A 143,330-nucleotide genomic window follows, 5' to 3' on the forward strand; every position below is an offset into this window, starting at 1 on the left:
AAACTCTGCTGTCAGAGACCACATGTCATCAATCTGCCCTTCACTGGCTGCCTGTCACTTTTACAATTGATTGAGTTTTAAGCCTGAGAGCTGCTCCAGATCCTCCGACAGGTCCCTGCTTATGCATCTTAAATCTCAGTTTGCCATTAAAGGTGGCGGAGCTTCACCTGAACACCCTGCAGGCGGACAAACTCACTATCTTCAGTCTCTTTTTAAAAGTCATTTTTATCTCATGGCTTTTAATTAACTGACTATTTATAATTGTATCTATGTTTAATATTTGCTTTTCGTATGAAGCATTTTAAAACAGTTTTGAATTATTATTTGCTATTTAAATATTATCATTATTATATGCTTTTTATGTGAGAAATACCTATTACTACACATTTTGTACAGTAAAAAGCATAATATTTCCCTTTCAAATGTAGTGGAGTAGAAGTCTAATTTATGGAGTGGAAATACTCAAGTAAAGTACCTCAGAACTGTAATTCAGTACAATAATTGGGTAAATGTACTTATTTTCATTCCACCACTGCCTGTAATGACATTTATATGCATCTACAATAGCAGCACCTTCATCCTTTTGTCTTTTAAACACTGCCTCATGTGGTTTGTGCGACATGTTAATAAATACTATAGTACAGCTTTGAGTGTAGTACTACAGCATGGAGGCAAGCAGCTGGAGAGGCTTTTACCTATAAATCTCCTCCCGTGTGGCAGGATCAGACTGCAGCAGACTGTCTGCAGGAACACAACAAGCTTCAGGCTGCAGCTCCGCTTTGTCCTCTGCATGTCAGTGAGAGCTGCAGCAGCACAGCAGCAGCTTCACTGCTGATGACAACAGTTATTCTGCGGTGAAGCACACCGATGAGATGTTCACCCAGAAATAAAGCAACAGCTCAGCACTTACGACGTTAAACACCTCGGATCTTGTAAAATGTCAGAGTTTGTTTAAATGAGAAAAGGGGCCATGCTGCAGTCAGATCAGACTTATTGTCATTATGGATTAATCTGCTGATTATTTTACTCATCAATCAATTGTTTGTTTGGTTTCTAAAAATCCTGTAAATAGTGAGAAAACAATTAACCAGAGCCCGAAGAGACACCTTCAGTGCTTTCTCAAAATTATTCAAAATACACTAAAATTATTAAAATCATTAAATATAATGATAATGAGCAAAATGAAATGTTTTATACATGAAAAATTGTTTAAACTATTCTAAAGGTCATTGTTAATTAATTTTCTCAATCAGTCAATCGACTGATAAATCGATCATTTCAGCGGAACTTCAGCTGTGGTCTGTTGAGCAGTTTAGTTTATAACAAAACATACTTTATTTTTTCAGCTTCTTACTTTCTTTATTCATTTATTTACTAACGTCCTTGCATGGTGTATTATGGCTTCATTGTACTTTATGTACAATAAGACTGGAATGTGAACAAAACATTATTGATATTATTGTCAATGTTTTCTTCTCTCCTTCTGTGTTTGTATTGTGGTTGATTCTACATTATCTGGATTCTAACCTGTCATAATATGTCCATGCATCAGTGTGACTGCTAACAATAACTCACATCACCTTTTGCTAGAAAAAATGTCTGTTTATTTCCAGTTTGAAACAAAAACAGCAGATTTTTAGCACCTTATTAAAAACTGCTTTGAAAAGCCTAACGGAGCTGTGGTTAACTGGTTGATTTCAAGTAATAAAAAGTTTTTCCAGTAGGTCTCTCACTCAGTGCTCCACCTCTTTCTGACTCATGTCTTATCTGTGTGATACAATGGAGATTTTTGGGATAAATGAAATGGTCAAAGCTTGTAGAAACAAGCAGCAAACTGTAATTAAAGCTGCAGTGTTGCATCAACACCAGCACTGAAACGAAAGAGAGAAGCAGCGATCAGGAAGTAACAGGACTAAAAAAAGTTTGATCAGCACAGCTCAGAAAACAACACCTGCCAATGAAGACTGGAAAGACAGCTTTGCTATCTCAGATCTTAATCACTAATGGAGTTGAACTAATAGAGGTTTGTCCTGATGGTGGCGCCAGAGAGAAGGCCACATTGTTACTCAGAATCAAAAGTCTTACAGGCCTCTCCTCGGTACGGAGGCCATTTTAGGACATTTCAGGCTCAGCTCTGCATTGTTGTGTGTGAACTTTAATCAGTCTAAGATGGCCTTAATCAGCCTTGATTGCCAGTGTTAGCATGCTAATATGGACAAAAGGCATGTTAAAAACTCTGCATGTTAAAAACTCTGCATGTTAATAACGACTGGATTTTTATGTCGATGTCAGTTTTTGTAGCTTTTTTGTAGCTAAAGTCCTTTCAGACATGCACCTTTCATGTTAATCTGATGGCAATTTAACAATGAAGAAGTGCCCTGATCACTGTGATGTAAAAGTCACGATGCCAGTCTTACAAATTCAGAATCAAAATATTTCTGAACCACAAGTCTGAACTGAATGTTAATGTAAAGACTGCAGCAGCAGCATGAGGTGGAACATGCACAGAGAGAGACTAAATACACATCTTTTCATTTCTAACATCACTATGATAAATGTAGCATCTTAATTATCACCATCTCTTATGCACAAAGAAGGTTTAAGAAAGTAGGAAATGCTGTGAACGAGAGAATTTTAAGATGCCTAGGAGGAGATTTTCTTTATTTATTCATGCCAACTGCACGGATGAATAAATAAATATCCAGCAAAACACACTGGAGTTAAATGAGTACCATCTGAACGTCCTGTCATTCAGTGCTTGTGCACTGTTGGATATTATAACACAAGAAGCAGAATTTGCCTCCTCTGTTAGAATAAAACAATACCATCACTTTAAAAGAAAGACGGAGAAGATGATTGGTCAAGAGCTGCTATTATGTAACAATATATCCATGCTCTGATTGGACAGGCCAATCAGAGCATGGATATATACCTTTCTTTTCTTTAAAAACAGCTGCATGTTCATGAAAAAGTACAAACCAAGGAAAGACAATGTTAAGTTTCAACTGAAAACTGAGTGACAGATTGTCGACCGATTTGATGGATTTATAAATTGAACAAAGGGTAATTAGATCATTGAAAAATCTGTTATGTAAACAACAAACACACTGAAGGTTGTTCATCCCCAATGATAAATGGTAAATATAGATGATTGATAAATGAAACAAATTAAATAATGAAGATTAAATGAGACTTTTTCAAATTATTTGACATGTTCTCAGAGTTCTACTTTAAATCAAATAACTTCATCAAACCTTTACTCAGCATGCAGAATTAAAAAGTACTCTGCAAACTATGACTATTATCATTATTATTGTCATTATTATCGTTTGTTGATGAGGTGACTCGCTGCTGTCAGTCAAACACTGTGGGCGGTCTTTCTCATTGGCTTAAAGACGCCCTGTGGAGTTTAAACAGGAGCAGTTGTGTTTACAGTCAGTACACATGTGAATCCTTCAGGTCGAACAAATTTGCTGAATGCATTTCCTCATAAAATGTGCAAAGCCGAATTTTCATTTGAATCCTGCAGCGTTAGCATCCGTGCTTACTAGCCAGCTGTCTTCTTCTTCCCTGCTTTTGCTGGTGCATTGCTGTGTTTCTTGGGGTGCTGCCGCCACCTGGAGATTGGTGGAATAATGCACCAACAAAACAGGGACCTGCTTAAAGAAAACAGCTCCATAGCGCTACTAGAGGTCTGAAACTCCACAGGGAAACTTTAATGTTTCTAAATGCCACCAAAACAAACACAAAAACCATCACAGGACTTGTAACAGGAAACGAAAAAGGTAATTGTAGATGCATGAATGAGCAAAACATCTCCACATAAAAAAGAAAATACTGCAGGCTTTGAAAACAACATGTTTTCAGACTCCATCTACTCTGCCTAGAAGTGTTGTGTATCATTTGCATCTGCCCTGCTCTTATTTATCTTCCTCCTCCTCCTCCTCCTCCTCCTCTTCATCGTCGTCCTCACCATCGCTGTCCTCTAACAGTCGGGACTGGAGAGCCAGCCGCTGCGCCACGGCTGTTACCATGGCAGCGCCCTTCCCGCTGCCGTCCTCCGAGACCAGGAAGGTGATGTCACACTTGGGGGCGAGGAGGCGCACCGTTGCCTGGAGCTCCTCACTGAAACTACAGAGGGGAGGAGAGGAGAAGGGAGAAATCGAATAGGAAAGAAAAGAGGGAGAAAGGAGAAAGATGAGCGAACGTTGAGTGCAGAAAGACAAAGGAAGAAGAAAAAAATCTCTTCCTTGCCATCATCATGAGAAAATGTGTTGATTAGATTAGATTCAACTTTACTGACAAGCACTGAGATGTTGAAATGAGATTTAGCACCAACCCAGAAGTGCACAAAGCAGAAACGTGCAGAATAGTGTGCATATTTTAAAGTAGTAATATGTATATAAATATACATATTCATAGATGAGCATGTGCAGCAGGAAGCAACATATGTAGTGCAGGTATAGTTTAAATACAACAGCTGCAGCAAAGCTGTGTTTTGACAGGAAATAACCCTGAAGGACAGAGAAAGGAGGGGACTTTAAACAGCACCATGGTTTGATTCATGGGATTTTCTCAACACGCTGTTCTTCTCACAAAGCCAGGAAGTTTGTCAATGTGTCAACAACCAGCTCCACCTCCTGCCTGCTCACACCATAAAGATGATTTCACATCTCTTCAAAACTGAGAGAAAAAAAGGAGAAGGAGACTTCCTCCTGGGTCATTTGTATGGTGGCTGTTTCCGCTCATCGCTGGCTGAATCAAACTGAATCATCAGTTTGACTTTGTAGAAATGTACAACATAAAATTATAGAATTAGCCTTAATGCTCACTGATAAATGTGTGAACTTGTGTGTCTTTATTGACCCTTGAAAGTTTATTTTCAAGAGGGTTGGTCTTCTAGACTTAAAGGGACACTAAGCAGGAATTGATATAAGATCTAAGGCCTTTTTAAGTGTTTACGAATGTAGTTCTCAACATTTTTAACCTGATATTCTTTAATAAATGCTTAAAATGTCTTCATATCTGCCAATAAGTTAATTTTAATGTGTTGTAAGTAATTTATTATAGGCTATAGCTTTTAAATGCAGGCAAACACATCACTAATGCAATTAAACTTTCACTATTTAAGTCTTTTTTAAATACAGGCCTATACATTGTTATACTGACGTTTCACTTCTCTCATATTCCCTCTTACTTGGGGTGTTTTCTGTAGACCGTCCCATCCACCCCCACAGTGGTCTTCAGATGGCCCAACCCGCGGTTGACACGGATGCGGTTGGCGAGGGTTGCCAGGGCGGTGGCACAGAGACAGGCAGAGCGTGAGGAGATGGTGTCGCAAACAAGACGCACCACGCAGGAGTCGACCAAATCCCACTTCAGACCCAACTTGGTCAGAATTTTCTGAGTGTTTTCCAGACCTTTGTCCAGCCTGATCCAGAGACACACGAAGTAAAAACAACATGGAGGATCAGCGAGGACGAGAATGAAGAAACTAAAAGGTCAAATTTAGTTTATTTGAAGAGAGACTAATCTGTTGACCTCATGCATTTCAGAAACATGACTAAAAAGAAGTTGTGTGACAGGATGTTCAAAACCTGTCTTAAAAGGACAGATTCAAGTCAGAACTACTTTCTTTCTTCCGAACTACACCCATCAACCGAATCACTGTGCAGAAGGAAGCATCTAGTCGTGGATAAGAGGCATAGATGAGTCGTAAACATTAATGGTGTCCTCCTCAGCTGAGCTGTAATGATAGCTAGCGGTACCAGTTAGCGATCAACAAAAAGACAATATGGAATTGGATCAGTTTTCAGCCAGATTAGAACAATTGACGAATGGCGAATGGTGGATGAATCATTTAAGAAGCCTCTATCGGACACTCACTCCTCAATCTCAGAGATGAACTTGGTCTCGAATTTGTCCGGAGTAAGCAGCGCCTCTGATGTCTGTCCCTTAAACAACAGCTTGTCCTCCGTCATCTTCACCAGCAGCAGCCGAACGATTTCTCCCAAATACATGCCACTGATCATCTTCTCAAAGCTACAGGAGACGACAGGTAGAGGTGTAAAGAGGACAGAGAGAGGAGAAAAATATCAGTCATCAAAAAACAAGCAAAAGGGTTTAAAAACAGAACACACACTTTGAAGTTTAAGTCTTGATTCTGTCTTGATTATTGAAAGTATTTTCTGAACTGAAACTTTAGAGACTGAAACTGTTAAATGGGTTGTCAAGACATTTTGTACAGATATTTGTAATTTGGGATCCCCTGTTTTTTCCTTTAGCGCCACAAAAAGGTTTCACTGTGAAACATATATCTGAACATCCACTAAATTTGGTCCAGATATTCATGTTCCCCTGAGGATCGAGTGAAATAAGTTTGGCCACCTTTAGGTTGAATTTCCAAATCCTCACATTTGAAACGCTGGAAGCAGAAATTATTTGATATCTACTCTCAACAAATGACTTGAGCAGCCATTTTTCTGCAAATTTCAGCAGCAAAACAATCATCATACATACGTGTGGACGCCAGGGTTGATGGACGTCTTGTCCACCACTACGTCAAACTCCGTCAGGATGTCTTGAAGGCAGCCGTCGTCTCCGAAGCCACCCCACTCTGTGTTGATGCACATCCGCCCGTCCTCGCCCTCCACGCGCTTCACGTTCTTCATCTCCTCCATGTAGCAGGCGTTGGTTCCCGTGCCTACAGAGGAAGAGGAAGACGATGGAGGAAAATCTGGGAATTCAGTTTGATCCTCAAAAAACCATGCTGTCTTCTAAAGTCATAATTACATCAACACTCTTTCATTACAAATCTAAGAAAGCCATTTATATTTGAAAATAACTTTATTTTCAGATTTAAGCTAAAGCATCTGGGTCATGATGCTAACTGTCAACGAGATGCGCTTTCACAGGTTTGGTCCTCAAAACAGATAAAATATGACAACAGTTCTGGACTGATTTTAAAGTTGCTTCGAAGAACCCAAAAAAAAAAAAAAATCCAGACTCATGTCAAACCATCAACATTATAATATAATCAGCTACTTGGGTACCAAGAACCAAGAACTGGAACCTGGTTGCTGCCCATGCTTTGGTTGAATAAACTCACAACAATCGAACCTTCCTTCTTGTTCTTCACCACCTTTGTTTCACTCTCTGTGTCTCCGACACACAAACACAAAGAGGCGAGCGGCGTAATCATCATCCAGTGAGCTCTCAAAGCAAACTAATTACAGCAGAGAAAGGAGCAATTCCACCGCTACAGCACAACTCTCATTACATCCAATGTGATCATTGAGTGGAGGAGCCTCCTGTTCACCAGGTGAAACACATTATGTCTGTTAGGTAAGACTCAATGTGTTCTGTAAGGCTCAGTAAGACCTGAGAGGAGCTGTTGTTCATGATTGTCTGTGAGTGAAGAACGGCCTCCTCGGCTGTGTGGGTTTCTAACAACACCAATTATTGCATCTGCAAGGTTGGAATAACACTTTGCGGATTAAAGTTATCTTTTGAATATCAATCTGTCAGAAATTCTGACATCCACTTTGAAATTCTTTGCAAGGCAGTATCTCTTTATGCTTTTCTATATAATGTATATCGCCTCTATGGTTGATTTTATTTTGTATCTTTTTTTTTTTGTCTATTTGTTCTATTTGATCTTATTTTATCTTACTACCTGTCTAGCTTCTGCTCTAACTCAGTATTAGAACTGAGTAAAATCTCTCACTCAACATTTCTTTTATCCTGTGTTTGTGTGTTCAGGGATATACCGTTTAAAGCTGAGGCTGATTAATTTTGGTATTTGGTCATAAACCAAAGTGTTACACAGAGGAAAAGGCAAATGGATCACTAAAGGCATTATGATTCGTCCTGAAAGAAAACAAATGTGTGTACCAATTTAATGGAAAACCAAATATCCTGTCTGCCTTCTTAGAGCTGATTTTATGTGAAGTGGTCTGCACAGATCAACACCGTCACCCCACAGACTCATTACAAAAACATAGCAAGCTTTCAGAGAGAGCCATCTGACTGTCACTACTACTACTACTACTACTACTACTACTAATAATAATAATAATAATAATTTAATGCTGCAGGTATGAAAAGATCTAGTTAAATTATCTGAAAATCTCTCTGGTCACTGGTCAGTTTCTACGCTGACGATCTTCGCCTATTTCAAAATTTCTTCCTGTAGTTTGTCAGTGCTGTCCGTAATGCTAAGTTTAGCTACAAACAAATAAGACAAACATATTGTCACATATAAACTCCTGTAACATGAATCCGATCTGAATTAGGCTTCAGTTTACTCAGTTTACCACTGAATGAAACCCACTGAATCCTTTATGAAGACTGAAAATAAGGTTATAATCAGGCTCAGCAGTTTGGTACCATGTAAGTTTACATATGGTACATATATACAGTGAGGAAATGTAACTTAGTACATTAACTCAAATACTGTGCAAGTACAATTTGAGGTCCTTGTACTTATAAACACTTATACTTCAACTCCACTACTACATTTGCTGGACAACACATTACATAGATGATCCTGAATTGGGCCATTTTGCATAATATGTTTATATTTGGGATTTTAAGTTTTGATGATAAGAATTTTACTTGGATGAGGATTTGATAGCAGGACTCTACACTGTAGTACTGCCACTTTTACTTAAGTAAAAGATAATGGGCCAAGCCAGATTCATGTCAGGCTTATCTGAGGATGTCCTGAAGTTGTTTTTTTTTTTTTTTTATTGAAGCATAAGGTTACCGATGATCATGCCGATCTCACAGCTCTGGTCCTTGTAGCCGCAGCTCATCATTGTGCCCACTGTGTCGTTCACCATGGCAACTGAACCTATATCATAGTCCTGCGGAAAGACACAGCAATACACAGGTGTGTTTATGTCTTCTTATTTATAATCTCTGTACCAAACAACCTGCCTATCTAGTTTTATACAAGAGAAACTGCAGATTGTCACATTGCTTTTAATTAAGTCTGAGCTGCATTTTAGGAGCAGAAAAGCACAAAAGACATCAGTTTCATGTACTTCTAAATTATTATTAGATCAAAAAACATCCAAATCCACACTGCATAAGAAACCAAAGCAGCAACAAAATGGACGGCACTTTGAGTGAAGGACATGATTGACTTTTATCAGTATCACTACTGCATCTGTCCCTGGACATGTATGACCCATGACGGTAGCCTGGGGGGGGCAAAAAGCAGGCTGGGCTGTGTGATATTTTGCTTGCCGGAATGTGATGCATCTTGACAGTTTCAAAACTGCAACTAATAATTATTTTAAAATTGACTAATAGAGTTGGCAGAATACAGTGAAAAGTTCCCATTGTGATTGTATGTATTGATACAGTGTGTTTTATTTTGACAAAAGGACCAAAACACAAAGATATTTTGACCTATCATTGCTGCTCACAACATGACATAGTATTGTGCCCATCATATGACCCTCAGTGTTTTGGACTGACCCCTCTCCTGCGAATGGCCTCTTTTAGTAACGTCACCACATCTTTTCCCTCCACTCCGGAGCATTTGAAGCCTTTGGTCCAGCGAATCAGGATGCTCTGTGTAGAGAGAAGTTTTAATTTCAAATCAAACTCCGTTAACTACAGCCTGATGAACGCTGCCTGCTCATGAGGAGGTGAACGGTCATGAGATTTCATCATTAGCACAATTAACACCACTGAACTTGTCATGTAAGGCTGCCTGTTCGACTAACCACAACAACAGTTTCATTCACAAAGATATTACCAAAGAACGAAAGGAAAAATTCACACGGTGGAGCTTCAAGTCCAGTTGTCAGGAGATGGACAACAGGTGCAGCACCTTTATCCAGTCATGTGTTCACAAAGTGGTGAACCTCGCTTCATCCTTGCTTGTGAGTGACTGAGCCTTTCGATGATACCCCTTTCAAACCCAATCATGATACTCTCACCTGTTACCAATGAACCTGTTTACCTGTTTATTTATATTTTACAAGGCATCTAACTAAAGCTGTCAGACATGTCGTGGAGTAAAAAGTACAATATTTCCAACTTAAAAGGAATATAGAAGCGCTTTTAAGCTGGAATTAAATAAATTGCTTGAGTAAATGTACTTCCACCACCACCACTGCAGACCAGCCATACGTGACCGGTCGTAAATCTGGTCTTACTTTAGAGAAAACACGAAGATGAAGACTAATACTGAAGAAACATGTGTATTGTGTGTGTGTGTGTGTGTGTGTGTGTGTGTGTGTGTGTGTGTGTGTGTGTGTGTGTGTGTGTGTGTGTGAGACCTTGTCGATTTCTTTCTGTTCACAGGGGAAAGAGAAGGTGAAGCCCAGAGGAAGAGTTTGTCCCTTCAGATCCCGGGAGATGACGAAATCACTGAGACAGGCGGCGATGTGGTCGAACAGCTGGACAGAGAGACAGATAGAACATCCCAAACGATACGTCCTGATCATGTCAACACTGCAGGATTAAAATACTAAAAATCTTTAAATGCTGCACGTGTGTCACCTGTTCTCCGGTTCCGAGCATCATTTCCTGTGGGATGGCACAGATCTGACTGTCCATCTTCAGCACTTTCTGCTCCTCCTCCACCACACGGACGTGAAGCACTCGGAAGTTTGTTCCACCGAGATCCAATGCCAGAAAGTCGCCTTTCTCTGCAGGACGGAGTGGATGATTGAGGTGTAAATATGTGCTTCTTTGTGTTTTTGCGTTTCTGCACATTGAAATTAATCTAAATGACAAACTGTGATAAAACATGTTGGTGGGGGTTAAAAAAGAACAGAAATACAATGTAAGATATTTAGCTGCCTAATAAATTCAAACATATAATGATGGTTTACTGTCTTTTCATTGACTGATGTTCAATTGGAGCATCTTTTGCATGGGTTACATGTTTTCAGCCTGACAGTGTTGGATGGAGCTTTCAACAATAAGGTGAGCCTGTGTGTGGCCTGACAGCTGAAACCCAGAGCAAAATAGCCAATCATGCTCTATTTTTTTCACACCTTGATAATATTAAAATGTATTTTCAGATGACTGAACATGATGTAAAATCTGCTGAGCAACACCTGGACATTTATTTAATTAATTTGCAGAAGAAACTATTTAGCCCTTATTCTGAGGGAGAAGGAGTTAAATTAAAACAATGCATACTACATTCTAAACTACAACCTATAACTTAACTTGAACTTAATAAAACTTGTATATCTACATAAGGAAGAGTTGATTCCACTATCTGATGCGTCACAGCGTAGCCCATCTGTCCATCAAGCTAACTGTAATGGAAACAGCCTCACCCGTCCCGTCCGGTGTGGCCCTGACGAAGGTGGGCAGCATTTTGACGGCCGCCTTGTGATGACTGTGTTTCCCCAAACCTCGAACCATAGACTTCTTCAGCCGAGCAGAAATCTCCTGTAGCTTCACCAGAGGCAGACGGAAAGGCTTCAGGTAGTCCTGCACCTGCAAAGAGAGAGAGATCCGGAAAAGATCTGTGAGTGACGCATCAAATTAACAAAGCAGACATGACTGAAAGCCAAACACTGAACAATTATAGTGGTAAAATTATGAACTTCATTCATGAAGCAGTGTTTTAAACAAAGCTACAAAGGTCTTTACATGATAGAACCGGATTGAAACATTTTAGGAGAACAAATTTTACATCATTCAGCCACAAGATGGCAGCATTTCCTCAACATCTGCAGCATCAGACAGCAGAAAGCCATTGTGTAAGAGAAATTATCATCATGATCAGCAAGCTATGTGGTACTTCAGGTCCTGTCCAAAAGATGCAATAGACAGGATGTCATCTTTCTAGTTATAACACAGCTGAGGGCGTTCTTGAGTCTGTGGCCACTTACATCACAGAGCTGATTGGGATCTTATCTCAGCACGAGGAGTCCTGCTGACTCAGAGACTCCTCTGAGGATCAATAAACAGAGAGGACTCAAGAGCTGAGAGAAGAGGCGGGACCGAACCCTGTAGCTGTGGATGACATCAGGTTTCATGAATGAACGCCATCACTACGGCGACACTGATTGGCCGACGGGTCTGAGTCAGTAAGACTATTAATACAAAATCACATAATAGTTTATGGTAACAATTATCATGGATAGAGCGATCCAGCAGTGCAACAAGTAGTTGTAATTAGCTCCACTTATAGCAGCAGCAGCAACATTAGCGGCGAACACATGGTTACATAACTAATGTGTACTATTACTTTTGGTACTGTAAGTACTGTAAGTGTACTTTGATGCTAATACATATGTTCTATTACTAAGTACTTAACAATTTCAATGCAGGACTTTTTACTCAACTGCATCTATCTGATAACCACTTTTTTTTATTTTACTTCAGCAAATTTTTTTGACACAAGACTTTTACTTGTAATGAAGTATTTCTGCAGTGTGGAATTGCTACTTTTACTTAAGTAAATGATCTGAGTACTTCTCACTTCCACAATTCTCTTATGTCTCTCAGGATTTTTGAGTTTTTTCATACAGGTTCTTGCCCTCCCCTTCAACCCTCTGTCCTGCTGAATGTTGGTGTCTATTACAAACCATATCCTGTAATTTCACATTGGATAAAATGAGGCTTTAAAGTGATGCAATTAAGCAAATCCTCCAACTGTACAGAAGGCATTTGACCATTCAACCATCCTCTGACACTAGAAATTAGATGACATATAAAAAGATATCAAATCGTTTCATTCACAAATTCTCCATATTATGTGTCCCTGCTTTTCTATTCTGATGTTAATCCCTGTAACTGCAAACAACCCCTGCATACCTACAGACCTCGTCTGTTTCTGTTAAAATGTTCCAGAGGCGTTTTCTGCAGGAAGACGCCTGGCTGGCACAACAAGTTATGATCCTCTGGAGATGGCAGAAACAATTCAAATCTCTTTTCCTGTTTTCCGCTTCCTTCAAAGCTGGAAAAAACCCTGCAACACCTTTTAAAAGTTGCACTGGGCAGCTTTAATGTACCAACTTGCATCTATAGCTCTACATTTTACAGAGGAGCATATAAGTACAATCACACCTGCAGAGCACTCTGGTCAAAACTGCAGTGGGGAAGTTTAGGTTCATGCTCAAAGATGAAAAGAAATGGTTTTTTTTTATGTGTATTTAGAATATATGAATGATGTGCAGCTTCCTGTACTGTTTCTATGGACCGCTGGTGTTGTATTGTCTCTGCTGGCACTCCCAATACACTCAACTTCCTTTTCGGGTAATAAAGTCAAGCTTGAACTTGAAGAGAAAACTTGAAGAGAAACGTTTCAGCAAAAATTCATGGAAAGAGCTTTGTGTAAAGCCACAGAGGAGGGGATTCTGGGTAAAAAAAAAAGAGAGGCTTTTAGAGGCGTGAGGTATTTTCTTAACTAAACTCACTGTAAGAGGATGTTTTTTTCCTGTAAAATGTTGTGACCAGAGCTGGACAAAAACCTTTGGATGTAAGACCCTTAACGGTCTTAAAAGTCTGAGGGATTCATCCTCTGGGAAGCATGAATGTCTGTGCAAAATTTCATGGCAGTACTCCAAGAGTGGTTGAGATATTTCAGTTTGGACCAGAGGACGGACAGACTGACATGGCTGTCCACAGAGCCGTGCTAGCAGCTAGCATTGCTTAAAACAGTCCAGAGTCTGGATCTCTGTATGCTGAACAGAACTACAGACACAGAAGTGTGAGTCTTCATCAGGCCAAACGAACCAAACTAAACCTGAGTCCAGTATAAGTTGCTCCAGACACACCCGGACTAAACACACCCTTCGACTGTGTGACTGAGTTTGTGAAATGTGTCTGGGCAGGATGTGTTTATGTGTTTGTCTTCTCAGCGCTGCAGGCTTTCAGGGACCTGTGTCTCTGCATCCAGGTTTGAACATGGAGACGTGGAGAACCAGTTTGTGGTGTGATGGTCGGATGGTGAATATTTTCGTTGGCAGGCGGGTCAGTATTTCCCACCGTCACACAAATACTACACTGTCTGAAATACCTCAGACAAGTTGCAACAGTCTTGCTGCTGCTATCCCTGAAAAAAAAGATTCATACGATGATGATATCACTGGAACAGTGTGTAATGAATCTTAGCAGGAGGTCTGGCCTACAGGCATAATTTCATATGGTGATCTGACATCTCAGACAGCAGATTCAGATCTAATCGGCATCCTAATGAACCTGCTCTCCATAGTTACTGTTGTCACACCTGTCTCGCTCTCTGTTTGCACACAGCACATATGCAGCTGATGCTTTATTTACCATTGAAATATGTAGTCATTTTTAAACTAACTGTTATTTTAATTAGATTTTCTTTTATTTGTCACTTTTGGATTTGATGTTTCTCCTGTTTGTATATTTTTCTGTATTTTTCACCTGCTGAGAAGAACACTGGATTGCAAGAAATGTACTGTATAAATAAAGTTTTATTATTATTATGATTATTAGCAGTATTATTATTATTATCACAGCTGCCTCATGCAGTCTGTGTGATGATTTCCCAGCAGTGTTTGAGTTAATCCTGGATCTCGAATCCGATTCAGACTGGCATGACGTGTGGACACAAACACACATCACTTTTCTTCTTCTTCTTCTCTCTCATGGCTTACAGTAATTTTCCAGAGGCGTGTTTGTTCAGGCCTCGCTTCTCACTCTTTCTCTCTGTTGCATTTAACTCTTTCTTCGCCTCCTTTCTGTCTCGTGTCTCTACATGCTCATTCCTGCTTTTGCTCAGCAGGCGTGACCAACTTCATTCCTCCATCATGAGTCTGATGGTGCGGGCTATGAAAAGACTAAGCTGTCAGTATATCACTATGCATACATATCGACATACATAATACACAGTAACAGTACACCAGTGGCAGAAATACTCACATCTTTTACTTAATTAGAAGTAGCAATACCACAGTGTCGAAATACTGCGTTTCAAACAGAAGTCCTGCAATACAGATTTTACTTAAGTAAAAGTATTAACAAAATATACTTAAAGTTCAAAAAGTAAAGGTTTTGTAGAATAGCCCATTTCAGAATAATGCATTTTATATTATTGGATTATGATTATTGATGCATTGTCATGCATATTTGAGCAATGTGGGCCTAATGTTAATGTATTTATATGTATGTATCTATACTATACTCTATATTATTTTCTTGTAAAGTTATATGTGTGTGTGTGTGTGTGTGTGTGTGTGTGTGTGTGTGTGTGTGTGTTGATTTTTAATCTATGTTCTTTTTTTATTGTCTTTCCTAGATATCCTTTGTTATTCTTGCTATTATTGCTGTCTGTAATATCCCCGGCGTGGGATCAATAAAGTTATATCTTATCTTGCTTTAATAATCATAATAATATTCTAATATTTTTTTCTTAATAATTATAATCAGAATTTGTTGATTCCATTCTGTATTACTTAACCTGATTGTAAATGAAATTATTAAATAAATAATGAAGTAAAAAGTCTAATGTTTGCATGTGAAATGTAGCGCAGTCAAAGCAAAAAGTAGCAGAAACTGGTGCTGATAATACAGTGCAGTACTTTACAAAACAGAGTATTTGCATTACTGAACTGGTACTTTTACTTAAGTAAAGGATCTGAATACTTCTTCCACCACAGCTGGCATGGCTGTGAACTTTAAGTCTTGTAGCAGGTGATAAACTGTAATAAACCAGGTGACAGTGGGAATTTCCTTTTTTCCTGTTTGAATTTCAGAGATGTGAGTAAGACGGTGCAGCTTGTCATCAGTGACCGAGTGCAATAAACATCCCAGCTGACTAACAGAAGTCTGCAGGAGGTTTTGTAAGAGGAGCGCTGGGTATGACTCCTGCAGCTGTCCCTCTGAGGATTTTCAGACGGGGAACTGATGGTCATGACCTGAAAAGTGGAAGTCTTCGATTGTAAGATTAAGGACATTAAGTCGTGTTTCATCCCTCGTCACCTGTCACTGAACGGTCCTGTGACTGATCCTCAGACTAATATAAACCCTGTGCTTTCCTTTTCTTTGTAGGAAACAAGTTTCCATTTTTGTTTCTTTTCACTGAGTTTGCAGTTTTTCCTTTACTTAAGTAAAAATACTGTCAGTGTAACATTATGAATTACTTATGCAGTATCTAATGTTGAAGCTGGTCAGAAATGAGCAAATTTTGGCTACTTTTTAATTCAGCTGGGTAGTTTATAATTAATTAATATATGATACACCATATTCTATAAACTCAGAATATATATTTTATGTAAAATATTGACCTTCAAGCAATTTAAGTTGTCAGTTAAATGTAATGAAGTAAAAAAAAATACAGTATTTGCTAGCTTTAAGTTCATTATAGCATAATAAGTTTACACATCCTGAATGTATTTATGTTGCTTTGTTATGTCGTTGCCCAAATGAATAACTCACATATCAATGGGCTGATTTCCAGACATCTTCACAAACTGATATTGTAGCAGAATTTGTGATTTTCATCAACTTTCTTGAGAGTTAATGAAGTGTTTAAACTGCTGCATGTTCAGCAGTCTGGAATAAAATAGTCTGTTATTAATCTGCACCAGCTGAGATACTTAAAGGGAGAAACCACCTCACTAATACTGACTGTGACTCCTGTAAACTGGTGGATGGCAGAATTTGAAAAACAACAACAATAAACATGTCTCCTCCTCAGGTGACACTCACCTTACTCAGCACATCCAGAGGGATGCCGTCCAGGTGCAGGTTGGAGTTTTCTCCGCTCATTTTGACCTTTTTGGAAATCTGTGGGCTGTTCTCGCCGTTTGTCGCTTCACTGCTCACCTGAACAGACACTAAATTTACATGAAAAACAACTTCAGTGTAACAGTCTTATCCACAGACCTCAATGTAAACACCTTTAAGGACAAATTCTGTGTTGTTTGATAGACCAAACTTAGGCCAAAGACAATCATTTGCTCCTGCTTGTGAGTCTTAAAAGCTGCGAGTGGATGTTAATAACAGATGAAGACTCAGGTGGACATTTCATCTGAGAATATGACCAATGCTGATTTCCAGGTTAAAGGTATGTATTGGTCAATATATACGCATATCTGGACTTTAGCTGTTAGACAGTAAGTGAATGCTGTTCAGTGGTATTTTAGGAATGAATCAAACTGAAAGTGTTCAAATTAGAGGGACAATGAAAGGATCTTGAAAAGAGAGGGAGGGCATCCTCAGCTGAAATTAAACCCTTAAGACCAACTGAATAGAGTTGTGTGTATTTGTAAATTCAAGTCTTAACTCTAAGATGAGATGGTGCGTTCATGTGCAGTCATGTTTCTTTATCACTTCCTAATCTGATGTTTACTTTGAATACACTGTTTTTATGCAGCTAATTGTTTAGTAAAGAAATCACCCAGAACCCTTTTTGCTCAAGACCATGTGGCCTGACAGCACTGAAAGCTGATTTTAAGTCAGGAAGGTCCACACAAAAGGGGAACAAGCCCATATTTCACTTCCACCTGCTGGGACATCCTCCTAACAGAGCACAGCAGTAAAGAGGAGGCGGCTGTAACCAGAGCACAACATCACGTGAGTTCATCTGTTACAGGACGCTTGAATCATGAGAATCTCAAGCTTAGAAAAAATGTGAGGTGAGGAGTCACATTGAGAGCGAGCGCATGATGACTGAGGACAGCCACTTCCACCTTCAGTCACTGACTTGACACTGAACTCGACCTAATGGACAAGTCAGCTGAATGAAATGTCTGAATTCATGAGTATAACTAAGAAGATAAGAATCAGTAAAAATGTATTCCATAGGCTGTGAAGGAGTTTTCACCCCTAAAGTCATTCATTCATTGATTATTGAATAATTTCTGCAAACTAGGAGGAGCTCATGTTAGAGCATCTAAATTCTGACCAGTAGAAAACATCCTCTGACCTCTGCTGATAACTTTAAAGCTGCACTAATTCATATTTTAACATTAACAATGGATCAAATGTTCATGGGTATCATCTTCAGCTTTTTACAGAGTATGGACATTTAGTTGTTATATTCCCTTTATGATACTTTCTACTTCTATTGCACATTTCAGAAGGACACACTGCACTTTTTACTGCATTTACTGGCAGATTTAGCTAAGCTACATCCCTTGCTTACTATTTGCCTACAAGAGCACTGTGATCATCTGCTGCTGGTTTACTGGAGGTTTGCAGCAACCACTGATTTAAAATTGGGATGCAACCTTTGTCAATTACGCCTCAAAGCTCTAAAACACACTACTGATAGATATGAGGGAAGCAGTGTGCTTTAAAAGAAAGCTGAAAAGTCTCTTCATGTTAGCCTTAGCTAAGACTTCCTGACACTTCCTGATTCAGGCCTGAAGCTTTAGAGCTTTGCCTCGTGCTCATGCACTGCTGCATGTCTTTAGAAATGTTGCATTTTCCATCTTATCTTATGCACTGTCTTTATTTTCACCCTTATCTCATTGTTGGTATTGCTATCAACTGCATTTCATTCTCCATCTAATTTGACATTTATTAAATTTCCATCTCTGTTTTTATGTTCATACTGTGTCTTTTTTTGTGTGAAGCACTTTGAGCTGCACTCTTTGTATGACAGATGCTAAACAAAAAAAGTTTCACATTATTATTATTATTATTATTATTATTAGTCAACAGTGTACAAATGAAGTATGAAAGAGGTAGAATTAGTTCCACTTTGAGCAGCTATAAACTTTAAGGACCACCTAATACATTAATAATAACAATGATAACATGTGAACTTTGTTGCTAATACTTCTGTACTTTTACTTCAGTAATGGGTTAACATGACTTTTACCTGTCATGGAGTACTTTTACAACGAGGTGTTACTTCTTTAAGTCAAGTAAATAATTTGCAACACAAAGGTTGTGACATCTGTGACCTGAGGGGAAGCTCCAGGTGATGACAACACTCCAGATTAAGTTTTTGGGTGGAGTGTCTCACAGGACACATTACGGGTTATGTGGCTTTTAAACTCCACCTGTTTAAGTGGAATCTGACCAACAAGATGATTTCAGGGTCAGAGGACAGGACTAGTCAGACTGGGGTATCTGTCTCCATCAGAGAATGTCACCGGCCATGTTGGAATGAATGAAAACCGGCAACACACTAACCTCCACCTGGATGCAGTTTATGGAGGTTGTGTTTGAGCCCCGCCCTGCCAAAGTCACACCTGAGCAGGGACAGAGCGTCAAACATGTTTCAGCTTTGGCTCATTTCAGCTGCTGTCTTTTCTTCGTTCAGATCCAACTGACAAGTCTGTTTAAAATTAAACCAGTCAGCTTTGAAACAGCTTTAAGTGATGGATTCAACCACCTATAAAGTGCATCCAAATTCTGACATGTAACCTGAAACAAAGCCAAGCTCTCTACTGTGCGCAAACGGGAGCAGCCGCGGTTTAAAACAGTACTTCAGCGTAGGCGACAGAAAACGAAGCGACAACATTACTGCTGAAGTCACGGCCAGACAGGTGGAATGAAAGGCTCAAGGTTTCAGATCAGGGGTCCAGGGGCCCCTCTGGCTTCTATGAGGAGGAAGCAGGGGGTTCTTCGGTGAAGTGAAGGAGCTGACATCATACTCAAAACTTAAATGAGCGCAAGTTTGATTAAAAACCTAAATCTCCTCAGACAGAGAAGTTGAGCTTTGGTTTCCGTGTGAAGGAAAAAGTCGGACATCTGCTGACAAACTGCTGACATCTTCTCTCTGAACGGCTCGTCTAACGTGTAAAAGCAGTGAAGTGAAGTCACTCACCTTTGCGTCCTGCGCTGCGCTGCTCACACTGACAGGAGTTAACTTCCTCAGTGAAGAAGACAGTGTGTGAGAGTCGGGCTCAATTTGGGAGTGCGTTTACACCCACTGCATCTGAAGACGGACTCATGTCGCAACACCAGGAGGTCGTATTCGACCTCTGCGCTGACAAACGCGGAGGATGTCGGGTGCTGCTGTCATGTTTACGCGCGGCGCAGCACGAATCGAAGCACCTTTCTCGGAAGAAACTGGGACTAACGGCCAGAGCCGAGCTTGAACGTGTGTGTGAACCCCGTGTAATGGTCACGATGACGTCCAAAAAGCAGGAGGGGAGCCGGTTTGGTTCGCAGCGGCAGGTGCTTCCCTGCGCGTAAAGGCGCACAATGAGCGCAGAGCCAGGCTTCTGTTCTGGGATCAGTTCACCCCAACATGTAATTACCATGAATACTAACTTAAGATGCATTTAAAAATTACAGTGTATGATTCTGGCAGACAGTAGCAACTTTTGACTTGAGCTTTTATGAGCTTTGAGACTTTTCTTTTCAGGCCACTTTCTGCTTACTTTACCAATTAAGTTCATATATAAATACATATAACAGTAAATAATATATTATGTTTAGTTATGTATTAAACCGCCCAACAGTTTATACAAGTACAGCTGAAATGATTAAAAAATACCAACTATTCTGATAATAATTATTTTTCATGTAAAAACATTTCATGGTTCCAACTTAGCCAACATAAAGATTCGCGTCTTTCCTTTTAATTATCCTAACAGTCCTAATGTATGCTTACTAATTTAGAGGTTTGAACGGTTGTTGGACTAAACAAACATTGTGAAGGCTTCACTTTGGGCTCTTGTAAATGTGACCTCATTTCTCTCAAGCTGCAGAATTTTAACAAAGCAAACAATTAATTAATTACTGGAGAAAATAATCAGCAGATTTATCTACGATGAAAACAGTCGTGAGTTGCAGTCCTATGCAAAATAAGCTCCATCTCAACCAACAGTAAAATCCTGCTTTTACATCAATGCATCAGTAATAATAATCTAATGATATAATGCATAAAAGTATAACACCCATGGGGACATTTTTCAGTCTTGAGTACTTTTAATAGTTTCAGTATTTTCCCTGATTACACTTAGTACCTTTACTTAAAGGATCTGAATACTTCACCACCTCCACTTTCTGTCACAGCACCAGATTAATCAACATGGTGTCAGCATCACATGTGCAATCATCATGTGGACGTGTGTTGCTGTCCACATACTTTTGGGTATTTAGTGTACTAGTTATTTACTGTCATCCTTCATTTGAACTTGACTTAATCTCCTAAACTTTGGCCCGATTGGTTCAACTGATCATTGTGACAGAGTGTTACAAAACAACAGTCTGCTCGTCACTGCATTGCTTCAAAGTCTCACAAGAAACACAAACCTCAGGCCGGCAGTTTGAGAGTGAAATGCATGGACTGCAGCAGGAGGGTTGGACAAACACCGTCTCTGTCCATCACTGAGACACTGTGAGAAAAGACTCTGTCAGGGACAAAATAATGGAAAAATGAAACATGTGTTCAATGCATCACAGTGACTTTACTTTTGTTTTGTGACATCAGTTAACGAATTTCACACTAAAGTGCTGATCCAGTATTCAAGGCCAATGCTCTGAGCATACAGTTAGAGAACAGGAATATTTTGGGTGATTTAAAAATGGTCCACGGTGAAGACAAAGCAACAATGTCATTTTTTATGCAAACACACAACAGGTTAAGGTTACAAGCAACACCTCAATTTTCTGTGATGATGCTGCTCTGAATGAGTCACACCAGGCAGTTTATGATGTTAAAGGAGAAATTCAGTTTTCAGACTTCGGGCTTCCTTCGTCGTATGAACAGGTGACAGAGTACTGAGGGACCTTCCAGGAAACAGGAAATTCCTCATTTATGTGCTAATAAATGCAATCATCTGCTGGGAAACAAGACAAAGGATGAAAGCTCATGTCAGAGGCTCTGATTGCATCAAATCTTGAGACGTTAAACTTTTTGAATTCCTCTGATCCAATCAGAGACATGCACTGAACAGAGAAGACAGACCTGTAATAATGAGCAGTTACCTTACTGAGGAGTAAAAAAAAAATGTCATGTTTGTGTCCTGAGGGTGCACCAGAGGGGAGACTATCTTGCAACAAACCAGAATTGGAACGGGTTATGGTCATTACGGTGGCCATTTTGGGACATTTCTGACTCTCAGCTATACTGACTCTGAGCTGTGTTTTGAGCTGAATATTAATGTTAGCATGGTAGCATGCTAACACTGCTACAGTTAACATGTTAAGGTATGTAAATATGTCGCCATTTAAGATTTTATATGCTAGCATGTATGCTAACATTTAGCTAGTCTGCATTTAATTGTCTGTAGAGAGCTGACTGACATCAACCTGTACAGCTGGATAGATAGATAGACAGACAGACAGACAGACAGACAGACAGACAGACAGACAGATAGACAGATAGATAGATAGATAGATAGATAGATAGATAGATAGATAGATAGATAGATAGATAGATAGATAGAGCAATGAATTGATTAAATCAAGAAAATAATCATTAGTTTCAGTCATAGAGCTGCCATTTTTGCTGCCATTTTTTCTGACTCTGACACAGGAAGACGACATCATCATTCTTAAATCAGCTCTGACTGGCTCTGATTTTCAATGAACGCAACAGAGCAGCCTAAATTAAAAAAAAAAAGATCTGTGATTACAGGAAAACTTAGCTTGCAATATTTCCTCATTAAACGTAAAATTAGTAAGCAAAGCTAGCCTGTGAATGTGTACAGTTAGCGTGGTAAATTTCCACTTTTATGGTATTTGTATAGCATTTTAGTGTAGTATGCTGATGTTTAACATTTGCATGCTAACAACTTAGTGCATGCTAACTTTAGCAGGCTTCATGTTTACATCTACATGCTAACAGTTAGCACGCTTGCATATTGTGTCTGAACTACAATGAGGCTAATTCAGTCGTTAGCTTTTGTGGTTCCTGTCCTCAAGGTGGTGCTAAAGGAAAAGTCAGAAGATCACCAAAGTCAGCAGGGTTCATCTTGTGGAGAACATGAATGTCTCGACTAGATTTCATGCTAATTCATTCACGGAGGCACCGAGAACGGCCCTTAAAGGATGTTATAAGAAGTGAAATGGCCCTTGATAAGAAAAAGGTTCCTCGTGCCTGTTTTAAGATAAAGGCCAGTAATGTCGACAGTATGAATCTGATGTAAACTCTAACCACACCACTGGACATTAAACAAAGGCTACAGTAAGAAAAGGACATGTTTGAAGACATGAAGAGGTAGTCTGGACACCTTCAACATGGACAAACGGAAATACAGAAAACATTTAGTGGCAAACAAAGAGTCACAATCAGGTTTCTTTCGAATACACATGAGATTCTGAACATTTGTATTTATTTACCTGCATAAATATCCAAAATTTGACATCAGGAAAACAAGTCTTTTCTAATCGCAATGTCTCATCCAACCTGATGATTGATTAGGTCTGTGGTTAAGGCTCTGGTTTCCAGTATTTACAGTACAGGACCACCGGCTCTTCAGCAGGCCGTCCTCATCTTCGTCTTTGGCTCAGCTTCTTGGATCGCTGCTGTTTTTTGAAGTCAATAAGGCAGCCGGTGGCTTCTGATATGGGAGTAAAGGTTCTGATGGGAGAGTTATTGATCCTCATCACTGAAACCCCGCCTTCCTCCTCGTCCTGCTCCTCCTCGTCATCATCATCATCCCGCAGATCAATGACATCTCTGATAGGAGAATACAAATCAGGGCCGTTAAAGCAGAAACATTCGTCCACACTGGAATTAGATGATTTTACTTGTGAATTACTTTCATTATTGATTAATCAATAGTACTGAAACAATTAGCTCTTGTTTCTCAGACGTAGAATATAAAACACTGCTGACTTCATCTGTCACACAAGCAGCTTTGATGTTACACAATGTTAAGACAAGACAAGACAAGACAAGACAGTTAAAGAAAAAGCCACAATGCTCAGCTAGTCCACAGAGGAAGTGGTCACGACCAGAAAACAGAGGCAAGACAGAAATGACGAGTGAAGAAGAGCGTTCTCTGTTCTCTCACAGGCTGCATCGCTCATGGATTTGAACACTGTTGAAGCACTAACGACCATCATGGGCGTGAGGGACGCTCGCCTTGCCTCTCACTCGCCAATTTAATCATTTATTAGTTCAATTATTCGTGTTTAGTTAATATTTAGAGCATAAAATGTCAAGATGTTATAGAATGGGAGCTCATTTTTGTTCACATGCTGCTTTTAAAGTTAATAATTTCATCCATGCAGTTGATTTTTTTTCTGTTTTAAACAGTGTCAAAACTTCTTTTTGGAATCGTGGTTCTATATAAGATGTCCAATATAAATACACGCTGATGACGAGCTCCCAAATCTTCTTTACACCTGTTAAACTTTTTTTTTAAAATGTGTGCTTAGGTGTGTACTTCTACAGTAAACCTTGAAGAAGTCAATAAAGTTTGGACTCGAAGCTGCATTTATAGATCGTTAATCGTTTCTGTGACCTGATTGACTTGAAAGCATCAATGTGACAGCTGAGTATCAGCACAAACATTTCTACCACCTCAGGTGTGATGAGCTCTCATATCAACAGGTGTAAAACAGTGACTGTCAGAAACTCTGGATGAAAATGTCCACACAGATACACAAGCGTAGTGACTGAAAGTGTTTCTAAGGCGTCTCACCCTGGCTGGAGTTTGGATCCAGAAGGTCCGGCCTCTGTGAACACAGAACGGCATCGTGTCAGATGAAGTCTGTATGATGAGTTTTGAAATCTGATGCTCCTGCTGATGTTTTTGTTCTGAGGCTGCAAAAACCTTCAGACCAGAGCAAACGAACGACAGGTATGAAAACACCTCACCTGAATCTCTGCTGTCTGTTTTCTTCAGAGCTGAGAGCAGGTTTCCTCTCTTGAGGGTCAGAAATACAGGATTTATTCTCAACAAAGCACATCTCATCCAAATGTTCACGTGTTCATGCATTACCAAGAGTAACTCTAATTTTCCACCCTGCATGACTTGGAGGTGTTACTGTTATTTGTGTATCATTCAGTGTTAAACAGGCTTACTGTTGCAGTCCTGGATGCCTGCCGCTGGATGCAGAGCTCTGTGTGTCTGCTGTAGTCTCTCAGAGGAATTGATCTCTGACAGATGAAACACTTCTCTTGGTTCCTTTGGAAAATAAGATGGAAAATGAATTTAAAAAAAGACAATCTGTGTGAAAACATTGAGCTGTTACGACATACGACAGATTATACCAACGTACTTGACGGTGTTTTTCGTATCTTCAGCAGTCAGCTCTACTCTCCTTGTTCTCTTCCTTCGTGGCTTCGATGACACTACAAAGTGGAGGAAGGTTTTAAAGCATCAACACGGACATCGTTTAAAGTGATGCTCACGGCTGAATGTCTCACACAAACATTCAGAAGCATTTCATACAAAACTCTATAAAGGCTTCTTGTGATGTCTTCTACTGTAGCAGACGTGTTAAAATAAAGTTTCCGCCACCTTGGAAGCAGTCGGCCTCGGGCCTCCTCTGCTCCCCCTCTCCATCGCAGTACGCAGCGTGCATCTCGATCTCCGTCACAGAGAAGGACGCCTGGCAGATGGGACAGTCCACGCTGGCTTCAGGGATCGGAGGGGCGGCGGCTCGTTCCACTTCAGGAGACGTCGACCTTTCAAGCCCTCGATCCTTTACTTCCTGCACATCTGGGTCCCCCCCGTCCTCCTCTACCTCCACTTTAGCCACACTTTGTCGACCAAATTCGCTGCTTCTAACGGGGAAGTTTCCTTTCATCTTTCTGTCCACTGGAGCTGAAATCACACATGTTCATGTTTCAGGTTATTTCCTGATCACATGCACATTAACATCTGTCACAGGAAGTCAGACAGCAGTACCCAGAGGAACAGTGACGCTGAGGAAAAGGCTTAAAGTTTTCACTCTCTAATGTCGTCATTTTATGCCTTTTGATGCTGCTTATACACTTCTATGACACATTAGTTTTAACATGGTGAAACAGATGAGACTGCAGATAGACACGTAGTTCCTGTGTTGTGGTTTTTAAGGCAGACTTGTAGGGGAGGGCTTAAAAAATACATGTATTTCCAGTATCTTTCTACCACCACACAAACAAGCAGGTGCAGCCTCACCTTCCACTTCCTCCTCCTCCTCCTCCTCCTGCTGCTTGTTCCCAGCTGCAGAATTGTCCCAGAGAATCATCTCCACCTCAGGCAGCTCCGGGCTCTTAGGGCGGAGCTGTGGAGGAATCCAAACAAGGTTTCCAGTCAGACTGAAATCCAAACTGGAGAAATGCTGTACTGTAAAGTACACACAAAGTATCAACACCACAAAGTAGGCACGATAAAAGTACACAATGTAAAGTATGGAAGCTGTGGAAGCTTAAGTACACACTAGAAAGTACACACCTTCTATGGACACTTTAAACAGTATAAAGAGGGCATTATCAATACGAGAAAGTACACACTGTAAAGTACACACTCAGTATACACACTATAAAATACATAGTAGAAAGAGAATGGACACGATAAAGTAAATAGTAAATGTGGACATTAAAGGACTCACTATAAAGTACACAGTATTCATTCAGTCGTAATACAAACTGAGGATTTGTATTAGTGATGTATTTGAGCAGAGGCTGAAGATTCAAATGAAAACTCAAACTCACGTCAGCTTCCGTCTCAGCGTCCATCGTCAGATCTTGCGTCCTGTCGTCGTCGTTGTCGCTCAGCTGGGTCTCTGTTGGTAGAGAGACACACTGACTGTGAGCAGTTGTATGAATTTTTATTGTGGAGGGGAAAAGTGATGAAAAGGGATGCAGCAATCATCAGCTGATCTGCTGCTCGTTGCTCAGAAAACACAAAACACTTGTTGGATTCTAATGTTTTAAGTTAAACAGATTAGAAAACACAAGGACAACTTCCTCTGGAGCTTCAGTACCTGGACAAACCTCACAGTCATCAGTGTCCACCTGTCCTCCTCCTCCCTCACTCTGCTTCTCTTCCTCTTTTGTCTTTCTTTCCTCCTCCTCTTCTTCTTCTTCACCCTTGTTGTCCTCTTCTTCTTCTGCCTCAGCTGGAGGAGTATCAGCTGCATCACACAGTTTTTTACCTCTCAGTCTGATGCCACGTCTGAAGAGGTACAGAAACAGGTAAACGTTGGTCATCAGTTCACAACGCAACATAAAATACCGACTGACAAAGCTCATTTGCTGATGCTTGTGTCTGAACCTCAGGACAGCCTTCAGTACACATAAGTGTGGTGTGATGACGATGGGGAAGAACTCTATAATTTGTCAGAGAACTGATGAGCCTCTGCAGAACTTGTTGTTCATATGGGCCTCACCTGACCTAAAGGACGCAATTAATTAGTTAATTAAAGTTAAGTGATAAAAATTCAGGAAAATGGTGCCTGGGGGGCTTCACACCGGCCTCAAACAGACCCAGACTGCCATGTTCCAGGATGAGAGAGCAGAACAGGAACTAACAGGAACAGTTAGAACGGTCTCTTTATGAGAAGAAGATCACGCACTTAAAGCAGTGAGGCCATTTTTTTTAATTCATGAATAATGAACTCTAACCAATAATTCAGAACTCCAATCTGTGGTTCAGTCTCATTCACGGATTTTCCATTTAAATCAAATGAACTACTGACATCTAGTGGCCAAATGACATTACTGTGCAGTTTGTGTTGACTGTTTACTGTTTCTGAGTCAGTGTTGATGGACGTATTATACCATTTCATACTCGTATACACATATGCACTGTGCTTAATATTCTATGCAATATCACCGTAGAAAACTGTATATGATGTATGTGTCGCCAAGTGCTTGCTCATGGGGGAATTGTTGGTTTCTTTGTAGATAAAAGAGCTTGGTCTGTACCAGCTCTATATGGAAAGTGTCCTGAGACAACTTCTGTTGTGATTTGGCGCTATACAAATAAAATTGAATTGAAAATTGAATTGAATGTAAAACCAAATGATTACATTTTACCTTTTCTTGTATCCCATTCTACATAATATTTCTATATTAACAAAGACAAACAGTGAGCATCTTTACTTGAACATCATGTATTATTTTGCTGTTACAGACGTTATTTTGCTGACTTTGCTGTGACTGATCACACCATTATACCTCTTTGCTTTTGACAATAATGCAGTATTAGTTAGTATTAGTCGTGGGTAGTGTTTGTGTACTGCTTGTAATTTTGAGCTTAATTGCTCTTGTATAATTTGTTTTTTCATTGCTATTCAAATATTTCTAATTTGTTTTGGCTTTCTCTGTGTTTCTGTACTTGTTCCTGTTCTTATGCTGCTGCAACACCTGCATTATGTGTCTGAGGATCAATAAAGTTTTATTTTATCTCATTTTATCCGAATCTCTTTATCCAGAGGACCACGCAGCAGAAATAAAGAAGCTGATCACAGCTGATGCAAACTGTAATTACTGTGAAGAGCACAGCTCTGATGACAGCTGACCCGAGGAAAACTTTCATTCAACTCATCTTAAATTTCATCTATTCATTTTTTTATGTGGACAGAACAGCCCTGACCCCTCTTTTAAATTTTGTTTTTCATATCATTTTCATGTCTTCTTTATTTTTCTCAAGTTTTCAATTTGGTAACACCCATCAACACAAAGCCTGCATTAGTTTCTGTTTCTACAAACTAGAAAGTTCATTCATTTCTTGTAAAACAGCTACCAAAGCAGAGAATTAGTACAAACTGTACATGTCATTATAGCACTAGTTCAGTCAGTTTTAGTAAATAACAGGCAGTAACAGTGTTTGAGCACCAGCGTTCTGGTTTGAGAGCCTCCTCGCTGTCTCACTGTGTGTTTCTCTGTTTTATCCTGCGTGACCATGAAGGCTAACACGATGCTAATGACACATCTGCGCACTGCAGAAGGAGAGCTGGTGAAGTTCATGTGGATTTTACCTTTGAGTGAAAATGCGGTGAGGTGATTCAGCAGGCAACTCTGGCGATGGAGATTTCTGGGAAGGAAATGGATAATGATAGTTACACTGTCACTGTTAATACACTTCCTGTAGAATGTCACTGGGTATTTAAAAAGCATGAGGCCCAATAAATAATATACTCTGCGGCCATGTTATCATCATCATACCTCCGGCTGTGGCAGGATGGCCTCCCCCCACTCAACCTTCCTCAGCAGACTCCTCTGAGCCTGCTTCAGACTCTTCTCATACACCTCCATCTGAGCCAGGATCACCTGAGAACAGGTACAAGGAAGGACGGATGGTAAATCCATCAATGATTAGTGACATCATTGATTTGGAACTGCATAACTCTCCATTACTTATTGATTTATCATTACCAAGATGAGTCTTCACCTGTGTGTACTCGTCTGGGTCCAGGCCTCGCGGACAGAAAGGAACCCCCCAGTAGTAGTGCACCGTTGACCCACCTGCAGGCTCCTCCGACGGGGCTGACACCTTGCTTACTGTTTCGTGACTGCTGATTGGCCCAAGCTCTTGCTCTGTGGTGGAAAGTAGCTGTCTGCTGGTGGATGCAGAGGAGGAAGATGAGATGTGTGGAAACATAGAGAGAGCAAAGAGGCGTCTCTCCACTGCAGGGAGGGATTATTTGTGTAATGAACTAAAAAAGATTCTACAACTAAATCATCAGGAGTAGGAAAGAAAACTTCTTTCAATCACAGAACTCACAACTTGTCGGATGTTATCACTCAGAAAAAAGCAAAAATTTGCTGTGACTGTGGAAGAAACTTCCTGAAACTCTGATCTTATGATGTTATTGGTGTTTGCTGTACCTGTGGCTCAGCCTGGTCGTCCCTCGAGAAGCTGAAGTCTCGTGGTTCAGGGAGGCCGCCTGGCTGTTTGCCCGTCCAACGGGTCTCTCCTCCTGGAACACCGGGCTGACCGAGCCTACCTGCTGCAACAGGTGAGGGGAGGAACAGTGAAGACAGATCTCATGTGCGGACCCAGACCAACCATGTGTTCGTCTGTCTCTCTGTGCTGTCTGACTTCCTGTCTTTGGCTCTCAGCTCCAGGCTCAATGGTTCCTACTGAAGCATAAATCTTTAAAAAACACCTCACAAATATATAAAAAAAAGGTTCAGCAGCTCGCTCTGGTTTTTAATCAAATAACAGGAAGAAGCAGTGCATTTGTTGGGGACTATTTTCAGGCGGATTAATCCACATTTGGTGCTCTAGTGAGTATTTGGGGCAGCAGGACGGTGTGTGTATAAATGACGTGTATGACTAAAGTCCCTGCTCTGAGTGGATTCTGGTCGTCTGGTCGTGGTGAGAAAGCGTCTGTACCGTGACGTCCTCGTCCTCGTCAGACCAGAGTAGCGTCATATCACTTGTCAGCTCCATCCCAGCCGAGTCCTTGTCTTTGGATATTTCCTTCAGCTTCTCCTCTGAATCACCTAAAACCAGAAAAGACCCAAAAATCTGCTGACACACTCCTTCTGGTACGTCAGCACTGAAGATGAATTTGGAACAGAAAGCTCCAGAGAGCAGAGTATGTGATGTTTGACTGCACCTGACGTGGATGACGCGTGGAGCCTGGTGTCTTGCTTGTGATCAGTCTTGCAGTCCTGCATTCAAAGGCAGGAAGGACAGAGAAATGAGCAGAAAATATGAAAACATGCCTGAATGTAATGAGTGATATACTGCGAGGGAACAATTCCATTCAAAGTCACATCAAAGGTCACGCTGAAAACGGGGAAAAAGACGTTCATCCTGGGAGGGTGAACAGAGACGTGTGGATGATATCAAAGCACCGAGACGCCTTACGCTCCTGTGAAATCACTGTTTCAATAAATCACATCTTAAATAAAGAAAACTGGAAGACTGATGACGACTGAAGCTGTAAATGTCTCTGCTGCTTCATTCAGCTTGACAAGAGTAGAGCGTTTTGCAGCTAACCTTTAATTAATGCAGCAGCTCTGAACAATTCTAGATTTATGAATTACACTCAGGCTTCTTGCACTGTTACTGCTCACCTATGAGTCTAAAACCATTAAAATCACAGAGGTGCTGTGGAGCTTCGTCTCCAGTCTTGAGGCGATGCTGTAAACTCTACAAACCAGCAGATGTCACTGCGCTGCTGAGCATGAAGCCCTGAAGCTTCATCTGCCCTTCATCGCCATTAAATAAAATGCTGTCTAACAAACGTGTTGCAGGACAGCCGGGTGCTTCCTCACTGCGGTTTAACAGCTTTGTATGGAGCTTAAGAACTAAAGCAAGGATTTTTAACTCTCACATATCTATACGAGACTCAAACATTCAGCAGGTTCTGATGGACGGTCCGACAGGCACTTTGAAGTGTGCAGACGCCTGAACTCACCTGCCTCAGACTCTGAGCGGTAGCTGAAGTCCCTTCGCTGCTTGAACCTCTGAGCTCTGCAGCTGAAGGACTCACAGAGTGTTTCTGCATGACAGCATCAATCTTTTCTCGCTGTCCTGTCCTGCCAAACACTGGACTTGTACAGCGACCGTGACTCTGCTCGGTCTGTCCTCCATCACTCTCTGAGAACACGGGGCTTTTGCAGGTTGCTGATCTCTCTGTGGCAGGGAGGTTTTTGGCAGGACTGGGGCTTCTTGGGAATACTGGGCTCTTAGGCCGGCAGGACGTGGACCTCACAGAGGAGGTTAAACTCTCCTGAGAACAGAACATGAACCCTGAGTTACAGACACCGACTTGGGGTTTACAGGCACGTGGAGACTTCTCATGCTGAGTATTCCTGCCAAATACTGGACTTTTAAAATACTCTGGGTCCAGTTCTGTCTCTCCATCGTCTCCCTGATCAGTCTCTGAGAAGACAGGACTTTTAGGAAATGTGTTCTCAGCCAAAGTGAGGTCGCTGGATCGTTTGGGGCTTCCGGGAAACGTTGGGCTCTTGGGTTGAGCGGGCGGAGATTTTCGAGGCGAGGTCCGACTGTCCTCAGAGCACGTCACAAACCCTGAGGCTCTGCAGGTTTGCAGCAGGTCCTGGCTCAGCCGGTGGACGTGGACCTCGGCTCTGTAGCCAGTCGAGTGGAAGACGGGGGATTTACGAAGCTGACAGTCGTCGATCTGAGTCGAGTCAGAGCTCTGATTTATTGTTAAGAGAAGACAAATACATACATGATCATTCACTTGGGAATCATGTTTACCTGATGAATGTAAGTCCAGTATTCTCCGTCTTTTAGCTCTGTTTTGGTCTCCTCCATCTCCTGAGGGAAATATCTGGTTCTTTAGCTGCTAAATGCTCCCCTATGTTCACCAGCCTGTCTCTAACTCTGTCTGCTGCTTGCTGCTGAGCAGGTCGTGCACGGAGGCTTTTTACAACTTCTTCTCTGAAAACGACGCTGTGTTAGCAGCGAGAGCGAACCACAACAGATTAACAACGAGCTGAAGTTAAAAAGCTCCATGAAGCTGAGGCCATAATTCTCTGCAGGTTCGTCACTACCAGAGACACCAACACACTGTAAAACTGTTTTCATGGTAATATTGATTACAGCTGCTTAAGGAATAACAGAGAAAAGAATGTGAAATTAAATTATCAGTTTCTCTGATCGAGTCATTGATCAAGTAAAAAGGAAACAGCTGTCTTGTTACACCTTTTCAAATTTGTGGATTCGGCTCCTTTTCTCTGTTTTATATGACTGCAAGTTCAATTAAGTCGATAAAACAGCCGATTGAAATGAAATTAATTGGCAATTATTGTGACAATCAGTTAAGCAATTTTAAGGATGTCAAATATTTGGATTCTCTGAGGATTTTCTACTTTTCTACTACTTCTGTTTTAGATCATCGTGAACTGATTAACTTTACTGTTTGTTGTTGCAAATAAAACATTTTTAAGACTTTACCTTAGCCTCTGTGAGACTGACGTGACTACTTTCAGCATCTACAGATTAACTGATAATGAAAACATTCATCACTTGTCCCCACTAAACTAAATATCCTTGGGTTTATGATTTGAAGACTGCAACTTAGGCAGCAGCGTTTTCTCACATTTTATAGACTAAACAAATGAAATGACTAACAAAAATCAAAAATAAACTAACTAAAGGGAAAGACGAGCCAAAAATGTGCTGGATGAACCTGTGGTGAGTCCAGAGGCAGGTCGGGGATCTCTGAGCTGCAGGGTGAAGCCTGAGAGTAGATTTTCTGAGTCTGGGACAAGTCCGGCATCTCCAACAGAGGACTTCCTTCTTTCCTTTTCCGCTTTGGATTCGAGTTATTACTTTCATCTGCACTTCTTTTTGCTCCTGGGAATAAAAAGAATTTCAGCAGTTTGATTTTAACCATTTCCTTTGATAGAGTTTTCCTTTTCCTGCTGTGGTGTCTGATGTTTCTTGTCCGTGTTGGTGCAGAAGGAAACTAAGATTTGCAGGAAATCCAACAACAAAACACGAAGTCACTCACCTCGTCTCAGGTCTGTCTCTGGTGTGCAGACCTCCTCGGGCGCTCCCTGACTGATGGCAGATGCCGGCCGCCTGTCGGAGTACATGAGTTTCCGTCGAGAGCTGATCCTGAGCGATGCTTCTCCGTCGGTCAGCAGGCTCTGACTTTGGGAAGGCAGACATGACTCCGTCTGACCAACCATCTAGGAGAAACAACAAAGGGCGAATCTATTAATTAATGAACTATCCCCGATCGTATATTAACTCTGGAAAATGCTTAACTCTTTGAAGCAGATTGATGCTCTGCGTAAGCTTGTTGGCTCCAGTGTTGATCAGTGTTCACTACACTTCACTCTCCACTGCCTCTGCTGCCTGCTGGCTAGTCTCAGCTCGCAGTTCACACACACACATTGAGCAATGTCATTAGCAGTTACAAATATAATATATACATAAAATTAGAGTCTTGTCATTAATGATTGCGCCACGTCAAGTGGGCTTGTCCCGCCGACAGTTTCAACCAAAACTGACCATAACCTTCATGAAGGGAGGATATAAAAACAACAACTCTGTGCTCACACTCTCTTGGATGGCTTTCATCATGGCCTCTTCCTCTTTCTGCAGCCTGAGCGCAGTGATACTGGCTTCCTGTTCACTCAGACGCAAGGCCAAGTCCATCATCTCGTCCTCTGTCATCTCTGAAAACAGAGACAGTGGTTATTAAGTCAGGAGCCGGGGCTGTAAAAGTCCTTCTTCAGACACTGAGTTTAGACTTTTATTCTCATTAGACTCTACTTTTCTCGACCCATTTGACAATTTTGATGGCGTCAATTAATCTGCATCTCAAAGGGAGCTAGCTATTGAAGCTATTACAAGTTCAAAAGCACAATCACAGCAAACATGCAAACTCATCCACTCACTTGTCTGCCTTTACAGACTCTGTGGGTTCATGATTACGCTCTTACAAACTCACACTCTAACTCAAGCTTTCAATCAGGTAGATTCAGACATTTATAGTTAAGGGTGTACTGTATAGTCTAGTAAGAAACTTCGTGGTGGGGACGCTGAGGTCATGTGACCTTGGTGTAGTTCATTTATTGCCTAACATTAGCTTTGTGCTTCTGGTGATTAAGAATCCTGAAGAATCCCACTGACTTTTTGTCGAGGGAACCAGGGCGTGATGACTTCTGCTTCGACCGACAGAAGCACGTCATCCCTGCAGCACTCTGTTATATTTCTCCATCTTGAACAATGATTATCCTGCACTAATTCAAAACTAAAAAAAAAAGAAAAAGTGAAAGCAAATTATTTTGTGTCCTACGTGCCATGTTCTGTCTCTTTGGGCTTGGGTTTGTTTTCCTTCTCTCTCTTGCGTTTTTCTCTTGATGACGAAGGCAACAGGAGTGATGATGAGAGCTCGTCCTGGAAGAACAAACAAACAGTTCATGTTTTACAGTGCTGTCGTTTCCCCCTGAGTTCAGAAAGGCCTTGTGCTTCACAGATCTGGGTTACAGAGGAGAAGAAGAATTCAACAAACTATGCTCAAATCATCACATGCTAGTTATTAATAATTTACGATCAAACCACAGTTGAATCGCCTGCAGGTGTAACACATTATTTCAGAGATATGAAGCTGTCTGAACCTGAACCTGCACTTATCTCAGCGGATTCTGGCTAACGTTCACATTTCTTTACATTGTCGTCTCTGTGGTTGAGATCTTCGTCCTCCTGAGTGCTTTCGCCAATCTGTTGGCTTCCAGAGCAACTGTCAGTGGCATCTTTAGTTATTTGCTTCCTCAGAGCCATCCTGCTCTGCTCCTGAGAAACTAACACACACACACACACACACACACACACACACACACACACACACACACACACACACACACACACACACACACACACACATACACACACACACACAAGATTTCAAGGTTTTCCATCTCAAAAGCACTGAGGCAGCAGTGAACCAGTATGACACATTTTGACATAAACAACTGATAATGTAGAAAAACAGCAGACAAATAAACATTTGCATGACTTTGCAAAAGCAACGTTTGACATTAACAATGACACTCTGCTTTTATGATGTGCACAAGTGACTCGATGTTATGGAGACTGAACAAGCAGAACCAAAGCGACTGAGAAAAACCAAAAAATCAAGATTGAATCACAGCTTCAATCAGAATCAGAATCAGAATCAGAATTCTTTATTGATCCCCGAGGGGAAATTGTTTAAATATTATAATATAATATAATAATATATTGTTTCAATAACACGGTTTAAGAGACCACGTAAAGCGTAAACTGCAGCAAAGCTCATGGCAGAGCCCCGTCCTCAACCACTCTTAGCAGCACTCACCTGATGATGAGGAGCGTCCTCTTCTTCCTCTCATCTGTCCAGTGGGTCAGTGAGACGGGGGAGTATGAGCGTGGACACCAAACTAAATTAACATCTGCGTTAAAGTTTAGAAAACAGCAAAGTGAGAAGCCTGAAAAGACTTAAAGCAACTTAATTCACAAACTGATCGGTGAGAATCACAGTGAAAGGGGCACTCACAGCAAATACCTTCTGGCAGTTAGCTTAAAACGGTTGATACAGAAACAAACTGAACCCACGAGACACTAAAAAACGAAAATAAAGTTCGTTTATACGGTTTTCTGATTGATTAACCGTTCGATTGAATAACACATTGCGTCTTTGTGTGCTTATATGTTCAATAGCTACTTAAAACAACAACAAACCAAACAATATCAATTTTAGAGACAGTCACAGCAGAGTTTCCCTCACTTTCGCGGCGCCATGTTTGTTTCTCTTCACAGAGTCACCTGACCCATACGTAACGCGCGTCTTTCACGCTGCCTTCACGGACTGTCGGTCAATGTCGCTTTAATGTTGCCTTCATGGACTGTGTTTTAGCTAACGACAAATACAATTTCAATTCTATGTTTATATTTAAAGCAGCAATATTTTGTCTTGCTTATAGAAAAGAGGAAACAGCAAAGATAATCCACCTTTGTCCAAAACTATACTGCACCCATCGTAAAAGTATGACTACAACTAGAGTTAATCTCAGTTCCCCCACTTTAGATTCTTTAGGGAACGTCGAAAAGACTTTTCAGGTGTTTGGTCCCCAAGAAACCAGGCATACATAAAAACTTACCCGAGAGCTACTGTGGTGCAAGAAGATCTCAGTGAACTTTTCATGAATGATATAAATCATCTCGCAACAGCTGCCTTATTACGATGAATTTGGTGCAAGATAAGTAAGGCTGTAGAACAAGGCTACATTATGCATATGAACCTGAGGTTTCTGTAATGTTTTGTGCAATGACTGGGTGCAATGCAAAGGGCACTAGCAAAAATCTTACCTAGTACACCACATGGGTGGGGACCAGCTCTGCTACTGAGCCATTAACCCACAAATTTGAGTTCTATAGACGCACTTGCAGTAGTGCATACAAAATATCAGTTACATATTTATCCAGCCACCACCCTCAGTACAGCCTTGCTAGAATTAAGCCGAAAATACTCAGATAACCGTGTCTGGTGCAACAGGCATTTTTAAGCAATATAAATAAAATAGCCTAACATTTCCAGTAAAAGTAACAGTAGATGCATATTAAAAGTAACAGAATTGCCATAAATGACCTTAGTACACTTTACTTCTTCACACTCAATGCATCGCGTAACCAGCAGTGAAGTGTCGGTCGCGAAAGAAACGACTCTTCTTTGAAGTGAACGATCGGAGCTGGGAGCCTAAGCGGAAGCAGCTTTGATCCAGAAGTTGATCTATTTAGTGTTTCATACAAGAAATAAAGTTATTTTAATTTCAGAGATTTCTTACACTGCGGTCTTCTTTGGAAAGACCACAAAAAAATAACAAGAACGACACTCTTAGTTGTAGCAGTGGGTGGTCCTGAAAAGGACCTTTTATTTATTTTGAGCATCAGCTGGTTTACTTGGAGCTGGTGTACTTGGTGACGGCCTTGGTGCCCTCAGACACAGCGTGCTTGGCCAGCTCACCAGGCAGCAACAGGCGGACGGCGGTCTGGATCTCCCTGGAAGTGATGGTGGAGCGCTTGTTGTAGTGAGCCAGACGAGAGGCTTCACCGGCGATGCGCTCGAAGATGTCACTGACGAAGGAGTTCATGATGCTCATGGCTTTGGAGGAGATCCCGGTGTCGGGGTGGACCTGCTTCAGGACCTTGTAGACGTAGATGGCATAGCTCTCCTTCCTGGGGCGCCTTCTCTTCCTATTGCCCTTGGTCGATTTCGAAGCGGCTTTCTTTGAGCCTTTCTTTGAGATTTTGGGTTGATCAGGCATTTTGCCTTTGTTCGTAACTGTATGCAGTACTGTACAGTATAACTTGAAATTGTTAATTTGTGCGCGCTGGCATGCAAATACAACTGCGTTGTTGCTCGTTGTTCATTTGCTGAGTTTGAAAACCGGTAGCGCATGCGCTCTGCAAAATAACTGCTCAACATCGCTGTGTGAGAAGTGAAGGAAGACGTCAAGGTCAAGCGACAAACACTGTAACACGTTTTTAAAAGGAGAAGCAGAAATCCTGTCATGTGATCCTTAAGTAATTGATAAATTAACTATAATTTCAGCTGTACTTGTATAAACTGTAGAATTTATAACAAAACGTTTTCTACAGTTTCTTTATGTTTTGCATAGAACAAATGTGAATTTCTAAAATAAATACTGACTAAAACTGTCATCCCACTGAATACTTGTTGATCCTGTTTTGTGTTGACATGTGTTTATAAAAGGCATCCAGGTTTTATTTAAGTCTAAGTTTTGGTTTAATTAGAATATGAATAACAAAGATATTGTTGCTTATCATCATCCCAATCAATTTGATCATTTTATTACACTCTTTTTTTATATACTTGCTGTTTTTGTTTTTTTTTTAAAACTTAATTCTATCTTTTACTGGTGCTGCTGTAAATTTCCCCTTGCGGGACAAATAAAGGTATATTGAATTGAACTGAATTATAAGCAAGCCATATTTATCCCATAGAGTAGATGAAAGCATTGAGTGTTCTTCACGGGGTTTGACCAACATCCTTTTGGGCAGCGACTGGTTTCTTATGTGTGATCGACAGAACAACCTCACTGTCACTCTATTATGCAGTTTTAGTTGAAGTTTGGAATCAGCCTCAAGGAGATAAAGTGACATATTTGAAGCGATATATTGTTCAGTGCTTCCCTCTTGTCCAGCATCTGTCAAGATCAAGATGCGTGTTAAAGAATGAGCACACACACACACACACACACACACACACACACACACACACACACACACACACACACACACACACACACACACACACACACACACCACTATACTACAGTACTAATTTAACTAATACTACAGTGATATATTAGTCTTTAACTTGCACATAAAAAACGGTATATACATGAAATGAAAAGCTCTTGAGTTGAAGTGGGCGGCTCTTAAAAGAGCCTTTGGTTTATGTTAAAAGAGACAAACGTGTTTAGCCTCCGAAGCCGTACAGGGTGCGACCCTGCCTCTTCAGGGCATAGACCACGTCCATGGCGGTGACAGTCTTCCTCTTGGCGTGCTCGGTGTAGGTGACAGCATCACGGATGACATTCTCCAGGAACACTTTGAGCACACCACGAGTCTCCTCATAGATGAGGCCAGAGATACGCTTGACACCGCCACGACGAGCCAGGCGACGGATTGCGGGCTTGGTGATTCCCTGGATGTTGTCACGAAGGACTTTACGGTGACGCTTGGCGCCTCCTTTACCGAGTCCCTTACCACCTTTTCCACGTCCACTCATATTTGCAGTTTGAGTTAAAATGTGCCTACTGAGTGCTGTTCCTCGGTATTTATTGTGTGTTTGCGGACGTGCTGGAAGACATGGACGTGGCAAGAGTGTCACTGGGCGGTGCCAAAGTCAGCCCGCTGAACGTGTTAAAAGTTACACAACTTTCACAGTCCTGTTAACCTGCAGCGCTTTGTTGAACTAATTAACTCAAATACAATGATTCTGACAATGAAATATCATGGGCACGCACACACAAAGGTAGATTTTACTATTGAAATGAAAAATAAAGTCGAGCTGGATGTCCTAATTAGTCACAAATCTATATGAACAGGCATTAAGGCCAAACAAGGAGTTTGAGAAGAGAGTGGTAGACAAGAACGTAAACAAGAAATTAAAATGCTTGGTTTGACCATCTGTAACAGGCTGAGCAAACTGGGAGCCAAAACTATGAAATGAAAGACGAAGTGTAGAAATGGGGAAACAAAGATACTGATAAAAGATCAAGAATAGTTAAAACCTTCATCCTGCTCAAATTCCTCTTTCTGGCAAATATTCCTCCTCCCTGCTCTGACCCCAGATCCTCTGCTTAACTAATTATCCAGCCTTTCCTACTGACTTTTTGTTCTGGTTGAGCTGTCTTTTGTCCTATGCAAACACATGTTGTTTAAACTTGAGTCAAATTGCTTGTATGTGCACACACACTTGGCCAGTGAAGCTGATTCTGATTCCAGTGTGTCAACATCATTTCAGGAACAACTGGAGAAGCTACTAAAAAGCTATTATATGAAAGCACGGTATATGGGGGACTGACAGCGTTTTATTGTATATCTGTTTTTAAATTGTAAACGTTCTGACAGTTTTCGCTTTTGACCCCCTGTCTGAATTTAACATCGCGTGACTAAACAACCTGCTATGCTGACATGTCACCATGAGGATTTTGGGCAATAGTCGTTGTGTAAGTAACTGTAACTGCATTGAGAGGCGCGCGGACAGTTTATGGCTCTTCAACGGAATTTGGCGCCGGTTTTAAACGGCGGGCGGGTTTAAACTCGTTTGAACTTTTGATAAAATGGTAGCGTTTGGAGTTATTACTCTGTATCTTGTCAAAATTGTAATAATAATAAGTAATCACTTTTGTCATTCGATATAGTTCTATTCAGAAATACACAATGGCTATCTTGAATGTTGAATCAGTAATTTCAGATATTCTTAGTGGTTACGCAGAACATTTATTAATGTCAGCGTTTTAATGGTGCGTTCATGTGCAATTGTGTACGTGAACCTTGTACGAAATAACTGTAAAGTAAACTTAAGCGCTTTCAGATTGAGTGTGTGGCTCTTAAAAGAGCCTTTTGTTTTGCTGTTTCTGACAGGATTCTACTTCTTCTGGACTTTCTCGGTCTTCTTAGGCAGCAGAACAGCCTGGATGTTGGGCAGCACACCTCCCTGAGCGATGGTCACTCCGCCCAACAGCTTATTAAGCTCCTCGTCGTTGCGGACAGCCAGCTGGAGGTGGCGGGGAATGATTCTGGTCTTCTTGTTGTCGCGGGCAGCGTTTCCTGCCAACTCCAGAATCTCAGCGGTCAGGTACTCCAGCACCGCTGCCAGGTACACCGGAGCTCCAGCACCAACACGTTCAGCATAGTAGCCTTTCCTCAGCAGTCTGTGGACACGACCGACCGGGAACTGAAGCCCGGCTCTGGAAGACCGGCTTTTTGACTTTGCTCTCGCCTTTCCGCCCACGCTACCTTTTCCACGTCCAGACATATTCTTAGTTTTTGTTTTGATCGCTATTCGGAACAAACATAAACAAACTCGATCGCTGAATCGGTTTATATACCAAACAAGCTGCTCGTTGATTGGCTAGACTGAGTGTAACGTTTGTGGGCCAATGATCAGCGAGCTCATGCCAGTTCCTGAATTAACAATAATACTTCCGCCCCATGCCGAATAGGATTTCAAAATAAAATATAACAGATTACGATAACAGATCTTATTATGCATACGTGTATTAGAGAATGGCTAGCTGTCTGGGGATATGACAACATACAAATCAACAGACTGTTGAAAAGAAAAAAAATCAATATAAAAGAAAATAGAAGAAAGCGCACTGAGTGATGCAGTACATACAGAACAACGTGATAATGCCAGCCATGTTTGGTTTTATAATAAAGTAGGGTTAAAAAAGGTCAGCAGATCTGGTTTTAGGAGAACGATAGGAGAATGAGAATGATAATTAAAACTGAAGAAATTGCTTAAAGGTGATCGGTTGCAATGACAAATATTTACATATAAACCCACATACGCAGATTGAGAAGGCACCCACCTTACTAATCATTTAACAGTTGGCCTACACATGGACATTAGAGCTGTATAGAGCTGTATTTACTCAGATAATGTAATCAGTGCAGGTTCTGATCCTGGCTCAGCCCGCTATGATACGCTGTTGACTCAAGGTAACATTTTAATTTTAATACTTTAAAAGAAAGAGGCAGAGACCCAAGAACACTGATAGTGGTATTATAAATTATCACATGGCATCAGTTTAGGCCATATGGGATCAGTGATTAAAGTTTCATCTTTAAACTGTTAATTGTACTTTTGATAATTAAGGAATGCAAATTCATGAAAATGCAAATGTAGCCACTAGCCTTGAATTAACACCATACTTTTTGATGTGGGTTGTGTTTAGATTTATATACTGTTCATAACAGTCACTATAATTTTCTTTTCAACAAATTAACCTGGATACATTTGATAATATTAGTTGTAATAAAGTTCAGGCTGTTCCACAGTATAGTCTACCAGGACGGTGCAATTTGTGAGTCCTCTCTGCAGAGAGTGTGTTTATAATTAACACCTCTCTTCCATTTACAGGATGAAAATGACATTATTTCCAGCTCTTCAAAGAAGAATCTGAATTACATGAATGAATTACAATTTAGTGACGAGGAAGACAAAGAGCTGCTGGCAATGCTGAAAAGCGAAAGTGAATAAAGGTGAGAATGAGCCTCAGAATGAGAATGAGGACAATGATGTTAAAAGAGACAGTGAAAGGTCAAGGTCAAGCTAGGGTGCAAAATGCATTGGAAAGGCAGGAGAGACCATCGCAGAATGTTGACCAGTTAGGATCTTCTATGTGACATCCACCATCGATAACAACCAACAGCAGTCTGCAGTGAAAGAAGTGCCTTGCTCTCTTTGTAAAGACACATCCAGTTTCAACTGATTGTGCAGATTTCTGGTGTTTCGTGAAGCAGATGAAATTCAAAAAACAAGGACTGCTTCCGTTCGCAATTTACAACCAAATAATTCAGTGCAAATAGAGATATAAGACAGGGTTTAAAATGAAAAATGTATCTGCTCCCTGGTTTGATGACAGCTCCATGTGGAAAAAGAGGAGAGGGAGAGCCAGACATGGTCCTGATTAAAAACTCATGTACAGAGACTTTGTCACACAATACCAGCATTTATAATAAAGCTGGCGTGGTCCACCTAGAAAACCGATTTTTAAAAAGATAAATGATTTCACATGGTGGATCTATGGTGGGTTAATTAAATACAAAAACTGCGTGAAATAGAGCGTACTGAGGTGATAAAAATATAGAAAAACAAAATCCTCTCAGAGAGCATTGCAGGCGCTTGGTGGCTTGTTTCTGCTGACAGACTTCCTGTTCGGGTTGTTGTTTACTGTTATCATGATGAAACACAGCAGCACCTCCTGATGGACTGTTGCAGAGCTACTCGACAGACCTTTAGAAAAACATGTGTAAAATATTATGTTTCTGTGGTATTGTTAGCAGTTTGAATTGAACTTGGACTAGGGCTAAAACCCAGATGTTTTCATCCACAGGGAAAAATATTCCGGAGGGGAAAAAAGAAGAAGAAGAAGTGTCTCTGTGACGCTTCCTCAAAAATCTCAAGACAGAGATGCCCAATGGAAAGAACATGGAAACTACACTGATTGAATTCTGGACAGGCAGGGTTCCAGACTTTCACCCAGTATATTAATTACCACACCAGAGACAATACAACTGTTGCGGAGAATATCTTGTTTAAACACTCTAACATCTTGTTTTGTACTCTGGCATACGAAAACATCTTGTCACTGTGATAGAAGGCCTGACTCTTAGCCCTGAGTCATACATATCATATCCCCAGAGACAATCAGTAGTGGCAAACAAGATGTCCATGGCACCTCTACTCCTTATTTACGATGTCTGCAATATTATCCTCACGCCGGACACAACACACATACACACATATGCTTTACTTATTATCACATGTTTAGTGGTTAGTTCTTGAAGATGTCTAGAATGTCCTGAACTGATTAATGTACTGGGCTGGTCAATCCCAACTCCTTAAATGTGAACGATTGTCTGTGAACGGTACTCATTCTGGCTGAGATCCTGAGGGAGCTCTGTCAGTCTGAGTCCAGCGCTGCATTGCTTTACCTGTGACCTACAATAAATACTTTGACTGTGAACTGGAGACTTCTCCGGACCGTTCTTGAGCTTCCAATAAAGAACTGAGCTTCAAAGCTAACACAACACTGGACTTTCTGTATGCAGATAAAAAGGAGGCCTCAAGCTCCTTCCCCCTCCCCCCGCTGGGCCGTTCTGATCACAATCAGGTCCATCTGGTGCCTGCATACATACCTTTGATGAATAAACAACCACAACCATCAGGTATGTGAGTAGATGGTCAGAGGAGTCCAGCGTGGCACTGAGGGTGCTTTGAAACCACTGACTGGGAAGTGTTGTGCAGTCCTCTTCACAACACCTACAGTTCTCCAATGATACAGCCACTGTTGGAAGTTTATCACAGGGGAAAAAACTGGAGTACAGGGAGGTCATAGCCAGCTTTGTAGACTGGTGTGGACTGAACCACCTGCACATAAATGCCAGCAAGACGATGGAGATGGTGATGATTTTTAGAAACTGTACATATAGTACATAATACATAGACTCATGAAATTCAATGTCCTTTCTGTGCAACAGTATTTCTCAAGTGCAATACAACATATGACATTAGTAATTTTCTCATGAGAATGTTGGCAACAGCATTTGTTATCTGCAGTGGTGTTTTTATGACATTTAGTATTTTCATAATTTGCATATAATGTGCGTATATACATCTCACACAGTCAGTATGACACGTACTGTGCAGGCAGAGGAAAACCCAAAGAATGCTCCCTGTAATGCACAAACACGCACTGGGAGCCTGCATTAAATTGTGAGCGTGGTCATTTTTGCAGAAAAGAGGTCAGGAGATATTCTCTTCAGCTAAAGGGATTTATAAACACACTGATGAAATAGAGAACATGCACATGGATCTCAGTCTTCTGGGAAATCGCAGTCTGCAATGAGAATGCCTGACTGACGGTTACACAGAGTTTCAAAAAGAAATGTGCAGCTATCTGATTGGTCAAAACAGGTGTGGAGTCACCATGGTTTAGACTTTAGCGCTCCCCTCTTGGTGCACAGGCTGGTCCCAGCCTCTTGGCACACGACCCATCCAATCCACAGGAGACAGCGCCCTGAAAGGGAAGATGGCGAGATCCTCCTCTATATGTAAATTATGTGTTACCTGACACGAGGTATGTTAAGTTTTGTTTCTGTGTTTTCTGAGGTTACTAAAGGTCATATTGCCCATGTGGCTATGTGTGTGTAGCTTAAGGTTACTGGAGGGCATGTTAGTTGTGTGACCATGTGTATGTAACTTATAAGGACATGAGAGTAAAGTATGTAACTCTAACAAAATCCCACTGAGGGGCAAGGAGACGCAACCCGGGTCTGCATGCCTCTGAGAAAGCTCTGAGTACTTCTAATGATTAATTAAAGACTATATTTAAGTGTGTAAAAGCTGTTCCATACAGTATTTTCTTGAAGAAATAATCAAAACAGAATCAAATTGCAACTTGATTTTATTTTGAAATTCAATGGTAACAAATTACTTCCATAACTGGAGACTTAAAAAAAATGAGTTTTATAAATGCATAATTGTGATAAGTTTGTGAAAAAAGAATAGATATAAACATGAAATGCAACATAATAAAAGGATAGGAAAGAAAGAGTTCATATATAAATATAATGTACATAAAAAACAACAATGATGTACTCTTACAACATGTCAAGTGTTTCCGTAATGTTTAAAAATGCAAAGGAATAAACATTGAATTAAATGTTGAAGTACCCACAGACAGTGTGTATTGTGCAGGATTTATATTTGAGAGTGTGTAAAATGTAAACACGTGTTCTCAGGGTCAGTGTTTCAATACATTTCTTTCTCATCAGTCAGATGTGATAGATTGATCTCTTTTCAGACAGCCCCTGCGGAGGAGTGGTTAGTTTGAATTTTCTTTTTTATCCAATAGATGATCAGCTTCAGCGCGCGCTCCTCTCGGTCTGGCCCAATCTGCGTGACGTCACAGCGGCAGTTTCTTTATAATGCCGGTGTTCGCGGCTGAAAAGTATCATTTCTTCAGCTTTGAAAACAGCGAAAGAAACTCAGCCACAATGGCAAGAACCAAGCAAACTGCCCGTAAATCCACCGGAGGAAAGGCTCCCAGGAAGCAGCTGGCCACCAAAGCTGCTCGTAAGAGCGCCCCAGCCACCGGTGGAGTGAAGAAGCCTCACCGCTACAGGCCCGGCACAGTGGCCCTGAGGGAGATTCGTCGCTATCAGAAATCCACCGAGCTGCTGATCCGTAAGCTGCCCTTCCAGCGCCTGGTGAGAGAGATCGCCCAGGACTTCAAGACAGATCTGCGCTTCCAGAGCTCGGCCGTTATGGCGCTGCAGGAGTCCAGCGAGGCTTACCTGGTCGGTCTCTTTGAGGACACTAACCTGTGCGCCATCCACGCCAAGAGGGTCACCATCATGCCCAAAGACATCCAGCTGGCCCGCCGCATCCGTGGAGAGAGGGCTTAAACTGATCTCTGGTCTCCCTATAAAACAAAAAACGGCTCTTTTAAGAGCCAAACACAAACACGGAGAGAGCAAGTTGTCCATAAGAAAACTACTATAATTTAGGTGGGAAACAACATTATCACTCTTAAAAATAATGTCAGCAGCACAAATTCACTATATGTACCTCTAATACAAACAAAGTCTCTATCACAGTTGTCGATATTTGTCTTATATGAAGAAATGTAGACTTATTGTACCGCCATTAATGCATTAATGACTTTTTTTGCACTACATACTTGCGAAGTGTGTGTACACAGACTGATCCTATTGCATCATTTATTGATTTACACTCAAATAATAAATTGCATTACAGCTCAGTGCAGTGGCATATATATATGTAACGACTAAATATTCCTGATGTAATTAAATTAGCGAGTTGTTAAACATGCAATTTTAGTTTTAGTAATGTTTGTGTCGCATGCTATTGCTGCTCTTCTCAATGTTTCATTGAACTGCTGCATCTATTACTGCTGCAGCAACATTTTTAAATTTTGATTGCAGTAAGTTGTACGAAAACAATAAATGAATAATGCGCTTTCAGAGGAAGTGGGAGGCTCTTAAAAGAGCCTTTTGTTTTGCTGTTTCTGACAGGATTCTACTTCTTCTGGACTTTCTCGGTCTTCTTGGGCAGCAGAACAGCCTGGATGTTGGGCAGCACACCTCCCTGAGCGATGGTCACTCCGCCCAACAGCTTATTAAGCTCCTCGTCGTTGCGGACAGCCAGCTGGAGGTGGCGGGGGATGATTCTGGTCTTCTTGTTGTCGCGGGCAGCGTTTCCTGCCAACTCCAGAATCTCAGCGGTCAGGTACTCCAGCACCGCTGCCAGGTACACCGGAGCTCCAGCACCGACACGTTCAGCATAGTAGCCTTTCCTCAGCAGCCTGTGGACACGACCGACCGGGAACTGAAGCCCGGCTCTGGAAGACCGGCTTTTTGCCTTTGCTCTCGCTTTCCCGACACCTTTACCACGGCCAGACATTTTCAATCAGTTTTAGACAAACCTGTTGTTGAATCGTGACTTATATTTCCTCCCAGCTCCTCGTTCATTGGACAGAGGAACGTAACTATGATTGCCCAATCAGCTGTGATGTTTCCAACGCTTCCGCTTTGTACTGTACGGGATTTTCAGAATAAAACATGTCCCGCAGATTGACCTGAAAAAAATAAAAAACGTAACACTGGATTCTATGAGTATTGGCTTCACTCTCGAAGGCTATCAGAGACATCAGGGCGAAGTAAGATTGGATCTATAAGATATGGCCTGTGTAGGTCTCTCAGAACAGGTTGTGATTAATAACTAACGGTCTGGTCTCTTTGAGGTCAATGAGCACGTTTCATGACCACTGTCGATAAGTCTATTTGATGACCATGGTACAGCTGGTTTTCCACAGTTTAATATACAATAATAACTTTTTCACCCGGACTGCATCTTTTCTTTCAGCAGTCCATAAATGATCTGACCGAGGCCATGTTTTTATTAATGTTTTCTCAGTCACATAAATGTTTATCAAAAAGGAGCATAAATGTTCAAATATGCCTGGTTAAGTAAGTGAAGGTACAGTAGAAACTGTCAGCTATTCCTTTTTAATGTATTTCTATGCAGCACCTCATCTGCATTTCACCCCTCATTGATACATTTTCATTGAATGTTGAGGTCAGATGAATCCTACTTGGTTATGAATTTTGCCAATATATACCCAAAAATGATGTGGGAAGTCATTTTAAAATTTAAGGGGATCCTTGTTCACCAGGGCATGATTGTGCCTTGAGAAACGTTAAATACACTCAACATTATGCATTCGTTTGACATGAAGCAGAGAATGACTTAATGAACCAATTGATTCGTATTTAAGATCCAGTGTAAATGTTGCTGCTCAGGAGAGTAATATACATGATAGTGATGTGTCGGTCGAGAACGAAACGGCTCTTAGAACCGGCTCTTAAGTGAGCGATCGAAGCCTCCTGCCTAGGAACCGCAGGGAGCCGCTTTGTTTTTTCCTCGGCGTTTTTTCTGCTCAAGCCGCACGTGATTGGTCATTTCATGGTGTGTGGTGGCCTATGTGCATGCTCCGAGCAGGAGGGGAGGGGCGGGGTGACAGACACGGCGCACGCGCACACACAGACAAAGAGAGATTGAGCCAACACGCTGGAAAGGTGAGAAAATGAGTGACCGCAGGAAAAGCAGTAACATTTGAGGATTAGTTTGTTATATTGGTAGTAAATTAAGCAACAACAACAAAAAAAAAGATCAGGAGCGAAACAACCGACTCTTTTACGAGAATCGGATTTCCCATCACAAATACAAGACTTCTAGGTCGTGGAGACATTTGTAATGTATGGATCCATGCAGTGAAAAGTTAACTAAACTATATCTTTTATGATTTAAAAATTCCAACATAAAAACAAATAACATCATTTCTCAAGAACCGTGCTCTCAGTTGCAGTGGTGGGTGGTCCTGAAAAGGACCTTTGGGTTGGTTGCGCTGAGGCAGGTTTACTTGGAGCTGGTGTACTTGGTGACGGCCTTGGTGCCCTCAGACACGGCGTGTTTGGCCAGCTCACCAGGCAGCAGCAGGCGGACGGCGGTCTGGATCTCTCTGGAGGTGATGGTGGAGCGCTTGTTGTAGTGAGCCAGACGAGAGGCCTCACCGGCGATGCGCTCGAAGATATCACTGACGAAGGAATTCATGATGCCCATGGCCTTAGAGGAGATACCGGTATCGGGGTGGACCTGCTTAAGGACCTTGTAGACGTAGATGGCATAGCTCTCCTTCCTGGATCGCTTTCTTTTCTTGCCAGATTTCGTGGCGCTTTTCGAAACGGCCTTCTTGGAGCCTTTCTTCGCTGCTTTTGGTGGTTCGGGCATTGTTCAGCCTTCTGTAGTCAGTCGACGATATGTTTAGCGGCAGCTCGAACAGTTCATATAGATTCCTTCGATGCTAATAAGTGGAGCTGTTGCTCGTAAACGATTGGTTGTCTTCTGAGGCGGACTGAGTGTGCGTAGTACAAGTGACCGTTAACCTTTCCTGTGTGAGAAGTTAAACATTAAAGGTCAAACGAGAAACGTTAGCACAGATTTGAATGGTTCAGGTATTCATATGAATCATTCAGTAAACGTATTAATACCAGACTGTAAAAATACTCTGTTACAGTACGTATGTGAGTATACATACCCCATATCATCTTTTCATCCTCTGGTTGCCTCCTTTCTAAAGACATGCTGTACAGCCAAGTGCCTCTGAAAGCCCTCACAGAAATAAGACCCCGGAGAAAACCCAAACTATTTCGGATTGTGTATATATGAACATATGTCTCACAAACCTACCCAGGATATTTTCTTCACCGGCATAAAAAGTGCAGCATTTTGGGCCAGAATACCTCAAAGAGTCCTAAGTATTCAAATAAAATGCACCATTAACAAGCTGATAATGTGTTTTGGATGTGATGCTGTCGTTCTAAATAGATTTGTTGCTTTAAAGCTTCTAAAAAGAGGAAAATAATGGGAAAATCAGGGTTCAGTCAGTGGGTCACTTTGCGCCATAAAGAGCAAAAATGAAAGCTGCCCCGTCGAGGCGATGTAACGTAGTACACAGCCTTCACCACTAGATGTCAGTCAAATGTAGTTAATGGTATCAACTAAGCAGTGAAAGCTTGAGTGGTATAGGAGTAAAATACTGACATGAGGGTTTGAAATGAGACCTGACAGGAATTACAGAAGTGGTGCTTATTTTCTTAAATATCATATATAAAACAAAGAAAAGGTTACTTTCATTCATCAGAATTAACGTGAGAATTATGTGAGATAGGCCTACTGTATATGTACTTCATGAGATCAATGTATGTCTCTGTCTCAACACTGTGCACACGCACATATCTCTGAAAAAAATGAATCACCCTCGAAATCATTGTATTGTTTACCGTTAAGTAACACATTTGATCTTTTCACGCATGTGATCTAGACTCAAGCAAGGACGAAAAAAAGATAATGTTTCCGCCCGGTTTCGAACCGGGGACCTTTCGCGTGTGAGGCGAACGTGATAACCACTACACTACGGAAACTGCTAACGGTTTTCATAACATTTTCTTTAAATACAGCTATTAATGGAATATGTCTACGATGTAACGTGTGTTTTATGTATCTCTCTTGATCTATCTCTCTTGCTCTACTGATATTATCAGTACAGAAATACACTATGAAGGAAATCCTGCTTTGAAAATATTAACATGTAAAAATAAAGACGTCAGCAGGAAAATGTTTGTCAAAAATATAAGTAGCAATATGCTAATACTGCAGCTTTTTGATTAAGTAAAGAATCAATAATTATAATGAAGTTGTATTTTAATGTGACCATTGTCTCTGTGTCGTCTGGTCTATGATTTGTTTTAACATATGAAGCTATAATTTTTGCATGTTTTTGCATGATGTGGCTGTGAGCTGACTGAAACACTCTCCATGTTAGCTTAGCACATGTCCACTTACACAAGTACTGTACCTAAGTATAATTTTGAGGTACTAGTACCTACATGAGTACTTCCATTTTATTTCTACTTCTACTTCACTCCATCTGAGAGGGACGTTTGTGCTTGTTACGCCACTGCATTTACTACTTAGGTTGTAGATCACGATTTCACATAAAAACATGCATTAAGGTTATGAAAATAATACTTTGCAATAATACATACACACACAAAACACACACACGTGGCTAACGTGTAGTAAGATGTAGTAATACGTGTTTTGAGTCATCAGATGCAGTAATGTGACTCCGAATGTCTCATGTCAAGGAAATCATGTGCTTTCTGCAAATAGTAACACCTTCACTGCAAAACAAAATGATTTGGTGTCTTTGTTCATCATCTATCAGATTATTTCTGGATCACTTGCTCTTTCGGTATTTAAAAAAAATAAAAATAAATAAAAAATGTCTCATCTGTTAGTCATCAGCACTGGTGACCACGTCAAGATTTCATCTGAACAAAACAAATCTAAATGCAGACTCAAATCTTTTTCCTTCGTGACCTCACTGGAGGAAGTATACCCATGTGGCTTTGTTTGCGAGCCCTCCTTTTATGCTGTTTTTGTTCCTCTTTGCCTGTTGCAAAAGTTTTGGAAATCACAAGTCGGAGCTGAAAGCCCCTCTGAAAGCCCACATGAGTGACACAACAGAAGGGTTGCCACAGAAATAAAATACATGTTTTGTGTGTGTGTGTGTGTGTGTGTGTGTGTGTGTGTGTGTGTGTGTGTGTGTGTGTGTGTGTGTGTGTGTGTGTGTGTGTGTGTGTGTGTGTGTGTGTGTGGAAGGATGTGATTCCCCTTTAGACTGAGAAACAGTTGAGAGGGGAACTCTTCAATTGCACGATTTCTTTAAATTTGACCATTTACTTCTTCTGAGTCAGTTAAAGATGCAACTACTAGTACTTTTACTATTACTGCTGCTGGTACAGCTTCTGACCAGGGAGTACTGGGGTTGGTGGAAGAAATACTCAGATCCTTAAAACTACTACTAAAAGTAGAAAAACTCTAATCATGTACAAGCTCTACATCCTCTAAATCCTACATAATCAAAATTACATAAGTGTATGTAATTAAATGCACTACAAGTATTAGTCATAAAAGTACTTATTCCATGACATTTCCTGACCTCACCTTTTAATTATTTATCTATTCTTATTTATTATTCATTCTCTATTCTCCATGAGTGATATAGATTCTGAGCTGAGGGAACATTATATATGCAGACTTGCTGAGCTCTACATCAGCAATGCCTCTGAAGGACGCTGTGTAATTACAGCAGTACAGGTAATGTAAAGTACACAGCATATCATCCATCCAACACAAGAACGATGAACAGCAACTACAGACAACTTTAGACGATGTTTGGTCCTGAGTGGCTGCCAAGTCTGGTTTTCACTGCTGGTACAGCAGCTAATAAAAACTGATTAAATAACTGGTATTCATAACAGATAATGGTTGGTCGAAAAAATTCATTTCACTCTGATTTGACAAAAACTAAAGTGATTCCCACGTGTCCTTCATTAGGGGACAATGTAAGCCCTAAATGCAATTTTTGAGTATCGTGTTGAATATCGTATGTGTAGCAGCCATAATGTTTACCATGTTAGCATGCTAACATTCGGTAATTAGCACTAAACACAAAGTACAGCTGAGGCTGACGGCAATGTAAGAAGTTTTGCTGATATCCGGTCATAAGCTATTGGACATATCAAGCCCTTGGTCTGATGATAGTGTCACATGAAAAATGAGTGAATCATCAAAGTCAGTAGGGTTCATCCTCTCGGGACCACGATGTTTGTACAATGTTTAATGAAAATCCCTCTCGTAGTTGTTGAGATATTTCAGTGTGGACTGAAACAGTCACTCTGTTTTCACTAAGCTATCGACCGACAGAGGAGTATGACAGTGATGTGAGTGTACTAGTGTGATACAGAACTCAACAAGGTGAAGGCACTTTGCTAAAATAATGACTTCTCCTTTTCCAAATGCAGTGTTTGTATTTGACTGAAAGTTGTACCGAAACAAGAAACGCATGCTTGAATGCTCGTCGTCCATGTTTCACGTGAACAAACAACCCAGAGAATATTTACAGGGCTGAAGTGACCTGTGACCGTATCCTTCTTTGCTCCTTCCCTATTTTCAGACATGCTGTCGACCAAACAATTGACTGATCAATAAAATAACCATCAGTTCAGCTTCACTTTATAAGTGTACTTGATCACATTTCAGAGGAAAATATTGTACTGTGACTTTATCTGCTGCTGCAACTCTGATTCTGACAGTTGCTTTTATTATTCAACTCTAAAGTTATTATCTATATGTTAATGGCACGATTATCAATATTATTATCAGTATTGTTTTATATAAGTGAAAGCAACAGTAGTTCATTGTTTCTTTTCTCTGTGATGTTCTATGACTTTCAAAGACACAGAAAGAGGAACTGACTCTTGTGGTAAGCTGATGATACGCTGTACACAGACACGCACACACTATATAAGCTTCGTGTCTGTTGTGTTTTATCTCAGTTGGATTTCATCAGTTCGGTGTATCTCAGCATGGAGGAGACCTACGTCAGGCACGTGGAGCTGTTGGGCTTCGAGAAACGCCTCTTCCCAAGTCAGCACTACGTAAGGCTCAAAGCATTTACTCTACAAACCCAAATCCTGCTACAGAGGCTTCAAATCCTCTCAAAATCTATACATCTAGAGACTGTTCTAGAAAATAACCAATGGCACTAAGCCAAAGTTCAGACTCAGAGAAGCTTGAATCAAGAATCGAGTCTTCACAGAGAACAGAGCAGAACATCATCTGTTGTACTGTCTGTTTGTGCAGGTGTACATGCTGATGGTGAAATGGAGCGACCTCTCGGAGAAGCTGATCTACAGGACGTATCCTGAGATCCACACCTTCCATGTGAGTCCCTGTACACTACAAAATAAAATCTCTGTGCAGCTCAGTGTAAAAAATAATCAACCATCTAGAGTGAAATGAACCAAAGGTCTGAAGCAATGCAGACAGAAATGCAATTTTTGAATGTGGGTTCAGAAATGTTTTTGTTTCGGTGACAGAAATCGCTGAAGGAGATGTTTCCCATCGAGTCTGGTCAGATAGAAAAGAGGGACAGAATCATCCCTTCGTTACCAGGTAAAAAAACAAAATGAATTTTCTCCATATTCCTGCTGCTTGCTTGTAAAAGACTAACGGTTTGTGTCACAGTACATGCTCTCCTGCCACCAGGGCTGCTCAACTCTCATTTCAGTATTTAGTCTTTTTAAGGATGATATTCTGCTTAGGATGATATTCAAGCTCTTCTGCATGCAGTCATGCTCTTTCAGGAAGCACCTGTGGTTAGCAAACATATTTTCTACTTCTCTTTTTTACATTTGATGAAGCAACTGAGCAAACTGCAATAATGCAGAAATCAATGTCAACATTTTCAAAGAGTTTTAGTAGCTGTGAGCAGCAATTTACAAATTTACAAAACAGGAAAAGAACAAGGAAACAAGGTTAGTTTGCTATCATGCTAACTCTTAATATCTGGCAAATTTAAAGTTCACTGCTGGGACAATTTCTTGATCAATGACCGGCGGCCTCAGTGGATGACAGCTTGGTTTACGATCATCATCTCTGTGCAAACACCAACACCTGTGCCCACCAACCACATCTGGCAAAATGTGCTGTAGTCGCAAATGAACTGGGCGCGCTGCTGTTCATCCATAAATAGTTCCAGGACATAATTCTTCCTAAAACCACAAATTGTCATTTTTACATTTCTGTATGTGCTCAAGTTAAACAAACACGTGTTAATTCACGTGTTAATTATTGAGCTGGACAGAGCCAGGCTCCATGTTTTCCTCGTTTCCAGTCTTTAAGCTAAGCTAAGTTAACAGCATCTTAACGCCAGCTCTTCTCATCTCACTGACATAAAGAAAAACATTAACGCATGTCTGATTATGCTGAACTTTTCCTTTAAGATGGTGCAGAGCAAAGATAAAACTGTTGGGAACTCGACACACAACCTGAACATGAACTCAAAATGATTTGACACATTAGAAGAAGTGAAACCAGTGCCTGAGGCTATTTTAAGCCTTTGTAATTCTTGTGTCCGTCAGAGGAACTGCAGTTTGATGCCACCTCTTGCTTTCAGTTTTTTTAATTAGAGCCAGGTGTCACTGACATTTGACATTAAGCAGTTTTGTGCGTTTTACCAGAAAAAATTTCTGTTCCTGTTCCGACGTTCAGGGCCAGTTTTCATGAAAACAGAACTGCGCACAATCCCCTTGTGAAACCTTAATTACAAAACAAAACTTCTTACAATATAGAAAAAGAGAAGACAAAGCCTCAATCCTGATGCAACAGCAGCCTTCCGACACAGGTCTGGAAATTTCCACCTTGTGAAGGTCACATGTGAAGGCAGAGCAAAGCTTATTCAAGCTGGAGAAGAAATTCTAAAAAGGCAGAAATCTCAAAGAAATCTCAATCCTCTGCAGATCAATGCATAGGGTTATTTTGTATGAGTAAAATAAAACACAAAACAAAGTTTGCAAATTAGTGGATGTATTTCATGAACCATGAACCTCTGGACATTTTCTGACCATAAATCACAGGCGTTTGAAAATATTTGTCTATTGTAACATGATGATGTTGCGTTGCCATCTTATCATAACAAAGGAATTCAATTCAGAAGAAATTCATGAAAACGGGAACCAGTTCAAGCAGCTATGACTCATTTGCGATGTTGTTTAGGAACTTAAATTGATCAACTTTCAATATACAGGAATATCAGTTTCGACCTAAAAGCCTTTCTGACGGTTTCCAAAATGTTTTAATCAATTTTCAGACCTTCATTCAATTTCTTCCAGTTCTTTAAAGGGTTTTCATTTACTTTTCTGTCATACTTCTTAATATCAGTTCGCTGGTAATCACAGAGAGGCCACTTCTTTTAGAACAATATAGATATGTCTTCAAAACTCCACTGGAAAAAAAACCCCATCATATTTAAAGCATCAAAAAACCTTTGGTTTTTCTCTTTCTCTATAATTTCTCTCATTTTACTTAGAAAGTGTTATCTCATGTAATGTGTGCATCCATCACACGGTCACCTTTAGATTTCTTTAGTTATGGTTCCTGCATGCACAGTCTGAAAATAGCATCACTGGGAAACCCAGTGATTTTTTACCTGTGACTGGCCTCCACTGATGTGTTTGCTTGTGTCCTCAGCGCCGCGGTGGCTGGACAGCGAGAAGTCGACAGAAACCAGGCAGAGCACTTTGGCGGAGTACTGCCGCTCGCTCATCAACCTGCCGCCTCACATCTCCCGCTGCAAACACCTCGCCAACTTCTTCAAGGTTCGACCAGAGGACGAGAACCCGCCTGCGCCAAACACGTCAGTATATCACTCACATCTGTTTCCACTGCAGCTGACTTATTAGATAGTAGAGCTGAGTTGGAACATATTTCACTGCAAATCTAATCAGTCAAATTAACAAGAAAAAGAAATGGCAAGTTTCAAAAACAAAAGAAAATGATGATTTCCTCTTCAGACTGAAAAGAAATGAGACGTTTGTGGTGTCCAGGGAGTTGGCCAGAGGCAACGCATCTGGTAAGAGCCTCTTTACTAAATTCACTACATGCTTAAAAGTACAGCTTTGTTCATTTTTTGTTTTTTGGAAATCAATACTGAAAAGAATCTAAAGGTCTTTTCTTTTTCTCATATTCTTTGTTTGTTTCTGAATCTCTATACTGCCTCACTTTGCTCTCATATGGTCACAGATTGGAAACTACATTCATTCTGAAATTCATTTGTTCGCATCAGTTTCCTGTAAAAACTGCAGGTGTTTCCTGAAATTGAAGGAGGTTGTTGTGTTTCATCTCTCAGAGATTTCTGGCCCCATCATATTGGACACCTACAGAGTGATTGCAGACTTCACCAAGACGTCCAAACATGAGATCAATCTGCGCACCGGAGACCTGGTGGAAATTGTGGAGAAAAATCAGAATGGTGAGAACACATTCAAACATTGCCAGCGGAGACATTTATTACAACATAAAGCCTTTTTTGTCAACCTTTTTACTCTAAGTGATGGGATTGTATTTTAACATAAGAACGGATGCTCAAATGTTGCTTGGATCACTTTAACAACATGCAAAAACAATGTTACCACCAAGTGTGATAGTTGATTTTTTCATGAGGATCAGGACGATCGATATGTTGACTGAGGGCGGGCAGGCTGCCCGTGTTCTGCTGGGACTGACGGGGTTAAACCCAATCAATAAAAAAACACTAATAAATAAGAGCAGGTTTTGAGCTGTGGTGGTCCTGCTGTTGTGTTCAGGTTGGTGGTTCTGCCAATGTGAGTCTAAAGGAGGATGGGTCCCTGCGTCCTACTTGGAGCCTCTGGACGGACCTGAGGAGGCCGAGGACCCTGAACCAAACTACGAAGGCAAGCTGTTAACATTGTTTTCTAAATTACGTAAACGCCTTTCAGTCTTCTCCTGTCAGTCATTGTGCTTTGTGTCCCTGCAGGAGAGCTGCACGTCACCATCAAAGCCTACAAGGGGGAGCAGGAGGACGAGATCTCTCTGGAGCTTGGAGAAACCGTCGAGGTCATTCACAAGCTGCTGGACGGCTGGTGGGTCATCAGGTATGATCTACAGACACATTAAAAAGGTTAGAATTTGTAGTTTTATAGAAGAAAGATAAAAGAAACAGAGCTAAAAGAGAGAATACTGGACTCAGATTCATCAGATGAACACAAAAAGATGACATATGTGGGTAAATAAAGAAACAATACAAAGTTGCACAAAGTCAACAAGTTTATATCTGTGTGTTTATGCTACAAATAACATCTAATGGCATGATGACACCTGAGGCTGACGGGAAGTTTCAGAGGTATTCAAGCATGAACTGAAGCTGTGGGCGAGTTAAAACCATGACGTGCTGCTGACGTTAGAGAGAGATGAGAAAGGTCAAAGTCTCACCAGAGACTCAAGCATTTATTCTTTGGGGATGATGAATATTTGTCAAGATATTTCACTCCGAACCAAAGTGCCGGATCGGCGGCCTGGCACTGCCATCTGTATGCTACAGTTCATTATAAGCTATCACCATTTCATCTTCTCATACTTTTGTACTGGTTAGTTGTTCTGTATACTTAATTTTGACTTGTACATGTTGCTTTGTACAGGAAAGGAGATGAGACCGGTCATTTCCCCTCCATGTTCCTGCACAAGGCCGGCAAGAGAGAGAAATATGAAGCAGAGAGGGCGAACGTGCAGGGAAAGAAACCACCACCTCGCAGGTACAAAAGTAAAAACCATCATTTCAAAGGTTTCAGCAGAAAATATATAATGTATGACTGAAAGGCAGCTGTACTTTGTAAAGAGCTCATGCACATTTCAGGAAAGTAACCGAATGTAACTGAATCATCAACATCCTAATATCATAATGCTAACCTGCACAGTTAGCATTTATCATGCTAATAGTAAGCACGTCCTAACATGAGTTCAGCCATCATGCTTCTACACATGTAAGATTCAGCATGTTAGCATTTCACTGTTTGCATGTTAGCCTGTCATTTTAATCTTTTACATCTCACTGTCAGTATTTTGAAACTCAATAGTTGGAGGAGATTCTGGGATTTGGAAGCACTTAAACTATTTACTACACAACATTTAACAGTTCAACTCTGTGTGTTCTTTTCCGGTCTCAGATCCACCATCCGCAATGCCAAGAGCATCCACAACAAGTCCCGCCAGCGGCTCAGCCAGGAGGCCTACCGCAGGAACAGCCGTCGATACCTCCAGCAGAAGGGCGGCCGCCGAGCCGAGCCACGCAGAAGCTCCAAGAGTGCCGAAAAGTCACCGCTGAGGGAGAGGAAGAACCAGGGTAATGAAGCCATGATCGTACTGACATGTTTCCAGGGCAATTTATCACATCTGTGGCAAGTTAATGTTCCTATCCAGATGATGATTCAACTGCTAAGAAATCATCTGTTATATTTCCATGAAAACAATCACCTCATTACTTACATTGGCAAAGATATTACTCTACACTTTAGCCTTCATTTAGTATGCCATTATCACCCACCACGGTTTTGCTCTTTGTATCCACCAGAAAACATTCCAGAGCAGTCTGGCTCCAGCTCTGAGAGCGAGCTGAGGAAGGAGGCTCCGGTCATCCCTCCACGGCCCAGCCCGGAGCTCATCCTGGAGCGCTGCAGCGACAACACCCGCAAGAAAGTCAGCATCCACAAGTCACGCTCCAGCTCCAACAGCTAGCATGGGGACGCAACGTATGTCTTAAAAGTTGCAATGAAATCGCCTTTTGAGAGCTTTTTTCTTCCTTTATTTGTTGTGGACAATACAAGCAGTAGTGCAAACCAATGAGAGAGAGCTCTACTTTGCTATCGGCTGCTAGTATTCATATTTACATCGCATGAAAAAGAAACTATGTGAAAGCTGAATTTTTTGGTTGAGCATTATTAAAAGTTTTTTTTTTTTTTTTAAATGGAATAGTGTTTCTGTTTGTAACTTTTGTGTGAAAGCATTTAGATCTGTTTCCAGTGTAATCTGTAGCTTTGCTTTTATTTATTTGCTTATGTATACAATAATAAAACGAAATGGTAAGTTTTTATTTCTGCAGTCTTCAGGACTATTTCCTCAAATGTTGCTAAATCTTAAGATAACAGCAGTGCCTCTTCCTCTGATGCAAACACAAAACCTCAGTTTGGGTGTGCATTAAGGACATTCACTGGAACTTTCTGACTTTCCTGTCTGGATCAGGCTGCCATCATTCTGACCACAGCTTGATAAACAGAGTTCTGTGACAGCAAAGTAGGTTTCCAGGTTTTGTGGGACAAACAGGACAGAAGAATGTTACAGAGAATGTAGGTCTGTCTTTAAAAAGCCTCAAAGTCAATAACCTGCAGCACATTTGCAAATGAGGCCAAGGATGCAGAGGACACAACATCAGAAGTTTAGGTTCTCACAGGTTCATACAATACCTGACAAATAAAGACACTTAGAATTAATTAAAGTATGAATGTGAAAGCTGCAATTGAATTTCAATTGATACACAATTGAAAAACATGTTTTAATTATTATTACTTGTTTACGTCATTTATGCGTTTAATTATTTGTTTCTGTATTTGTTTTAATATCTATCATTTTCTGTTCGTTTAAATTATTCAGTTAGTTGTTAGGGTATTATATTACTAAAATCGGCAATCGTTTGGGCTTTCTGAATATCTACTGATTGGCTGGATTACAAAAATGATAATAATAATAAAAAAAAAAAAAAAAAAGACAACACCTGACCCCGACGTGATTTGAACACGCAACCTTCTGATCTGGAGTCAGACGCGCTACCGTTGCGCCACGAGGTCCCACGCTTTACTTTCGATTTGTGGCTTAATGAACATGGACAATTCCTCAGGCAGCGCTAATATTGTCGTCGGTTACGATATTATCTCAACCTCAGTGCAAAACACTCATCAAGAACAATAACATAATATCAGGAGAAGCAACACAAAACAGCAGCTTTTGCTCTTGTTAGCTTGCAAGGTAAGCCCTATCTCACGTAAACGAGGTTTAGCTAGGTCAACAGTTACCCCGCTAACATGAGCACGTTGGACAAGGACAGTTAAGTCGAAAACTATAATTTACCTGTAGCGTTAACTTCATTCTCAAACGTCCAAATCACGAGTATGTGTGGAGATGGTGAAGACGGCATTGTTCAGTTGCCAACCGACGACAACACTAACTTTGACACGATGAATGTTCACTGGATTGAAAAGAAGCAGAGATTATGTATTTGACAGCCGTCCCTGGTGGTCTAGTGGTTAGGATTCGGCGCTCTCACCGCCGCGGCCCGGGTTCGATTCCCGGTCAGGGAACTTCTTTTGATCTGTGTACAAAAGAGTGTTACATTCGTCAAAGAGTCATAATTACTTCAGTAGCATGACCTATCTATTTGCACAAACTATTTGCACAATGCACAAAGTATGTGGCTAAAGGATTGTGATATTTTATTCTGTTGTATTTTTTAAATGGATCTTTGTCCCAGTCCAACATCTTAATGTTTCTTGTACTGCTGTAACACGAGAACTGGGGTTCATTAAGGTATTATCTTGTGTACTTTTTTTTTTTTTAATATATATATTATATGTTGTAGTTATATATTGTAGATCTAGAATATGATACACATTTAAATATGAACAATATTACAGTGCTGCTAGAATAGCATGACAGTTGTGGTGAAACTGACGATGAAATTGATAAATCAATCATTAATACATGACAGAGGAGAGATTGGTGTTGTAGCAGAGATGCCCTCTGGTTTGTGTATCTTCATCTTCGCTCCTTCTCTGCAGAGACATTGCGTGTCTTGCTACTGCAGAGAAATCCGTCAAGTTACACAGATTTAGGGAGGGGAGAGCCGGATATTAGGTGTTTAACCTTTTCTTTCAAAATAAAAAATACAAGTAATACGTCAACTATGGAAGCAGAAATGTGCATATGGAAGTTCTATACAGGAGAAAGCACTGATTATTTGTATTAAAAATGAAGTAAAATTACACCAGATGAAATGTATCTGATGCTGTCATTAATGTGTTCTGTTGATAGAAATTTCAAATTCGTAAATCACTAAACAAAATAGAAGAAAACAACAACAACAACAACAACAACAACAACAACAACAACGAAATGAATAAATTCTACACTGAGAACACAGACTAAAGGGAAACTGGAAGCAAAAATTTTGACCTCTTCTGGCCTCTAAAATTACTCAAGTGGAAGATTTTGAATTGTTTTGAAAGGAAAATCCCTCTGTGGTGGAACAGCTACAATTTATTTTCACATATAATCAAAAAGGTTGAGAACCACTGATTACAGCTGTGGCTGTCTCTACAATTCAAGGTATATATCTTTTGACTGTTATGTCATTAATTTCTTATTTTAGTTTATTTGTGTGATTTAAACAGTGCTGTTCATGTCCTTTACCCCTTGTTTGTCTGTCTATTGTGTGAAATTGATAAAACTGATGAAAATCAATTGTACTACTTACAGTACTGTCGCTATTTTTAACAGCAAGGTCAAGGAAGTAAAGCGCCACTGTTCGGTGCTCTTAATTTGCACGGAAGTGCGGCTTTCTCCTCATCGCTAGCCTGACGCTCGGTGGCGGCGCTGCAGCCTGTGCGGTTACAGAGAGGAGGACTGGCCGCTGAGGTTCACACTTCTCCAAATGCCACCGGACCCTGACAGCGGCCTTGGACCGGACGGACGAACAGCGGAAGCACCGCGACGCATGGGACTCTCCGAGAACATGGCGGCGGGAACAACAACCTATTCGGTACCGTGGCGACGATAGATCAGAGGAACGACGCGGTTGGCGGGCTGGTAACGGAGGAGCATCACTTTACACAGGTCAACGAATATCCGCGTAACACCTTATCTCACGATAGATTAGACAGAGATAGAGAAAGAAATCTATCTATCTATCTATCTATCTATCTATCTATCTATCTATCTATCTATCTATCTATCTATCTATCTATCTATCTATCTATTCATTCACTCATTCATTCATCCCCTCATGTTTCTGTAATGATCCTGTGGTGACTTGCATGATCTCTGATGATGGCCTGCCTATAAAAACATCTACAGTATCTTATTTGGCATCTGTGTACTCATTAACTTCGTTCATTAATTGCTGTTAATCAGTAATTACCATGTGTACTGTATATACTGTGTAACACGATCTCATATTAAGCTGTAACATATACAGTTATTATTTTTAGAACATTTTTTCCCATCCTCCCTTTCCCCCCTCCTTTACCTTCTATTAATATCCCCCATTTTTTTCTACCTTTTTCTCCCCTTCTCTCATTTTCTTTATTTTTTTGTCCATCACTTTCTTCCCTTCCTGTGTGCAGGTTAGCTCAGTTCAGATCTTAATTGCCCCACAGGAGGAAATAAATGAGACATTGTAAAAAGAATAATAATAGGAATGAGACAATTGCAGGAGATCAAAAGTGCAGATACTATGCATGCAATACAGAATAACACAGCAGATAAGATGAAGTGAATCAAGAGGCAGAGTTTGGTGTATTAGAGTTAAGAGCATTTACTGAACATGGGATGATGGAAAAATTTAACCTGTTGCTCCAAAATTTCAGAAGACCTTGATGTCAGACTCCCTGAGATGCGCGATGATGCTTCTATGGATGCTACCATTATCATGTTTACAGCAGAGGAAGAGTTGCAGAAAGCAGCAGATCATACGTGTAACTCCTGGAAACTGATGCCACTGATTTGGGATTTGGAAAAGTTGATACTGGCAAGATGAGAGAGATTAGAGATCTGTCATAATGAATTATATTGGTTAAGATTTGCCATACAAGCATGCCTTAAAGTGCCCAAAATATGTACTTAGGTGCAGTACTTGAGTAAATGTACTTCCACCACTGGAGGGATGCAAAAGCTTAAGGAAAGTGGTGTGACATTAATCGCAAATAGCAAGTGAAACTACATTACATACTTCTAATGTGTCATTCATCATGATCACTTATGTTAAGCTTTTGTTTTGAAATTTGCAAGCAGGAGCTGCACCAGTATGAGCCCTGTGTTTGTGTGAGTGTGTGTGTGCGCATCATCCCATGCAGATAGCTGACGGTGTGTATATATATCTCTCCGTCCACAGAGGCGATGAGGGGAAACCTAAAAGCAGCAGCTGGTTTCTAAGCAACAACAGCAGCAACACAGCGTGCGGTACCACACACCATGGGCTACAAGGTAACCTCAGCACGATTCAGCACGCCGAGCAGCAGCTCGACCACAAGCTGCGCTCACTGTCCAACCTGCATGTACGTGCAGTGTGTGAGATAACAGTCCCAGTGAAACCATCAGTCAGTATTTGAAAACTCCAGTGGCTCGCACCTCAGAAATGTGTGTTTTGGATGTTGAAAGCCTCCAGATGACTCACAGCTTCAACAGTAGTAACAGTTACTGGAGGTGTCATGATTCATTCACTGCGCTGATACACCTACAGTAGTATGCACGATGCAGATGTAACTACAAGCATCTGCTGAAAGAAATGCTTCAAAACAGTCAGCTGGGAAGAGGAAATTTAGGGCTTTAACTGAAAACAGGCACTGGAGTGGAGCTGACATGTCTGTGGTTTAAATATTATTGAATGTGTGCTGAAATCATTTGACATTTATTTGGAAACAGTCTCTACAAGCTGGCACATTTCTCAGCAATTGAAAACAACTAAAGTCAGTCCTGTGTAAAGCTGGAGACAGACACGTATTTTATAATTACAGACCGGATTCTTTGCACAGCCAATGGGACTATTTATCTTGTACTACTAACGAATTTCACAAGGAAATATTAGCTGATTAGACACTAAATAGGTGGATCTCAAAAAAGCATTTGATACTATTGATCTTGGCTTATTACTGAAGAAAAATGTAGAATTAAAGGAGTGACACACTCCTGGTTAAGTGTCAATATGTTCAGTGGATACCCACAATTATTGAAGGTTAGTTGTGGTGTCCCCCAGGGCTCAGTGTTCGGCTCATTATTGTTTTCATTAACATATTTTTATTTGCAGATGATACTAACCTATTTTGTTGTGGTAATAATGTGATGCTTTTCCACTTTAGTTGCATTTCTAACTCAATATGGTAAACTCTGGGAAATACCCATAAAACTAAATCAAATCCAGTTCTCACAGTTCAAAATCGAGCCATAAGAACCATAAACTGAATTTAAAGAGCAGCTGTAGTGAGGAGCTCTGCCCAGCCCATGAACAAAGTCGTATAATCTGCTCTGGAGGATCTTCATCTATTGAAATAACTCTGATGATGTCATAGTGATGGTTATCTGGAGACTGTAAATCCATAACAGAAAGCCTGCATTACAAACTGGCATGCAGAGTTTGAAAGATTAGTGAGGGTCGAATTAAAGTCTATTGAATAATGCCTTCTGGGAAATGTAGGATACAGAGTTTATGGAGTTTGACTCATACCGTGGATATCTTGATCCACAACTATTTGACTGATTGCCGTTAGATTCGGTGCAGACGATCAAGGTCCTCAGAGGATGAATCTTAATGAACTCATCAGCAAATGCATTTTATTTATACAGCTTTCAGAGCACTTAAGGAAACCGTACGAGACCCCACGTAGTCAAGCAAGCGGGTGGTTTAGTGAGTCGAATGGCAGAAGAGGACCTGAGAGTGTGTGTAGACGGAGTCCGGAAAGGTACAAAGGCCTTAAAGGTGAGACGCAGAAACTTGAAATGGATACGGTATTTAACAGAGAGCCAGTGAAACTGCCGAGGAACAGGAGTAATATGATCCATGGAGGGAATTCTGGGAATGATACCGGCACCTGCATCAGGAGACCAGAAAGGATGGAAGTGCAAACGTCAATACGAGATGCAGTCGAGGTGTGAATGCTGCTAGGTGTTAGCAACAGACGAAGACGCTTAATATGAAGATCAGATGAAAGCATGCAGACCGAGTGAGTTTGGTGATGCTTCAAAGACGACGTGCTGACTCTTCACCTGACGAGAAGGAAAAACTTTGGAGTTGTCTAAAAACTGTCCATCCGAAATAGATGAATTACCTGCAAGAGCAAGTGTTAGCTTGCTTAAATACTAAGCTAATGTGGTCAACATTATATCTTTCATTATATCAAACCTATTCCCTAGAGCAAGGGATAAAAAACAGATAACGTTTTGGCATCACCATCGAACTTCCCTCATGAGTGTGCTGACACGGTTGTTACGTGGCTGCTCACCTTGAAACACTTAAAGCTCTGTGCTTTGGTTCGGTCTGTTTTGCTGATAAAGAGACGCACATCAACACACCTGCAGCCGTCGGAGCGTCTTGACGCACATCATCCACCCACAGTGGTGTAGCACGGTCAGGCTACGTCACAGACCCGCATCCCAGCCCTCAGCCCTGCAGAGAGGCAGCAGATTTATCGACTGTACCCTCCGTCTTCCATCTCTATGTCACAGCAGTGACTACGCGATGCAGCCAGTGTGTGTGTGGCTGTTGATGTAGCACGGTCACCTACGGTCTGAGTGCAGCTGAATAGTTTGTTGGTGCTGGTGTTAACGTGGCAGCCTCCACCCGTGAGGATCTGCCCAGATCCTGCATTGATTCAGGCTGCAAGAGAAACTTCCCGTTATTCCAACTTTGGATCAATGAAGCATTATTCAGAGAGGGTTTGCCCTGTTTTTAGTCCTGCAGTCACATACGTCTGCGAAACCAGACTGAGAACACATACAAACACACTGTGTACAGCTCCTTTTTACAGTGGAGTTAATATTAGATCTGGCTGAACTGCCGGTGATGGTGTCTTTGCAGCCATTTCGTGCCAATAATCCTGATATCGCCAACACAGAAGTACAACTAGGATGCTGACGTGAACAGGTTCTCTGTGGTGCTTTTGTTCTGTATGTACCAAGTCTATATGGGTGCTTTATATCATGTGATCTCCTAAAACTGACCACACATCAGTCATGCAAGTTTTGGGGGGCTTACAGATTTCGGCGTGGAGGACAACTTCCCCTTTTACTTTGTTTGTAGTCAGCTCTTTTTTTGCTGTGCGTTGTATTCACATTATATCTTACACCATGTTTGTAATAGCTGCTTATGAGAGTCAGTTTTAAAAAGAATTATTGAACCATCTAAACATCTGCAGATCGGTCGGTTCGTGTCTGAGCAGACTGAATCGATTCTCAGGGTTTTTTGTGTGTTTGTCTTCTCTCTTTTAAAGTCATAATTTATACTTTTCTGCCATACTGAGAGACAGGATATTCAGCTGCAGCAGGATATTCCTCTCTGATGCCGAGGCATAAATGTCACACTGCCGACAGCAACCAACCAATCAACCTCTGTGTGGCTTGATTCAGAGCTTTGCTGCTGCTGACACATACATAACCATCTAACTCCCTCTCACTCCACCAGGCCAGATTAAAACTCTCTCTCTCACACACACACACACACGCACACAGACACACACACATACTGCAGACACACATACACTGCAGCATCACACACACTCCTACCTTTTAATCTTGAGTAGTTTATGAGTCTGTAAGTCCATACATAATACACACACACCTCAACTGCCTGTGTCTGTGTGTGTGTGTGTGTGTGTGTGTGTGTGTGTGTGTGTGTGTGTGTGTGTGTGTGTGTGTGTGTGTGTGTGTGTGTTTCTATCCCAGTGGAGACTTTAAACTGACTACACACCAGCTCAGGGGGACCTCCAGTTACTATGGGTCCTCTCGGGTCCAGACTGAACTAGGCTGAAGTTTGGGTAAGGGGAATGCATTATGTTGATGGAGTGGCACGATAGGGTTCATGATATGAACGTGTGTGTGTGTATGTGTGTGTGTGTGTGTGTGTGTGTGTGTGTGTGTGTGTGTGTGTGTGTGTGTGTGTGTGTGTGTGTGTGTGTGTGTGTGTGTGTGTGTGAGAGAAGGGATTTAGGGCAACATCTTTAAGCAGATATCGGGTGACACCACCATCTGTCTGAGGCTCTGAATCTCTGCAGCCAGCAGTGCTGCAGTTATGCAGCCGTTACATTCATTCATTAATTCATTCACTCAGAGGAGGAGGAGGAGGAGGAGGCGACAGGCGTCACACCCTCTGGCAGCCATGTTGAAGGTCCACAGTTGTACGAGCAGCAGCTGTGGTTTTCTGAATTCATTTCAGCTTCAGGTGATCCACACCTGTAATGTGCTGATATTGACCAAAACTGCAGATCTTAAAGCAGCTATCGTGGATATTTTATAATAACAATCTGTGAAATAAATGACAACGTAAAAGTCTCCAGCTCCCCTCAGCCTTACAGAGCTTTAATGTGAGTTTCAGGTCATCGTTTATCTGTCCAGACACAACTTTACTGTTCTGGTTCACTCCCGGTGCTCTAATAGCATCGTTTTCAGAGAAATAGCTGTAAAAAGCCACTTAACACGAGCAGCAAACAGCAGACAGACGCAGTCAGAGACTAGCTGGTGATCATAGTGGAGCATTTAGAAGCTGAGGAGCCAGATATTTCCCTCAGGAGTTGGTGGAGACCAAAAATAGAGCTAAAACAGAGTGAATACCAGGCTCTGTTACAGCTGTATGTTCAAGCTTTCAGCTTAAAAGGTGATGATGACAGAGCAGATTTTGAGTGCAGGTCATTAATTAAAAATGAAATAAACTTATTTAGCTCAAAGGGGGACCCAGTCCGGGTTGAAACAGCCCTGCTTAGTCAGATATTGATGAAAATGTGTATTGATATTCATCAGAGAGGATGTGCACAGCTCCTTCCTTCAGTTGAAGCGAAGTGGAAGCAGCTGTTTCCCTCAAAAGCCTCATTAAAATCTGTTCAGTCACTTTGTTTGATTTCAGCTGGAGGTGCAGATGGTCTGAACCGGACTCAGAGCTTTCATTTCAATAATCTCATGAAAGGAAGCCACTGAAGTCCTGTCAGAGTTCATTACGTCATTCTGCAGATGTGTGAGTGTTTTCTCTCTCTGACTGCTGAAAAGTTAGCTTTGCTGTGACACAACATTTCACTGTTTCAGCCTCTTACTTCTCTCTTTGGAGCTTTTCTTTTCTTTTTGTTAGTTTGGTGAAAACCGTTGATTTCTTGAGTTTTGAGGACATTGATTTGGGGTCTTCTAATGGACAGTTTTTGGCATTGTTGCGGCAAATAATCTAAAGCTGAAACAATCGATGTTGATTAAATAGTTACTGATTACAGAAAAATAGTCGGCTACAATTTTGATAAATGATAAGTAGTTTAAATTTAATGAATTTAATTTTAGCCATGTTAGCTGTGGAGAGACAGACTGAAATATGGCTCCATGTGAAATATGGCTCAGACACATGAATTCAGTCATCTTCTGACTTTTCCTCCAGTGCCATCTTCAGGTCAAACTTTGCGTTTGTATACAATAGTTTGGTCGATATATTCTCACCTGACATTCCTGATATTCTCTTAATAATATTATACTCAACATGCTTTCCTCCAGATATTGCTGTTGTCCTCATGGAACCAGGATGCGTCAGGCTGCAGTTCCTACTGTGGCTCTTGATAGAAAACGAGTTGTTCAGACAGTAATTCAGATCAAAGTGGGGCTGTGTTGTCCTTCGTGTGGCAACAGTGTGTCAGGCAGCACAAAGTGGAGCTCAGTGCTGCGTATTCAGCCCCTGGCTGTGTGCATACCAGCTGCTGCGTGTGCAGACATAACACAGCAGGAACATACTCATTTTATACGTTCCCTGCACTCGTATGCAGCACAGACAGCCATCATGTGAGAATCTGTGCTCCACAGGGTCTGATCTGTGCCGTGGTTTCAGTGGGTTCCCGTCCACACACCTCCTCATTCTCATCTCATCTGCTGCCGTCCGTTTGGCCGCATGTGTTGCAGCATAAACTGAGCTCAGGTGGCATGTTTAATACTGAATCCTGGGTTGGGTAATGCTTACATGAAACAAATCTTTCTTCAGCTTCGCCATCCATTTTGTATCTCTTATCCCGGTAAAGGTCATGTTGGCATGAGGCAAAGCAGTGTAGCTCAGACACAGTCCAGCTGCTTCTTCCAGCTCCTCCTGGGGCCTCCTCCCAGTTGACTATGCCTCCACTGGGAGGTATCTCCTCTGAGAATTGTCCCCTTATAATGGTGGAGAGGTTTTCGGGGCATTTGTCATGAATGACAGCATGCTTCACAGTTATTTGGGGTAAACTGATAGAAAAAGAAAACTGAAATATTATGTGAACCCTGCAGCTCTCCTACCTGCATTCTTCTACCTGCTGCAGGAAACGCTGAGTCATGTGAGACCACCTTCCTCCCTGCAGGCACTTATGTTGGCTCAGTGATTACGTTTCACTATTTTTTGTGAGACTGAGCCTCACTCTTCAGCACTAGCTCAGCCACAGGGCTAAAACAATCTGTGGACGTTTGGCAATGCCTGGCACTGACAGTGTTTGGTTTGCCAGCTTCAGTGCAGGATATCTCTAATCACCATGTTCAGCCCTGTTTCTCTTCTCTGTCTCGCTTTTGCTTTGGGATATTCATGCGCTAAGTTTTGGAACTACAGTTGCCATAATTTGGGAGCTTTGGAGAAGTAAATAGGAAGTATAATGTTCCATTCTGGGCTAAAACTTGTTTTTTTTAGTCTGTATTTGAATGAATGTAACCTAGAAATAACTAGCACTACTAAGGCATCATGGTTTTGGTTGTCAGTTTTCTTATTTCCTGTTTTATGTTGAAAATATTTTCCTCGTGTGTTATCTCTTGCTTTACTTCCCGTGTTTCCCCACCTTTGTGATTGTTGATTTATTTCACCTGTGCCTCACCGCGCCTCCCTCTCCAGTGTCCGTGCCAGTTACTCCTTTTACTTTGATTGTTTCAGCCCTTTTGATGGTTTGCGCCTTTTCATTGGATTTACTGGCCTGTTTAGATTTATTGGATTTGCTCTTTGCCTGCTTCATCCTTCCTGTAAGCCTTTCATTAATAAACTGTTTGAACTGCGCCTACCCGGACTTTTTAAGTCTGCATCTGGAACCAACTCTTCGCCTCCTTGTTTTCCCTGAATGCGAAATCGTAACAAAAGGTGATGATTCTGTGTTTAAGTGCTGCAGTTTTAATGACCGTCATGATTTCTAAGTGGATGTATGGACATTTATTTACATATTCCTTGAAAGTGTAAGTTACACATAATCTAAAAATGTCTTGCCTGTGTTTGACTCATGTGCTTGGATCTGAGTCGCGGCTCTGAGATGCATTGTTCCTTTAACGTTTAAAGCAGATTTTGACAGTCGGCCACTGGAGTTTAAATGGCGCCGTGATCTCTGCTGCTGCGGCTGAATCTACTGACGGTGTTGATAAGGCGCCAAGTCAGCACTTTTTCAACACCTGCATGCACCTCACATCTCTCCCTCCACACCCTGATTTTAATAATGTTTCCTCTCGAAGTATTTTTCTTTAATCTTGTTTTTGTCTGTGTGCTTTCTGACATGGTACATATTTCCTCTTCTTGTCCTTCATGATGTCATCCATGGTCATTGTTATTTGTGCTAAATCCACACTCCTGACCAGCCTCATTTATTTCCATTCAGTGTGACTCATAGTCAGGTCGAATGTGTCGGCTGCATAAACATTGTGCGATGAAGGACTTCATCCTGTGATAGACTTCCTTCTCTCTGTCCTCCTTGTTCTCTCTATCTTTCTCTCTTTTTCTCATTATCTTTAGGCCTCTCTCGTCCTGCCTTCACTCCTTTATTCCCGTCTGGCCTGTCCTCTGATGAATCAAGCCACCCTCCTCCTCCTCCTCCTCCTCCTCCTCCTCCTCCTCCTCCTCCTCTCTGCTCTTTCTCCCTGATTTCACTCATTGCCTGGGGCAGTGATGGCATGCTCCCATGTCCTTATTCTTCATTGTTGTTTCACTCACTCACTTACAGTATGAGAAGCAGGGATTCAGCACGAAGGCCTTTTTGTATGTTTGTTTGTTTGTTTGTTTCATCTTGTGAATGAAGTAGTCCCAATTAAAGCTTTGGCTCAAATTACAAACAGAATATTTTCTCACATCTAGTGGTATGTAACCACGCAGACAGGTTTGGTTTTGGGTCTGTGGATTATTGTTATTACACTATGTCATGGAAATAATTGCGAAGCGTTTTGTTGATTGGTGTCTGATTGGACACAAAAACAGGAATTTAAAGGATTTATAAATGAATGAATCCATAAATAAATAGGTCAAATTTAAAAGCCAATTCATAGGGGGATCCTAGTGCAGTGTTTTACCAACACAAGGTCCAAAGTGTCACATGAATACGAAATTTAAAAAAAGGAAAATGGAAAACACTTTTGTTTACAGCTCTGTTCTAGTTATGAGAGCGAAGATCCTGTTGACTAACTGCTCACAATGCAGATGAGAGCTGCCAACAAATGCCCCGACCAGTCAAGATTTCATTTACACTCATATTAACAAAGTAAAATTTTCAAACCTAGAAAAACTGACTTTGCTCGACATTTGGGGCACAACATTGACATCTTTTCAGCTTTCAAGTTGATGTGCTGAATTTGAAAGCAAACATTTTATTTCCACATCCAGCAGTTACAGAACAGCAGGATCGTTCAGTTGAGCTGTGTTTGTACCCACCTGATGAACGTTAGCCCAGTGTTCTCTCTGTTTTAGCTCTGTTTTTGGTCTCTACCAACTCCTGAGGGAGATCTCTGGATTATTAGCTGCTAAATGCTCCACTGTGATCACCAGCTCAACGCTAACTGTGGTGAGCAGGTGGTTTACTGAAGGATTTTAGCTTTTTGTCTGAGAACTTGTCTTTGTTTTGTACGTTTCAGGCCATAACACCAAAACAGTGAGCTAAAAGAAGCTAAAGTGTTCTGTAGAGCTGAAGGGAATGATTCAGTGTCTGAGCATTAAATGTACCGTCACTCTGATCCATTGCACGCTCTGTCGCCCACAGCAGGCAGGCTGTTTTTGCTCTGTTTGTTAATACAAAATGGAGTAAACCAGGATGTGAAGTGTGGAGACATTTTGGATTTGGCACCATAGATAGGGGCCAAAGGTAACGCTTGAATGAATAAGAACAGATTCTGTGTTAGTTCCCGTTTGTCTGTGCTAGATTTTTGGAAAAAATTACTCAGTTACTTAAATCACTACTAGAAGCATCTTCCTTTAGCTTCATGTCAACTGTTGGAATCTGTTACTGTCCTGATTTGTCTCATACAAGAGATTCAGATGACTTGTCCGGAGAGTTGTCTGTCAATGTGCGTGTCCTCTGCAGATCCCCGGGGCGGCAATGGACAGAGTCAGCCTGCTGTGGCGTCTGAGGCGTCGGGCTCGCCGTGGAGCGGTCTGCATGGCCTTCTTCTGCATCTCCATGGCTCTGCTCTACGCTCTCTGTGCTGAAAACAGTGTGCCCGTCACAGATGCCATCTTCGGGGTCCGGGCGCGAACCCGGGCTCAGCCTCGTGCACACTCTGTCATCAAGGTCTGTCGCCATGTTTGACTGTCGCGTTGGTTTTGTAGCAGCCAACCACAACTGGTTTCAGGTGGTAATATATGATTTTATCCAGCTGGTTAAAAATACATCTAAACAATACATTCTTATAACTTCATCTTACGCATGAAGATCAGTTTGGTCATTATTATGGTGAATATCATCTCGGGATGATCGTATTTCAATAAATTTTGTATGATTTACGAGGTTCAATGAGTTGACACATTTGCAAGCAACGACCTCCCAGACTAAATAATGAAGCCAACACAAGGGCTCAAACTGCAGTTCCTCAAATGGCCACATGAGGCTGACTCAAAAAGCCAACCAATCCCCATAGACCCCCACATTAAAAACACCCATTTTACAGAAGAAATAAACAAAAAATGGTGTTAGGTTAGTAAGAGTTGCACATTTGAAGAATTCAACAGCAGTAAAATTCAAATGTAGAAAATAACACAACTTTTTACGTGTAATATATGAAAAAATTTATTAAAATTTATATTTTGAATAAATAGCTTATATGGATATTGTTGTTTCTCTGATTCCACACAGGTGCTGCGAGGCGGAGCCAAGCCCATGTACATCGACCCGCAGAAGCTCCCAGGTGTCGTCCCAGGTGACCCTCATCGTCCAATCCCTGTCCTCTCCTCTCCAAACCACACCCACGAGGCCGTGGACTCCACGCCAAAGCGGAGGCAGAGAGACCGGGAGCCGTCCGGGTTTTTCTCTCGGCTGCTGCCGCGCCCGTTCGTTCGTGCGCTGGAGACCCTGTTCGGAGGTCGGCGGAGGGGAGAGCTGAGTGGCCGAGTGGGGGACGCGGAGTTCTTCGGGCCTCACGGACTTTTGGGAGAGGTGTGGGATGACGAGATGTCCAGTAGCATGCTGGGAAGCAGACTGAGGAAGGTGGTGCAGAATTATCAGGTGAGAGTTTATTATTCAGTGAAGCATTTGAAGAAAGAAGTCTGAATTCTGAGGAAAAATCTGAATTTTAAGAATAAACTTCATTAAAATAATGCACTTTTTTTTTCTAGTGACTGTACTGTCATAATTCTCTCATTTTATCAGAATTCAGACATGATTTTCGAGACACGTTGATTTTTTTGTCCCTGGTCGTCTCCTTGTGTTTCCGTCAGGCAATGAATAAGTACGGAGTCGAGTTCTCTGGCCCCGGTGGCGTCTCCAGCAGGCCCAAACTGAGCGGTCCTAAGCTTCTCTGCCAGCTGAAGGACAAGGTAGAGGTTACGACTCTGACCCCTGACCTCCAGCCCTTCTCTGCGCTGCCCTGGGCCACCCAGCTCCCGCCGAAGCAGCTGACCTCTGACCTCGGGTCGTACAAGAGCTGCGCTGTGGTGTCGTCCGCAGGATCGCTCCGCTCCTCTGGACTGGGCAAAGAGATAGGTGAGATACCTTGACATCAAATCAAGGTTGTCAATCATAGGAGATTATTTTGTCTCATATACCACAACTACATAACAAACGAACAAAGATGGGTTGAGTTTAAATCTTCCGCCATGTTTCAGGTCTGTTTTTAATCCATTTAAGGTCGTAGTTCGGTTAGTTTCACCAGTTAGCTAAGTGCTAACAGAGCCTGTAGCATTAGTGCTGATCACCGCTTGCCGAAAACATCTTTTATGTGTAACATCCACATTAACCTGCTCTTTGCTGCATAGGTGGCGCTATGTCCTGTAAATTATTACTTTTATTTTTATCCAAGAAGAAGAATGTGTTTCCATTTTTTCTGCTGATTAGAGTCTTACGTCTATTGATTGAAAAGCACACAAACGTGACTCCTTAACACATACAACCTATTTAATTCAATTCCTCTGCAGCATTTGTCAGAAGTCTCTGAGGCGACACCAGACAGAAACATCTGGACGTCTTCAGTGTCACAACAGTTTCTACTTGAGAGTTTATATGCAGTTTATTTACAGACACAGAAACAGACAGAAGTTTCACTTCCTCTCAAACTGTTTTCTATTTATACATCTCAGACTCTCACGATGCCGTGCTGCGCTTCAACGCAGCGCCCACCACCGGCTACGAGAAGGACGTCGGCTCCAAAACCACGATCCGCCTCATCAACTCGCAGGTAAACACGATGACCAGTGAAAGGACACGTAAGGCTGCAGACACAGAAACCGAAAGACGTGTCTGTATTTCACAACACAGTGCTCCATCTGACCTCACATCGAATGTTCAGACAACAACTAAAATCTGAAATAACTTCGTCAAACAGCTTCAGGTGCCTCACCACCTCCTTCTGGACGAGAACCGACCCTGATCCGCACGTAGTCCAGGAAAACCTTATCAAATACCCATTGCACAAGTCTAACTTTTGCTTTTAGTAAAACAATTGATTCTTCATCAGCACGACTGAAATCATGCTGATAGTTGCTATGGTAACAGTTTGCCGATGATGCTGCTTTCAACTATTTTTGTCTTCACTCATGCACACGATTCAACAGAGAAAAACATTCACATCAGGACAAATTATCAAACAGTTTTTACATTTTAAAACAATACGTGTAATGCACCGATTAGGACAGTGTTCTTACATTATTTGACATTTTCACATGTAGATATTTTAAGTTTTTAACGTTTTAAACTTAAATTTCAGCCTCAGATTCAGATTTATTCATTCCAAACTAACTTAACATGGTATAAAACATTATTAAAGATTATTTAGATTAATGCATGAAGTGAGATATCAGTGAGTGTCACTCTGTTATAGATACGATATAATGCATTTGTTTTTAAATTAATTTCTACCTGTCTTATAGGTGATGGCGTCTGATGACCACCGTTTCCTGTCCAGTTCTCTGTACAGCTCAGGTGTCCTGGTAGCCTGGGACCCCGCCCCCTTCTCTGCTGACCTCACTCAGGTAACGTTCACATCACACCTTGAATGAATGAATGGAAACCCACAGTATTTTAAAATGTTTTAATAGAAGCCTTCATGCTTTGTCCCCCCCGCAGTGGTACAACAGGACAGACTACCCCATCTTCACCCAGTACCAGAGATACAGGAGGCTTCATCCCACGCAGCCTTTCTACATCCTGCATCCTCGCTTTGAGTGGCAGCTCTGGCAACGAATACAAGACAACATGGCCGAGCCCATCCAGAAGAACCCTCCCTCCTCCGGCCTCCTTGGTATGAGAAACGAGAATGAGAACTCACTCACCACTTCCTGTTCATGATCAAAAAAAGGAAGTAAATAAGAAACACAGTAGAGTTCAGTAAAGAAACACGCAGTCGAGTACAGTTGAGTTCTCTCTGTTTCCTCTCCAGGCACCGTCCTGATGATGTCGCTGTGTGAGGTGGTGCACGTTTACGAGTTCCTGCCGTCCCACAGGAAGACGGAGCTCTGCCATTACTACCAGCGCTTCTTTGACGCCGCCTGCACGCTCGGCGCCTACCACCCTCTGCTGTACGAGAAGAACCTGGTCAAACGCATGAACCAGGGCTCCGACCGCGACATCTACAGCTACGGACGCGTCACGCTGCCTGGGTTCAGCAAGCTGAACTGCACCCGGGATGATGGAAGTGGACCCAACCACTGACTGGAAAATACAGAAGCACACACACGCGCACACACACACACACACACACACACACACACACACACACACACACGATGCAAAGCTGAACCCTGCATGACGACACAATGAGGACAGACGCATGAACACTTCATACGCACTGCCAAACCAAAAGGAAAGCTGTGCCACTCACTATGAATATTACATGTCCTTATTATAGGCTGTAAACACTGAAACACACGTTTATTTGTCATAGCACTCACACACACACATTGAGAGATGTGCCTGTCGTTCACACATACATACACACCCTTATGAGATAATGTTCATCCCTGAAACCTAAACTCTAATATCATCCCTTAAAGGACCATACCACTGTTTTTAAATGTTTCAGCTGCTCATCTTGTGCGTAGTATCAGATTTTAGGCTGATTTCCTGCCTTCCAGACAAAATCTGGAACACTTTATGTACATACAATACAAATTTTGTACATACAAATTTATGTAGCTGACCATTGAACAAGAAGCACACATATATAGAAGCAAGCAGTCCCATTAACCATCCATAGAAAGTAATATTTATTTAATAACATACCCAAAACTATTTAACTGTGGGAGAAATTGGGGACTATTGTAGTGGGACTGTTTTCAGCAGCGGATTAATCCACATTTGGTGCTCCATTCTATTTTTCTCCTTTTTGTTGTCAACTGTCACACATCTAAGTATCCGTGAATAATTTTGAGTTTATGAAATAATCTCCTGTTGCAGCCAAACAGTTATAAAGTAGACAGGCTGAAAACACCGGGTATGCTTTGGAAACGTGAGTGGTTTATTGGACTGAAACAAGTAAAATCAACAGTATGGTCCTTTGCTTTAATTCAAATCTTAATCTTTAACCGAGCCAAAGTCTTAAACTGACAAAACAGTCATCACACAGAGCTGTACAGGTGAGGGCCTTCAGATGTACATACTGTAACATATCAGTCATTCCACTGTGAGGCACCGCTCCCACTCCTCCACCTCCATCTTTAACCCTGAATCACAAACCTACTTTCCTTTTGATTGTCGCTCGGACGGCAGCTGTTTCACTTTGAGCTCTGTTTTCAACATGCTGTGGAGCCAATTTTGTTTGTTTTTTTTGTTTGATGGTAGAGTCTAGATCAGCTTCTGGATCAGTTTTTCACTGCCGATAACTGCTTCCCTTACATCTGATCATACTGAGGAGCGATCTCATTCGGCTCCATTGCTTTAGTTTCTGACATGTCTTCTGTGGCTTGGATTTTACTTTTTGGACTTTTCTACTGCCCTATTTTCAGGGCTTGAAAAGCACTTCTACAAGCAGCATGATGTCTTGGCTTGAAGTGATTGTATCTGTTCTCTGAGTGTGCGAGAGGGAAGTTTCCTGACTGTGAGTGGTGGTGTGAAGAAGTGTCCTAACACAAAGGAGCCAGAGTACGCCCACATTAAATTTGTTAAATTTTAAAAGGCATCTTCTTCTCTCTTATAACTGCCTGGTGTTTGTAACTAAACTATGATATCTTCAGTTCTTGAAAAAAAAAAGCATTTAATTTAGTTCCCTCAAAAAAGAAGCTCTTGAAAAGTCTTAAATCGTGTCTCTTGGCTGCCGTAGGCGCTAATGTTAGTCATGAAATGTGTCTGTACGTGATCGCAGGCTGTCAGGAGACGTTACACACCTGTAAACTGGAAGTGGGATTGTTGTGACAGTGGATTTGGCTGCAGGAGGCTGTTTAATCCCTATTTCTGGAGTTTCAGTCACACGCTGTCACTGCTGCGAAGCTCGTCAGCTCAGAACAAACAAGGGAAGAAAAAGCTAAAGCTTGAATTAATTCATTCATTTTTAATGGCTTAATGTGGCGCTCCATTTTCCGCCACTTGTCCAGGTCACTTTAATTTAATTGATTATATGATTATGGAAGTACTAAAAAATATATGTAATAATAAATAATTCTAGGCCTTTTCCTTCATAGTTTAATACTTTGGGCAATATTACTATAAAACAGCTGTGATACTGCATTTAGTTTTTTTACAAGTATTGAATTTAACTTGGAAGTTCACAAGATGTTTCGTTGTTTGGCAACTAAAAAGAGGAAGAAGATTTGGCTATTTTCCTTCTGTTAAGGTGTTTATGTGCAGACAGAGATGGATGTGCAAACGTCCTTAACTTAGACACAACATAATAAAGAAGATGAAGAAGGTAGCTCTTAGCCAACAACAAAGGACTCAAAGCCCAGTTCGATTACACCCATCTGAGAGTTAGCTCTTAAATAAGACACAACATGTGACTCAAACAGCCTCTTGAGGTGTATTTCCTCCCCTGTCTTTAGCCTCTTTGCTCAGCCAGGACCCTCACAGAGATGAAACTGATCCCCATCTCCTCATCTGGAGAACAGAACAAGAGGAGTTCACTGAAACGCTGGACTGCTCCTTTAATGAAGAAGCTTGAGGAGTGAGTGAAGTGGTCAGAGAGCTGATGAATGTCTCTACATCACACACACACACACACACACACACACACACACACACACACACACACACACACACACACACACACACACACACACACCTGGATCTGTTATTGGAGAAAATACTGCCTGCGGACAATTCCCAATAGTCTTTTTATACTTCTTACATAGTGTATATATTCTAGCGGTAATACCCAGGAGGACGTCTTTAGCGTGATTCTCAGCTGTGAAGCAGATCAGAGTTTTATTTCTACAAATGTTACGACCAACGTCTGATTCTTTTGTGGTTGTTCAGAACAACACTGCGCATAAGTGCATGATTTCCTCAGAAAAGTGCGTAAACCATGCTAAGGTAGCAGCTTGCTAAAGTAGGCTAGCTAAAGTGGGTATGTGTGGTGGGACATAACAAAAGTGAGCAACGTGTTTGTAGTTCTTTCTCTCCTTTTTTTTTCTTTTTTGGCTTTTTTTAATGAAAAATGTCAATTCGTAACCATAAAATGTGTATGTTTATCAAATATACTGTACAGACGTTGCCAGCTAGCTTCACTGGAGGCATGAATCATTTCACTGGCTGATTTAAACTTCATTAGTGAACCCAGTTTTTCTTTTTCTCTTTGGGAAAGTAACTAGTTTTGAAAATGGAAAGCTAATATCACAAGCTTGAAATGCAGCAGCCCCAAGATATCAAAGGTAGACTGTTAGCTTAGCTGGTCGTACAAGTTCAAAGTAGTCATCTGCAGCTATTAGCTAGTTAGCTAAATGAATGTGATCAGGAGCTTTGACCAGAAGTCCTTCTCTGTTGTTCAGATTTTCCAGGTCTGTGTCTGAAAATGCTTCAGGAACTAAAACTCCAGTCTGCTCACACATCTGCATCGCTGTTATATTCTCAGTATTATCACAAAAACAGCCTCCAGGGTATTATTACTTTTATTCTATTATTACCAACGCATGTGTACCATCCCTGAAAGTTTTCTCCAAAGTAGTGTAGCAACAGGAGAAACAAGAACACGCTGCATCTCTGATAAACAGAGAAATTAACCGCATGGCATGAATTCAGCTTTTATCCTTTCATTTTTCTTAACTAAGCGTGACCATTTACGTAAGATATGCATATTGTTATTAGCATCATCGCTTGTGAGCCGGGTCGTTTGCATGCAAACACAGACAATGAGCCTGGATTACAGAGCGAGTGTGATGCTCCTTGGACAATGGATGTTATGTTTGTCTAAAATACCAGATTCTTCTCCAACGAGAAATAGAAACCTCACTGGTTTAATATCTGCTGTAAATAAGGGTCTCAAGACAAGTTTCTATCTGTGTAGATGGATAGTGAACAGTATTTCATCGATTCAGTGCAAAATTAAGAACTCACGCAACAGAATATACTGGATATAAGTGATTTGCAGAGCAGATCTGTATGCTGTAGCAGACATAAATGCAAATGAATATGTGTTGTTTTGAATGAAATGTGTCAACCACTCTTGGATGGGTTGCCATGAAAAATGGTAAAAATAATCATGACCCTCTCAAGATGAATTGTAACAACTTTGCTGATCCTCTGATTTTTGCCATCATCTGGTCAAATTTCAGTGTGTCCAATACTTTGGTTTATGACCAAATACAAAAACAAAACTAATGACATTCCCATCAGCCTCAGCTGTGCGTTGTATTGAGCAAATGTTAGCATGCTAACACGCTGTGGTAAACGTTATACCAGTTTAAGGTCAGCGTGTTAGCGTTTTCATTGCAAGCATGTTAGCATGCTGACATTAGCATTTAGCTCCAATGTGGAGAAGTACAGGCTTACAGAGCCACTGGCATGGCTGTTCAAACACAACTCCCAGAAAACTATCTTGTCTTTGAGCCAGTGTGACGATGAAGCTGCCATGTGTGATTTGCTGTGTACTTTGTACCTTAATGGGAACTTTGGAGACTACAGGAGATAAACACAGGACAGTGGGTGGAAGTGGGGGTCAACCCGGGCCCAGTAACAGAAGTCTTACCCCTGGAACCGTTAAAGAGTTCATTTTTCTGAAAAGACATGTTGACGCATGGAGTTTCTCCTCAGTCTGAAGCCGAATGAATCAGAGCTCGACCGTTCTCTGAGAAACAAAACGGAGCCGCTGTTGTTTTTTCTAATCATTTCACTTTCATGTTTTTACTAGGAATTTATTGTTTATTCAGGAGGAAAACACTTGAATAATTGATGTCATTGCATTTCAGAGGAAAACTAGGAGAACATTTTCTCCCTATGCAGTTGCACTCTTGTCCTGACTCCTGCTCATTTAATTCGACCGTCAGCGTACGCTTGTGTGAAACCCTTTGACATTTTCTTTTAGCTTATGGATGCACTTTTTCCTCTGCTTTGCCTTCATCCTTTAGGTTTCTGAGAGGGTTGGTTGTTAAGTTGTTTGCTGTGGTTTCGTGTGGTTGGTTGTATTTATAATGTGGTTACTTTTGCTTTCATCTGCCCTCAAAACATACCACTGCCTTTTGTGAGCATTTCATCAGTTAACCTTCCTGTAATCGAGTTAGATGAAACACGTGTAAATGCCAAATGTACAGTTTGATCATTCCTAAGTGAAAGGTGTCCAAATCATTAGCTTGTGTTGTTTTTTTTAGCTTGTGCTAGCAGCATGGCTGTGGGGATGGTGATGTCTGTGCATCAGTCAGTTGGTTCACTGCCTTGTTCCAGACTGAGATATTTCAACAACTGTTGAATGGCTGCCATGACATTTTTTACAGGCGTTCTTGGTTCCCAGTGGATGAATCCTGATGACTTTGTGGTTTTGTGAAATATCTCAACAACTATGTGATGGATCACCGTGAAATCATCAAATGCCATCATGACCCACCCACTGCCTGAATATGATGTTTCACATTCACACGGGCTATAAAACACACTTCATGGCTCTAAACTGTGTCATGATCCTGCTTCTCTGCTTTCATAACAGTGCATTTTTAACCCTGCATGCATTAAATTCGGTTTCCAAAACCAATGCTGAAAATGTTCAAGTCAAGCATCTGCTTTGTTGGATGAATTATTCTGGTTATTAATGTTGTATTTTGAAGATTCCTCATTGTGTTATAAAACCTGTCAGTGAACTGTTTACATGATGTTTGGTTAATGACTTAATGTTTCAGATGTCGAGTCCACCATTTTATCTGTGTGAGCAGGAGTTTGTGACAATCTAGAGTGAAACACATCTTTGTGGATGTTGGGATGAAGAAAATACATTTAATTTAAACTTTAAAACTGAGGCCATCAGTCAATAAAGAACTGACAACAAAAAGGCTCCGGAAATCATTCTTAAAGAGTGCAGGAACTGACACAAGATAAGATCTTCCATGTACTTCAGATTAAAGAAAGAGGAGGCCGCCCCCTGGTGGTCAAACTGCTCCCAGATGTTTTTAATGCTGAATACAATTCAAAAATAAATTACAAGATATCTCAATATGTAGATGAACCATACATAAGTAACTGCCAAAATACATACATAAATTGTTTGATTTACAAAATAACAACATACAAAAATAACATCAACAATAATAATTCAATAAATGAAATGAATATACAAATACACTCTGAAACAAGCACGGACATAAATAATTAGAATGAATGCACCATATTACGTGTTTTTGACAGACAGTATGAAATCCTGCATCAATTAGGCTGTAAAACTTCTTTAACTAGTCTGTTTTATTTATTTATTTATACTTTTTAATTTTTTTAATCGTTATTTTTATTCATGTAGATAGATAGATAGATAGATAGATAGATAGATAGATAGATAGATAGATAGATAGATAGATAGATAGATAGATAGATAGATAGATAGATAGATTCTGTTTCTTATTGTTAGTTCACATGAATGTGTTTCACTCTTTCTTGTACTCAATGAAGATTAAAAAAAAAAAAAAAACTGTGGAAAACACAAATACCAACAGGCGATTGATTGGATGTGGTCGCATGACTGAATACCTCGCGCCTATGATTCATATTCATACATTATAACATATTAAAACAGCTAAATAAACTTTATATCTTGTCGTCACGCCGCACTTTGATGCTTCCTGTGAAGCTCTGATAACTGTTCGTTATTGTAATTTGTAACGGCGAAATTTCCGACGCGCCCCAAACGCGAACCTCAGGGGAGTCCACATGTTTGTTACAACGCTGCAGCATCACACGTGAAGTCGTGTTTCATAAAACTTTCCTAACGCGTATTTACTGACCTCAATCACCGGGGTGACCGGTTTGTGCTGCGGTTTTTGGTAAGAGCTCATATTTAACCTCTGTGTGCTAAAAGTTTATGTATGCTAATGCTTGCTATAGCAACCTAATGTTAGCTTTACTCCGAGAGGCTAATGTTAGCATTAACGCCGATTTTGGTTTGTGTGACTCTTCATAAACTAGTCAGGATGGTCGCGTTTAACACCGCCGCTAGTTCGTTGTTCAGTGGTTTAATGCACTGCCCGCAAGGCTCACATTAATGGGAGTACTTTGGGCTGGAAGAGAGAAGTTGTGTTTGTCTGCAGCAGCCATTTTGGTGCGTCCAGGTGTCATCAGTAAAAACAACACGTAACTTCTTTCCTTGAATCGCAGTACCTGTTCCGAAAAAAAGTACTTTTCAACGTTCGTCCATATACATATATCACAAAATATCTATAATTGAAAATTAAATTAATGTTACCATAAGTAAATGAATAATCGAATTAGAATAATGAATCAGGGCGAATAAACAGCGTTAAAAACCTCTTTGTTTAAAGAAGATGTTATTTCAACGTTTCCATTCTGAAAACAGAAAATAAGGGTCCTGTGACTGTAAAATTTGAATTTGTGCATGTAGAATTTGGCTAGAAGTAGAGTGGGTTTAATCACAAGAGTCCTCTTTCCTGATATCTGTATAAGTTAACAGTTTTTCAACTTAAGATCACAACATTACATGTAACAAACAGTTAATTTACCTGGAAATGATCACTTTTCAAAACCTGACAAGGAAACTGACAGCATGTGTTCAATGTTCAGTTTCTGTGAACAAAAAGAAGATTGCATCTTACAATTTTTTTTTTTTTTTTTTACCTCTGAAAATGTAGTAATGTGGAAGTATAAAGTTGAATGAAATTGAAATACTCAGGTACCTCCTAATTGTACTTAAGTTCAGTACTTGAGTAACTGTTCTTTGGTCCATTCCACCACTGTGATTAACCAAAGGTCAGTCTTATTAGTGAGTCATTTTCTGTCAACTGACTTTTTCCTTTAAGACCTGATCCCAGTATTTTACTCCTTTACCTCCTTTACTGCTCAGTTGATACCTCTGACTATATTTGACTGACATCTAGTGGTGAAGACTGTGTACTATGTTACATCGATTTAGTATGACAGCATCACATCTAAAGTATATTATCAGCTTGTTAATGGTGCATTATATTTCATTACTCAGAACTCATGAGGTATTCATGTGAGTTTTCTGAGACTTACATACAGATACACACAGTCTGAGATGTTTATAGGGGTGGAATTGTTTGGGTTTCCTCTGGGGTCTAGATCTGGGCTCTCAAAAGCACTTGGCTGTACGACATTTCTTTTTTAAAAGGAGGCCACCAGAGGATAAAATGATGCTTACTATTTCTTAAAGTAAGGTATTGCCAAATAAACACTCCTGATGCGCTTTCATCTTTTACACCAAGAGGATCAAAAAGTCAACATATTTGAATCAAATACTCACTGTGGCCTGTAATTAACTAGTTTCATTGTGATTTAATTTTCTGATAATACTCTGATAATCCAGTTAGTCTAGAAAATACCAGAAAATTATGGAAAGTAGTCATCGCAGTTCTCCAGAGTCCAACCTGATGTCTAAAAATGTCAAAAGCAATTGAATTGACATTGAATTTTTGCTTCTAAATAGCTTCAACAATGAATAAATTCTCAAAATTGTTGTTAATTGTATGAATTGTTATTAAATGGATGACAGTTCAATTTGTTAGGTTTGATAGATTCCAAGGCAACCATCGTGAGTTAAATTTACTTTATTTCAGTAAAGTTTATTGAATATTGCGATATTCCCATTTACCCTGATGTTTCTGTGACAATAATCGTATCATCGGAAATCCAGCAAGATGATCCCACAGCTCCAGTATTTAAAGGTTTTAGGATAACAAATGCTCCTGCTTTGTTCACTAACTTAACTAACTTAGACTCCATGTTCTGTCTTTACTCACAGACTGAATGGATGTCGTAGTGACAGCAGGTGATGTTTACAGCTGCTATAACGCTTTTCTCTGCAAAGAAGTGGACTGAGAGCGTTTCTGGATCTATTTCCCGAGACAACGTTCGGCTTCCTACAGATTTGGGATTTGGATGTCAGCATGGACGGCAGTGATGACTACATCTGGCAGCGCCGTATCCATCATGGGGTTAGGCATCAGAAATGCGCAATCCCGTTCCCAGAGTCAGTCAAAATCGGGTTGGAGTTCAACGCAGCATTGGAAAGGAAAGAAAAGTTAGATCTGTGTCTGCTAACGAACGCCGTGATGCTGGAACTTTGTGACTTTGCCAAAACTGTGACCAAGTCCGAGACATATTTCTTGTTCGAAATGCTAGAGTTCAACTTTGACCTTGGTGTGGACATGGACAACGACTTGCAGTGCTATGAATACGGAAAACGAGTCCACAATAAAATAAAGCTGCTGAAGGAACAAATCAAGTTAAAACCCCGTAGACGGAAAGAACCATTTCTACTACCAGCCCGAAACACTGTGATGGAGTACGCTGGGTCAGAGCAGTCGGGACGTTACTACCCTAAGAGGAACAAAATCGTGGATAGTTCAGTCCTCACTGATGGCAGCAAGAACAGCCAGTCTTCAGGGAATCAGAAGAATGAGGCGAATGGAGCTGTGAGCAGTGTCTGCATCATGAAGAAACCAGGAGGGGTCAGATCAAAACTAACAGGTGATGCTTACCCCTACTGTAAAGAAGTTGGTGTGACTCTGACTGTTGGATCAGATGACACCAAACAGAAACTAGACCCAGATCTACTCACCAATGGTGTGATGATGGAACTGCTTTACTTTTCCAGAGTGCTTTGTGGAACACAAACTGGCATAGTTCACGACTTGGTCAAGCAAAATTTTGGTCACGAGTTGGATAAAACGCTGTTCCGTATGCAAGTATCAAAGCTGATGGAGCGAAAATACACCTGTGTAAGAGCCAAGGACAGGGACGCTTTCCGAAAGGAGCCCTTTAAAGTCCAGACCAAGAAACAGGAACAGAATCATAAAAAGAGAAAAAGCCTTGACACAAATTACCAAGAACTGGAAAAACTAACATTGGCCAGTAAGAGAAGGGGAACACTGAGGCACAGGGACATTGATGCACAAAAAATATGGCAGGATAGTGACCTGTCCTACACTTGTCCAGTTGATTTTGAGACAGAAATGCAGTCAGATACGGAGGTCAAACCACAAAAAATGAAACTTGAAAGTTGTTTGTCAGGAACAGCCGCAGAAACAAAGTCGGCAGTATCTCTGGATATAAAGCATGAAGAGGAGGAGGTTGTTGTCTCTCCCGTGTGGCCTCAGACTAACGGCCACAACTCTAGTTTAGTTAACCTTCATCCAAAGACTCAAAAAGCAGTCACAAATATGTTTTTTGAACATAAAAATGAGGACAAGAATGTGAAAACACTGAAACAGAAGCTGTGGATGAGACGTGCTGTTCGCTCAAAACAAATCCTGAAGTCTAGCAAAGTGAATGATCTGTTCGCCCACTGCAGAAGGATATGTTTAGATTTTAATGTTGGTTCAGGCAACAAACAGAGTGTGGACCTACAACTCCTCACCAACTGCGTGTTGTGGGAAGTCCATAGATTTGCAGCCACAATGTCAAAGAGTTTTCGCAGTTTCTTCTTTGACATTCTGGACAACAACTTTAACCTTGTCCTCCAAGATGAGCTGTATCAGCGCAATTTCATGTATTACATCATAACGAAAGAAAAGATTCTTCAGAATCACCCTGCTAGACAAGAAATGGAGTTTCTCAGCAGTCCCTTTCAGTTCCCTGAAGTTTACAACATGGTTGACGTGACCAGTGATTTTCAAAGTGGACAGGACGCGAAGACAGAGCAGCCGACAAACTGGGATTCACCAGCTCAGGCTTCAGACAAGCAGGCAGACATGGAGCTCCACCCGTTCTGTTACAAGCTAGGTCTCAACCTTTGGTCAACTGAACAACGTCCGGCCAACCAAAAACTTGATCTGACCATCCTGACCACTGGCGCTGTCCTTGAAATTTTCAGCTTTGTCAGAGAGCTTTGTGGAACTCTCCGTGAGACAGTCAACGACATCCTTGAGCACAATTTCGATCTTGAACTTCAAAGCGGTGTGACCAAGGCCGCACAGGTCATCCAGAGATGGTACACAACACAGAAAAGCTTCATGAAAAGGCAAAACCCATCACCAAAGAGAAACAAGTGGTTAAACACGGTGGTGCCACTGAACGGTCGCCCACAGCTCGGCCCACAACCACCAACCGACACCCAGCTGGAGGATCTGTGTCCCGAAGACTCAAAGCTGGGCATAGAAATGCAACCTTTCAGTGGAAATGTGCGACAGGTGAAAAGGGCCAACGACTATCAGATCTGCAAAGAAATAGGATTGGACCTCGACGTCTGCTCGGAATCAGAAGCCAAAACCAAACTCGACTTGCAAGTGCTGACAAGAGGAGTCCTCTTAGAGGTGCACCAGTACGTAGTGCAAAACTGCCAGCAATACATTCCAGCTCTGTACGGCATTCTGGAGTACAACTTCGATCTGAGCTCTCAGAGCCATCGAAAGGTGGAGTTTGCTTGCTCCATTGCATCACAGGTGATAGCCATGGCAGGAAAAAACGGCAGAAGGGGAGGTTATCTGAACAAAGTCTTCGAGTTGCCCTTCGAGTCCTCAGAGTTGTCACAGATCGTCTGCAAAGAGGAGCCGGAGGACGGCTTCAGCGAGCTCCACCTTAACGATAACCTGGATGTAATGTTTGTCAGAGAACTGAAGCCCGTTGACATTGAAGTCGAGATTGAATAGTATGTCCTTTTTTCACTGTAGAAAATCAGTGTTCAGATTAGTCCTTGGCATAGCCACATCTGTTACAGCTAAATGACTTGCAGATATCATTGTAAAGCATGAAAAATGTGGCCAAAACAAGTCGACTGTATTAGAAATGTGTTGCTCTGTGGACAATGAAATCGACTGAAGCGTCTGTTTTCTTACTGCCTCGGTGCTTCGAATGACTCATCCCACTTTGCCGTCCCACGCTGGACACATAAACGCACACATCAGCAGTCATTAAAATGTAAAAAAAAGTCTGTGTTGTAGAATTACTTCATCTACAGACCAAAAGCAGCTCAGTAAAAGTGAAGAAATGGGAGTTTGTGCTGTAAGCAGCTGAATGCAGGTCATTTGTGGCTAGTAAGTGTGTATTTCTGCAAGTTAAACCAGCATGTGGATGAAAGACAACAGGATTGTCCACCTTGGATGTACAAGTTTTTGATTTTTAATACATTCTGTTGTCAGAACTTTTCTTTTTTACTACAAATTAAAGTGCCTTTAATCTTCACTATATTTCTGTATTTTATTTTCTTCTCATCGATTCAGCTTGACGTCAGAACACAGCATGAGAACATTTTCGACCCAAAATCAGAATCTCATGCAAACGTGTACTTACGTGCAGTACCTGAATAAATACAAAACATTGTTCAAACCTGCAGAAAAGTTTGTAAAATTTCAAAATACCAAATGTGCCAAACACCTGGAACATTTCCGCTTGATTTAATCTGATAAAAGTCTCATTGTAATCATCATAAACTGCTGCTTCGACTTTAAACCAAACATTAAATCAGTAAGAGGCTGCAGTGTCGTATTAATTACAGGCTTCCTCAGTTCCTTATTATAACTGATTACATAACTAATAGAGTGCATTTAAACTATTATACATTAATGGAGTCAATTTGCATTAAAGTGATTCAAATAGTAAAAATTATTCAATGAGACTCTAATTATGACATTTCATTAGTCTGTCTCCATTAATTTTCAAATAGATTATTATATAATTTTGCTTTTTGTCATTTCCTTCGCATCATGCTCTCTGTCACGACTCATTGTTTTCTCCTGCAGGCTGCAGCTGAGATGATCCAGTTTGTACCCAGTTAAACAGGTGTCACTAATGAGGTGAGAAACTGTCATCAGATGAGAAAACATGATGCTCTTCATCTATAAACTGGAGTTGTTTTCAGTCAGCGTCCACTAGATGGAGCCAGAGACGCCCTGGTCTCAAGTGAAGGCGCAGGACTGAGAGACAGCAGGTGTGATTAATTTATCAATGGAGTCTGGTCATTAAATCAAATTGTGCACAGTTTGTAATATGTATTTGGCTTTGTTGTGCAGAAAGTATGACAACACCCACTTAACATAGCTTTTTTTAAATTAAAGGTGAATTTAAACCACATAAATCCAGATAAAAATATTAAATTCATTGGTATTTAAACTGATTACAGTTGTTATTTACTTCCACAGTGGGGTACGTACATTTATTCAAGCATTGTACTTGACTTCAGTTTTATTTATTATATTATTGAATTATAATTATTGATGGATGTTGTCGCCTGACAATGTGGATTTGATTTCATATGTACAGGACAGCTTAATCTATAATAATACATTATGAGTTAGATGTTTGTATCAATATGAATCTGTAACTTGTGTAGAGAGAGAGTAACTAACTGTAACTAGAGAGAGGGTGGTGGTGGTGGTGGTGGTGGTGGTGGTTGGGGAGAGCTGGGTACAGAAACACTGAACACTCAGACACTCAGAGTCGACGCGGCAGCAGAGCTCTGCGCTCCAACTATGGATGTTTGAAAAGAGGGAAACACTCAGAGAGAGAACAGAGACTAAGAGAGAGGAGGACCGGAGCGGACTGCCGGTGGATGTGTGAGTCTGTGACCGGGCTGCGGAGGATCTTTGCCGGTCCCGGTGTGAATGGGATTACGCCGCGTGTTCTGTGTCTCCTGTCGGTGCTGCTGCTGGAGGAAACATGCGGCCGCAGAGCTCCCCGGTCCCCTCGGCTCTCCTCCCGCTGCTGCTGCTGCTGCTCGGGCTCTGCAGCGGCACAAGTTTCCCAAGTAACATCAACATAGGTGAGTGAGCGGCGGGCGGCGGGGTCCCTGCACCCAGGGGCGCTCCGGGACCGGACCCGACGGGGTCTAATTTCCTACAATATTGTTTGAGATATTGAATATGTTCTGCGTCCAAGATTATAACTCAGTGTCTGCAAAACTAAATTTTCGTGTATTTCTAGTCATTCAGTCTCAAATGCATTCATATAATGATGCTTGTCTAAGGGTCCCCAACTCCAATCATAAACTATTTCTCTAACAAACCCGAAGATATTTACACACTTTTTCATTCATTATTTCGACTTAAAATGGTGTTTGGAAGCTGAGCACTAACGCAGACAAAAGTGATTCCCATGACAGGTTCTTATAATAATTCTATTGCTAGAATAATATTGTTGTCGTGACTAATATCGTGATTATGTGGCTTCACTCAGCGCTCCTGTAATAATGCCTGTAGCCGGGATTCCCTCTGTGATTCACAGTATGGTGGTAGATTCATTTTGTGTCTTACAATATTTTGTGTCACTTTGATATTCCTGCAACATACAGCAAGAGAGCTAATATACAATATTCCCCTAATGACTTAGGTGGACTCAATAATATTGTTTTTCTCCTCGACTGATTTCCCATTATAGAAATATTACATGAATCAGCACTTTGGACAGAGTCACACAGAAATCCTGGAATCACCACCATGGACAGAGACTGAGACTCAAGCTGTATCTGATGATCATGTGTTTTAAAATATTAACCTGCAAAGTACTTAAAGCTGTCAGATGAATTGAGTTAAAAGTAAAGATAGTGTAAAACTGAAATACTCATATTCCTCAAATTGCACTCACTTATACTGCACTTGAGTAAATGTACTTCTTTTGCACCACTGGCTAACACAGTGTAATGAACATATACTGTATGATTCACCATGTCATCATCTTGGTTGTCACTGTCAAGAAGTGTCTTGTAAGACATGGGCTGGGCACCATCTGATACACTTAAATAAAACAATCAATTCTATTGCCTGTATTCATAATCTCAAAGTGTCACTCTGCAAAAACTTCTTTCACTGTGACATTTGTACAGCAGGTGAATCCTCTGCTGGCTCTCTTATTCCCATTTTAACCTTGACTGGTTTGGTCACATTCAGTGGGGATCAGGCAGCTGTGGGCTGCAGAGCACTTTACACTCCCAAAATGAAGTTATAATGTGATTCATCGGACCACTGCTCCAGATTCCCACTGCAGTTTCCTCTCAGGTTTGGTGCTGATGTGGCATCAAGTTCAACTATCCTGCATTACTGGAATAAAAACACTCTGCAGTCTGCGTAACTCAGTGAGTCTCCGCATTAAAAATCAGTTATTTTGTTTCTCCGCTTTAAGTTATCGATTCAGAGCCCCTCTGTGAGAACAGGGGCACAGCTCCCAGCTCTGTAACACTGATGAATAAATCATACACTATTCCAATAATGTATATCTCTGTGTTGTTGTGTTAGCAGTTTTCCACATGTTACGTGAAACACATAGAATACAATACATACATTGTGTAATGGTCATTAAAAAAAAAATAAAAAATCTGTTCTGTTACTACAATTTTTTTCATGCCTTACTAGTTAGTTACTTTAAGGATTAGATTCTGTTTTTATATACAAAAAGTATTCTCTTCAACAGCATAAGGTATAAGATATTTGAATTAGCTCCATCTGTACCAACTGCAACAGTGAAATGAGGCATCCAGGTGACCTAGAGGTTTATGTACGCTGATGATGAAATATAAATGCACCTGCAGGGCATCTTTACTGCCAAAGTGCCCCCTTACATCAACATAATTTAAGGTACTTTTACAGTAACATTTCAACACAGGGCTTTTACTCATATTGGAGTATTTTTACAGTGTGATATTTCAGTTTTATTTAAAATAAATGATTTGAATACTTCTTCCAACATTATAAAGTATTAAAGGAATGTGTTTTCATGAGAAACACTGTGGTCATATAGTACACTGAGTTAAGTGGCACATACTCGAAACGTTTATCAGTTCAGATTCCGTCACTCGCTGACAAGTGATGAAACAATGAGTTCTGTTTTAATAATCCCCTTTTCTTCCTCCTCCTCCTCCATCTTTCCCAGTCTGCTCCCAGTTCTCAAAGGGCGTGTACGCCATCATGGGTCTGTACGACCGGCGGACGGTCAACATGCTGATGTCTTTCTGCGGCTCTCTGCACGTCTGCTTCGTCACGCCGTCCTTCCCCGTTCAGACCAACAACCAGTTTGTCCTGCAGCTGCGGCCCCAGCTTCAGGAGCCCCTCATGGCTCTGCTGGAGCACTTCTACTGGACCAGGTTCGTCTACATGTACAGCGCCGACTCAGGTGAGGACCCAAGTGCCCTGTGATACAGCACGTTATTTTTCTATGCGTCTTAAAGATTTATGTTCGATGGCAGCATTCACTGGCAGAGCAGGAAGTAGTGATGTTGATGCAGAGCAGTGTGAAGTGAGGATGTGTTGATCTCGGGGTCATGGCCGGGTGTTTGTCTCATCGCTTGCAGGTTCACTTCCTGTCTCATAATAACAGTTAGTGCTGAGTCTTTTTCTTACATGGCCTGACCCAGTTTTAGTACAAATAAAAGCAAATATTGGGGGTGTGTGATTACCTGTACTACATGGCTGATATGGAAAAATATGTTTAGTGCACATTTCCACAGCAGCAACAATATCAAAGTCATCAGACTTCATTGCTCTGCTGCTTTGAGTTTCTCTTTTTAACAGACAGACTGATGTAGCTCGCTGAGGAATTCTAATCAGTTCTACTTTGACATTTCTTCATTCAAAGTTAAGCTCCAATAAATAAAAGGCAACACTTCCATCAGATGTTTTGCAGAGGAAAGGATTATGTCCTTTGACCTTCTGGTAGACTTTTAATTTGAAATATCTGATGGAAGTGTGGAGTTTAATTTACAGTAGCTTAGCACAGATCAAAAGATGGCCAAAGTAGTGCTGACTGGAATTAGCTACTGACAAAGTGGAATAAATTAGAAATGAAGGCCTGTTTTCATGTAACTGTTTCAAATAAAGGCCTGGATAGAGGCAGTCACCAACGTAATGATGGTGCTTGGCAGGAAACTCTCAGACCCAGTCTTCATCTCTTGCTGTCTGTCACTCAGAGAAGCTGCCTGTGCATTGTGCACTGAAATCTTCCTCTGCGTCAAACTTCACCTCCAGCTCTTCAATTCAAACAAACATACAAACAAACTTGGAGAATTAGCAAAAAGGGCAGTTAGTTCTGTCATTTCCCCCCTCTCATCCGGGTCTAGTGTCTCCCCACGGCCTGTGATCTGACGTTATAGTCCATTTGACAGTTGGTGGCAGACTCTGTCTAATCTTATTGCTTTTTACATCTGCCCAGGAACCATCGGTAGAAGTCTATCCAGCGTAATAGTGCGTAACCGTGGAGGAGGAGTACCTGTACGTTACTTGACTCTTTCCGTTTTATGCTCCTTTCTTCTTTCTCTTGCTTATTTTAAGTAATATTACTCTCATTTTAGCGCTTTTTTTCTTGTTTTGAGAGCTTGTCTTTTGCAGTGTATCCTGTCTCGTCTCCCCTCCTCTCTGGTTTCCTCTCCTCTCCTCTGCTGAGTGTTGTTGAGTGTCTATTTTCTGCTTGGTTGCTGGTATATGATTGGCTGTAACCAACACTGTAGTGTGTGTGTGTGTGTGTGTGTGTGTGTGTGTGTGTGTGTGTGTGTGTGTGTGTGTGTGTGTGTGTGTGTGTGTGTGTGTGTGTGTGTGTGTGTGTGTGTGTGTGTGTGTGTGTGTGTGTGCGTGGACACTCCAAACAGATGTGTACAAGATCAACAACCCAGCCATTTATTACATAATGAACTTTCAATCGTGATTTGACCTTTGTTCAACACACACAAAGACACATGAACACACACATACATATAACGAAATGATCATCCCTGACTTATCCCTTAATTATTGTTCTGTCTCGTTGCCATGGATACAGCCTTGCAGTAAAACCTGCTCTCTGTGCAGTGACTGACTGCTGGAAACATACAGTAGTTATAGTGAAGTACAGTACAGTGTTTTCACTCTTTCATCCCTCCCTCCCTTTTTTTCCTGACGCCAATCGGCTGTAAACAGTGCATCAAACAGCCTCATCTCATCAGTGTGGTTGCTTGTTTGGGTCCTCTCATTCCTCTAAACGATGTGATACTCTGCTTCAGAGACTTGTTGCCATCAGCTGAGTGGCATCACATTCATTCATCATTTTGTCCTTTTAGGATGAGGGCACACAGTGTTCATCATCAGCTGGTTCATTTTCATAAAAAATGTTTGGTGACTCTCTTGGATTGGATTCTTGGATGGACACTAGGCTCTCCGGCTTTAATCATCAGTACAACAGATGAACAGCTGTCTTTGGAAATATCAGGTTCTTTGTTAAAAAACCTTGAGTGTTTGTTTACATAATGCAAATCTGAAAGTTATAGATGGTCTGAGTTCTCCTGTTTGCCCTTGAGGGCAATCCCCCAGTAATGTTCATGGACAAACATGTGAACGTTTGTTAATGATGCAGCCCGTTGGATACATGAACACATAGAAGTATATCTCCAGTCTTACTGTCCTTCTCTCACCTCTTCTTCCTCATCATCTGTTCTTTGAACTGTCCAGAGGACTGAGAAAGCTTTTGCATGTTCCTCTCTTCCCTGTGCTGCACTTTTATTTTGCTCTTTTTCTTGTCCTCTTGCCTGCTGTCAAGGTTCCCTTAAGCAAGGCGTTGAATCTCCAGTGGCCAGTGTGGCTGAACTGGACAGCACAGTGCTCAGTCAACCCTTCCATTGATTAAAAACAAAACAAGCATCAGCTCACATGAATAGAAGCCATGTGTAATTGAACATGAAACTGATTTTTTTGTGTGTGTGTGTGTGTGTGTGTGTGTGTGTGTGTGTGTGTGTGTGTGTGTGTGTGTGTGTGTGTGTGTGTGTGTGTGTGAGGGTGTGCGTGTGTGGGGGGGGTGTTGCATGACACGTACCTTTGCGCGCACACACACACACACACACACACACACACACACACACACACACACACACACTCAAAAATGAAACGGTAGGAGAGAGAGGGGGACAGTTTATATTTTCCCAGTGATTTATTTTTTATATTTTTCATCAGCACTTTTGATGTTTTGGTTTTGATTTTGATGTCTGTTGTTTGATGTCCCGAGGTAACAACCGGCTGGAGGAGACAGGTTTAAGCTGGGATACATGAAAAGTCGGGTGAATTTTCATGGCCGCAGGGAGCCTCAAACGTACAGCCGAGGAGGAAATAATACTGTCAATAACAAAAGGCCCTATGAATCGAGGAGCCAACTTACCTGATTTGACTTTGAGGGGAATATTTTTCGAAGATGGCCAAACCTGTTGTCCCGCCCAGTATTCAGGTGCCGGCGTGCACGCCTATCCGCCACCCTCTTATTAGCATTGGCAGTGCGAAGAAGAGCTGCTCTCATGTCCCTCCACACCTGGCGGCACCGACATAGATGTTCTTGTACTGATGGCAACGCGACTCAACCCTCCTGCTCGGGGAAGAGCAGCGGCTGGAAGCCCAACGCAGCCTCGAAAGGAGAGAGGTTGGTGGCTGAGGAGGTCAGAGTGTTGTGGGCATACTCGACCCACGGGAGGTGCTCCGCCCAGTCGGAGGGGTTCTGAGCAGCCACGCAGCGTAGCGTGGCCTCCAGGTCCTGGTTTGCTCGTTCTGTCTGCCCGTTGGTCTGCGGGTGGCAGCCTGAGGAGAGACTAGCAGATGCACCGAGAGCAGCACAGAAACACTTCCATACCTGGGAGACAAACTGTGGGCCTCTGTCAGACACAATATCCACAGGGATTCCATGAATGCGGAAAACCTGTTGGACTAACTGGTTGGCCGTTTCTCTAGTAAACGGTAACCCAGACAACGCCACAAAGTGAGCCGATTTAGAGAACCGGTCCACTATAGAGAGAATAGTGTCATTACTTTTGACTGTGGCAGTTCCGTAACAAAGTCCAAAGCTATATGCGACCACGGGCGGTGGGGAACTGGGAGGGGCTGGAGGAGGCCAGAGGGAGGCCGGTGCGAGCCTTGCCCCTTAATAAATAGTCTATTCCCTAAAAGTCTTTGCAGTACCAGATGTACATGCCGGATATGCTCGTCCTGGCTGCGTGAGAAAATCAAGATATCGTCCAAATAAACAAACACAAAATGGTCAAGACAGTCCCTTAAAACATCATTCACCAACGCCTGGAAAACAGCGGGGGCATTGGTAAGCCCAAACGGCATTACCAAATACTCGAAATGGCCCACAGGAGTATTGAACGCTGTTTTCCATTCATCCCCCTCCCAGATACGCACTAGATGGTAGGCGTTGCTCAAATCGAGTTTTGAAAACACCGTCAAGCCCTGGAGGGTTTCAAACACAGCCGAAAGCAGGGGCAGGGGATATTTATTCTTAACTGTTATGCAGTTCAATCCCCGGAAGTCAATACACGGAGAGTCTTATCCTTCTTTTCTACAAAGAAGAAGCCTGCCCCTAGCCGGGAGGAGGAAGGCCGGATGATGCCCGCTGCCAGAGACTTGCCTATATATTTCTCCATAGTCTCCCGCGCAGGCCTCGACAGATTGTACAGCTGGCTGGCAGCGGAGCGCCTGGCAGGAGGTCTATGGAGCAATCGTATGGCCGGTGAGAGGGTAAGGATAGGGCCCTATCCTTACTAAAATCCTCGGCCAGGTCGTAATAGACCGGAGGTACCGAGGAGAGATCCGGGGGAGTGGCTGCTCTCAGAGTCTCGACCCCCGAGGGGGGAATGGCTGAGCGCAGGCAGGTGGCGAGACAAAAAGCGCTCCAGCTAAGAATCCTACCGGCTGACCAATCAATGTGAGGGTTATGGGCTTTTAGCCAGGGATGGCCCAACACCAGGGGAGCTGACGGAGAAGACAAAATTATTATTAGTAAGTTTATTTGTAAAGAGACCATTTACAATAAAAAACATAAATGTTCCCATTTGATGCATTGTACCAGAGTTAGCTCAGAGCTAATTTACATCTGCAGTCCCTTGGCAGCTCACAAGTCAGACATTTGTTAAAAAGACATCACAGAGAAATAGCAATAAGACAGTAAACAAACATCACAGAAAAATGGCTATAAAACAATGACACAAAACTGTACAGTTAAGCCACCCACTCATATATACACAAATACTATCACCCACCCACTCAGAGATACACTCACATACAAGAACAGGGTCATACAGTCATATTTAAAAAATCAGTGATTACAGAGTTGAGTGTCTTTCAGTAGATTTTTGAATTTGTTCTTAAAGCTTCCGATAGAATCACAGTTCCTAATGCTATCGGGGAGAGCGTTCCACTGAGTTACAGCTTTTACAGAGAAAGCTGACTGACCGAGAGCAGAGCGGTGAAAGGGCACAGAACAGTCTCTTGTTGATGATATTCTAGTGGATTTTATAGACTGCTGAGGACGTAGATTAACAAATTGACGCAATGGGGGAGGAGCCAGACCATTTAAAATCTTGAACAGAAGACACAAATTAGCAAACAGTTTAACATTGTCAAAGCTAAGAAAGTAATGCTTCTGCAAAATCCTGCAGTGATGAAACTGCATAGATTTCCTGTCCAGGGTTTTTGAGGTTTGTTTATACAGAGATTCCAATGGTTTGATGGTTGTTTCTCCAGCTTGTCCCCAACAAATGATACAATACAACAAGTGAGAAAGGATCATAGCGTGCATGAACGTCTTTGCAGCATCCATTGAAAGACAGCCTCTAATATGTTTGAAATTTATTAAATTGTACCTGATGGTTTTGGTCATTTTTTTCACATGTGACTTAAAATTTAGATTTGAATTGATGATTAAGCCAAGATATTTAAACTCCCTCATAATTTCATTCTTCTCTGCTTTTATGAAAATGCTGCCACTGGAAGACCGGTTGGTTTTGGAGAGGAACATACCTTTTGTTTTGCTTATGTTAAGGCTAAGACATGACTGGTCAAGCCACTCTGTGATTTTTTCCACAGCAGCTGTTAGCTTCTTGGCCGCAAGTTCAGCTGTTTTTGCATGTGTATATAAAACAGTATCGTCAGCATACATTTGCAGATCCATGCCTGGACATGCTTGTGGCAGGTCATTTATGTAGAGACTGAACAGAAAGGGGCCTAAAACAGAACCTTGTGGCACACCCATTTTACAGTTGATATTGTCAGGAAAGACATTGTTAACCTTAACACATTGCATCCTGTCAGATAAGTAAGATGACATCCATTGCAGTGTTTCAGATGAGAAATTGAACTTTGAGAGTTTTGAGATCAGAACATTGTGATTTACCGTGTCAAATGCTTTTGTCAAGTCTAAAAAACAGCACCAACCACCCCTTCTTTGTCTAGTTTGAACTTGATCTGTTCTATAAGATGTAGGGCAGCCATTTCAGTGGAGTGATTGGGCCTGAAACCAAACTGCAATGGGTTTAAGCCAAACTTGCTATCTCCTAGGTATGTTGTCAGTTGTTTGATAACAACCTTCTCAGTTATTTTTGAAAGCACAGGAAGAATACTGATCGGTCTGAAATTGCTAACTTCATAACGATCTCCAGACTTAAAAATAGGGGTAACAATGGCCTGCTTCCAGGCACTTGAAAAAATACTGTGTTCAATAGAAAGATTAATTAAATGAGTGATTGGTGGTACTGATTTGTTTTGGTGTTTTTTAATAAACATGGAATCGAGCTGAAAAACATCTTTCGATTTTGAGTTCTTTAGGGAGCCGATGATTTTATTCACTTCTGTAACATTTGTTCGAGCTAAGACAAAAGCTTCATCGGATGAAGAAATGGGTGAAATATCCAGTTTCCCTCCAGTGAAGTTTCTCTCAAGCTCATTAACAGAATCAATAAAGTAACTATTTAAAGTAGCAACAATAGTAGCCTTGTCATCTGTCAGGATTCCATCAATCTTCAGTTTAAAATTGTCAGAGATGAGTGGCTCATTCCTTGTCAGATTATGGATGCCCTGCCATATCAGTTTACTGTTACCTTTAGCATTGTGTAGAATATTAAGATAAAACTTAGATTAAGCCTGCCTCAGTTCATAAATTACCTTGTTCCTTAGGCCTTTAAAAATCAGCATGTCTGTGTTACCCCTAGTTTTAATTGCTTTTTTTAGTGCAGCGTCCCGATGCTTCACGAGTTTCCGCACATTTTCATTCAACCAAGGCAGATTTTGTTTTTTTCATTTTTTCTGTATTTTAACAGTAAAACGTCCCCTCACCTAGTTGATTTTATTAGTAAACATATTGCAACTGCTCTCCAGATCATTAGAGGCTTTTACATCATCCCAGCTTAGATCAGTGATTTCATTGTCAAACACTGCTTGTTTACTTTTAGGGATACAGTAAATGTCTGTCTGTGATCTTGGGAGAAGTCTAAACCTCTTTTTAGTCAATTTTCTAACCACTAGGGTCAAATTATGATCTGATAAGCCAGTAATCAAATTGTAACCATTCATTATTCTTTCTGGTTTATTAGAAAAGATCAGGTCAAGCTGTGTGCTAGTTGCACCTTTAACCAGCTGATCTAAATTGTATTTGTCTGTTAATCCCTTCAGTTTTTTTTCTCTTTACTTTGTCTCCCCAGTCCAAGTTGAAATCACCCATAAGAATGAACTCTTTGTTGTGATTACATTCTCTGAGGATTTCTGTGAGCTGGTCATAAAATGTGTCATTTACAGAGGGGCGTCATATGAGAAAAGTCATATGAGAAATAGTAGCGAGGAGCTTGCCATCTAGTGTGTTTACATTAATCTCAGTAGTGAGAGGGGTGAGGGGAATCCCGGCCTGACGCGCAAACCCGGAGTTGAGGAAATTGTCCTCAGCTCCCGAGTCAACCAGAACGCGTAAAGGCCAAGACTCACCTGAACAAGTTAAAGTGGCCTGCAGCTCAAAACGAGGGTGTGTGGGCGTGATGGGATGGGTCTGGCCCGACAGTATGCCCACTTTTACTGCCGGGCGGACTCTTTTGGCTGAATGGGGCACTGAGCAACTCTATGCGTAGCCTCCCCGCAGTAAAGGCAGACACTGGAACGAAGCCGATGCAGCCTTTCTGCCCGAGTGAGACGGGCGCGACCCAACTGCATAGGCTCCTCACCCGGGCTAGGGGTTGGGAGCGGGGAGCGCTCCATGATTTGCCGTCTGGGGATCTCCCCAGCCGGATCTTGCCCGACCTGCTCACGGCGGCGCTCATGCAACTGGTTATCTAACCGGATGGCCAGCGACACTAGGGCCTCAAAATCAGAGGGTCGATCTCGGGACGCAAGCTCGTCCTTAACCCTGTCACCAAGCCCCTTAGTATAAGCAGCCTTTAACGCCTCCTCGTTCCAACCCGCATCGTTCGCCAAAGTCTGAACTGAACGGTATAATCCGCCACGGGCCGAGACCCTTGGCGGAGATCCATCAGCTGGGACGAAGCGTTGCCACAATGGTCCGGGTGATCAAACAATGAACAAAACTGGCTCACACAACTCTCGTGCGTCAAGGTGTCAAACTCAGGCCAACCACTCAGCGCCTCCGCCCAGGTTAAAGCCTTGCCCCTAAGTAAACCAATCATAAAATAAATTTTTGCCCGATCTGTGGCAAAAGCTTGGGGCCACTGGGAAAAAATGAGCCGGCACTGAAACAAAAAACAGCGACGCTTCTCAAACTCACCAGAGTAGGGGTCCGGATTAGAGGTGGGAATGTCCCGGGCGGAGTTGAGGTCCACTGGGACTAGGGCAGGAGTTGGAGCTGGCATTGGAGCTTGCGCTCCAGAGGCTGGAGGCGCAACCGCCAGGCCAGCCACCTGCGCACTTACAGTAACTGGCTCACCTGTGCTGCTTGTTGCTGAGTGGTCTCTAACAAAGAGCGTAAAGCATGGTCGTGGTGACGCAACCACTCACCCTGTTTACGCAAAGCCGTCTGCAACGCGGGATCCCCCTGCTGAGTGTTTGCCGGGTCAGTGTCCATCGTCCCGGCTCTAAGAACACAAAGCCTGATGCCCTATCCAGACTGTTCAGAGGGGATTCTACCCGTTGCCCCCAAGACTATTATTCCCGAGAACTGTGTTGTGGGTTGTGTGTCCTGGGGTATTGAGGAGCAGGTCAAGAGGGCCAATCAGGATATTCAGATTCTGCCTGAGGTACCTAGCAAAAACCTGTTTGTCACCCCCGACCTTCAGGGTCCTGTAATTTCGTGGGCTCATGCTTCCTTGATCTCCTGTCACCCTGGTTTCCGCAGAACTCTGGCCCGGGTCCGTGAGAGGTTTTGGTGGCCCGGAATGAGGAATGATATCAGAATCAGAATCAGAAAAAGCTTTATTGCCAAGTATGATTTTACACATACAAGGAATTTGCTTTGGTGAGGTTGGTGCATGACACATCTATCAAGAAGAAGCAAGTAAAAAGTTAAAAATATGACAGTAAGTAAATAATATAAAAATAAGAAAATAAGTAAAAAAATACAACAATAGAAGAACTGTAACAGTAGTAAGATAAAAAAAATCTCACAATATAAATATATGTACACAAGTCTTTTTTTTTCTTTTTTTTCTTTGTTTTAACAGAGGCACAGACTGTTTTTTCAAGGGAGTCCAAGTAGAGCGTTAATGTAACGCATTATGGTTGTGGCAATGTCACTGACAAGTAGAGTCAGAGGTGAAGTGTGAAGTGTCAGGGGGGGTTCTGGGCCTTGTTGCTAAGGCTGACAGCAGACAGGAAAAAACTGTTCTTGTGGCGTGAGGTTTTGGTCCTGATGGACCGCAGCCTCCTGCCAGAGGGGAGTGTCTCAAAGAATTTATGTCCAGGGTGGGAGGGATCAGACACAATCTTTCCTGCACGCCTCAGGGTCCTGGAGGTGTACAGGTCCTGGAGAGACAGGAGATTGCAGCCGATCACCTTCTCTGCAGACCAAATGACACGCTGCAGTCTGCCCTTGTCCTTGGCGGTGGCAGCAGCGTACCAGATGGTGATGGAGGAGCTGAGGATGGACTCAATGATGGCTGTGTATAGAAGTGCACCATCATTGTCTTTGGCAGACTGAATTTCTTCAGTTGCCGTAGGAAGTACATCCTTTGCTGTGCTTTCTTGATGAGGGAGCTTATGTTCGGCTCCCACTTGAGGTCCTGGGAGATGATAGTTCCCAGGAAGCGGAAGGACTCCACAGTGTCAACAGTAGAGTCACAGAGGGTGATGGGGTCAGGTGATGCTGAGTTTTTCCTAAAGTCCACAACCATCTCCACTGTCTTTAGAGCGTTGAGCTCTAGGTTGTTCTGGTTGCACCAGGTCACCAGATGGTCGACCTCCCACCTGTAGGCGGACTCGTCGCCATCAGAGATGAGTCCGATGAGAGTGGTGTTCTACATACTTCAGCAGCTTGACAGACTGATGACTGGAGGTGCAGCTGTTGGTGTACAGGGAGAAGAGCAGAGGAGAAAGAACACAGCCCTGAGGGGATCCGGTGCTGATGGTCTTTGAGTTGGAGATGTGTTTCCCCAGCTTCACGCACTGTTTCCTGTCAGACAGGAAGTCTGTAATCCATCTGCAGGTGGAGTCAGGCACGCTCAGCTGGGAGAGCTTCTCCTGGAGCAGGGTTGGAATGATGGTGTTAAAGGCAGAGCTGAAATCCACAAACAGGATCCTGGCGTAGGTTCCTGTGATGTCTGTGAACACTGGAGACAGCTGATCAGCACAGTGCTTCAAGGCGGATGGGGAGACAGAATCTGGTACAGCTGCTTTCCGGGGGTTCTGTCTCCTGAAGAGTTTGTTGACATCTCTCTCATGAATGGAAAGAGTCGTCACTGAGGTGGGTGGGTGGGTGGGTGGGGGGGGGGGATTGGTGGAGGTGACTGGAGCTGGAGCTGTTGGGAGGTGTCGTGGGGGGATGGTTGCTGGACTGTCCCTTTGCCTTTCAAAGCGGCAGTAGGACTCATTCAGGTCGTTGGCTAGGCGTCGATCGTTGATGGACTGGGGGGCTTTAGGCTTGTAGTTGGTGATTTGCCTAAGCCCTTTCCAGACAGACGCAGAGTCATTAGCGTCTGTCTGAGTACAGCCATTTAGCCTCTTTCACCGCCTTGCTAAACCTGTACTTCGCCTCTCTGAATCTGTCTTTGTCCCCAATCCTGAAGGCCTCTTCCTTTGCCAACCTTAGCTGTCTGAGTTTGGCTGTGAAACAGGGTTTGTCATTGTTGTAACTCACCCTGGTGCGTGATGGAACACAGCAGTCCTCACAGAAGCTGATGTAGGACGTCACAGCCTCCGTGTACTCATCCAGACTGTTGGTAGCAGTCCTGAACACATCCCAATCAGTGGAGTCCAAACACGCCTGGAGATCCTCCACAGCCTCACTGGTCCACTTCCTTGATGTCCTCACTACGGGTTTGCAGAGCTTTAGTTTCTGCCTGTACGTAGGAATCAGGTCAATGAGTCAATAAGTATGTGGCAGCCTACCCTACCTGTGAACAGAATAAGAGCAAGAACGCCCCCAGTGCTGGACTTCTTCAGCCTCTGCCTGTGCCACGGCGGCCCTGGTCGGACATCTCACTCGATTTCATAACAGGCTTACACCCATCAGAGGGAAACACTGTTTTACTTACAGTAGTTGAACAGTTCTCCAAGATGGTATGGTTCATACCCTTGACTAAGATTCCCTCCTCCAAGGAAACGGCGGAGGTGCTCTTGTCTCATGTTTGTCAAGTTTTTGGGTTTCCTAGGGATGTCCTGTCTGATCCGGGTCCGCAGTTCGTGGCGCAGTTCCGGAAAGCATTCTGCCAACTGATGGGTGCCACGGTTAGTCTGACCTCAGGCCACCATCCTCAATCCAATGGGCAGACAGAACAGCTAAACCAGGAGTTGGAGAAGGGGCTGTGCTGCCTGGCCTCACAAAATCCCACTTCCCGGAGCAAATACGTCATGTGGGTGGATTATGCTCACAACATCCTACCCTGCACCTCCCTGGGCATGTCTCCATTCTAATGTATGTTCGGCTACCAACCATCGCTGCTTCCTGAGCTGGAGAGGGAGGTCAGTGTCCCTTCTGCGGTCACCGTGATCCGCTCTTGCAGGCGGGCATGGGCTCTGGCCTGGTAGAACCTCCTCAGATCCTCACTTAGTTACAAGAAGTTTGCTGACAGGAGGAGGAGAGCGGCGCCTAAGTACAAGACCGGACAGAGGGTGTGGCTATCCACTTGATACTTGCCACTCAAGGTGGAATCCCATAAGTTGGCTCCCCATTTTGTTGGTCCATTTCCTGTATCTAAAGTCATTATTCCCGTGTCTGTGAGACTCAACCTTCCCAGGTCCCTTTGAGTCAACCCCACATTTCACGTCAGTGAGGTTCAGCTTTGGTCCCACCTACCAGGCCCCCTCCTCCCCGCCCGAATTGTTGATGGGAGTCCACCGTGTAAGGGGATTCCAGTACCTAGTGGACTGGGAGGGGTATGGTCCAGAGGAAAGGTCTTGGGTCTCCTCCCGGAACATTGTGGACCCAGAGCTGATTGGAGAATTCCACCGCATGCACCCCCACAATCCTGGGCCATCAGGAGCCGGCAGTGTGTGTGTGTGGGGGTACTCTCAGGTCCTAGTCTGTGTCACTTCGTGTTTTATTTTTTAAGGGTTTTCAGTTCCTGTTTTGTGATGTCTTGTTAGGTGTCTTGATTTCCCCATGAGTGTGATTGTTCATTGTCTACACCTGTGTCTAATTATTCCACTCCTCGTGCGTATACCTGCCCTTCCCAGTGTGTCTTTGTCAGATTGCCTGCGTCTTTGTGTCAGTAGCTTTCTGGCGTTCTTCCTCATGTTTGACTTCCTCGTGTTTCGACCTGTTTTGTCTCTTGTTGCCTTTTTACCTAGCGTCTTGGTACTTTTGCCTTCCTCACGGTTTTCTGGTTTTTTGGACTCTAGCTTGTGTTTTTGACTCCCGATCTGCCTAGTGATTTTTTACTGTTGCTTTTCCTGACTGCCTTCCGTGTACCAACCTTGAACTGTCAATAAACCGCCTCTCATCTCTACTAAGGCATCATGGTTTTGGTTGTCAGTTTTCTTATCTCCTGTTTTATGTTGAAAAGATTTTCCTCGTGTGGCATCTCTTGCGTTACTTCCTGTGTTTCTCGACCTTTGTCTTGGTCGAATTATTTCACCTGTGCCTCATTGCTCCTCCCTCTCCAGTGTTCACGTCAGTTACTCCTTTTACCTTGACCAGCCCTTTTTATGGTTTGCACCTGTTCATTGGATTTATTGGCCTGTTTAGATTTATTGGATTTGCTCTTTGCCTGTTTCATCTTTCCTGTAAGCCTTTCATTAACAAACATTTTGAACTGCGCCTACCTGGACGTTGTAGTCTGCATCTGGAACCAACTCTTCGCTTCCTTGTTTTCCCTGAATGCGAAATTGTAGCAAAAGGTGAGGATTCTATGTTGAAGTGCTGCAGTTTTAATGACCATCATGATTTCTAAGCGAATGTATGGACATTTATTTACATATTCCTTGAAAGTGTAAGTTACCCGTAATCTAAAAATGTCTTGCCTGTGTTTGACTCGTGCTTGGATTTGAGTCACGGCTCTGAGGTGCATTGTTCCTTTAACGTTTAAAGCAGATTTTGACAGTCGGGGACATGGAGTCATTTCTGCTGCTGCGGCTGAATCTATTGACGGTGTTGATAAGGCGCCACGTCAGCACTTTTTCAACACCTGCATGCACCTCATATCTCTCCCTCCACACCCTGATTTGAATAATGTTTCCTCTCGAAGTATTTATCTTTAATCTTGTTTTTGTCTGTGTGCTCTCTGACATGAGGCAAAGCAATGTAGCTCAGACACAGTCCAGCTGCTTCATCCAGCTCCTCCTGGGGCCTCCTCCCAGTTGACTATGCTTCCACTGGGAGGTATCTCCTCTGAGAATTGTCCCCTTATAATGGTGGAGAGGTTTTCGGGTCATTTGTCATGAATGACAGCATGCTTCACAGTTATTTGGGGTAAACTGATAGAAAAAGAAAACTGAAATATTATGTGAATATTGTTTTGTGCCTTGTTGTCCCTCGAGTTGAACACCCTGCAGCTCTCCTACTTGCTGCAGGAAATGCTGAGTCATGTGAGACCACCTTCCTCCCTGCAGGCATTTATGTTGGCTCAGTGATTATGTTTCACTATTTTTTGTGAGACTGAGCCTCACTCTTCAGCACTAGCTCAGCCACAGGGCTAAAACAATCTGTGGACGTTTGGCGATGCCTGGCACTGACAGTGTTTGGTTTGCCAGCTTCAGTGCAGGATATCTCTAATCACCATGTTCAGTCCTGTTTCTCTTCTCTGTCTCGCTTTTGCTTTGGGATATTCATGTGCTAAGTTTTGGAACTACAGTTGCTATAATTTGAGAGCTTTGGAGAAGTAAATAGGAAGTATAATGTTCCATTCTGGGCTAAAACTTGTTTTTTTTAGTCTGTATTTGAATGAATGTAACCTAGAAATAACTAGCACTACTAAGGCATCATGATTTTGGTTGTCAGTTTTCTTATTTCCTGTTTTATGTCAAAAAGATTTTCCTCGTGTGTCATCTCTTACGTTACTTCCCGTGTTTCCCCACCTTTGTGTCGATTTATTTCACCTGTGCCTCGTCGCTCCTCCCTCTCCAGTGTCCACGTCAGTTACTCTTTTTACCTTGACCAGCCCTTTTTATGGTTTGCATCTGTTCATTGGCTTTATTGGCCTGTTTACATTTATTGGATTTGCTCTTTGCTTGCTTCATCCTTCCCGTAAGCCTTCCATCAATAACATTTTGATCTGCGCCTACCCGGACTTTTTTAGTCTGCATCTGGAACCAACTCTTCGCTTCCTTGTTTTCCCCGAATGCCAAATCGTAGCAAAAGGTGAGGATTCTATGTTGAAGTGCTGCAGTTTTAATGACCGTCATGATTTCTAAATGGATGTATGGGCATTTATTTACATATTCCTTGAAAGTGTAAGTTACACATAATCTAAAAATGTCTTGCCTGTGTTTGACTCATGTGCTTGGATCTGAGTCGCGGCTCTGAGATGCATTGTTCCTTTAACGTTTAAAGCAGATTTTGACAGTGGGCCACTGGAGTTTAAATGGCGCCATGATCTCTGCTGCTGCGGCTGAATCTACTGACGGTCACCACGTCAGCACTTTTCAACACCTGCACCTCACATCTCTCCCTCCACACCCTGATTTTAATAATGTTTCCTCTTGAAGTATTTTTCTTTAATCTTGTTTTTGTCTGTGTGCTTTCTGACATGGTACATATTTCCTCTTCTTGTCCTTTATGATGTCATCCATGGTCATTGTTATTTGTGCTAAATCCACACTGCTGACCAGCCTCATTTATTTCCAATCAGTGTGACTCATAGTCAGGTCGAATGTGTCGGCTGCACAAACATTGTGCGATGAAGGACTTCATCCTGTGATAGACTTGATGGCATGCTCCCATGCCCTTATTCTTCATTGTTGTTTCTCTTACTCACTTACAGCATGAGAAGCAGGGATTCAGCACGAAGGCCTTTTTGTTTGTTTGTTTGTTTGTTTGTTTGTTTGTTTGTTTGTTTGTTTCATCTTGTGAATGAAGTAGTCCCAATTAAAGCTTTGGCTCAAATTACAAACAGAATATTTTCTCACATCTAGTGGTATGTAACCATGCAGACAGGTTTGGTTTTGGGTCTGTGGATTATTGTTATTACACTATGGCATGGAAATTATTGCGAAGCGTTTTGTTGATTGGTGTCTGATTGGACACAAAAACAGGAATTTAAAGGATTTATAAATGAATGAATCCATAAATAAATAGGTCAAATTTAAAAGCCAATTCATAGGGGGATCCTAGTGCAGTGTTTTACCAACACAAGGTCCAAAGTGTCACATAAATACAAAATAAAAAAAGGAAAATGGAAAACACTTTTGTTTACAGTTCTGTTCTAGTTATGAGAGAGAAGAAGATCCTGTTGACTAACTGCTCACAATGCAGATGAGAGCTGCCAACAAATGCCCCGACCAGTCAAGATTTCATTTACACTCATATTAACAAAGTAAAATCAATAAATAGGTAATCAAACCTAGAAAAACTGACTTTGCTCGACATTTGGGGCACAACATTGACATCTTTTCAGCTTTCAAGTTGATGTGCTGAATTTGAAAGCAAACATTTTATTTCCACATCCAGCAGTTACAGAACAGCAGGATCGTTCAGTTGAGCTGTGTTTGTACCCACCTGATGAACGTTAGCCCAGTGTTCTCTTTGTTTTAGCTCTGTTTTTGGTCTCTACCAACTCCTGAGGGAGATCTCTGGATTATTAGCTGCTAAATGCTCCACTGTGATCACCAGCTCAACGCTAACTGTGGTGAGCAGGTGGTTTACTGAAGGATTTTAGCTTTTTGTCTGAGAACTTGTCTTTGTTTTCTACGTTTCAGGCCATAACACCAAAACAGTGAGCTAAAAGAAGCTAAAGTGTTCTGTAGAGCTGAAGGGAATGATTCAGTGTCTGAGCATTAAATGTACCGTCACTCTGATCCATTGCACGCTCTGTCGCCCACAGCAGGCAGGCTATTTTTGCTCTGTTTGTTAATGCAAAATGGAGTAAACCAGGATGTGTTGTGTGGAGACATTTTGGATTTGGCACCATAGATAGGGGCCAAAGGTAACGCTTAAATGATTAAGAACAGATTCTGTGTTAGTTCCCGTTTGTCTGTGCTAGATTTTTGGAAAAATTTACTCAGTTACTTAAATCACTACTAGAAGCATCTTCCTTTAGCTTCATCTCAACTGTTGGAATCTGTTACCGTCCTGATTTCATTTGTCTCGTAGAAGAGGTTCAGATGACTTGTCTGGAGAGTTGTCTGTCAATGTGCGTGTCCTCTGCAGATCCCTGGAGCGGCAATGGACAGACTCAGCCTGCTGTGGCGTCTGAGGCGTCGGGCTCGCTGTGGAGTGGTCTGCATGGCCTTCTTCTGCATCTCCATGGCTCTGCTCTACACCCTCTGTGCTGATAACAGCGGCAACAAGGTCTGTCGCCATGTTTTACTGTCATGTTGTGACATGTGTTTTGTAGCAGCCAACCACAACTGGTTTCAGGTGGTAATATGTGATTTTATCCAGCTGTTGGAAGAGAAAAATAAAACTGGTTAAAAATACATCTAAACAATAAATTCTTATAACTTCATCTTACGCATGAAGATCAGTTTGGTCATTATTATGGTGAATATCATCTCGGGATGATCATATTTCAATAAATTTTGTATGATTTACGAGGTTCAATGAGTTGACACATTTGCAAGCAACGACCTCCCAGACTTAATAATGAAGCCAACACAAGGGCTCAAACTGCAGTTCCTCAAATGGCCACTTGAGGCTGACTCAAAAAACCAGCCAATCCCCATAGACCCCCACATTAAAAACGGCCACTTTACAGAAGAAATAAACAAAAAATGGTGTTAGGTTAGCAAGAGTTGCACGTTTGAAGTATTCAACAGCAGTAAAATTCAAAATGTAGAAAATAACACAACTTTTTACGCGTTACTTTTTAAGTGTAATAATCGGCTGCTGCCGCGCCCCTTCGTTCGTGCGCTGGAGACTCTGTTCGAAGGTCAGCGGAGGGGGGAGCTGAGTGGCGAGCTGAGTGGCGAGCTGAGTGGCCGAGCCGGGGAAGCGGAGTTCACCACGCCTGACAAGCGTTTGGAAGAAGTGTGGAATGACGAGATGTCCAGTCGCATGCTGAGAGGCAGACTCAGGAAGGTGGTGCAGAATTTTCAGGTGAGAGTTTATTATTCAGTGAAGCATTTGAAGAAAGAAGTCTGAATTCTGAGAAAAAATCTGAATTTTAAGAATAAACTTCATGCAAATTTTTTTATTCTAGTGACAAAATATTATCACTGTACTGTCATAATTCTCTCATTTTATCTGAATTCAGACATTATTTTCGAGACACATTGTTGATTTTTTGTCCCTGGTCGTCTCCTTGTGTTTCCGTCAGGCGATGAATAAGTACAGAGTCGCGTTCTCTGTCCCCGGCGGCGTCTCCAGCAGGCCCAAACTGAGCGGTCCTAAGCTTCTCTGCCAGCTGAAGGACAAGGTAGAGATCACGACTCTGACCCCTGACCTCCAGCCCTTCTCTGCGCTGCCCTGGGCCACCCAGCTGCCGCCGAAGCAGCTGACCTCTGACCTCGGGCCGTACAAGAGCTGCGCTGCGGTGTCGTCTGCAGGCTCACTCCTCTCCTCTGGACTGGGCAAAGAGATAGGTGAGATACCTTGACATCAAATCATGGTTGTCAATCTCAGGAGATTATTTTGTCTCATATACCACAACTACATAACAAACGAACAAAGATGGGTTGAGTTTAAATTTTCCGCCATGTTTCGGGTCTGTTTTTAATCCATTTAAGGTCATAGTTCGGTTAGTTTCACCAGTCAGCTAAGTGCTAACAGAGCCTGTAGCATTAGTGCTGATCACTGCTTGCCAAAAACATCTTTTATGTGTAATGTCTACATTAACCTGCTCTTTGCTGCATAGGTGGCGCTATGTCCTGTAAATTATTACTTTTATTTTTATCCAAGAAGAAGAATGTGTTTATATTTTTTCTGCTGATTAGAGTCTTACATCTATTGATTGAAAAGCACACAAACGTGACTCCTTAACACATACAATCTATTTAATTCAATTCCTCTGCAGCATTTGTCAGAAGTCTCTGAGGCGACACCAGACAGAAACATCATCATCAAAACATTTATTGAGTAGGATAAACCCCTTGAGAGGAAGCCTCTTGTTTTCAAGGGGGTCCTAGATAAACTGAGACAAAACACAATAACAATCTACAACAACAACAACACAATAACAACAACAAACATAAACAAAGACATTAGCACAACCCAAGAAAAAAAATAAATAATTAAATAAATAAAATAAAATGAGTACAACAAGAGCACATCACTATGACCACAAATGGCCATGGCAGCCTAGCAAAGCTGGGAGATATATAATAATAACAATTGAAATTATAGTGTGCTATAAATATTATTGATTAAGTATCATCGAAAACAGGTGCACTTTAACTCAAAATAGGAAGACAGGGAACATTTAAACCTATGAAAAGAAGTCAATGATCGAATGTTCAAGGGGAGATTATTCCAGTCTGATGGCGCTTTAAACATGAATGCTCTTTTACCAATTGATTTGTTCACTGTAGGAATGGAGAAGAAGTATTGAGATGAGTGCCTTAATTGATATATTGAGGAATATGGAATCAGAAACTGTTGTAAATAAGCAGGATAACTGCAATGTATGCATTTAAAAATGAACTGTAACCAGTGAATATGTCTTCTTATATTGAGTGTGGGCCAATTAAGTGAGTTATACATGATACAGTGATGGGTGTAAAATGAACAACCTAGAACAAATCTAGAGAGACGGTTATAGACAGCGTTAAGGGGCAGAAGGTATGTTTTAGAAGTGTTAAAATATACTACATCAGCATAATCAAAAAATGGTAAAATAAGTTGTAAGGCAAGTTTTTTTCCTAACATTGGGTGTGAAACAGTTCTTGGATCTGAACAAAACACTGATACCAAAGCTGATTTTATGATGGATATAATCAATATGGGGTTTGAAAGTGAGTTCTGGGTCAAGCCATAATCCTAGGTATTTGAATTGCTCAACTCTATGCAGATTTGTACCGTTGTTACATGATATTATTAAGTCATTAGATTTAATTTTTAGGTTATGTTTAGTTCCAAAGACCATGGTATAAGATTTGGTTTTATTGAGTAACAATTTATTGGCGGAAAGCCAGTTTTGTATGATATTGAAGGGTATTTTGTATTTGTGAGATATTAGATTTTGAGGTATAGATCACAGTATCATCTGCATATAGTTGAACAAATGTCTTAGAGCAAATTAAAGGAAGATCATTAATAAAAATTGAAAAGAGAAGAGGGCCAAGTGTTGAAGCTTGGGGAACACCTCTTTGTTGAACAAAAAAGTCAGACTTACACCCTTGAATAACAACACATTGTTTTCTGTTGTGCAGATAGGAATTAAACCAAAAAAGTGCATTTTGTGAAAAACCAATTGCATAAAGCTTATCAAGTAGTAAGTAGTGGTCAACCAAATCAAAAGCCTTCTTCAAATCAATAAAAATAGCACCTGTGAGATTACCAGAGTCACATGCTGAGAATATATCATTAGTGAGTTTAACAAGAGCAGTGGTTGTTGAGTGATTTGATCTAAATCCGGACTGAGAAGGTGATAGAATATCATAAATTTTAAGATAATCAGATATTTGATTGAAAATTATTTTTTCAAAAACTTTTGCAACTGTACATACTATTGATATTGGTCTATAATTATTTGGATCAAGAGTGTCACCACCCTTGTGTATTGGTGTAATTCGTGAATATTTCCACATTGCTGGTATATCACAGGTTTCGAAAGACAAGTTGAATAGATCAGCAAGAGGAAACATAAGGATATGGGAGGCCATTTTAAAATATCTTGATTCAATCCCATCAGGGCCAGCACCACTACTCAGACTAAGTTCTTCAGTAGCATTCTGAACTTCTAGGGGTGTAATTTTAGTAAATGAAAAACTGCTATGACAGGAGGACATATTATTAGAACTATGATTATAGGAAAAGTTTGATATTAGATCAGAGCAGACTGCAGAGAAATGCTGACTGAACACTTGTGCAATCAAAAAGGGATCATGAATTATAGCATTACCATCATATATTTTATTAATAGGAGTTTTATCAGAATTATTTATTATGGATTTTATACTGTTCCAGAATTGTTTAGGATTTTTAAACTTGTTGGAAAGACATTCCTTATAATAGCTAGACTTAGCATCGCGGGTCTTTGTCTTGGAGATATTTCTTAATTGTCTATATGTTTCCTGGTCAGCATTTTCTCTAGTCTGCCGAAATTTAGCCCAAGCCTTATCCCTCTGTCTAAAAAGGCTTATAAGGTCAGCATTTATCCATGGAAGATGTCTACCCTTGACCTTAGAAATTTTCCATGGTGCATGTTTGTCAATTGCTTGTGTAAACTCAGAGTAAAGAAAGTCCCAGGCATCCTGAACAGTTGGTATTAACTGCAACCTGTCCCAGTTGATTGAAATTACATCATTAATAAATAAGTCTATGTTCATTTTCTTATATTGTTTAATTTTAATTAATTTTGGTGGTAATTTAGGGATTTTAATTTTCCATATGCAGTATATAACTGAGTGATCACTGAGACAGTCTGACAAAATGCCAGCTTCAACAAATCTTTCAGGGTGAGTGACAAGTATCCAGTCAAGCAGGGACTGGGACTTGGGAGTAATACGCGTGGGTTCCTTTATGAGTTGTGTTAAATTAAGATTTTCGAAGTTATTTTTATCTTTAGCTTTAAACACTTAGAAGACTCTACTGGGGCAGAGGGTGGTCGATACACATTACCAACTGTGATATCTTTATTCTGATGAAGTATAATTTTAACAAAAAGACATTCAAAATAAGTTGGTTTAAACGAGGGTGTAATTAGCTCAGCAACTAAATTAGAGGAGACATAAGTAGCGACACCACCTCCCCTGGAGCCTCTATCAGCTCTATATAGTACATAATCCTTTGTGATTGTTAGATATATTACAATTAAGCCATGTTTCAGATAATGTGATAACACTGGGTTTATGTTGAACAACCCATGCACGAAGTGAATCAATTTTTGGGAGAAGACTTCGGATATTTAGATGGATAATTTTTAGACCTTTAATATTATTCAGTTGCAAGATGGGGGAACATTTGTAGAATAACACTATTCAGAACTAGGCAGAGTGAATAATCAGCAAAAGTTGCAGAGGGTTGTGCAAGTACAACACAAAAACAACTATACGAAACACAAAAACAGTAAACAAACAAAAATACAAATAACATAACTAATGGCCCAGCAGCCCCAGTCATCACAGACCAAGGCATCTCCGTGAGAGGGCAAAACTGGTTCAATACAATAGTGAACCGTTAATAGTCCGCAAACTGGATTGTCTGCATCAGAAAAAAAAAAAAAGGAAGGGGTGACAATAGCTCCGATTCTGTTACAGTCAGTAGTACTGAAAGCGACTGGCATTACGACAGTATGGTTTTACGACACCAGATGACAACCGGATGTAAACAACAACTTCGGTTTACGGCAAAGTGGATGTCTTCAGTGTCACAACAGTTTCTACTTGAGTGTTTATATGCAGTTTATTTACAGACACAGAAACAGACAGAAGTTTCACTTCTTCTCAAACTGTTTTCTATTTATACATCTCAGACTCTCATGATGCCGTGATACGCTTCAACGCAGCGCCCACCACCGGCTACGAGAAGGACGTTGGCTCCAAAACCACAATCCGCCTCATCAACTCGCAGGTAAGCACGATGACCAGTGAAAGGACATGTAAGGCTGCAGACACAGAAACCGAAAGACGTGTCTGTATCTCACAACACAGTGCTCCATCTGACCTCACATCGAATGTTCAGACAACTACAATCTGAAATAACTTTGTCAAACAGCTTCAGGTGCCTCACCACCTCCTTCTGGACGAGAACTGACCCTGATCCGCACGTAGTCCAGGAAAACCTTATCAAATACCCATTGCACAAGTCTAACTTTTGCTTTTAGTAAAACAATTGATTCTTCATCAGCACGACTGAAATCATGCTGATAGTTGCTATGGTAACAGTTTGCCGATGATGCTGCTTTCAACTATTTTTGTCTTCACTCATGCACACGATTCAACAGAGAAAAACATTCACATCAGGACAAATTATCAAACAGTTTACGTGTAATGCACAGATTAGGACAGTGTTCTTACATTATTTGACATTTTCACATGTAGATATTTTAAGTTTTTAATGTTTTAAACTTAAATTTCAGCCTCGGATTCAGATTTATTCATCCCAAACTAACTTAACATGGTATAAAACATTATTAAAGATTATTTAGATTAATGCATGAAGTGAGATATCAGTGAGCGTCACTCTGTTATAGATACGATATAATGCATTTGTTTTTAAATTCATTTCTACCTGTCTTATAGGTGATGGCGACTCATGAGCACCATTTCCTGTCCAGTTCTCTGTACAACTCAGGTGTCCTGGTGGCCTGGGACCCCTTCTCTGCTAACCTCACTCAGGTAACGTTCACATCACACCTTGAATGAATGAATGGAAACCCACAGTATTTTAAAATGTTTTAATAGAAGCCTTCATGCTTTGTCCCCCCCGCAGTGGTACAACAGGACAGACTTCCCCATCTTCACCCAGTACCAGAGATACAGGAGGCTTCATCCCACGCAGCCTTTCTACATCCTGCATCCTCGCTTTGAGTGGCAGCTCTGGCAACGAATACAAGACAACATGGCCGAGCCCATCCAGAAGAACCCTCCCTCCTCCGGCCTCCTTGGTATGAGAAACGAGAACGAGAACTCACTCACCACTTCCTGTTCATGATCAAAAAAAGGAAGTAAATAAGAAACACAGTAGAGTTCAGTAAAGAAACACGCAGTCGAGTACAGTTGAGTTCTCTCTGTTTCCTCTCCAGGCACCGTCCTGATGATGTCGCTGTGTGACGTGGTGCACGTTTACGAGTTCCTGCCGTCCCACAGGAAGACGGAGCTCTGCCATTACTATCAGCGCTTCTTTGACGCCGCCTGCACGCTCGGCGCCTACCACCCTCTGCTGTACGAGAAGAACCTGGTCAAACGCATGAACCAGGGCTCCGACCGCGACATCTACAGCTACGGACGTGTCACGCTGCCTGGGTTCAGCAAGCTGAACTGCACCCGGGATGATGGAAGTGGACCCAACCACTGACTGGAAAATACAGAAGCACACAAACACGCGCACACACACACGCGCGCACACACACACACACACACACACACACGATGCAAAGCTGAACCCTGCATGACGACACAATGAGGACAGACACGTGAACACTTCATACGCACTGCCAAACCAAAAGGAAAGCTGTGCCACTCACTATGAATATTACATGTCGTTATTATAGGCTGTAAACACTGAAACACACGTTTATTTGTCATAGCACTCACACACACACATTAAGAGATGTGCCTGTCGTTCACACATACATACACACCCTTATGAGGTAATGTTCATCCCTGAAACCCATCCATCCATCCATTATCTATACCGCCTATCCTTTTCGGGGTTGCGGGGGGCTGGAGCCTATCCCAGCTACAATGGGCGAGAGGCGGGGTACCGGTCGCCAGCCGATTGCAGCTAAATAACAGCTAAATAAACTTCATATATTGTCGTTACGCTGCACTTTGATGCTTCCTGTGAAGCTCTGATAACTGTTCATTATTGTAATGTGTAATGGCGAAATTTCCGATGCGCCCCAAACGCGGCCCTCAGTTCGAGTCCACATGTTTGTTACAGCGCTGCAGCATCACACGTGAAGTCGTGCTTTATAAAACTTTATTAACACATATTAACCGACCCAATCACCGGGGTGACCGGTTTGTGCTGCGGTTTTTGGTAAAAGTTCATATTTCACCTCTGTGTGCTAAACGTTTATGTATGCTAATGCTTGCTATAGCAGCCTAATGTTAGCTTTACTCCGAGAGGCTAATGTTAGCGTTAACTCCGATTTTGGTTTGTGTGGCTCTTCATAAACTAGTCAGGATGGTTGTGTTTAACACCGCCGCTGGCTCGCTGTTCAGTGGTTTAATGCAGGGGTTCCCAAACTTTTCCATGCCATGGCCCCCCCAAACAGCATTTGCTTCTGGCCGGGGACCCCCGTTGCAAACCCACGGACAATGCTACAAAATATGTAAAGAAACATCTACTTTTAGAATGATTTTCTTACTTTTATTCACTATTCAATAATTATTACATTTGTTTAGCATAAGAATTTTAACGAACATGTTTTCAACACTGTATTATATTCCCACTGAATAATGTGTGTGTTTGTGTGTGTGTGTGTGTGTGTGTGTGTGTGTGTGTGTGTGTGTGTGTGTGTGTGTGTGTGTGTGTGTTTGTGTGTGTTCACTATTCAATAATTATTACATTTGTTTAGCATGAGAATATTATTAACTAACATGTTTTGCTTTTTTGTCTTAACTTCCCTCCAATTTTCAGCCCCACTTTGAAAACCACTGGTTTAATGCACTGCCTGCAAGGCTCACATTAATGGGAGTACTTTGGGCTGGAAGAGAGAAGTTGTGTTTGTCTGCAGCAGCCATTTTGGTGCGTCCAGGTGTCATCAGTAAAAGCTTCTTTCCTTGAATCGCAGTACTTGTTCAGAAAAAAAGTACTTTTCAACATACGTACATATACATATATCACAAAATATGTATAATAGAAAATGAAATGAATGTTACCATAAATAAATGAATAATCGAATTAGAATAATTATTTAGGGCGAATAAACAGCGTTAAAAACCTCTTTGTTTAAAGAAGATGTTATTTCAACATTTCCATTCTGAAAACAGAAAATAAGGGTCCTGTGACTGTAAAATTTGAATTTGTGCATGTAGAATTTGGCTAGAAGTAGAGTGGGTTTAATCACAAGAGTCCTCTTTCCTGATATCTGTATAAGTTAACAGTTTTTCAACTTAAGATCACAACATTACATGTAACAAACAGTTAATTTACCTGGAAATGATCACTTTTCAAAACCTGACAAAAACTGACAGCATGTGTTAAATGTTCAGTTTCTGTGAACAAAAAGAAGATTGCATTTTACAATTTTTTTTATATTTACCTCTGAAAATGTAGTAATGTGGAAGTATAAAGTTGAATGAAATGGAAATACTCAGGTACCTCCTAATTGTACTTAAGTTCAGTACTTGAGTAACTGTTCTTTGGTCCATTCCACCACTGTGATTAACCAAAGGTCAGTCTTATTAGTGAGTCATTTTCTGTCAACCTACTCTTTCCTTTAAGACCTGATCCCAGTATTTTACTCCTTTACCTCCTTTACTGCTCAATTGATAGCTCTGACTATATTTGACTGACATCCAGTGGTGAAGACTGTGTACTACGTTACATCGATTTAGTATGACAGCATCACATCTAAAGTACATTATCAGCTTGTTAATGGTGCATTATATTTCATTACTCAGAACTCATGAGGTATTCATGTGAGTTTTCTGAGACTTACATACAAAATACACACAGTCAGTCTGAGATGTTTATAGGGGTGGAATTGTTTGGGTTTCCTCTGGGGTCTAGATCTGGGCTCTCAAAAGCACTTGGCTGTACGACATTTCTTTTTTAAAAGGAGGCCACCAGAGGATAAAATGATGCTTACTATTTCTTAAAGTAAGGTATTGCCAAATAAACACTCCTGATGCGCTTTCATCTTTTACACCAAGAGGATCAAAAAGTCAACATATTTGAATCAAATACTCACTGTGGCCTGTAATTAACTATTTTCATTGTCATTTAATCTTCTGATAATACTCTGATAATCCATTTAGTCTAGAAAATACCAGAAAATTATGGAAAGTAGTCATCGCAGTTCTCAGAGTCCAACCTGATGTCTAAAAATGTCTTGTTTTAACCATCCTATTATCTTTGGGGTCAATTTGACCCCATTCAACGTTTAATGTGTCTAAATAAATGATTAACATAATTTTTTTGCTTCATATTTCACTGTAGTAGTGCGAGAACCATTGATAGTTCACATAACATGGGGGAGGAGAAAACATTTTTATCACGAGAACTTTGATATTTCCAACACTGTGGGGGTGGAAAAATGGAAAATGGCAATGAAAATGCTTCTGCTGCTTGTGTTGTCTCCTATTGCCCCAAGAAAGGGAAAAATGTCCTGCTGGTGAGCACCATGCACAAAGATGCTGTCCTGAGTACCAGAGAAGACAATTTTTCATTTGGCAAATGCTTTTATCCAAGGCAACGGACATATGAGATTTTCATACATCACAAGCAAGGTTCTTGATGGGAGAGAACAACAAGAGTAAGTGCCCTAACGCAACTTTCTGGTCCAACTGGACATAGGTGCTACAAGACAGTGCTACGAAGTGATGCATAGAGTGCCTAGAGTGAACAGAGAGTTTATTGGTTCAGTAAAGAGCTTGGTCTACAATGAGACAAAGGCAGGGGTTGATAACTTGGACAAGGTCACAGCCACATACAGTTGCAGAGTCATGACTGTCTTTTGGCCCCTTGTAATTTTCTTCAACATCATTGATGTGAGCACCTACAATGCCTTTGTAATATGGAATGAAATAAACAAGGACTGGAATAGCAGAAAACTCGAAGGACTCGAATCGAAGCAGGATTTTCCTGGACCAGCTGGGTTACACGATGGTGAAACCTCATATCGAGAGAAGATGGTGACTTCAAAGAGCATCAACACTTGTGAAGGACACCCAAACAGAGACACACACACCCCAAACTGCAGGCAGGAAATGTGGCAGGTGCCAACGGGTCCCAACAGAAATGACTCCAAGACCAGCAGCACCTGTGTGAAATACAAGAACTACGTCTGCTAAGAACATGCATGCACTCTCTGCGCATCATGTGTACAGTAGTGCAGACAAAAGGCCGGAATGTACTGTCTGGTGGCCTGAAGGAAAAATATGTTGTTCATATTCTGTATGTTCATATTCTGTCACACTCATTTTAGTGACTATGTAACTTTGTTTTTTACTATCTCACACATACATATCTGCATACATAGCACTTAGAGTAACATAGAACAATCCCTGACCCAATGCTCCAATGTACTTTTTTACAGTTTTTTTTGTAAATAAAGAACTGTTATGTGTACCTTACTTATGTTCTGATGATGATGATGTTCTGTTTTACAAATAAAATCCCTCTAAATATTTGAAATTGTGTTTGTTTTTCCTGGGCTCAAATTGACCCCGAACATAATATGTGTTATTATTCTTGATAAAAGAAATTGTTTTTCATTCCAAATGTTATAGATAACAAAAATACGTTCTTAGAAATAATATAAAGCTATTAAAACACCAAAAAGATATCGTTTTTCCAATTTTAGGTCAATCAGCAAGATTTTATGGTGATCTGCATATTTCTTCAGACAAGCAGGCAGACATGGAGCTCCACCCGTTCTGTCACAAGCTAGGTCTCAACCTTTGGTCGACTGAACAACGTCCGGCCAACCAAAAACTTGATCTGACCATCCTGACCACTGGCGCTGTCCTTGAAATTTTCAGCTTTGTCAGACAGCTTTGTGGAACTCTCTGTGAGACAGTCAATGACATCCTTGAGCACAATTTCGATCTTGAACTTCAAAGCGGTGTGACCAAGGCCGCACAGGTCATCCAGAGATGGTACACAACACAGAAAAGCTTCATGAAAAGGCAAAACCCATCACCAAAGAGAAACAAGTGGTTAAACATGGTTGTGCCACTGAACGGTCGCCCACAGCTCGGCCCACAACCACCAACCGACACCCAGCTGGAGGATCTGTGTCCCGAAGACTCAAAGCTGGGCATAGAAATGCAACCTTTCAGTGGAAATGTGCAACAGGTGAAAATGGCCCACGACTATCAGATCTGCAAAGAAATAGGATTGGACCTCGACGTCTGCTCGGAATCAGAAGCCAAAACCAAACTCGACATGCAAGTGCTGACAAGAGGAGTCCTCTTAGAGGTGCACCAGTACGTAGTGCAAAACTGCCAGCAATACATTCCAGCTCTGTACGGCATTCTGGAGTACAACTTCGATCTGAGCTCTCAGAGCCATCGAAAGGTGGAGTTTGCTTGCTCCATTGCATCACAGGTGATAGCCATGGCAGGAAAAAACGGCAGAAGGGGAGGTTATCTGAACAAAGTCTTCGAGTTGCCCTTCGAGGCCTCAGAGTTGTCACAGATCGTCTGCAAAGAGGAGCCGGAGGACGGCTTCAGCGAGCCCCACCTTAACGATAACCTGGATGTAATGTTTGTCAGAGAACTGAAGCCTGTTGACATTGAAGTCGAGATTGAATAGTATGTCCTTTTTTCACTGTAGAAAATCAGTGTTCAGATTAGTCCTTAGCATAGCCACATCTGTTACAGCTAAATGACTTGCAGATATCATTGTAAAGCATGAAAAATGTGGCCAAAACAAGTCGACTGTACTAGAAATGTGTCGCTCTGTGGACAATGAAATCGACTGAAGCGTCTGTTTTCTTACTGCCTCGGTGCTTCGAATGACTCATCCCACTTTGCCGTCCCACGCTGGACACATAAACGCACACATCAGCAGTCATTAAAGTGTAAAAAAAAGTGTGTGTTGTACAATTACTTCATCTACAGACCAAAAGCAGCTCAGTAAAAGTGAAGAAATGGGAGTTTGTGCTGTAAGCAGCTGAATGCAGGTCATTTGTGGCTAGTAAGTGTGTATTTCTGCAAGTTAAACCAGCATGTGGATGAAAGACAACAGTATTGTCCACCTTGGATGTACAAGTTTTTGATTTTTATACATTCTGTTGTCAGAACTTTTCGTTTTTACTACAAATTAAAGTGCCTTTAATCTTCACTATATTTCTGTATTTTATTTTCTTCTCTTCGATTCAGCTTGACGTCAGAACACAGCATGAGAACATTTTCGACCCAAAATCAGAATCTCATGCAAACGTGTACTTATGTGCAGTACCTGAATAAATACAAAACATTGTTCAAACCTGCAGAAAAGTTTGTAAAATTTCAAAATACCAAATGTGCCAAACACCTGGAACATTTCCGCTTGATTTAATCTGATAAAAGTCTCATTGTAATCATCATAAACTGCTGCTTCGACTTTAAACCAAACATTAAATCAGTAAGAGGCTGCAGTGTCGTATTAATTACAGGCTTCCTCAGTTCCTTATTATAACTGATTACATAACTAATAGAGTGCATTTAAACTATTATGCATTAATGGAGTCAATTTGCATTAAAGTGATTCAAATAGTAAAAATGATTCAATGAGACTCTAATTATTACATTTCATTAGTCTGTCTCCATTAATTTTTAAATAGATTATTATATAATTTTGCTTTTTGTCATTTCCTTCCCATCATGCTCTCTGTCATGACTCATTGTTTTCTCCTGCAGGCTGCAGCTGAGATGATCCAGTTTGTACCCAGTTAAACAGGTGTCACTAATGAGGTGAGAAACTGTCATCAGATGAGAAAACATGATGCTCTTCATCTATAAACTGGAGTTGTTTTCAGTCAGCGTCCACTAGATGGAGCCAGAGACGCCCTGGTCTCAAGTGAAGGCGCAGGACTGAGAGACAGCAGGTGTGATTAATTTATCAATGGAGTCTGGTCATTAAATCAAACTGTGCACCGTTTGTGATATATATTATATGATATGTATTATATGTGATTTATATATTTGGCTTTGTTGTGCAGAAAGTATGACAACACCCACTTGACATAGCTTTTTTAAATCAAAGGTGAATTTAAACCGCATAAATCCAGATAAAAATATTAAATTCATTGGTATTTAAACTGATTACAGTTGTTATTTACTTCCACAGTGGGGTACGTACATTTATTCAAGCATTGTACTTGACTTCAGTTTTATTTATTATATTACTGAATTATAATTATTGATGGATGTTGTCGCCTGACAATGTGGATTTGATTTTCACTGCTTCATATGTGCAGGACAGCTTAATCTATAATAATACATTATGAGTTAGATGTTTGTATCAATATGAATCTGTAACTTGTGACTAAGGCTGTCAGATAAATGTAAAAACTGCAGTACTTTCCTCTGAAATGTTGTGGAGTAGAAGCAGAAAGTGGCAGGAAAAGGAAAGACTCAGGTATGTTAACATTGTAAGAACAGAACTAGAATAAATAGATTTAAGGCCCAAATGGTCATTTTATTCTACTTTATAGGAAATAAAGTTCACAAGCGAGGATGGAGCGAGGTTCACCACTTTGTGGACACATGATTGTAGGAAGGATATCACCACACGAGCTCAGGAACACTTCAGAAAAGAGGAGTTTCGGATTTTTTTTGGTATTGGGGTTTAACTCAGCAGAGATTTACTGACAGAAATGTGATTTGAATGTCAATAATTTCACTTAAATAAGGAATAACTGTAGGCGTTATTGTATTTACTTTCTCTCATAATTTCACTGGTATGATGGTGTTTTCACCATTTATTGAATTATTATTATTATTATTATCTTATTGCGTTTCAGCTTCCTCAGTCTGAGTCGACACCCAGCGATGCTGCCAGTTACACAGTTTGTTTCTCTGTGATGGATCTTGAGTTTCCTCACGGTTTATTTCAAGCCTTTAAGGAGTCTGTTCCTCTCGTGTCGCTGCCTCTGTTTTTCGCTCTTTTCCAGGTGCTTGCTTTCTCCATCCAGGCTTTAATTTGGTCTGTTTTATAGGCAGGATGTTGAGTTCAGCAGAGCAACCTAAGCCTCGAAACACAGGGGGAATGTATTAAAGAGGAGCCAAATCACAGTAAATACCTGCCTCTCTCTGCCTCCCTCCTCACTGTGAGTCAGCCCACTCAGACTGGCAGAGAGCTGCCCTTGTTATCCCTCTTCACACACTAGTTTAACACATACACACACACACACACACACACAGAAGTGACAAACCTCGGCAGAAGAAATGGAGACGAACTGCAGCGAGACAGAAACCAATAACAAGGAAGAGCAGAGAAATAGTCAGCCAGACTGAGTCAACTCTTTAAGTTTTACCATTTATTTTTCTGCTCATTTGGAATTTGCACACTTAAAAATCCTGAAATGAAAAAACAAACCCAAAGAGAAGATGGTGATTGGAGATTTTTTTTTTCTTTTTTAATAAATAATCACATCATGTCACCTTCTGCACTTCTTCTTGCTTTATTTCCTCTACTACATGCCTCTGCTCCACCTAAAAATAAGGAATAAAAGTGCCAACAGGAGATTCATGGGTATGACATCACTGTCATATTACTGCAGGAGGGAAGCAGCGACGAAATGTCACAAGTTTCTGTAAGTACAGGAGTTACTGACTGCTCTTTGGGGAGAAAGTATTACGAAAGAGGAGTAACTGCTCCTCCTCTAGACTGAAATATCTCCATAAATACATTTAGCACAGACATTCATGGCTCCCAGAGGATGAATCCTGCTGACTCCGATGATCCTCTGACTATCCCTTTGCCTTTTCTTCTGGTGTGTATCAGTGGAGGAGAAAGTATTCATTACAAGTACAAGTCCTGCATTTACATATTTACTACAAGCACAGAAGTTGTCCTCACCATGATGTACTCATATACTTTGAGTGTGTGTGTGTGTGTGTGTGTGTGTGTGTGTGTGTGTGTGTGTGTGTGTGTATGTGGCCATGGAATGGGCAATGGGAATCATTCATTTTGAGGGTGAAGAGCTGGGTTAAGGTTAGGTTTAGGTTAAGCTTAGGGTTCTGCTTCTAGTTATGGTTAGAGAAAGTCTCCGGGAAATGAATGTAAGAAAGTACTTTTGGGTCTGAATGCTTCCTCCTCTCCGGCACTGATTTTCGACATAAATTATTGTCACAGAGAAAAATAAATCATGTTAAATAAATCAGGTTCTGGTTATAATGACCTCACTGCACCTGTATGATCTCATGTGATGAGCTCTTTATGTGTGTGTCAGTGTGTGTTGGCCATATCAGAGCAGAGGAACATTATTTATCTGATGTACAGTACAAACTGACACACAGAAAACTCAACTCCCCAGGCAACGACACACTCAGTCCCCAGAGTGCCTCATCTGCACTGACATATGGACGCACACACACGCACACACACATCACCTCTCCAGCTGCTCTCCCACACATCTCCCACTCATTTTCACCCTGATTCATAATCTGCTCAGAGACTCTCCAGACTCACCGCAGAGCTCTGACATAATCCAGTGGGACCAATGTCTGTCACTGCAGCACATCCAAATATTCAAAAAAACCTTTATTCGCACAGGTATGAGGCTGCACAGCTTGCTGTGCCTCACTGCTACCTGCATGTAGAATTCATTGGATTTAGGGATTCACTCCACCATGTCTGCATTTCACTCACATTTACAGACTTAAATCTGGAGAATTATCTCCAGATTTGAATGAGAGGTAACATCACTGCCTGATCCCAGTTTACAGCAGCGGTCAATCAAAAGTAAGATGAGCCCTCTGACTCTACCTCTAAAATGCGATCAAAGCTTTCATTCATCATTTTCACTTCATCCGCTATAATTCTTGACTCCTGAGGAGTGGAAACGGGTTGAAAAGCCAAGGAATCCTTGCAAAAATGACACAGAACATGAGAAATTACAAAACGCCTGTGATGTATTCACATCACCTTTAAATTCCTGCATTCACAGAGTGTCACCGAAATGTACAAAGTGTTAAGATAAAATAAGAATAAATTCACATCAGCAGCACAGAGACAGGCTTTAAAAAGCCTTGACGCTGTGTCAAACGTAAAGAAACCTGCATGTGACATATCAAGACAAAGATATTTAATGTTTTTAGGTTGTTCAGGTTAAACTATAAAATAAAATGAGTGAAAGACGCTGTTTCCCTGTGTCCTGTTTTTAAGCTAAGCTAATCACACTTTTATTCCACCTCAGTGCACAAAAAATGAGTGACACCGATCTTCTTGTCTCACTCACTTGAAGAAAGCTAATAAGCACGTTTCCCAAAATGTTGAACTCTTGCAGAATGCTCTTATTGTCAGTATCTATTACTCTGCTGCTGATTATCCTTGATTATTCAGGCCTGAAACCCAAAGATGTCGGTTTACTAACATCTGATATATAAAGCAGCATAAAAAGGAAGAACTCAAGAAAAGTGCAAGTATTTTAAAATTCTTCTTTAGCACAGTGCACCACTGCAGGCTACAGTCGTGACAGATTAAAAACACAGACGACCTCTGGAGTGAAATCACAGGATACTCGTCCGCCAAGAAAGGGCCTTTCTAATATCTGTACTGGCATGAAAGGAGTAAGAGACGGCTTCATTTCCTCCATCACCAACATGCTGAGCAGCCTGTAAGGAGGTCAGGAGTCAGAGTCTGTCACAGCATCGCTACGATATCCCTATAAATGATCAGACGATCATTTCACAGAGAGGAACCACATTAAGAAAGAAAAAGACAGCTGAGTCCAGTGTTTTTCATCTGACGGTCCAACTCATTAAATCTGTATTTTAGTGTCCTCAGGCTGCTAGTTACTGTGGTTATGGCTAGTTGCCTGATATTTTTTCCGTTGTAATTTAAATTCATTGGCTTTGTTGTCGTCAATGAAACTGGACTGCAGGCAAAACTGAGAAAAAACAAGAAGAAAATCTTTAATCTTTCACGCCGTTAAAAGCACAGTCCAACATTGTGTGAAATCTGCTTGTTAGCCGTCCTCCCCCAGAGCTGTATGCGAAGATCGGCTTCATCGCTGGCTGTGGTGGGAAGATGTGTTTAGCCTAGCTTAGCACAATGACTTGAAGAAAAGGGAAACTGCTAGCCTAGCGGCACCACAACAGAGTGGTGAGTGGCTCCTCTCCTCTCTTGTCTCCTCTCGCTTCATGTCTCCTCTCCTCTCTTGTCTCCTCTCTCCTCTCCTCCCGTTACATAAATCCTCTCGTGGAGGCGTCTTATATAAGCACTGAGGCTTAATTCCTCTCTATTGAGACCACGGACAAAGTGTTTAGTACAGTGTGTGTGTGTGTGTGTGTGTGTGTGTGTGTGTGTGTGTGTGTGTGTGTGTGTGTGTGTGTGTGTGTGTGTGTTCAGTCTCAAACTTGAGGTCTCCTCTCTCCTCCTGGTCCTCTTCTCTTCCTATATGTCCTTCTCTGCTTTCCTCGATTCTCATCTCCTTCCCTTCTATTTTCTTTCCTTCACAGTTAAACTTAAACTTCTTAAACTTTCTTTCTTTCAGTCTTTTTGTTGCTCCCATCCCAACTTCTTTGAAACGTGTTGCTGCATCAAATTCAGAATAATAGTATATCTACAAAAATCAGTGAAGTCAAACATTGCATGTATTGTCTTGGTACTGTTCTCACTTGACATTTGGTCAAAAAGGATGAACACATTGTCACATTCTGTAGAATTTATGCTTTACTTTATGGAAACAAGGCTGTACATTTCATTTCATCTGCTTCATTTGCTCCCTTTCTTTTCTCTCATTTTTCTCGTCCTCTTTGCGTCTCTCTCCTTTTGTCTCCCCCTTTTCTTTTTTTTCCTTTCCAATCTATTCCATCCTCATCTCCCCTATTTCCTTTCAATTTCCATTATTCCTCAATTTATTTTCCTCTAGTTTCTTTTTCCTCTCTCAGGTTTGAGCAGATTCAAACTGGACTCAGTTGTCCTTAAATGAACCTCAAAGCAAAAGCTAACTGAACTCTACTGACATTAATTTTGCAAAAAAAAAAAAAAAAGGGCCTTTAAGTTGCCAACTTTTTCCATCCTCCTCCTCAGCACCTGTGTGGGCTTTATAGCCTCAGGTGAGATGACAGCTAACCAAGATGATTGACAGGTGCTGGACAAGGGCAGGACAGAAAGGTTTTTAATGATCAACAGAATCGGCCTGGATCCAGGTTCATGATAACGGCCATAATGTGCTTTATTAAACTTTAAAACGAGGTGACAGGTGAAGGTCTGTCACTGTTTTGCCAAAGCTCCATCTCAAGATGAGAGAAACACCAGCCTAAGAGGACAGATGGATGGAGAAAAATATTCATTCTAAAGCGGGTGAAGGCCAATCTATTTGCACTATTCACGATGGATAAAAGATGCAATGGGGTAAAATAGTAATGATACTGGGCACAGCCACAAAGCATCAATTACCATCTTAATGAGCTGAAAACATTTATGCTTCAACAGCTCACATGTGAAATGTGTCCTGTGGACACTGAACCACAACAGAGCCATGACTGAACCGCAGTTCAACCAGAGCATAATGCATCCAGATCCCGAGGGCATACATCACACGATTTAAGCTCTTTCTTAAAGGGAAAGTTCAGCTTTTCTTAAGTGGGGTTGTTTGAGGTACTCATCCATAGTCAGTGTATCACCCACAGTGGATGGCGGTCAGCATAAACCCGTAGCTGTTTGTCCAATAACAAATCTCAAGCTCAGGTAAATGTATATGGTTAATCAAAAATGTTTATTGATCATCACCATGATATTCCGTGTAATGTCCCTTTATTATACAGAGAAAAAGAATTTAAAAACAATTTTCTGGGTACTTCAACACTGCAGTTATGTCAGAGTTTACCTGGGGTCAATGTGCCTCAGCTGAACATCATGCTGAGACCTGGAATAAACTGAATGATGGCCAGAAGTCTCTGAGTGACCGCTTGATTTACTCTTTATTTAATTATTAAGGTCTGAATGTTAAATATCTGCATGTGTGTGTGTTCAAACTGAAGAATTTTAAAGGAAAAAAGGCACTGGGGTTGCCAGGTTGTTCCTGAGTGTGTGTGTGTGTGTGTGTGTGTGTGTGTGTGTGTGTGTGTGTGTGTGTGTGTGTGTGTGTGTGTGTGTGTGTGTGTGTGTGTGTGTGTGTTTGTGGTTGGAGGAGTGTTGAATGATGCGGAAAGCAAATGTGCTCTGGGAACTAAAACACACCACAACACATACTGGAGAATAGTGTGTGTGTGTGTGTGTGTGTGTGTGTGTGTGTGTGTGTGTGTGTGTGTGTGTGTGTGTGTGTGTGTGTGTGTGTGTGTGTGTGAGAGGCAGGGGAATCCAGCGTGCTGGAAAGTTGAAAGATTTCCCTGTGGAAGGCCACACACACACACACACACACACACACACTGCAGAATAAAGAAAAATAACCTTTTTTCCACATGAGTGCGTGTGAGTTGGTGATGTCGGTCTGCCTCTCTGACACTTTGGATGAATCTTGAAGCCTGTGCAAACTCCAGGACTTCAGTCACAACAAAAACCATCAACCAAACATTAGAGGTTGTGCCGTCACGATAGGTCGTTGAGCTCCATGCTGGCTTCTTGCTCTCCTCCTCCTCCTCTTCCTCCTCCTCTCTCTTCGATTCTTTGAGAGAAGTGTCACCTCTGTGGCCGAAGCTTTTCTATTATTCCACTTAAAAGCACAAGATCAGTGCAGGAAAACAGCACCAACTGGCAAGTTAAAGTTGAATTTGAGGCGAAACTTTCACATGGATGTACTTCACTGAAAACTCCACTGAAATCAACTTTTTTCACTGTGAAATTTGACTATTTGAATGCTGGCCTGACTGAGCTTTTAGTCTGTTTCAAGATAAAATGTGTTAAACGTGAAAACACAGACAGGCTGGTTGAAAATGATTCATCCTGTTGGTCAGTTTCAAGCTCGCCATATTGTTCACGTAACAGGCAAACACATCAGCGTCTTTCTGCTTCATATTCAACCGGAGGTGCTCCGAGGCTTCAACGCGCACACACACACACACACACACACACACACACACACACACACACACACACACTGCAGCCTGTAGGAGTATTAGCTCTGACTCCAGATGACTTGGGCAGATTTAGGGAATGAGAGACAGGTGGTGGTGTGTGTGTGTGTGTGTGTGTGTGTGTGTGTGTGTGTGTGTGTGTGTGTGTGTGTGTGTGTGTGTTTGTGTGTGTGTGTGTGTGTGTGTGTGTGTGTGTGTGTGTGTGTGTGTGTGTGTGTGTGTTGGATGGGATTAGCTTCGGTTTGGACGGATGGGATGGATAAAAAAACGAGGCTCCAGGTCTGAAGATGGAGGCATTCACATGTTCATTTTTCAATGAGAAAAAATCTCATTGGTTCAGCTGAAACTCAGTGGGCGGGGCCAAAGAGCTTGAGTTTTTTGGTATAATTGGCAACGCATGTAGTTGCCCAATTATGACTTAATGGGATGAGTCAAACGCAGAAAGCTTTGAATATTTATCAGCATTTTTTTTCTGCAGCAGGTGGATTTTTTTGTCACCTCAAACAAAAAACATCAAAATGAGAAAACTGGAACCCATCATAACAGAAACAAACAGTAAAATTCAGCTTTTACTTCAATGCTAATGACTAATAATAATCTAATGATTTCATATGTTAAAGTATAACAGTCACAGCGGACATTTTTTCTCCATTGAGTACCTTTACTTTGAAAACTTTTGCTATATTTTCCTGATTATACTGACATACTTTTACTAAATTACTTTTAAATCCCAGTCTTTTAGTTGTAACAGGTTATTTTACAGTGTAGTATCAGTACTTCTCATGTGAATACTTCCTCCACTGATGAAATATACACAATGAGGCGTCAGTTCATTCGGGGCAGCTTGAACTGAAAATGCTTCAGCTTGAGTAAAAATTCATGAGCAGGCCTAGAGTTCATAAATTAAATAAAATTAATGTGTTACTCACTGTGGTTCCCATCAGCCAATAAGAACCTCTCTTCATGTGTTTATTCAAATAAAAGCCCGGCCTGCTGTGACTGACAGGAAGAGAGATGTAGAAAACAAGAAAAGGATGGAGGAGGTGGGGATGCTATCTGACTGGATGGATGGACAGATGTGTGTGTGTGTGTGTGTGTGTGTGTGTGTGTGTGTGTGTGTGTGTGTGTGTGTGTGTGTGTGTGTGTGTGTGTGTGTGTGTGTGTTGCGTTGGCTGGTAAAGAGCTTAGTGAGCATGAAGCAGCTGGACGGACCTGATAACTGGCCCACTACCTGCCAAACACACACACACACACACACACACACACACACACACACACACAGATTTAAAGTATATCCTCTATATGTTAACACATAAACACAGTCATAATGATAAAGTAACACACAATCACTCACATATATACAAATACAGTGAAGAGGGACATGTGGATTTATATGAAACTGAAGGAAAGGAAAGGAAAGGAAAGGAAAGGAAAGGAAAGGAAAGGAAAGGAAAGGAAAGAGGGGAGAAGAGAAAAGCAAAGGAAGGGAATGATAGGAAAGAAAAAAGAAAGGAAAGGAAAGAAAAACACAAAGGAAAAGAAAGAAACAAAACAAGAGAAAGAAAGGAGATTAAAGGAAACCAGAAAAAGAGGAAAGGGAAAGGAAATGAATGGATTGGAAAGAAAGAAAAAGGGAAGAATGAAAAGGAAGGGACTGAAAGAGGCAAAAAGAAAAGGGAAATAAGGAAAGGAAGTAATGAAAGCCTCAACATGGCTCTTGACTCTTAGTCTGCTTCCTTGGTGTGTAAATGCTCTGAAAGCTGCCGACAACTGGAGAGAAATTTGTTGTATGTGTCAACACACTTAGCCAATAAAGTTCTTTCTGAATCTGATTGAAAAAGACTTAGATCTCATGTTTTAATGGTCTGTTTACTACAGCGTGGATGGTCAAACTAAACCATCATGAAGCCAGATTTAACCGCTGTGAGTCCCAGCATCTTACACATTAACCTCGCTGTCAGTGTCAAACATGACTGAAGAGATGACGATCAATAAAGCTCAGAGGAGAGGAAAAAAAGAACGAGGGAGGAAGAAATGACTTGGCATCATCCCTGAAAGTGATTTTTCATGCAGATGCAGTTTTCCGACTTTTCCTCCTTCCTCCCTCAGAGTTGATATTTTGCCAAAAGCAACAGGGTGAATTAACAGCCGACCCTAATCCAAACAGACGTGAGCCGGTGGATCCTGTCGTCCACAGGTTAGCTGAAGGCTAATCAGTAAATTCAAACTGACTGCCAGGAAGAGAGAGAGAGAGAGAGAGAGAGAGAGAGAGAGAGAGAGAGAGAGACAGACAGACAGACAGACAGACAGACAGACAGACAGACAGACAGACAGACAGACAGACAGACACTTATTTCAGCCAGCTTGTTAACACATAGATAGATAGATAGATAGATAGATAGATAGATAGATAGATAGATAGATAGATAGATAGATAGATAGATAGATAGATAGATAGATCAACTTAAAAGGTGATTATGTCAGTGTTGTGGTTACAAGTTGTTCCGTTGCCCCCAGGTGGCCAAAAAATAATGAAATCAAATAATAATCAAATCTTTCATGTTTTTAAGCCTAAATGTTAATAATGGCCAGTTACAGCTCCTAAAATATGAATATTTGCAGTTTTCTTTGTCTTATGTGATAATAAACTGAATATCTTCAGGTTTTTGGACAAACACAAGCATAATATGTCAGTTTGAGGGGCATAGACCACACTGGGTCAGCCAGTTTGTTCCAGAGCTACAGGTAATATCAGCTTAAAATTGTATGAAATTATAAATATAAACGTTTAAATCAGTCAACTTCAGTTTTGTAATTTGTTTTTTTTTAACCAAAAATCCACTGTATGCAAATCACTTACTAGATGCTATATTTGATTTTCCTCAAAATCTGGTTGTTTTTTGTGTTTTGGTGGTAGTTTGCCTTATAATCATCAGCGACTGGATGTCAGAGGTCATCGTGCTTCTTAATTCACAGCTGCATGGCCGCAGGCACTGAGGAGGATGAGGAGGGTGAAGATGTGGAGGTTCATAAAACAGAAAGTGATGGCTGGAATAACTGCAGAGCACATGTGACCTCAGGGAAGAGAAGAAGAATGGATTAAATAAAACAAATCAACGGAGGAAGACAGGATGAAAGCCAGGAAGAGAGAAGAGAGCATGGAAATAGAAGAGGAGGAAAGAAGATGGAGAGAAAACTAGAAGGAAAGAGCAGAGTTATAGAGTCCAGCTGTACTCGCTTCATTAATCCAGATGATCTAAACACACAACCTGAGGCCATAGAGAGAGAGAGAGAGAGAGAGAGAGAGAGCAGTGTGTGTGTGTGTGTGTGTGTGTGTGTGTGTGTGTGTGTGTGTGTGTGTGTGTGTGTGTGTGTGTGTGTTGCAATCTATTTTGTTCTAGGAATCATTTGTAATGTTTGTGTGCTTGTACAAACTTGATCTTCCTCCCGTTGTACTTCCACCGAGATGTTGCAAGTTTTTTCTGGTACGTGTCCAAAGAGGAAGTCCTTTTTACTGAGAGGAAATGACAAATTTGAACTTAAAAGCAGGTGTGTGGGGGCACAGGTACAGGTGAGGATACTGGCAGCAGTCTGCCCCAGCCAAGAGCTCGCAGCACCAGGGGATTGTGGGTGATAACACCACGAATAAAGGGGTCAGGATCAGAGCGTCTCATTCTCCCAGGCCAGTTTGACAACAGGAAAAATGGTACTGTGTTGATTTAACACCTCTGACACTGAAGACAAGGGAGACACAAAAGATTGGGATGGGAATGGTGTGAATCAGTGGAGCAGCAAGAGGAGGGTTGGTCATCATCAATCTGAAAGAGCAGTAGAATATTTATAAGCTAACCAGCTGCTAGCTGTAGCCTTAAACTTACTTTGAGAGTGTTGGCAATCTAAACATCTCACTCCCAGCAAGAAAGCTAATAAGGGTTTACTAAATTCTGCTGAGGGCCCAGAAAAAGTTGGTTTTCATGATGTGGTTTAATAAAACAGAAACTCAGGACAGTCAACCATGTGACCTAGTTAGAGTGTTTAGATTCAGTTTATCCAGCCCATTTCTTCACACTTGTCGTTCCTCCTTCCAGCTATACTTAGCATTACTCGTCCATGTTTGTAAACTGCCACAGATTCAAACAGGGATTTAGCAGTAGACATTTTTCAGTGTGTCACTTCCTTCCTGTCCCCTGCAGATCTTTTTTATTTTTTGGCCCAATTATCAGAGGAGGATCCAGAAGCTGGTCAGGCCTAACAGCACTGCCCAGTGGAGCGTTGGAGCCAGACGGACAGATTGGACACAACGGAAGACAAATGAGCAGAGACTCGTGGGTAATTTGCCGTGATGATGTGATTTGATGCAACGTCTGAGACCATTTTTTTTAACTGATTCTCTGTCTCTATCGGTCGCTCCTTTAATCGAGGGGCAGTTGTCTTGGAATGGATGGATGAATGGATGAAGTTATGGAAGAATGAATAAATGGAAGAATGGTGTGGGAGTATGCTAGATTCTGATTGGCTGTCTGTGAATTCAACACCCACTGAGAAGTTCCATTGAACTAAGTGTTCTAAGTTAATGTGTTGGCTGTTACTAAAATGAGTAACCATAGCAACAGGAACACAATCGTATTAATGCAATATGCTAACAAGCTAATATCTAATTACAACAATGAGTGATTTCAATATTTCCTTTAATTTTGGGGGAATATGACAACCCTGATGACTGGGATGGAGCTGAAGAAATGAGGAGAGAGAAATGGGAGAAGGACTTCATCTATCATCCCATCCGCTATTCTACTCGCCACTGCAGGCTGCAGCTGACCGTACACACAGCCGATCATTTGTTCCGGAAAATCTTGATGTTGATTTGGCAACAGTGACATGGCTGGACAGCTAGCCAGCTAGTCTTGTTCTTAAACATATTGTCGAAATATACAAAGTCAATGCTGGTGATCTTATAGCTTGGCCAAAGGGTTCTATGAGCTGAGCAGATTAGAAATATCCCCCATTGCCAATTCATATCAAAGGTTCATCCTATTTACTGGAGTAATGAACAACGTTTCCACTGCATAAGAACCTGAACAGGTAGGTACTGATTGTTCCAGGTATTAGTCTAATGCTCAGGTGTTCCCGGGGAAGCTAAGTTCTGGCTTGTGAAAAACTTAAGATTTTGATTGTAAAACATATTTAAATATAAATAATGGTCTTATTTTGTTTTGGCATGTGATCATGATATAAGTGATAATGCCCTTTCATGTATAATAATGATAATGAACACCTTGTTGGTCATCATCCTTTAAATAAATTAACTGATGGATGAAAGGCTGAATAAATGGAGCTGTGTAAGTGATGCACAAATCAACAAAGGGGAGACTGATTTGTTGATGAATGGATGAAAACTGGATGGATGGATGGATGGATGGATGGATGGATGGATGGATGGATGGATGGATGGATGGTTATCTGACTGGTTGGATGAATCCAGTGGTGCAGTAATGATTTAATTGATGGATGAATGGGAGGCAGAGTGGATGGAAGGATGATGGCTGGATAAAAAGCTGGATAATTGATAAATGACTAGATGAATACATGGTATTTGGAAGGGTGGATGAAGATAAATAAAAGGCCTGATGGATGGATGAAAGTCTTTGCAGATGGCTTGATGATGGATGGATGAAAGGTGCAACTGCGGGATAAATGGATGGACTGAGTAGTTGAATACATGTTATATGGATGAGTGGATGAAGGTTAATAAAAGGCTCGATGGATGGATTAAAGGCTTGATGGGTGGATGAAAGCCTATTGAATGGCTGGATGATGTATGAATGAAAGATTTAACTCATGGATGGATGAATGAATAGATGGCTGAATAAATGACTGCCTAGATTAATAGGTAGTGGGAACAACTGGCAGAATGGTTGGATGAATGGATGAATGGATTGTATTACTCACACTCAGGTGTAGAGGGAAACACAAACCCTGAGGGGTTTCCCAAAATATTTCACCCTGAGTAAAAGCAAAACTCGAATAATTTCCAGACGCCATTAGGAGGAGAAATGTGGGAAAACATGAATGATTAAATAAAGAGTATAAGGATATAAGTGAAGCGGGCATGCTGTCACAACCATGCGTGAGAGAGTGTGTTTATTCACAAAGAAAATGTGGAGAGTGGATGTTGTGTTATGATTATTCATTCTGCCTTCAGGGTGGTTTTAATCGGCCTTAGACGTTATTTTTTAAACAGAGGCCAAATGAAATAAATTTTGTTGATTAAAGGCCTCACACTACATTTATTCATGCTTCCTCTGAATTAATTTGTGGGTGTAGTCAGTTTTGGACTGACCTGTGGAGGCAGTGTATTTGTGTTATATATTTAAATCGTACTGGATGTCGTGTTTGTTTCACGTTATTTCAGATATTCATGGTCTTCAGAGGTTTTTTTTTTTCGTGAAATATCTTATTATACTGTTACATGGATTGCCATGAACCAATATCCATAGTGCCGGATGAGGATGAATCCTGGTGACTTTGGTGATTCCCTCACTTTTTCTGTAGCGCCAACAGCAGGTCAAAAATGTAATTTATTCTACATAAGTTTGTATGGACATTTGTTGTTTCCAGACAATAGCTGTGTTTCCATCCATTGTCAAGTAAATTTTAAAGCAAAATTTTGAAATAAAAAAATGGAGGCAAAGCTACATTACGCAGCCTATAATAAACAGTAGAAGAAGAGGAAGAAAGAAATGTTGAATATGGGACACAGCACAATCCGCCTGAGCCACCTGAGAGAAAAATGGACATCCCACAAAACTGCATTCCCATCATCCTCAGCTGTTCTTTGTGCTTAGTGCTAATTGCTAAATGTTGTGGAGGTACAGCATGTTCTGAAGCAGTTTCTTTCTTTGTAACACAAGTGCTGTACAGCACACGTTTAGAACAGCTTGAGTTCTCTTTCCCCTGCCTTCACAAAGGTCTATGAAAAACAGCTCATCAGACAAAATTACCTTTCCCATTAGTTGGAGCTGTGGCCTTTGTGTTCCTCACATCAGGTCATGGAAGTGGTTTATGAATAGCATCCCTGCTGTCACAAAAAGCTTTGAGCAATTCAGTATAGCCTGCTTTGTGCAGAGTGAGGAAGGGAAACGATGGTTCACTTGTGGTTATTTTTCAGGCCAAAGCTTTGTAATGATTCATCGTTCATTCTGTTTGTCTGCTTCTGCTGGCAAACTCTCTTTTCGCTTTTGCCAGAACAGCATGATGGGGTTTTAATTTTCCAGGCTTTAACACATTAAGCCAACCAGCCAGCAGCATTACCATAACACTAAGCCTTTGACATTGAATGCTCGTAATTATTCTGGATTTTTTTTTTTTTTTTTTTTTTTTTTTTTCTCGGGTCTGTGCTTCCTGGCCTGGTTTGGGTCCACCATTTTTTGGTTCTAGATGGGTTCAAGTCCGAGCTTTTGAATAATCGCATCAAATAATATATCTGGTTTGGTTCTGGGAAGTGCATTTCCAGGTCTTTTCGGGTTTGGACATGAATTGTTGGAGACCTTTAATTCCAATTATTACTAGTGGTAACCCAGGGAGACAAAATCTATCCACAGACAGACAAATAATTCATCATATATGGACAAAAAAATTCAAATAAAATACTAATAATGAATACATACTTGCTTGGGTTCAAATGGAGTGCTTCTTTCAAGGATATTCTTCTGGAAATCAACATCTTTTACACTCAGCTATTTAAACTGCTAATCAAATGACTCAGAGCTTTGTGCTTGTTTCTGTACAGTCACATAATTCTTCGTAGGAAAATACTCATAGCTAAAGAGTGTTTCCAGTTTGAATGCAGTGAACAATCACTGACAAAACGTCAGATTAGCACATAGTGCAAAACACTTGAACATAGCTTGAGGTCACTGAAGGCATGTCTGGGTGATGAAATGCTCCAGCAGTTACTGTTCGTCGCCATGTGGGGCCGCCGTTGTGCGAACGTTTCTCAGCTGATGTAATACAACTTTCCTGCGTGGCTTCCTTTTGATTTTGCTTCACTTACTTCAAAGGCAAAAGTCCTTTTTACAAGAGAGAAGGAGAACCACCTGCAGGGCTGTCTCAATCTGAAAAGTGTGTGTGTTCATGAATGTGTCTGAAAGAAAGTGTGTGAGAGTGTATAAATTCATATTAGTGTAAGTTAGAGAGCAGAGTGTGTGTGTGTGTGTGTGTGTGTGTGTGTGTGTGTGTGTGTGTGTGTGTGTGTGTGTGTGTGTGTGTGTGTGTGTGTGTGTGCCTTGTAGAAACTCTCGCTTCTCATCTCTGACATTTCCAGGTCACTCAGTTATAAAATGGCTTCTCTGCCTCCCGCCCCCTCTCTCCCCTCTCTTTCCTCCCCCTCTGCCTCTCTGTTTTTACCTCTCACCATCTCTCAGACAGGAAGGGTGTGAAAAAGAAGGAGAGAACTTGATAGAAAACAAGATTAAGAGGCAGAAGAAGGGAAAGAGACAGAGTTTTCTGCCGACTGCATCAGCATCATCAGTGGAAGTCTGGTTTCTCATCTCTGAACTAATTTCCCTCATTTCATTTTACTTGTTGTTTTCTAAACTCTCATGTTGCTGTAGAGCAGTGCAGAGCCATGTCAATGAGGTCTATTACACACTTTGACACTTTTTCAACACATGGGTGGTCTATCATGGGCTAACTAAGAAGAATAACTGGCACTTCAGCTAAATGGTCTTGCATTCATGTTTTTGTATGTGAGGCTACACGTACAACTATCTTCGACAAAGCAGTGCAGAGCTTCTGTCTCTGTAAAACAAATTGATTTCTCTTGTGTGTTTTTTCAAGCTTCTCACATTGCGTTTACATGGTCAGTCTCACACAAAGAGAAAACCAGAGTATGTGCTATTCTTTTATTTATTCAGCAGCTTTCAGCTTCACAGACTTAAGATGAAAGAATAAACAATGAAATCACAATGAATCTATGTTTCACGTTTAGCTTTTAAGGAAAGCCAGTTCTTTAAATGATATTAGTTGCAGATGTAAGAAATAGGAGTAATTATTATATAGCTAAACAATTAGATTTTACACAGTAACAAAAGCAGTTTGTCATTTCTAATTATGTTGATTCTGTTGGCTGAAATGATGAAGGTCACTAGCAGATGTTGTCAGGTTAGCAAAGTAGCGTTAGCTAAATAACACTAACTCTGGCTGACTTTAATGGTTTCCACTCATTTTAAAATGAGAAATCTGGAAATGTTTGTTTTAGATACTGAAATAAATAAAAAACATTGATTTGTCAGATGAAACTCTGTCCTGAGTGAAGAATGCTGGAAATGTTGGAGCATAAACTCCTGAAAACCAGGACAAAAAAGCAGGACAGAGCTGCTAACATTAGCGTAAACTCTGATAGCTCCCACATGGTTGGAGATCCAGTCCTGAATGAGGCTTTTTGTAACTGAAACCACCACCACCACCAAAATATTGCAGTGTAGCTAAGTTATATGCATGGCTTTTGTTTTTTTCATGGTAGGTTATTACAGGTGGTACGCTAGTTAGCCAGACATGCTAATGTTTGTTGCTTATGTTAGAGCAGACCAACAGGCGTCCATTACTTAGACTTTTGTGACTGTTGCCACCAAACTCACTTCTCAGTTATTCTTGTTCTGTAAAGTGAAAATGCATCGTCAGTGTGTGTGAAAGCTTTTAGGAATACAGGCTGAGAATAACTGTTGCATCAACACAATATAAAAAAATGATTTTTACTTGTATATGTGGACCTTTTAACAGTGTGAGTGAAAGAAAGAACATGTAAGAGATGAGATTATTATTTGTATACAGCACTACTATACACATACACATTTCTATAGAGGGAAAGTCAGAAAGAGTGTGTGTCAGGGAAACCAGCTGGAGGAGGGGGAATACACAATTTGTTGTGCTTGGAGCTGAGATGCTGAAATCAGCAAAAACACGTTGCTTCAGAGGAGTTTTGCTCCATTTTACGGCTGCTTTCACTGCACATTCCCACTGAAACAGCTGAGACGGACGCAGGCGAGCAACGGGCAACTGTAATTGGTTTGCCTCACCTGCTGAGACTCACACACACACACTTACAGGTGACAGGTAAACAAAACTGTCATCATGGTGGAATGAGCCTGTTTAAGAGTCAGATTCAAACACTCAAACCTGGATTAATACTCCAGAGGGGTGAAGGTGATGAAATATTTAGCCATGCTCCTTGTTAAATACACTTGGCGCATTTTGGCCCAATTACAGGAGGTGGTTTGTAATATCAGTCTGTTTCACCCCTCACAAGAAATCACCTGAAGAATTTGCCATGGAAACTGGGTTTCACTTTGTATTTGAGCTTTTCATTCTTCTTGTATAAAAAAAAGCACTTCTCAGGACACGATGGTGATTCGAGCTGATCTAAGAGACAGGTGGAGTTTGTGGCTGGATCGTAAGATGGCTCGTAGGAGAACTTAAACAGACGTACATTTGTCTTCATCCTTGAGGTCTTTCCTGTTGTAAAACTGAAAAGTACATCCAACGTACTTTAAATTGTGCTCATGGTTGAGGCACAGATGATGATTTCAGTGATTTATTGAAAATGAAAGGGTTACAGGCGGGCAGGTACTGGTTCAGGTGATTTGAAAGCAAAGATCTGCCTTCCTTATCTTAGGAGAACAGTGGCAAGAAAGCACATGGAAAGGGAAAGAGAGAGGTGACTGAAGGACTCACATCATGACAAATCTCACCTTCGTGTCGCTTGTCCTCCTGAGGCCAGAGGGTAGAAAACACCCACCGGTACGGGACGCTTTGTGAAACCAAAGTTGGTGGGTGTTTTTACCTCCAGTGGCCACAAGAGGCAACAATGAGCTAATTCCACACTCCAAAACAAACTCCAGCAAGCAACAGATTTATGCTTTGCATCAGAAATGTCTTCGAACAGTATTTTTCCAGTCTTATAAGAGAGCAGACTTGATGAACACTAACCGCTCGGTTTAGCAAATGCATGTCTGCCAAACGTTCTCATCCCATTTTGAACCAATGGCCAACATTAATTTTTTTTTTAATGATGAACACAAACCTTAATTAAGTAGTTTTACTTTAAAACTTTGGTTAAACTTAATGAAAATGGTCATGTGAAGGTAATATGTGTGTGACAACGGACCTATTTAGTTCTAAAGTTTGGGGGTACTATTAATGATCTCAGCCACCTTCAGAGAGGTGTCATCAAGTGCATAATTAAACCAGTAAATCAATGAGGCATGGATGTACAGTATGTGGTGGGGCTGGTAAGATCTAAACCAGGGTTGCATTAGAAATAAGATCCCCCTACGTCCCTGTGAAACAGGTTTCATTATTACAGGCGAATATTGGGCTCATAGGAGCAATAAAGCAGACTGTTTTATTAGCACACAGATCAATGTCTTTCAGGCTATTAAAAACCTTTTAAGATGTGTCGAGCTTCATTATGCACTTCCTGTGTCTGTATGTATCGTCTGATTTGTTTAGCCTCAGGGGAGCTGACGTCTGCTGAAAGAGGGATCACCAAATGGCTTCAGAAGCCACAAGCACATTTTAAACAGGAAAAGAAAAGGTGCCAAACACCAAACCACTTATTGTAGTCAGTGAATCTCATGGCATTTTATGACCCTATGCAGGCATCATCAACTACATACACAACTACAAGGGACAAGATGTCTCCAAGCAGACACTGTGGGGGCCAGACTTTCAAATGAAGAAACTGCATTTATTTAGGTCTAATCACTTATTAACTTTCTTACAAAAAATAATGTTATGTATATGAGCTTTTGTCAGCATAAACAGATTCCTAAAAAACATATGGAAAATCCATAATGATAACTAGACACTTAAGTAGAACATGGTCTCAGACCTCCACCAAGAAGGTAGTCAGTGCTCAGTACAAATCCTGCGGTTCAACCACTAATGAATGAGTTCTTATCTCAACAAAAAAGTCCTCTTCAGGATCCCTGGAAGCAAACAAAAATACATAGTTTGAGACTCAACTGTTGAAATGAAAATAAGTCCAAGTGATGCCTCTTCCATCAAACAAACATTGGACTTACCCCTGTAGACTGGCCAGTGTGCTGCTGTCGGCTCCAGGGAACGTCCAGCCTGGGAGCCGGTTGGTTTGATGGTGGATGGATTACAGACTTTTTGGCTGGTTGCCAAGGGTTGGTAAGATAATTGATAATCACTCTCAGGATAGACTGAGCCTCTTCCACTGCTGAGTAACATTAAATGCACCCATTTTCTGAATTGATTCATCAATATTGTGTGGGATGGATGGGAAGCTGTGGTGAGCTATTGACCCTGGTCCCATTCTAGTGTGTCTATTACAACAAAAGGTAATTGCCTTTTACCAGAGAAAATCCTGTAATTCTGTCCTGTAACCCCCAAAATCTATGCTAATTCAATGACATACATTTGAACTACAAGGCTACATCACATTCACCCTATTCCCTCCACAACTCCACACCCCCAACATATAAATACAGGAATCTGTTTACAGTATGGAGACACTGAGAGTATACAGCTGAGAGTAGCAATAGCAAACCTGAGATCCCCAAACTGAACACTCTCCTCCTTGAGATCCTATCCATGAAGATCATGAACATCCCATAAAAATGTTTTATTGCTGTCAGCTGATGCTGGCCATAAATCAGTTTCACTGGACCTAAGGACAGTTTTTGATACCACTGATCATGATATCCTCTTGGACCAACTTGAAACCAGGGTGGGTACTGGTGGCCCTGCTCTGTAGTGGTTTAGGTCCTACCCAAAAGACAGATGTTTCTGTGTTGGCATTGCTGATGCCAGGTCAGCTACAACAGGTATTCACTGCGGGGTTCCCCAAGGCTCAGTGCTGGATCCAGTCTGCTTTTACATTTACATGTTTATTCGTTAATATAATATGAGTTTCCCTTTTTATGCAGATGATACTCACATCTATCCACAGGTGGATGTCACAACATTTCCTGCAACTAAACGCTGTTTAGACAGAGAAAGGATGCATCCTCTATGCCTTCCTTTGCAGGTTTTCTGGGCATGTCCATCTGGTAGGAGACCCAGAACATGCTGGAGAGATTATAAATCTGGAAAAGCGTTGCTGAGGAGAGGGACGTCTGGACTACCTTGCTAAGCTTACTGCTTTCACAACACACAGATAAGCAGCAGAAAATGGATGTATGCATGACTGAGTTGAGGATACGTGCCATTTGTTTGACCTCAGTTGTACATTTGACAGGAAGCATTAAAAGACAGATAGGGTTGAGCAGCCAAACAATGTCCTGGCTGGACCCCAACCTGGGACATTGTGGGTACATCTCAGGCTGACGGGCCAACAGGAAATAATTCCATTCTATTCACACGACAATAAAACACACAGTAGATTTAAACCTGCTTTATTACACAAACATTTATAATTTTTCTATTGTGTATTGCAGATTAATATTTGATCATCACAGGAAGTCCCAGCGGCTCCGTGAATCTTTAAACACAACATTCATAATTCATATCCCTGATCAATAAACCATAACAGTTTTATATGAATCAAATCGGCCATTTATTCACAGCAGACCCGGGAAATCTGAAGTGATAGGAGGGTGGCTGGCCACACGTACGCGCGCACACAGACACACAGACACACAGACACACACACACAGACACACACACACACACACACACACACACACCGCTGACTTATAAAAATCACACAATAGCATGGATGTGTGTGTTTGTGCTTGAATAATTCATACTTGGGGTAAAAACTGGCACAAGGTTATTAACAGTAAAGCTGCAAAAATATTCAGATGTAGCCACACACACACACACACACACACACACACACACACACACACACACACACACACACACACACACACACACACACACACACAAGACACATATTAATGCACATGTAAAGTTGAATGATTTATGTCCACATTAATCACGAGAAGGTGAACACACACATTAAAAAAACAGTCATAAATAATTCTCTCATACTGTACCAGCATGCACAGGGAGGTTCCAATACACACTAATTATGTACACAGGTGAAAATACACACCTTAATGCAATGCACAAACACTCTTAGCAGCATCTGTGATGTTTTGTGTGTGTTTCAGCTGCTGCGTGT

At 41.4% G+C, this 143,330-nt stretch overlaps 10 protein-coding genes and 3 non-coding genes across 13 annotated transcripts; 5 read left to right on the forward strand and 8 right to left on the reverse strand.

The window, feature by feature from the left end:
- Positions 1 to 3,834: 3,834 nt before the first annotated feature.
- LOC139345058 (hexokinase-2-like) lies at positions 3,835 to 19,788 on the reverse strand. The gene is made up of 11 exons (XM_070983514.1): positions 19,739 to 19,788; positions 16,666 to 16,782; positions 11,310 to 11,472; positions 10,519 to 10,667; positions 10,296 to 10,415; positions 9,487 to 9,582; positions 8,768 to 8,867; positions 6,520 to 6,703; positions 5,887 to 6,042; positions 5,198 to 5,431; positions 3,835 to 4,131 (listed from the first exon to the last, which is right to left on the reverse strand). The coding sequence occupies exons 2-11, from the start codon at positions 16,723 to 16,725 to the stop codon at positions 3,921 to 3,923; spliced, it is 1,473 nt and encodes a 490-aa protein (XP_070839615.1). The 5' UTR covers positions 16,726 to 16,782; positions 19,739 to 19,788; the 3' UTR covers positions 3,835 to 3,920.
- Positions 19,789 to 21,309: 1,521 nt separating this feature from the next.
- On the reverse strand, positions 21,310 to 36,048 carry uimc1 (ubiquitin interaction motif containing 1). The gene is made up of 23 exons (XM_070982509.1): positions 35,782 to 36,048; positions 35,584 to 35,677; positions 34,917 to 35,047; positions 34,547 to 34,643; positions 33,801 to 33,919; positions 33,247 to 33,427; positions 32,923 to 33,089; positions 31,180 to 31,926; positions 30,373 to 30,427; positions 30,147 to 30,256; positions 29,636 to 29,757; positions 29,199 to 29,367; positions 28,973 to 29,077; positions 28,786 to 28,841; positions 26,788 to 26,978; positions 26,516 to 26,586; positions 25,980 to 26,085; positions 25,338 to 25,643; positions 25,096 to 25,168; positions 24,899 to 25,001; positions 24,692 to 24,740; positions 24,516 to 24,549; positions 21,310 to 23,545 (listed from the first exon to the last, which is right to left on the reverse strand). Exons 2-23 carry the CDS (start codon positions 35,615 to 35,617, stop codon positions 23,356 to 23,358), a joined length of 3,216 nt encoding a protein of 1,071 aa, XP_070838610.1. The 5' UTR covers positions 35,618 to 35,677; positions 35,782 to 36,048; the 3' UTR covers positions 21,310 to 23,355.
- Positions 36,049 to 37,180: 1,132 nt separating this feature from the next.
- LOC139344592 (histone H2B 1/2-like) lies at positions 37,181 to 37,549 on the reverse strand. Its single transcript, XM_070982886.1, has one exon. The coding sequence runs from the start codon at positions 37,547 to 37,549 to the stop codon at positions 37,181 to 37,183; it is 369 nt and encodes a 122-aa protein (XP_070838987.1).
- Positions 37,550 to 38,727: 1,178 nt separating this feature from the next.
- LOC139344990 (histone H4) lies at positions 38,728 to 39,039 on the reverse strand. The gene has a single exon (XM_070983435.1). It carries the CDS (start codon positions 39,037 to 39,039, stop codon positions 38,728 to 38,730), a length of 312 nt encoding a protein of 103 aa, XP_070839536.1.
- A 1,365-nt stretch (positions 39,040 to 40,404) lies between these two features.
- Positions 40,405 to 46,974, reverse strand: LOC139344956 (uncharacterized). Its single transcript, XM_070983400.1, has 4 exons — positions 46,595 to 46,974; positions 45,846 to 45,993; positions 45,581 to 45,755; positions 40,405 to 40,817 (listed from the first exon to the last, which is right to left on the reverse strand). Exons 1-4 carry the CDS (start codon positions 46,972 to 46,974, stop codon positions 40,405 to 40,407), a joined length of 1,116 nt encoding a protein of 371 aa, XP_070839501.1.
- On the forward strand, positions 45,546 to 45,956 carry LOC139344619 (histone H3-like). The gene has a single exon (XM_070982931.1). The coding sequence runs from the start codon at positions 45,546 to 45,548 to the stop codon at positions 45,954 to 45,956; it is 411 nt and encodes a 136-aa protein (XP_070839032.1).
- A 1,505-nt stretch (positions 46,975 to 48,479) lies between the features above and the next one.
- LOC139344598 (histone H2B 1/2-like) lies at positions 48,480 to 48,861 on the reverse strand. Its single transcript, XM_070982893.1, has one exon. The coding sequence runs from the start codon at positions 48,859 to 48,861 to the stop codon at positions 48,490 to 48,492; it is 372 nt and encodes a 123-aa protein (XP_070838994.1). The 3' UTR covers positions 48,480 to 48,489.
- Positions 48,862 to 49,981: 1,120 nt separating this feature from the next.
- On the reverse strand, positions 49,982 to 50,054 carry trnav-cac (transfer RNA valine (anticodon CAC)). Its single transcript has one exon. It is a non-coding gene; the product is annotated as a tRNA-Val (tRNA).
- Positions 50,055 to 53,030: 2,976 nt separating this feature from the next.
- On the forward strand, positions 53,031 to 59,145 carry ncf1 (neutrophil cytosolic factor 1). The gene is made up of 11 exons (XM_070982975.1): positions 53,031 to 53,138; positions 53,344 to 53,424; positions 53,580 to 53,655; positions 55,732 to 55,897; positions 56,055 to 56,113; positions 56,390 to 56,512; positions 56,847 to 56,954; positions 57,038 to 57,155; positions 57,699 to 57,812; positions 58,224 to 58,399; positions 58,628 to 59,145. Exons 1-11 carry the CDS (start codon positions 53,067 to 53,069, stop codon positions 58,789 to 58,791), a joined length of 1,257 nt encoding a protein of 418 aa, XP_070839076.1. The 5' UTR covers positions 53,031 to 53,066; the 3' UTR covers positions 58,792 to 59,145.
- Positions 59,146 to 59,825: 680 nt separating this feature from the next.
- trnaw-cca (transfer RNA tryptophan (anticodon CCA)) lies at positions 59,826 to 59,897 on the reverse strand. Its single transcript has one exon. It is a non-coding gene; the product is annotated as a tRNA-Trp (tRNA).
- A 438-nt stretch (positions 59,898 to 60,335) lies between these two features.
- trnae-cuc (transfer RNA glutamic acid (anticodon CUC)) lies at positions 60,336 to 60,407 on the forward strand. The gene has a single exon. It is a non-coding gene; the product is annotated as a tRNA-Glu (tRNA).
- A 1,254-nt stretch (positions 60,408 to 61,661) lies between these two features.
- Positions 61,662 to 81,857, forward strand: LOC139344397 (beta-galactoside alpha-2,6-sialyltransferase 1-like). The gene is made up of 9 exons (XM_070982517.1): positions 61,662 to 61,938; positions 63,215 to 63,306; positions 72,336 to 72,542; positions 73,104 to 73,472; positions 73,685 to 73,949; positions 74,543 to 74,640; positions 75,332 to 75,433; positions 75,528 to 75,702; positions 75,841 to 81,857. The coding sequence occupies exons 2-9, from the start codon at positions 63,295 to 63,297 to the stop codon at positions 76,110 to 76,112; spliced, it is 1,500 nt and encodes a 499-aa protein (XP_070838618.1). The 5' UTR covers positions 61,662 to 61,938; positions 63,215 to 63,294; the 3' UTR covers positions 76,113 to 81,857.
- Positions 81,858 to 108,665: 26,808 nt separating this feature from the next.
- Positions 108,666 to 115,647, forward strand: LOC139344957 (beta-galactoside alpha-2,6-sialyltransferase 1-like). The gene is made up of 7 exons (XM_070983401.1): positions 108,666 to 108,803; positions 109,326 to 109,550; positions 109,771 to 110,035; positions 114,085 to 114,182; positions 114,854 to 114,949; positions 115,044 to 115,218; positions 115,357 to 115,647. The coding sequence occupies exons 1-7, from the start codon at positions 108,678 to 108,680 to the stop codon at positions 115,626 to 115,628; spliced, it is 1,257 nt and encodes a 418-aa protein (XP_070839502.1). The 5' UTR covers positions 108,666 to 108,677; the 3' UTR covers positions 115,629 to 115,647.
- The last annotated feature ends 27,683 nt before the right edge of the window (positions 115,648 to 143,330 follow it).

This window comes from Chaetodon trifascialis, chromosome 16, assembly GCF_039877785.1.
Source record: "Chaetodon trifascialis isolate fChaTrf1 chromosome 16, fChaTrf1.hap1, whole genome shotgun sequence".
In the NCBI taxonomy this organism is placed as follows: Eukaryota; Metazoa; Chordata; class Actinopteri; order Chaetodontiformes; family Chaetodontidae; genus Chaetodon; species Chaetodon trifascialis.

Coding starts and splice junctions, on each gene's coding strand:
- LOC139345058 (XM_070983514.1), bottom strand. CDS start 16,725: ATGAGCGGAGAAAACTCCAACCTGCACCTGGACGGCATCCCTCTGGAT. Junction 11,473..16,665: donor CTCTGGATGTGCTGAGTAAG/GTGAGTGTCACC, acceptor CTCTCTTTGCAG/GTGCAGGACTACCTGAAGCC. Junction 8,868..9,486: donor AGGCCATTCGCAGGAGAGGG/GTCAGTCCAAAA, acceptor GTCTTTCCGCAG/GACTATGATATAGGTTCAGT.
- uimc1 (XM_070982509.1), bottom strand. CDS start 35,617: ATGAGAGGAAGAAGAGGACGCTCCTCATCATCAG. Junction 25,002..25,095: donor GATACGAAAAACACCGTCAA/GTACGTTGGTAT, acceptor TATTTTCCAAAG/GAACCAAGAGAAGTGTTTCA. Junction 24,741..24,898: donor AGGCATCCAGGACTGCAACA/GTAAGCCTGTTT, acceptor CTGACCCTCAAG/AGAGGAAACCTGCTCTCAGC.
- LOC139344592 (XM_070982886.1), bottom strand. CDS start 37,549: ATGCCTGATCAACCCAAAATCTCAAAGAAAGGCTCAAAGAAAGCCGCT.
- LOC139344990 (XM_070983435.1), bottom strand. CDS start 39,039: ATGAGTGGACGTGGAAAAGGTGGTAAGGGACTCGGTAAAGGAGGCGCC.
- LOC139344619 (XM_070982931.1), top strand. CDS start 45,546: ATGGCAAGAACCAAGCAAACTGCCCGTAAATCCACCGGAGGAAAGGCT.
- LOC139344956 (XM_070983400.1), bottom strand. CDS start 46,974: ATGTCTGGCCGTGGTAAAGGTGTCGGGAAAGCGAGAGCAAAGGCAAAA. Junction 45,994..46,594: donor ACCGAGAAAGTCCAGAAGAA/GTAGAATCCTGT, acceptor GGCTCTTAAAAG/AGCCGTTTTTTGTTTTATAG. Junction 40,818..45,580: donor TCCTGGGAGCCTTTCCTCCG/GTGGATTTACGG, acceptor TGTTCCGAATAG/CGATCAAAACAAAAACTAAG.
- LOC139344598 (XM_070982893.1), bottom strand. CDS start 48,861: ATGCCCGAACCACCAAAAGCAGCGAAGAAAGGCTCCAAGAAGGCCGTT.
- ncf1 (XM_070982975.1), top strand. CDS start 53,067: ATGGAGGAGACCTACGTCAGGCACGTGGAGCTGTTGGGCTTCGAGAAA. Junction 57,813..58,223: donor AAGAAACCACCACCTCGCAG/GTACAAAAGTAA, acceptor TTCCGGTCTCAG/ATCCACCATCCGCAATGCCA. Junction 58,400..58,627: donor GAGGGAGAGGAAGAACCAGG/GTAATGAAGCCA, acceptor TGTATCCACCAG/AAAACATTCCAGAGCAGTCT.
- LOC139344397 (XM_070982517.1), top strand. Junction 73,950..74,542: donor TGGACTGGGCAAAGAGATAG/GTGAGATACCTT, acceptor TATACATCTCAG/ACTCTCACGATGCCGTGCTG. Junction 75,434..75,527: donor TCTCTGCTGACCTCACTCAG/GTAACGTTCACA, acceptor TCCCCCCCGCAG/TGGTACAACAGGACAGACTA.
- LOC139344957 (XM_070983401.1), top strand. CDS start 108,678: ATGGACAGACTCAGCCTGCTGTGGCGTCTGAGGCGTCGGGCTCGCTGT. Junction 108,804..109,325: donor CTGATAACAGCGGCAACAAG/GTCTGTCGCCAT, acceptor TTACTTTTTAAG/TGTAATAATCGGCTGCTGCC. Junction 114,183..114,853: donor TCCGCCTCATCAACTCGCAG/GTAAGCACGATG, acceptor CCTGTCTTATAG/GTGATGGCGACTCATGAGCA.